Raw genomic sequence first — 144,179 nt, 5'->3', positions numbered from 1 at the left:
CCAAAAACAGAGAAGAGTGGAAAAGGTTAAAACCTGCATCATGTTTGTGTAACATGTTGTATAACTGGCTGTGTTCTCAGTAGAGAAGTTTCCAATCATAATAATGGAAAATATCTTCAATGAGAACACAAGCAAAACATTTTTTTTACTTTTTTTTTATAGTAGGGTGAAGTGTTGGAATTGTATTTCTTTATCCTGGTTATCCATATATAGCATGCTATCCGATCAGGTCCGCCTGTCAGTTTTTCATGTGGACCTGATCAAACTCTTCATTTACCCTGGGTGCTAGCTTTGACATGTGAGGAGAGCAGGTCTAGGTCTATCTCCGCTCTGCACAGTGAGCAGAGACAGACCTGTCATCTGCTTTCTCAGCAGGGATCAGAGGAGCAATCACCTGCTGAGCAAGCAGAGTCTGTTCAACGGAGGCCCCCATGTGAAAGAGGCCTTACTCACATTCATAGGCTAATATAAACAGGAACTAATTAACCTACCTGCATGTCTTTGGAGTGTGGGCTTTCAAGAAAACACATAAAGAGACTGCCATTGCTCTCCTACTCTAAAAATGCTAGTTGCCTGGTTGTAGTCCTATGCCTTCAGTAGTTTCTGAAGCACTGTCAAGGGACATGTAGATAATGTGTTTCTTCTTTTCTCTGACTTTCTAAATGGCAGGGGGGGTCCAGCTCAGTGACTCCAAAAGGACTGAAGCCAAAGGTAGCCAGGCAATTAAAATTGGAATAGCAGAAAGCAATAGCAGCCCTCACATTTCTCTAAGTACAGGTCTCCTTTAAAGTGACCCTGTCATGATAAACTAAATAGGCAAGCCCGTTACATGTAAAAGATGACTGAACTTGCCCTTTTCAGTGCTTTTGCTGCCAAACACCGAGGGCTTTTTTTCTGGTGGAACGTGCCGGAACAATATTCCGGCACCTTCATCAGAGACAGTGTGGGAGGCACTGGGAACAAAGCCTGCTTCCGCTTCAGAGTGATCATATGGTGGAGTAGACAAGCAGGATATCTCTGGCTGCAGCCTAAAAGAGCAGAAGGCAGAGTGATCTGCACTCCACTCCGCCTCTCCCTGCAGACCGGAAGCTCATTTAGGCGCACCTGCACCAGAGAAGTCACTGTCACAGTGTAGCAGAGGTGCAGAGCAGTTCGACAATGTGTCTCCATGGAGACAAGTTTTTTTGGTAAATAAATTGACAGTGCTGCTGATAGAGACTGTGTTGTGCCTATCTCTTTGCTAGATTATGCTGTCTCTTTACTAGATTGGGCTCTCTCTTTGCTGGATTTGGGCTGTCTCTTTACTGGATTGGACTGTCTCTTTGCTGGACTGGGCTGTCTCTTTGCTGGATTTGGGATGTCTCTTTGCTGGACTGGGCTGTGTCTTTGCTGGATTAGACCATCCCTTTGCTGAACTGGGTTGTTTCTTTGCTGGACTAGGCTGTCTCTTTGCTGGATTGGGCTGTCTTATTGCTGGATTGGGCTGTCTTATTGCTGGATTGGGCTGTTTTTTTGCTGCACTGGGCTGTCTCTTTGATGGATTTGGACTGTCTCTTTGCTGGACTGGGCTGTCTCTTTGCTGGAATGGGCTGTGCCTTTTAACTGGATTGGGCTGTCTCCTTGCTGGATTGGGCTGTCTCCTTGCTGGATTGGGCTGTCTCCTTGCTGGATTGAGCTGTCTGTTTGCTGGATGGGGATGTCTCCTGCTGGATTTGGGCCTGTCCCTTTGCTGGATATGAGTCTGTCTCTTTGCTGGATATGGGGATGTCTCTTTGCTGGATATGGAGGATGTTTTTTGCTGGAAATGGGCCTGTCTCTTTACTTGATATGGGGATTTCTCTTACTGGATATGTGCCTGTCTCTTTGCTGGATATAGACCTATCTCTTTGCTGGATATGGGACTGTCTCTTTGCTGGATATGGGGCTGTCTCTTTGCTGGATTTTGGGCTGTCTCTTTACGGCATATGGGTCTGTCTCTGGATATTTCTAATAATTTGTGCAGTTTACTACATTGCTTTTATTACCAAATTCCATATAAATTACTTGTATAGCCTCCTAAAATATACTTGATTACCTTTTTTCTAAAGGGAGCGGTGGTAAGAGGTGTGTAGGGGTGGAGACAAGGGGCGGTTCTAGGGATTCCTTGAGGATCAATCATCTAGGTCCCCTGTAGCTCCCACTGGTTCCTCCCTCTGATCTCAAGTTACAGTAGGATACAATAATGAAGTAGCAGTCGTAAAGTGGAACCAATGTGAGCTGTGGGGGACACAGAAAATCAAGATATCTGTAAGAGATTGGTTTAGAGGAAAAGAGCAAATTCTCTTAACCACTTCCCATTTGTGGTACGTAAAAAATAAATAAATAAATAAAAAAGTAGTGTAAAACATAAGTTTAAATAAATATATATTTTTAATTTTTTTAAAGTGTCCCGTGCTCATGTGCAAATGCAAACGCACGCATGGGTCATGCATGTATGTGTAAACGATGATCACACCATACATATAAAGTATCACCGCGAATGTCAGAGTGAGAGCAATTATTCTAGCACCAGACCTCCTGTATAACTCTAGACCATAGGTCAGCAACCCGCGGCTCCGGAGACGCATGCGGCTCTTTTGAACCTTTGCCGCGGCTCTGAGTTGGATGCTAGCGAGGGGAGGAGGCGCACTGTGCGCCCCGACACTCCCCACTGTGGCGCTGTACTGGCTGTGACGTCGCGTGGGGGGGAGTGGTGCGTGCGTTAGTGACGCACCGTCCCAACGTCACCTTCCCGCCTGCTGTCAGAGAGGAGGGCAGCGGCGCGCTGGTCACTACTTTTTAAGGGGCATGTATGCTGGTCACTACATTGAAAGGGGCATGTATGCTGGTCACTACTTTTTAAGGGGCATGTATGCTGGTCACTACATCATAAGGGGCATGTATGCTGGTCACTACATCATAAGGGGCATGTATGCTGGTCACTACATCATAAGGGGCATGTATGCTGGTCACTACATCATAAGGGGCATGTATGCTGGTCACTACATCGAAAGGGGCATGTATGCTGGTCACTACATCATAAGGGGCATGTATGCTGGTCACTACATCATAAGGGGCATGTATGCTGGTCACTACATCGAAAGGGGCATGTATGCTGGTCACTACATCATAAGGGGCATGTATGCTGGTCACTACATCGAAAGGGGCATGTATGCTGGTCACTACATCATAAGGGACATGTATGCTGGTCACTACATTGTAAGGGGCATGTATGCTGGTCACTACATCATAAAGGGCATGTATGCTGGTCACTACATCATAAGGGGCATGTATGCTGGTCACTACATTGTAAGGGGCATGTATGCTGGTCACTACATCGAAAGGGGCATGTATGCTGGTCACTACATTGAAGGGGGGCATGTATGCTGGTCACTACATCATAAGGGACATGTATGCTGGTCACTACATCATAAGGGGCATGTATGCTGGTCACTACATTGTAAGGGGCATGTATGCTGGTCACTACATTGTAAGGGGCATGTATGCTGGTCACTACATTGTAAGGGGCATGTATGCTGGTCACTACATTGTAAGGGGCATGTATGCTGGTCACTACATCGAATGGGACATGTATGCTGGTCACTACATCATAAGGGGCATGTATGCTGGTCACTACATTGTAAGGGGCATGTATGCTGGTCACTACATTATAAGGGGCATGTATGCTGGTCACTACATCATAAGGGGCATGTATGCTGGTCACTACATCATAAGGGGCATGTATGCTGGTCACTACATCATAAGGGGCATGTATGCTGGTCACTACATTGTAAGGGGCATGTATGGTGTATATAGCATTAAGGTAAGAAACAATATATGCAGTGTTATATTTGTTTTAAATGTCGCAATGGTTTTGCGGCTCCCAGTTTTTTTTTTTTTTTTCGGAAACGGGTCCAAGTGGCTCTTTTTGTCTTAACCACTTTACCACTAGAGCATTTTGCTGTCTTACGTCTGGGCCACTTTTTGCGATTCGGCGCTGTGCGACTTTAACTGACAATTGCGCGGTCGTGCGACTCCGTACCCAAACGAAATTGACGTCCTTTTTTTCCCACAAACAGAGCTTTCTTTTGGTGGTATTTGATCACCTGTGCGATTTTTACTTTTTGCGCTATAAACAAAAAAAGAGCGTTTATTTTGAAAAAATAACAATATTTTTAACATTTTTTTATATGAAATTCCCCCCAAAAAAGATGTAAAAACCAATTTTTTTTAAAATTTTTGGCCAATTTGTTTTCTGCTACCCATGTTTGGTAAAAAAAATCGCAATAAGCGTATTTTGATTGGTTTGCGCAAAAGTTATTGCGTTTACTAACAAAGGGAAAGATTTCTGTCATTTTTGGTGTTTTTATTTTCAACGAGTAATGGCAGCGATCTGCGATTTTTTTTGCGGGACTGCGACATTGCGGCGGACAGATCGGACACTTGACTGACATTTTTGACACTTTTGGGGGTACCAGTGACATTACTGCAGTAATCAGTGCTATATATATGCACTGTTACTGTAAAAATGACACTGGCAGGGAAGGGGTTAATTTTATTGGAGAGGGATGGGTTAATGTATGCCTGGTGCTTACTGATGTGTGGGGGGGGAGGTGACTGTGTGAGACAGGGACAGATCGGATGTCCAGCTATGCTGAACAGTCCGATCTGTCACTCCCTGTCACTGAGGAGATCCGCCCGCTTGTGTTTACACAGGCGGGCGGATCTCCACACTAGATCCCCGACGATCGGGGCAGAGCAGCGGCGATCGCCGCTGCTCCTCCCCTGGCCCGACTCCCGCTGTGAATGAAAACAGCGGGAGCGCGCCTCCGGCGGCGCGCGAGCGCCGCCTACAGGGGAGGAGTCTGGCGACGTAGGTCTACGTCGTCAGACGGGAACGAGCCACTTTGCCGCAGTACTATTCAAGTACTCAGCGGTAAAGTGGTTAAAGGTTGCAGACCCCTGCTCTAGACTGTTAACCTGTAAAGGCTTTCAAAGCGTCGCCTATGGATAATTTAATGTACCATAGCTTGTCACCATTCCACGGGCGTACACAATTTTAAAACACGACATGTTGGTTATCTATTAACGCAGCATAACATCATCTTTTATTTTTTATCAAAATAATGGGTGTTATATTGTGTTTTTGTGCACTAAAATTCTTGAAAGGGTATTTTTTCCTGAAAATTTGCATGTAATAAACCACTGCACAAATATCAAGTGACTTGCAGAATCTACCATTTTTTTTTTCTCCAGGGACTTTGCTTTCAGAAAATATATATTGCTAGGGGGTTCTAAGGTACTATTCTAGCACAAGAATGCACATTTTACATGATGTAAGTGTAGCACCCTCCTAGTCAGGTGCTAGGTAAAAGCATTTAATTGTTCTTCTGCTTATCAGGGAGCAGGATTTCTAGTTTTGCCTGTTACATGTGTCCAGGTGTGATTCACTTGGTCTGAGGGAGTGTCCCCACTGTGTCCAATAGGGAGCCTGTTGGACAGTGGAGGAAACCAAGCCAGTGACACACAGGCTTTTGTGGCTGTCCCAGTGGGAGGGCACAACCGCAGTGCATCCTGGGATTGGTCATAAAAGCCAAGGGCACATGTGACAGGGCATCTTTGGCAGGAAGCAGAGTCCCAGGAAGAGGGTGATGGCTGTCTCTCCTCCTGTCAGAGAGGAAGTGGTCACAGGAAGTCGGCCTAGTGGACCAGACGTGTGGGGCTGAGCTGGGAGGTCCTGTGAAAACTGATAGTGGAGCAGTTGCAGAGATTCCTGTGAAAAACAGTGTCTGTAAGTACCAGAAAGCTTGCCAGGGGTCTGCCCAGGAAGGAGACCACTCCAGGGAGAGTAAGTGGACAAAATCCAGCACACACAGTGGGTCAGAAAGGGGGTGCCAAGATAGACCCTGAAGAGAAGCTTAAAGTACTGTTCATCATTTAAAACCTTCAAATCAGTGGCAAAGTGAAGCAGCAGCCTTGCCGCACACACCACAGATAGTTGTCCTCAAGTTGTGCATAGTGCAAAGTTGGACTATCCCACTCATCCCTTCTCCCATTCCAGTTCCAAAATAAAATACAAAAAAAAACAAATCCCCTGGACTGTTCATTGACTGAGCCGAGGACTTAAAGCTATAAGTTCAATTGTCTAATGCTAAGGGTAACCCAGGGGAATCCAATCTAAGCATGGGGGCAGTGCTACATAAGAAATGTCGGAATTGGCACGGACACTAGGTGGTTAAAGTAGAACTGAATACAAAACATTTTTTTCCCTTTTCTTCCTGTTCCATAGTCAAAACAGAAAGTGAGAGGAAATCTCTCCAAAATCTCCAAAGTAAGGGAATCCCTGGTTGTCACCAGCACTAGTTTCCCTACTGGAATACTTCCCCTTTTCTGGTGACAACGCCAAATTTGGGTTTTTCTTTTACTTTCACTTTCGATGAAACAGGACAAATAGAGAGGGTGAATCTCTCTAATGGGATACACACAGCAATAAAAACCTGACAGATGTTCTAACTACTCTCCACTCTATCCAAAAGTAAAAAAAAAAATGTTTTACCTTTAATTACACTTTAAAGCGGTGTTCCTGCCTCCCCCTCCAAAAATTAAAAGTCAGCAGCTACACATACTGTAGCTGCTGACTTTTAGTATTAGGACACTTACCTGTCCTGGAGTCCAGCGATGTCGGCACCACAGCCGATGTTTCCTTGCGGCTTCACGGGCGGGTTCCTACTGCGCATGCACAAAGTGCGCTGCGCATTCAGATTAGCTAGGCGGCGGGGGAAGGAGGAGGGGTCCAAACTTCCGAGGGACAGCACCGCGGTGCCGTCTCCCAGAAAACAGGTACCCATTCTCTCCTTCCCCCTGAAAGGTGCCAAATGTGGCACCGGAGGGGGGAGGAAACAAATGAGCGGAAGTTCCACTTTTGGGTGGAACTCTGCTTTAAGTTTGATAAGAAAGCATAATTGCCAAATTCGATCTTTGTACTAATGCTGCAGTAATTTAGATTAAAATACTTTACCAATTATATTGTATGACCTGCATTTCACACATTTTACTAAATGTTCAGGTATGAACCAAATAAAAATAATAACTTTAGTGCAGCATTTCACCAAACTGTACTGCATCTCACAAATATGACCACAGCCATATATTAATACTACTATACTAGTGAGAAGAACAAACTGGTGGAAGAAACCACCTTAATAGATGCAGCATGTAACCTTTGCATGCTTAACCACTTAAGCCCCGGAAGATTTTACCCCCTTCCTGACCAGGGCCTATTTTGCGATTCGGCACTGCGTGACTTTAATGGACAAAACAAATTTGTTTTTTGGTAAAAAAAATCGCAAAAAGCGTATTTTGATTGGTTTGCGTTTACCAACTAAGGGAAAGATTTTTGTCATTTTTGTTGTTTTTTTTTTTAACACGTAATGGCGGCGATCTGCGATTTTTTTTTGCGGGACTGCGACATTGCGGCGGACAAATCGGACCCTTGACTGACATTTTTGACACTTTTGGGGTTACCAGTGACATTACTAAAGTAATCAGTGCTATACATATGCACTGTTACTGTAAACATGACACTGGCAGTGAAGTTTTTTTAAAAGGGAGGGGTTAAGTGTGTCCCTAGGGGCGTGATTCCTACTGTGATTGGCTGTGGCTAGTTGTGTAAGAACAGTGATCAACGGTCCTACATAGTAGAACCGTATGATCACCATTTTTACACAGGGGAGAATGACAGGCGGCTTTGTTTACATTAGCCGCCTGCCTTTCTCCCGGTGTCACGGACGATCGCGAGTGCCCGGCAGACATCGGGTCCGCTGAGCACACGCACGGGGGGGGGTCCGTGACCGAGCGGGGGCGCACATTTGGCGGCGCGCACTCGCTCCCCAGAGCCTCACAGGCTAGCGACGTAGACCTACGTCGCCTTGCCTGTGAGGGGCTGACTGCCGCAGTAAATCTACTGACGGCAGTCGGCAAGTGGTTAATGTAAGATACCAGTTTCAATTCACTAATATGGATGGACTAATATAAATGAGTGATTTTAAATCTATTATTTATTTTATCTCACAATCATTTTTCAAAGAATCCTTTGAATTTTTATAATTTCACCCAAATGTCTGTAACGGATGAATACCAACATGAGACATTGTGTGCCCCTAAAGGAGCATCTCCTATTTGCTCTGTGGTAATGCAGCCTTGCTTTTTTAATCTTATTAAACAACCCTTCCCCTCTCCCCAGCCAATAATGTTTACATTGATTATTTACCTAGGTAAGTAGGGTAGGCTAGTACAGGGCCGCTGATAATGCAGTACAGCCAGCCCTTCTGTACTAGGGCCAGGCCCCATCAGTTTAAAAGGGAGTCTAAGCACCTGCTGAGCAGGAGTCCAGGCACCTGCAGACACCAATCCTCCTCTGTCTCCCCTGCAGCGCTGCCGGCTTCTGTCTACTCCATTCCTCCAGCTGTGCTGCAGGGGGATCAGTACAAGCATCCCTGCCCCAATCCCTCTGCTTTCTGGGCCCTCCTGTGCACCCCTTTTCCCCACAGCTTGGCCGGCTTCTCTCCTCTCCTGCCAGTAGCTGCTGAAGGCACACAAGGGGATGTTTCAGAATGTACAGCAGAGGAAGGGGTCAGTAAACATGTCATATAATACTTTTAGTGTATTTTTAGTAAAAATATAATTTGATTTTTTCTGAGGGGTGGGGGGGGGGCCCTGTTAGGTAGGCAGTATGGGGCTCCATGATTTCTAAAAGCAAAGCTAGCTGGGCCAGTTTACATATACCACTAGTGTCCAGTGCAATTAATGAGCAGGGCATCTTATGCATGCAAATTTTTAAAATGGCTATGGAAAATTTTTTCATCCAAATATATGTCTTCATCCAGCCACCCCCTCCACAAAAATAACTGAATTTAAACACATGTATTGCTAGCATGTTTAGTTTGCCCCAGCAATGTGATTTCCCCCAGAAACTGCATGTCAGGTCCAGAAGGGCATGCGTGTTTAATTATGGTATGCAATTTCGATAAGGAATTTTTTTTTTTTTCGGGGGGGGGGGGGGCATTATGTAGTCATTGCATAGTAGCAAAAAAAGGGCCTGGTTTTGAATGTTGTATTTCTCGTGAACATAAACCATTGTGTTAAAGTGGTTTTAAAGTTTTGTTTTTTTCAATAAAAACAACTGGTTTTGTATAGAGCAGCCCAGATCCTTTTCCCGGGTCCCTCTTCGGAGATCCTGGCCCCTCCCTCCTGTTGAGTGCCCCTACAGCAAGCAGTTTGCTATGGGGGCAACCGAGCCAAGTCACAGCTCCCTGTGTCCATTCAGACACAGAGCCATGGCTCAGCTCCACCCCCTTTCTCTCCTCCTTGGCTCAGACATCAGCGGGAGCCAATGGAGCTGCGCTGCTGTCTTAGCCAATGAGGAGGGGAGTCCAGGGTAGCTGAGTCTCTCATGCTTGCTAAATCTAGATGGACCTCAGGTTAGTATTGGGGGGCTACTGCACACACCTTATATTAGTGCATACAATGCATTAAGATGGACAAAAACCTTAAGCCTTTACAACCACTTTAGGGCATTTCTTAATATGTTACTTAATACTCTTCCGAAATTTCTTGCATTGGGTCATACATTCACCTCTTTAAGTCATTGTTTCCTGCTAGGAATATCCACAATATCAGGAATTGTCCATGACACCAGCCAAGCGATATGGGAGTCGTTTGGTCCAACTGCTTACAGAAACACAGCTGACTCTAGAGTGTTCAGGGCAACCAAAATGGGGAGAAGGCTGTTTAAGGGCTGCTTGAATTTACCTGTGGACAAATCTCTGCCCAAAACGTCTGGACTTAAAATGCCTAATGTACTCTTGGCTGATGAGGCATTTGCACTCTTATGGCACCTTATAAATATTAAAAAAAAAAAAAAAGTATTTAACTACTGCATGTTTGGCATCCTAACAAGCACATTTTCCACTGTGACATGCAACTTAGTCTAGAGAAGGCAGAATGTGTGATTCAAGCATGCGGTGTTCATCACAACCTCATAAAAGGAGAAGAAAGGCATCAGTATAGAGCAGTGGTTCTCAATTCCGGTCCTCGGGACCCACTAACAGGCCAGATTTTAAGTATTACCTTGGGGGATGCAGACTAGAATACCACAATCACTGAGCAGCAAATGAGATCACCTGTGATGTAATTTAGTTATCTTGCAAACCTGGCCTGTTGGTGGGTCCCGAGGACCGGAGTTGAGAACCACTGGATAGAGGATGAGATCACTTTGTCCTCCGTCTGTTATACAGGGCTGTGACCAAACAACTCGCATATTGCCATATGTGATAAATCTGTCAATGGCTGTGTCCATCGGACACAGCTGATGACTGATCAGTGTACCTGCTCACTGCGGGTACTATGTGACCGATTACAGCAGATCACATGACAATTGTAAACAATGGCATGCCGTCTATTGTGTACAATTGTGTTTCTAGCTGTGATTGGTCACAGTGATCAAATGGTACAGGCAGGGCCAGTCACAGTCCATCTGTACCATGTGATTAGCTTTGGCCAATCATAGCTAATTACAATAAAACAAACTGAATGAATCCATTTCATTCAGTAAAATGTTTGCTTATAGCAATGAAATTCACTGTTTTAAGCAATCATAATGTATAAAAAAAAAAAAAAAAAATACGGATCACTTCCCCAGAGCAGCACAATGTAACTATGGTAACATTACATTTTCCTGGTGTCTTAACCACTTGCCGACCGCCGCACGACTATCTACGTCGGCGGTCAGCCCCTCACAGGCAAACTGACGTAGGCGCGCTCCCGCTCCCGCGTGGTCACGGACCCCCCCGCGCATGTGACCGGCGGACCCGATGTCCGCCGGCCACTCTGCGATCGGCGGGGGAGAGGGAGAAAGTCAGGCGGCTTGTGTAAACAAGCTGCCTGTCATTCTCCCCTGTGTATGAGAGATGATCATACGGTTCTACTATGTAGAACCGTTGATCACTCTGCATACAGCTGAAGCCACAGCCAATCACAGTAGAAAGCACGCCCCTAGGGACACACAGCCCCTCCCTCTCAAAGTTAACCCCTTCACTACCAGTGTATTTTTACAGTAACAGTGCATATATATAGCACTGATTACTGTAGAAATGTCACTGGTAACCCCAAAAGTGTCAAAAATGTCAGTCAAGGGTCCGATCTGTCCGCCGCAATGTCGCAGTACCGCAAAAAAAAAAAAAAAAAAAAAATCGCAGATCGCCGCCATTACGCGTTAAAAAAAAAAAACACAACAAAAATGACAAAAATCTTTCCCTTTGTTAGTAAACGCGATAACTTTTGCGCAAACCAATCAAAATACACTTTTTGCAATTTTTTTTTACCAAACATAGGTAGCATAAAACAAAATTGTCCGAAAATGTTAAAAAAATTTAGATTTTTACATTTTTTTGGGGGGGAATTTCATATAAAAAAATGTGAAAAATATTGCTATTTTTGCAAAATGTACGCTCTTTTATTGGTAATAGCGCATGATCAAAAAAATCGCACAGGTGATCAAATACCACCAAAAGAAAGCTCTGTTTGTGGGAAAAAAAGGACGCCAAATTCGTTTAGGTACAGCGTTGCACGACTGCGCAATTGTCCGTTAAAGTCACGCAGTGCCGAATCGCAAAATACCCCCTGGTCGTTTAGCAGCCAAATCCTCCGGGGCTTAAGTGGTTAAAAAGAAAACATAAAAAAGAAAAAAAAAAAAAAAGAGTAATAACATTTTTCATTTATTAAGAATTTTTTTTTTTTCCCCACTGTCACCAGTCAGTTTCTCTGATCACCGCCACACCACTTATATGATGACACTGTACTGCACTAGTAACAGTATGTAAAAAAGAATTGTGATTTTTTTTTTTTTTTTAATTTCTTAAATTTTCTAAAAATGACAAAAAAATTACAACTTCAAAAAATTCACCATGCCCCTTACCAAATACCTTGGACCCGGGGTCCTCAATAGGCGGACTCCGGGCCGCGTCCGGACACACGCGTGCTTAAATGTGGACCGCCGAAGCAGTCTCCTTCCTTCTGTCATCAGCGGGGGGCAGAATGCAGAGGATCGGAGTGGCTGTGTCTTACACTGGCAGCGCCGCATGATTACAAAAAGCAAAGTTCTTCTGCTTACCCGGCGGAGAGGCTGTCATAAGAAGTCCCGCCTCCTGGACAGGCTCCTACCTATGATAGACAGAACACTGGTGCCATCTATCATAGGAGCCGGTCCAGGAGGCGGGACTTTGCATGACCTCCACCGGGTAAGCAGAAGAACTTGGCTTTTTGTAATCATGTGGCGCTCTAATCCACACTGGTCACTCTGCATTATTGGGGGCACAATGGTCACTCTACATTGGATGGGGGTAAGTTTTGGGGAATGCCTTTTAATGTTGTTGGCGTTCTGTATTTGGAATTTGACGGTCACTTTTCCAGACCTCGGAATAAATGGAAAATTGGTAAGTGGACCTTTCAAGTTTACATTTGAGTACCCCTGCCTTGGACTGTGAGTGAGTCTGAGGACTCAAGCTGTGTAGATCAGTGCCCTCAGAACACGCTTCCCCCTCCTCCTCCATATCAGAAATTTTGAGCTGGTACTGTAATAAATAATGGTATTATGGGCATTAGATACAATTAGGTGGATATACATTACATAGATCCATGTCTGTTATCGCTGTTCAATAGGAGTCCATCATTAGGCCTAGTTTTGTCCAAATAATTTAAATTCTGGGGTTTAAATTAATTGGGTTTTGGGGCCCTGTACACGGCTAGGTTCCCAAAAAGTCTCCGAGATGTAATGCCAAATATACACATGACATATGTAAAAAAAAAAAGCCCAGTAAAATTACAACTTTTCTTTTTTTTTTTTTTTACAACAAAGAAAAAAAAAACAAACATCTTTTCATCATTTTCTAAAAATTTGTGGGAAAAAAATAAAAATCTTCCATACACTCAACATGCCTCTCAGCAAAGACCTTGGGGTGTCTACTTTCTAAAAAAAAAAAAAAAAAAAAAAAAAAAAAAAAAAAAAGGAAGGAGGGGTCATTTGGAGGGTGTTTGAACTGTCCTGGCATTCTACAAACATTACGTGCATGGCCAACATTAGGAGTTTCTGCCACACTCCTAATGTTGAGCATACATATAATGTTCTTTTTTTCGTTCAGCCTGTGGGCTGAAAAAAAAAAAAAAAAAAACCTAACATATTTCTCCATTCACATCGTTCAATGCAACTAATGAAATCTCTACCAGAAAAAGGGCCCAAAATTAGAAACTTTCGCCATATATCTACCCACTCTAATTTTGGGCATACATATAATGTTCCTTTAAGAATAGATTTCTCCATTTACATCAATGTGGATGAAAATCTCTGCCAAAAAAAAAAAAAAAAGGTACATGCTTATGTACAAGAGTCTGCTGACCACTCCCCTCTCTAATTCTGGGCATACATTTTTATTTGTTTATTTTTTTAAACGCCAGATGGTGAAATCTCCCCCTGCAGCGCTGAAGGTACTGACATATGTATTCTGAGAGCAGCACCCTGAATATTAGAACCACAGACTCGCTTATTTCCTGTTATGGAGACCAGTCACTGAAGTTGCTTTCTGTTGCAAGAGGCAAGTCACCTGCCCACCCTCAATGTAGTCTACAGGAGGCACTAATGCCATTACATCAATGCTTCATGCCCTTGACCTTACTCACTGCTAAAATGAACTCTGTTTAGCCTACCCATCTCACCAGAGTTTGATTGCACATTACTAAAGGGCATGTATCTTTCCAGTCCCCAATCACAGAACAACACCGATCATTACCGTTACCAATCAAAAGAATGGGCCCTATAATGGTAGCTTTATGAAAGATATAAGACGACATAGGGTGGCCTGAAGAACTTCCCTTTTGCTTACTACAATGTAGAGACTAAAATAGAGGTGTACAAGACCAGATTTCATCTTTAATGAAAGATAACCTGTGATATTTTGTGAATTGACTTTAACAGTACAAATACAAAATCAAAAACCTAAAAAACATTAACATTTACCCATGCTCTTTTATTACATATAGATCTCTCTTCTGTACAGATGATAGCAACAATATTTTTGGACACAAATGAAAAGAAAAATGTATTCCTATAAAGACTTCATTCATCTCTTGAATAGCAAACAGTGGCCTTTCTTGATCTGGTTATCGTTGTCTCTGCTTTTTAAACTTGTATATTGCTGCAGAATTCACAGTTTCTTTCTTCACTTTCACTTTATGTCTTTTGTCCTAAATAAACAACAAATTCAACTATGAGATTCTAGATAGTAACTGGGCATACTATACCAAATAAAGCAGACAAGACAGATAAAACAGACCTCACAGAGTGCCTTCCCCCTTGCTAATCAGAGAAGAGAACCATGAATAGGTATGTAATACTACCTACTGGACAACCTTTAGCCCAAAGGCAGGAAAATGAACATTATATAAAAGTGAAGTTGCTCTGTGCATTTGTATGAAATCGCACACACAATTTAACATGTACAGTATTATTATTTCCGGTACTTATATAGCGCTGTCAATTTTACGCAGTGCTTTACATATACATTACACATTCACATCAGTCCCTGCCCTCAAGGAGCGTACAATCTAAGGTCCCTAACTCACATTCACACATACATAGTAGGGTCAATTTTTTTATACAGGATCCAATTAACCTACCAGCATGTCTTTGGAGTGTGGGAGGAAACCGGAGTACCTGGAGGAAACCCACGCATGCACAGGGAGAACATGCAAATTCCAGGCAGGTAGTGTCGTGGTTGGAATTTGGACCAGCGACCCTCTTGCTGCTAGGTGAAAGGGTTAACCACTAAACCACTGTGCCACCCATTACAGTAATAACATTAAACAATATCAGAAAAAAGAACACAAGAAAGTGTCACTCCCACCTCCATCAGGCTGAAGAACCCCCTTGTTTGGACTCCTCTCTGGATTTGGGAATCCCCCCCGCTCCATTTCTATTCATGCTCAAGGACTTCTGACCACCATTGAGGACCTCATGGTGACTGTGGTTGAGCCAGTCTATGGACTCTCTGAAGATGGAGTGTCACTTCGAGAGGTTTTGAAGTTGGACCAGCTGCCGGATGTTTGCAAAAGAGATCTAACCATTCCGTTAATCCCTCTGGAGACACAAGGCCCAGGCTGGATTAAAAATGTTGTAAAGACTACTTCCGGTTCCGGCGCCCATGTGAGAGGCTGTGTGGGACATCGGCTCCGGGCAAACCTGCATAAAAGATCGTTCTCCCCGGTCCACACTAACCATCCGACCCCACGGTCCGACCCTACGCCTTCGGAAGACCCAGAGGGATGGACAAATTTCTTCGCCCGAACGGCTCCGCCGCACCGCCGCAAATTGAGCCCGCGGCTTCATCTGCGGCCTACACGGAGGCCGTAATGGCGGACGCCGCGCCTATACCCCAGCCGGCCCTACAAGGTCAGTCCTCCCTGCCCATGCCTGAGGCCCAAATCGCCTCTCTAGCCCAAGCGGTGGCCAGCCTACTATCACCCACCATCACAGAGGCAGTGGATAAGGCGATAACCCTGGGGATGGCCCAGCTGCAGAAGGAACTGGGAGACCACACGCGCAGGCTACAGGAGCTGGAACATAGGCTTTCAGATGTGGAGGATGAGCTCCAGGGCTCATTCTCGATGGACCAGCAAGCCAGGCAGACCCAGCGCTATCTATTGGACAAGCTGGACGATATAGAGAACCGATCTCGGAGGAATAACCTCCGGATCATAGGCCTCCCTGAATCATACGGAGCAGAAACGCTAATGGATTTGACCACTACCCGCCTCCCTCTGGCCTTGGGGATTCACACAACATGCATTGCTGAGAGAGCACATCGCTTGGGGGCTCCATCTAATGACAGGAAAACACCCCGCCCTGTCATAGTGCGGTATCTAAACTACATGGACCGCCAAAATATCCTCAAATCGTTTAGGAACTCTAAATCGTTCCAAGTTGATGGCCACAAGTTGTTGGTCTTTGCAGACTACTCGCAGGAGGTTACCAAACGCAGAAAGGCCTTTCAGCCAATATGCCAAGCTCTCTACCGCAAGGCTATCAAGTTCACCCTAGCATACCCTGCTACCTTGCGTTTAACCGACTTATCAGGGGAACAAAAGTCTTTCACATACCCTGAGGAAGCTGTGCACTTTCTTGACCGCCACTTCAACGTTCAGGTGGAGCCACCAACAACACCGTCTCCCCAGCGCCCCCAGGGGGCAAGAGAGCAACGGAGTCCACGGAAGGAGCCGACGAAAAGGCAACGCACCAATGGATCATCGTCCAGTCGCAGGAATCGTTGAGCGACCCCACGCACCTGCCGGTGCTGGCCGCTCTTTTCTCGTTTTCTCCGGGAGGAGACCTTAGCTCTGGTGTCACCTTACCTACGTGACATATACCCTTTTCATAAATCTGGGCAGTGACTGCTGGCTATGATGCCCCTACGGCTCTAAGAAATACGGATCTGTATCCCGTGCCTCGGCGGCTCGGCTGCCCCCTCTCATGATCCAGCAAACTTTCGCTGCCTTGAAGGTATAGGTAATAGAACATGTTCTATACTTATTGTTTATATCCATTAACCTTCTGATGGTTTAATTCCTGTTATGTTTTATTAAGTTGACGTTTACCTGTTACTGAGTAATCACAGTTTCGTTGTGACTTGGGCCACGGCCTTATTGCTGGTTTCTGGGCTCGGTGTCCCTTTTGGGCCGTGAGGTGTCGATACTTGAAGCGATCTCGTTGCCTATTTTGGACGCTGACCATAGAAACCCGGTAACGCTGTCCGTCCGCGTGCCCTATTGCATGAGGAAAAAAGTGAAGTGTCCACAATGTTTTTGCCCCCTATCCTCCTCTCTAGCCCTAGCCCCTGGTGGGCTACTTGTGCCCCTGTCCCCCCCCCTTGACTTGCCAGATGTACGGCCCTTACTGGGTCACCTGCTAATTATCTTTAGTCATAGGTTAAATTCTACCGGGTGCCGTCTCAGACCTCATACTGCTCTCAAAGGCTTCACGGCTCAATCTAGCTTTTATGATCCCCCATGACCATTGTCTCATGGAATGTCAAAGGACTTAGGTCACCTCACAAACGAATGGCCGTCCTCAGACACCTGAAACGTCTGAGGGCGGACATTGCAATACTGCAGGAATCTCACTTAGAGGAGAGAGATTTCCACAGAATGCATAAGCTCTGGGTGGGACAGGTATTTGGTTCACCAGCAGTGAAAGGGAAATCAGGGGTACTGATTCTGATCCACAAGAACTACAAAGTCACAGTCCATGACAAACACTTTGATGGGGAGGGGCGCATCGTCATTCTGCATCTCAGAGATGGGGTGCAGGAGTGGGCGGTGGCGGGTGTGTACGCGCCTACCGCCCCCTCTGTTTCATTTTTTCAAACACTGGCTAGTGCCCTAGCACCTTTCCTTCATCTACCATTACTAGTGACCGGTGACTTCAACCAGCTCATGCAACCCTCTGAAGACAGATCACGGGCCACGGGGTCCTCATTCTCTAAGAACACATATCATTCCCCTTTATTGCTCAACTTGGCGGAAAGTTTACAACTTACCGACACGTGGCGCTTGTCGAACCCCACAGGCAGGGAATTTACTTTTTACTCTCACCCCCACAACACCCTCACGAGGATAGATTACGCATTCGCCAACACTAAAATGCTCCCGTACACTAGCTCACCGAAAATCCACGACATAGCTATTTCGGATCACGCTCCCATTTCCATCGATATCTCCATACATGCAACCGCCCCTTCCTTCAAAAATTGGAGATTCCCCTCCTACTTGGCCAAGGACCCTGGGATTGCTACCCTTTTAGGCGACGTATGGGCCGACTTTGTCGACATCAATGACACACCTTCCATTTCCCCGACGCTTCTATGGGAATCAGGTAAAGCAGTCCTGAGAGGACGCATCATCGCATACGCGGCGGCATATAAAAAGAAGGTGGCCAAAGCCTATACGGAAGCCAGCGCCTCCCTTAGAAAAGCACAGACCGACCTCAACCTTGACAACTCTCCGCCTAACAGAGACAGGTGGCGCAAGGCGAAGACAGAATTCGATACCTGGGCTGACAATAGGGAGAGACTCTACAAATCCCACCTGGATTGGAAGTTCCACTCCTTTGGGAATAAACCTGGAAAGCTGATGGCCTCTTTGTGCCGCGGACCTTTTGAGCCCACACTTGTATCCTCCCTTAGGGGGGCGGATGGTCAGCTTGTAGAGTCTCCCACCGAAGTCAACAAGGTATTTGCGGACTTTTATAAGTCCCTGTACGGATCCGAATCCTGCGATGAAACTACAGCTGCGCGATGGTTGTCATCGGTGGCACTCCCTACAGTATCCCCGACCCAATTAGACTCCCTAAATTCCCCTATAACCGTCGAGGAAGTGCGGAAAACTATTCTAGGACTGTCACCAGGAAAATCGCCCGGTCCCAACGGTTACACTCCGGAATTCTATAAATTGGCAGTAGACCACTTGGCCCCTACCCTACAAAGCGTCTTCAATCATATTATGTCAGGCCATCCATACCTGCCGACTGGTTACCGGGCACACATTAAGCTGATTTACAAAAAGGGGAAGGACCCGAAGGACCCGGGATCTTATAGGCCCATCTCACTATTAAATGTGGATTCGAAGCTGCTCTCCAAGATCATAGCGGACAGATTAGCGTCTATACTCCCGTCCCTTATACACCCAGCCCAAGCAGGATTTGTTAAGGGGCGCTCAGCAGCCGCCAACATTAGAAAGGTTATAACCGCCCTGGAAATCACTAAAGCGAACCCTGACAACACGGCGGCAATCATCTCTTTAGATGCCGAAAAAGCCTTCGATAATGTTAATATACAGTGGCTAGACAAAGTACTGATACGCTTTGGCTTCTCCGGCGCTTTTTTACACACAATTAGAACCATGTACGCATCCCCCGAGGCTCAGGTGGTAATAGCAGGCCACATTTCGGAACCTTTTAAGTTATACAAGGGTACCAGACAGGGGTGCCCTCTATCACCCCTGCTATTTAACCTGGCCCTGGAACCATTGTCCAGATACATGCTGCATCATCCTGGGCTCCGGGGGATCAAAGTGGGCCAGGAGGAACTCCGTACCGCCATGTTTGCGGACGACGTTCTGATATTTACCGCAGACCCTAACCATGATTTACCGCTTATACAGGACATGTTTGCAGAATATAGATTATGTTCCGGCCTCCGTATAAACTTCACTAAAAGTGAAATCCTCCCGCTAAATACAGTTCATACTCCGCATTGGGCATCATCTACCCTCCTTCGGGTCAACAACAGTCATATTACTTACCTGGGCATAAAAATAGGTCGATTCTCCTCCTCCTTGTACCGTCTAAATTTCACACCAGTTATCGATAAAATGTGCGCAGAACTCAAAACATGGGCGAATTTGCCACTCTCCTTTAGCGGTAGGTGTCACCTATACAAAATGACCACCTTCCCCAAACTCCTCTACCCTCTCCAAACTTTGCCACTTCTCTTGAAACATGTAGATATCTCTAGACTACACAAAGCTGTCTCTTCATTTCTATGGAAAGGGAAACGCTCTAGAATATCGATGGCCAAATTACACTTAAACAAACGGGATGGGGGCATGGATCTTCCTGACACTCGGTTGTATAATGTGGTCTGCCTTGTGAGGAACTGTATAGACTGGTTGAGTCGTGAATCCAGATATACCAACTATGCCTTGGACTCAGAATTAGCCGCTCCCTGGAACCTGGCGGCACTGCTGCACTGTGGAACAGCTGATCTCCCGGTGTCGCTGCGCGGCAATTTGCTGCTCAGGGATACTGTGATGGCTTGGAGGGACCTGAGGGGACGTTTTAAGTTGCCTCAGCGCCTCTCCAGGTTCTTGCCTATATGTAATCATCCCAAGTTCCCACAGGCCCAGCAGTGCTCTGCTTATGGGGACTGGTCAAGGCGAGGTGTTACTAGGTTTGCTCAATTGTTTGATGAATGTTCAGGTATGCCTCTCTCGTTTGACACCTTTGCTATTCGTTTTCATCTGCCGAAGGGTCACTACTTATACTACAGACAATGCCTAAGTTTTGTGGACTCAATCTGCCGCACGCCCCAAAATCGCTTTGCCACTTCACTACTGGATACGTGGATACAACAGGGCAAACATAAGATTTCCCACCTATATAAGCCCTTGCTTGCTGCACTCGCTCAACATGTCTCTGACCAAGTGGCGAAACCGTGGAATGCTATACTCCACTCTGATACAGCACATCACCGCATCCTATCCGGATATCTCACCACCCGCCGATACATCACAAATGAGTTTTGGAGGGAACAGCAGTTCAAACTTCTGCATCGGGCTTACTTTCCACACATAAGGTGGTCCGCAGATGTGTCCCATCACTTCTGTATGCTGTGTAAGAGCCAATTTCCCTCTTTGCTTCACAAACTCTGGATGTGCCCTCCCATCGCCTCTTTTTGGGACAAGGTCTTACGGTATATATCGAACTACACGGGACTAATGCTACCAAAGGACATTTACCTCCTGCTGTTTGGTGATCCATCGTTGTCCGATATTCATATACCCAAACACTCCCGGAGTATTTTGCTCAACAACAAGCCATGGATAATCTCTTGCCTCATGATAGCTCGCAGACTAATCCTGAAGCGGTGGTTGGAGCCATCTCCTCCCACAACCAAAGATCTCCATGTGGACTTATCTAGGCTGCGTGACCTAGAATTTACAGGCCTGCAACACACTCCCTCTGCCACCGCCCTACGCTTTAACAGGAAATGGCATCTCTTTCCCCCAATGGCAGGGGATTCTCATAGTAGACCTTGTCTGGACATTTGACCTTTCAATGGATACACAAGATCTGGCAGATCCCTCTTCCTTCACACCTTGGTGCCGCTTCATTCCTAACTGCCCTCGGCAAAGGCCCGATCTATCTTTATCATTATGGGGCACCATGACAAGCCATACGGTCTGTTGGGGATTTGATATTTATTTACTGCTATTATCTAGTTGCTAGCTGTGTAGTACTAGTTACATCTTACTGTTTTGTATGTGCAGAGAGTGCTTGAGACGGTGCCCAACGTTGACACTAAACGTTGCCTATGTTCATTTTCCTCCCAGGAGCAAATATAGGGGGCTTTGGCCCCGTTATACCGCATGTATCAGGTTTACACGCATATGTCTGGCTATCCATCCTCCCCTCCCCCTTTTCCCTACCTTCTTCCCCTGACCCTACCGTTTCCCTTCTTAACCCCAGAAAATAGAAAAATGGTATCATTACTATCATTAATATCATTAATATTAATACCAATAATATCATCTGTTGTTGATACCTTTGGTTACAGAGATTACTGTTCTGTTATCCCTGGAGTTCTATACGCACATTCGCTTATTTTTGTTTCATGACCGATTGCCATTTACTGTGTATCCACACTATTTGTTCATTGTATGGTTGTAATGTATTTCTGCTGTAATGCGTTGAACTTCAATAAAATGTTATATAAAAAAAAAAAAATGTTGTAAAACTCAGGGGAGAAAAAAAAAAAAAGTCTGAAAGACAAAAGGCATAATGAGCTAGTATGCCACCACAGTGCCGCCCGCTCACCTGTAACACCGCAGACGTTTTCCGCCGTCCTACTTCCTGGTTCGCATCCTCCAGCCATCTGATTCGCCGGAGGTGTGATGACATCACTCCCCCGCATGTGCCCAGGAGCCGCCGTTCACGGCACAGTACTCTGAAGGAACGTGCCGGGTGGGTGTTCCTTCAGAGTGCATGCACCGATGACGTCATCGGCTGCAGCAATGTAAATATCTCCTAAATGGTGCAAGTTTAGGAGATATTTACAGTACCTATAGGTAAGCCTTATTATAGGCACAAGTCATTAAAATAAGTATATATTCAGAGAATATGCCTCGCGCCTAGGAGTGCCTAATATATAGTATAGTGGTATAAATAACAAAGCAGCTGCTATAGATAAAAGTGGATATAAATGGGAAAACCCCCAGCTAGTGGGGATAATATAGCGCTTGCTAGTAAATTGCAAATATATAAATCTAAAACCATAGGATAAAATAAATGCCCTTAAATGCACAGTAAAATGCAGATATATAAATCTAAAACTTTAGGATAAAATAAATGCCCTTAATTGCACAGTAAGACCATATAATAATATTAAGAGCATATAAAAAAACATTGGTGCAAAGTGAAGTCCAAAAAATGTGCAAAAGTGACTGTATAATAGAAGTCCAAGGAGAAATTGTGCCAAGAAAAAAGTGCGAGTGCTTGAGGCTAAATCCTCCAGTGATCCAGGAGATCCAATCACACAGGTGACTTTCAAAAGGGGAGGTTAGATGTACACTCACCAGATGCGATGGGTCTCAAATGTCATAGGACAATGAGGCCAGTATTGCTTTGTGACCATCCAGGTCAGGGGTAGGGTGACTGCTGGGCTCAGCTCCCTCTAGACCGGGTACTCCCCAGATGTGGATCGAATTCCCAAGGTCCTCCAATGTGGATAGGGAGAGGGAGGAAAGAAGGCTCCAGATGGTGCAATACCGTTAAAAAGTATTGTTTATTAAACGAAGTATGCAAACATGGATAAAATGACTCTTATAAAGTGCTAGCTGTCCTCCGGTATCTGCCTGTAGCTTGGAGAGCGGCTTGCGTTCCAAGCCCGACTTCCGGATTGACGGCGTGCGTTCCACCTTAAAGCTAGCACTTTATAAGAGTCATTTTATCCATGTTTGCATACTTCGTTTAACCACCCCCCATCCGCGCTACAGCCTATATACGGCTGCAGCGCGGACTCGAATTTTCGGGAGGCCGTTTTTAAACGGCCTCCCAGTGACACGCCCCCAGCGCGCTCCCGCGAGCGCGCTGCGGGGAAAATCTGTGTCGGCCGTGTCCCTTGGACACGGCCGATCACAGATCGTGGTGAATGGCCAATCACAGCGGCCATTCACCACGTGATCTGGCCGTCCAATGAGCGATGATCTCATATGTAAACATATGAGATCATCTCTCATCGCCGGCGCTCCTTCCTCACACGGAGCCTGCAGTGTGAGGAAGGAGGGGGAGCCTCACAGCGCCGGGGACACAGGAGAATGTAATCAGGGCACCGATCACCAGTGCCCTGATTACACAAGGTAAAAACACACACACAGTGCCCCCCCATCAGTGCCCACAGTGCCCGCCATCAGTGCCCCCCATCAATGCCCACAATCAGTGCCCATAGTGCTGCTAGTCAGTGCCCATCAGTGCCTGCTCATCTAGGCACTGATGAGCACTGACTGGCAGCACTATGGGCACTGAGTGTGGGCACTGATGGTGCTGCCCATCAGTGCCGCTCATCAGTGCCACTCGTCAGTGTCCAGTGCCATCCGCCAGTGCCCATCAGTGCCGCCTATCAGTGCCCATAAGTGCCGCCTCTCAGTGGCGCCTATCAGTGCCCAGCAGTGCCGCCTATCAGTGCCCAGTAGTGCCGCCTATCAGTGCCCAGCAGTGCCGCCTATCAGTGCGGCATATTAGTACCTCCTCATCAGTGCCCATAAGTGCCACCTCATCAGTGCCCATAAGTGCAGCCTATCAGCGCCCATCAGTGCAGCCTATCAGCGCCCATCAGTGCAGCCTATCAGCGCCCATCAGTGAAGGAGAAAAATTTATTTTCAAAATTTACTCGCAGAAAATAAGAAAAACCTTTTTTTTTTTTTCAAAATTTTTTGTCTTTATTTTTTTTGTAAAAAATAAAAAACCCAGAGATGATTAAATACCACCAAAAGAAAGCTATATTTGTGTGAAAAAAATGATAAAAATTTCAAATGGGTACAGTGTAGCATGACCGCGCAATTGTCATTCAAAGTGTGACAGCGCTGAAAGCTGAACATTGGCCTGGATGGGAAGGGTGTTTAAGTGCACAGAAGGCAAGTGGTTAATAAACAATACTTTTTAACGGTATTGCACCATCTGGAGCCTTCTTTCCTCCCTCTCCCTATCCACATTGGAGGACCTTGGGAATTCGATCCACATCTGGGGAGTACCCGGTCTAGAGGGAGCTGAGCCCAGCAGTCACCCTACCCCTGACCTGGATGGTCACAAAGCAATACTGGCCTCATTGTCATATGACATTTGAGACCCATCGCATCTGGTGAGTGTACATCTAACCTCCCCTTTGAAAGTCACCTGTGTGATTGGATCTCCTGGATCACTGGAGGATTTAGCCTCAAGCACTCGCACTTTTTTCTTGGCATAATTTCTCCTTGGACTTCTATTATACAGTCACTTTTGCACATTTTTTGGACTTCACTTTGCACCAATGTTTTTATATGCTCTTAATATTATTATATGGTCTTACTGTGCAATTAAGGGCATTTATTTTATCCTAAGGTTTTAGATTTATATATCTGCATTTTACTGTGCATTTAAGGGCATTTATTTTATCCTATGGTTTTAGATTTATATATTTGCAATTTACTAGCAAGCGCTATATTATCCCCACTAGCTGGGGGTTTTCCCATTTACAAGTCATTAAAAGGGGGTTTACAACCTCTTTAAGCCACAAATGTTGTTGTTGACCTTTGTAAGAGGTCACATTTTCTGGTAAGCAGGCAATCTAGCTTTGGTGAAGGATATCACATTTTGGTGGTGGAAGGAGTTATCACAGAGAAAATGCATTTTTGAAAATTGTGTTTGGACACTATTTGTTACCCAAAATATTTTTGCACTGGTGTTAAAACTACTGGTGTGAAAGGACACTTTGGATTATTTCTTTTTTCTGATATTGTTTAAGGTTATTACATTGCACATGTTAAATTGTGTGTGTTTTAATACAAATGCACAGCGCAACTTCACTTTTATACATTTATTTACTTTTGTGTTTCACATTTGAGTTGCTTTTTTGATTATTTTTTTTATTATATAGCGCAGTTTGTTTTCCCCTTTTTTTAAGAAAATGAACATATTGACACAATGACTCAAAAAGAGGGATTTGCATGAATTTTGAACACACACAAGTTATTGCAGTATTTACCTTAAAATAACCTGTTTCACAGTGAATCGCTCTGGTCTGTCTCAGAAGCCACTGCACAAAGAAGAGGGAAAAGAGCAGGGGCTTCAACTCCCCAGCAGGCTGTAAAGGCTGTGGGGACGCTGGCAGCTCAGCAGCCCCGGAGGAAAGTACAGCAGGAACTCTAGGGGTGGGGGGTGTCCAGGTGTTCGTTCACCTTTACATTTTTTTCTGTAAAGGTGAACTAATCCTTTAACTCAGACTGAGGTTTATATCAAGCAGATCACCTTCATATATATATATATATATATATATATATATATATATAGAGGAGCATCAGCGTATTTAAAATAGGATGTCATACGAGTAATTGTGCTTGTATTACAGAGATGTACTAAAAAGTGTTTTTTGTACTTACTATAAAACCTATTTCTTGTTTATTTGGGATACATGAGTTTGGAGATTGCTGGGTTATACTACCACCTAAGGGAGGATTTCAACACAGGCAACAAAAAAGCTGTCCAACTGAACAAAAGACTAAAGGCCCGTACACACGTACCGATTGTCGGCCGAAACTGTTCGGCCGCCGAACGATCGGCCGATTTTCGGCTTATTAGTATGATGCTTCCGACAGCGCACTTTCGGCCGAACAGAATCTGTCGTGCAAGCATTAAAATTTTTGTATGCCGACACCAGAACGGCCGATTGTTTGCCAGTCAGTACAGAATTCGGCCGACAGACAGCAGATTTGCAAGACTGGGCATGCTCAGAAAAGAAAAAAACACAGGGAAAGTTAACCATCACATGACATCACTTCTGCAGTCGGCTGTTGTTGGCCGACAAAATTCGTGTGCAGTCTTTTGCACTTTTCAACAGACAAGACAGCCCTCGGACAAAAGACGGCCGATCGTTCGGCCGACGATCGGTACGTGTGTACGGGGCTTAACAGGCCGAAATAAAAGTGGGATCTCTTGCAGTTTTAAAAAAACAACAGAGATCTTCTGAAAAAAGCAGCCATCAGATATGGCCTGAACACCCACCCAGTAAAACCTGAAAGCAGCCTTAAAAATATGGGAAACAGCCTGATGCCGAAATGTCCAAGAAGCACTCACAGATGTAGTCGCGGGTTCCTTAACAGGAAATGGTGGAACACAATCCTTAAGACCAAAAGCCTGAATGATCATCTGTTTGAGCCACCTTGAAATGGTGGAACAAGAAAGCTGGTCCCTCTTTACAGAGACGATATGGGATGAAAAAGCGTCTAATGGAAGCAGTGGCTGTGAGACACGAATAGCATGAACTACATCCAGGCATTGGCGGTAAATCTTTTTCTGATTAGTTGGAGCCAGAAAAAGGGCCAGAAGCAGATGTTCTGGTTGATGTGAAAGGCTAAAGCAACCTCATAAAAAGGAAGAAGGCTCTCAATACCACTTTTGCCCCCTGAAAAGGAAAAGGAGTTTTTTTTTTTTTTTTTTGTCTTTTTTTACAGGACAGAGCTGTCAGCTCAGACACATGGGGCGATGGCAACAGGGAACACAATCTTGTGATTGAGAGTTGAAAGGGAAATATCTCCATTAGGTTTAAAGAGTGTTTTTTGAAGCAGAGAGAGAACCAAATTCAGTCACAGGCTGGCCTACAGAGGAAACCACAAGAGATATCCTGTACAGTCGATTTATTTATTGAGTGGGAAGTCAGCAATCTCTAGAACAGGACCACCCCTTGAAGGTACCCAGGATAAAATGCATTAAGGCCAGGATTCATCCCTCAGAGAACTTTCTAAAATAAAAGCTTTTTTCCTTGAACCAAGCAACGTATGCCTTCCAAGTGTGATTGTAGATCTTGTGGGAGGAAGACTCTCTAGCTTTTACCATCGTAAAAACGTGTCCATGAAGGCAGATGGTAAACCAGTCCCTGGGACAGAAGATCAGAATGACCGGAAAAGCCCACAGAGCATCTGCCAGGAGTCTGATCACATGATAGTACTACAGCCGACTGGGCCAGTCTGGAACCTCAAGAAAAATCTGTCCAGTTGCAGTTGAGCCTGAACGCTAGGAGGTCCACATCCCATGTCCCCACCTGGGATACAGGTCATGGAACACCTTTGGATGTAGGGGCCATTCCCCTGGGTTCATGCACTGTTGGCTAAGGATGTCCATCTGCCAATTGTCTATACCTGTAATGTAAACAGCAGACAGGACTTGAAGTAGTTTTGTCCAGGACAAAATCTTTTCTACCTTTCTTACCACGGACAGACTTCAGGTTCTTTCCCAATGGCTGATATACACCACTGGTGTGGCAATGTTGGACTGAATCCTGATTGAATGGCCATCCAGTCAGTGTGCAACATTGCATGTAAAACCAAACTGCACTAAGTTCCAGAGGGTTAGTTAGGTGTCTAGGATTCCTCCCCATTCAAAAAAGCTGGCTTCCATATGAGGATGTTGCAAGAGAAAAAAAAAGGGCTTACCTAACTCCAGAACAGGAATCCTGAGTCTTCAGTGCCAGGCAAATCAGTCCCACGATGACAGGATGTCGAGGTTTAGGGGTCTGGAGTAACCCTGAGCAAACAGGACTGCTTCAAAGGAGGCTATAATCAGTCCCAGGACTCCCATGCAGAGCGGAAGAGTCATGGGAATCCTGGGATGAAAAGGGAGTCCGGGAGAATTTCTCCAGTGTCTAGGATAAGACCCAGATACTTCAAATGATGAGTCGATTCCATCAGTGATTTCTGAAAGCTGAACTCCAGGATACGAAAAAAGCTCCTATGCAGTAGAGAAGAGCAGAGCTCATAGCGCTGCAATAGATGCGAGGACATCACGGACAGTCCACCACCAGAGCATGGGGGACTACAGGAGAATTTTGGCTGTTGGGAAGTGGAGGATCAGGCAAGTAAAACTGTTTTTAGCAGCCCTTTAAACCAAAATTAGCATTTGACCTTTGGGCCGCCCTACTACAAGGGAGCATTTTTCCTCTCCCTGAAGGTGGGCTTGAAGGTTAAGGACCCAGCCAAAACTTTTTTACTTGTGCTAACTGTTCTTTCAATATCGCAAAAAAGAGATGTCCTGGGAGTGAAGCAGGGCAAGCAACAGTCGAGGCAAAAAAAAAAAAAAAATCGGCCAAATGATAGGGCCACGAATTGAAAGTGCTGGGGACCCAAAGCAAAACAAAGGAACCACTGATAAAAAAGGGGACATAGAGGTACACATCCTCAATGTCCACAGAGAACATGACAGACCTGTTGGATTTTATATGGAGTTTCTGGGCCTGGAAAAAAACATAGTCTTGAAAGCAGTTATAGGGCAGTTGGCCCCTTGTGGTTTGGAAAAACCAGAACCGGTTGGAGTAAAATCCATATAACCATTCTTCCAAAAAGATACTTGGGTAATGATTCATTGCTTCCGAAAACCTGCAAGGGCTTCATAGAGATCTTCTATGTATCTGGTAACACAGGTATTTTGGAAGACATAAATGAAAAGGGGGCTGAAAACAGAATTCTAGCTGGTAGCGCCCTGTAAACAACCTCTCTCTACCAAGCATCTGATATGCTGGCTGTCCAAATGTCTGCAAAGCCTTACACAAGTCCCCCCTCAAAAGGCATGGTTAAGGCGTTGTTAAATGGGATATGGGATAGGGTACACAGCAAGGGCAGCGCACATTTTAACAAAGTCCTCAAACAGGTATAGGACTAATAGCCTGCATTGGATGGATTGTCCTTTTAAAAATAAAAACCAGGATAGAAAAGGTTGTATTGCAAGGTCTTGAGAGATCCTAAACAAGCCTAGGCTGAGAACAGCACTGGTAAAAGCAGCAGACTTACCCTCGAGTTTTACAGTGGAGTTAAAACCAAAGCCAAAAATGCAATATATTGCCGCTTACCAACCATTAGATGTAGTGGCTGCATTCGTTTTTTTTTTTGCCTTTTTTCCGCCTCTGTTTTCACCTGGCGATTTGGCCAGCAACACACCTCCTGTACTGAAATGCCCCAACTCTGGATGAAGGCACACACCATGCGGCACAACGCAGAGGTATGAAGCCAACCACAATTCCATAATGGGGTGTAACATTACATTACCTAGAGCTGCAGGATTAATCGTTAAAAAATCTTGATCTCCATTTTTTTAGCAGAGACCCTAGAGAATAAAATGGTGACGTTGCAATCTTTTATGTCACACTGTATTTGCACAGAAGTCTTTCAAATGCAGTTTTTTGGGAAAAAACATACTTTGATGATTAAAAAAAAAAAACTAAACAGTAAAGTTAGCCCAATTTTTTAAGTAATGTAAAAGATGATGTTATGCCAAGAATCATGAGAGAATCGTGATCTTTATTCTTAGCAAAAAAAAATTGTGATTCTCATTTTATCCAGAATCATGCAGCTCTATTACCCGATTTAAGTAGAATGTCATCCAAATTTTTCCCCCAAAAAATTTAGGGGAAACAAAGCAGCGCAAAAATCCCATAATAGTCTCTACATCACTCCATTATGCCAGCAGGGTTGAGAGGGCAAGTGATACAAATATTGAAGCATGCTTGCAAATTTTTTGTCACCCTGATAAAAAAAAAAAAATATCCCATAAGTAATATCTGGAGAATATAAGACTGTGGTGTATTGTCACAGAGCTGTAATAAAGGACTGCTCCATTCCACAAAAAACAGATTTCAGCTTTAAAAAAGTGTCTTAAGATGTCGCAAAGGTTATCAAATAAGTTTTCATTGTATAATGCATGTTTCATGACTACTGTAATAGGTATAAGAACTGCAATGTTATTTCCTTACCAGCAGATCTTTCCGGCTTTGTATTTTCTGAGAAATCACAAACATTTTTTTTTCTCGTTCTATTCTTTGATTAAGGAGGGAGTACTGTTGCTGCCTCTGTTTAGCCAGCTTCTGTTTTTCAAAAGAAAAAGTAAGTTATTTATCACCAGTTACATAATTAGTAAAGGCTGACACAATTTAGATAACAAAAAACAACAGTACAGGAAATATATTGGACATTGGACAATTTTTGTATTTGTAAGCATTCTATATAAAAGGAGACTGCAACTTGTTCCACTGCTCTATGATTCTGCATCAAGTACTGAAAGTAGCAGAGCATGCTCTACCATCAAAATTTTACACTTAGCACATAACATGGTTGCTTCTCAGTAGCCTTCCCACAGCACAAAGCTAATTTTCCCATATAGTAACAGCGCTGGCTAGCTAGCCACTTTTCACATCAGCAGTATACATTCATTTACTCCTCCGAGGTCGATCAGTCAGAATTTGTGCATTAACCTCTCACTTGGCTGGCTGGCTACATTGATGAAGTTAAAAACTGTCAAAATGTAAAAATGTTTTTAAAAAGCCCAGTCTGTAAAGAAAAGGGCTTACCTGTCCTGCACCGCTCTGTTGCAGAGCTTTATATGCTGAAATGTTTTTGCCTATTCACCCACTGCCCGGGTTAGTTCCCTCAGCCAATTTCTATTTCACAACTGTGTCCTGTAGGGACTATAAATCCCCTGGACATAAGGATTCCAGGAAACCTTTGAGACCTCTATTGCTGACCTCTCTTAAGTCAAACCTTATATTGATCCCAAGTCACTCAACTGTACAAAGTTATTTGAAATCAGTAGCCCAAAGCACTGAAGCCAGAGATCTGGTATTGCAAGAAGGTCAGTAAATGTAGTCTTTTTATAGCATGTAAGCAATTACTGCCCAATATTTTTACATGCAAGCAAATTAAGCCTCTCTGTCAATACATTTTTTTTTTTTTTTAAGTGGCAAACATTCTTACTTTTAATTGTTTGGAGTTTTCAAGTCCCTTCACTGTCTCATTGCGTAAAGTTTCAAGCGTTGGTCTGTTATAAACTCTGTTCACCAATTCAGGGGCTGTCTTTAGTTGAGCTGCCAAGTCAAAGTTTCGCACTAAAATACCAACAGAAGCCAGTTACCGATTAGCACAACAGAAATGGTCCTAAAACACAAGCCAATAAGTAACCACATAAAAAGTATCTTGCCTGCTTTCTTGGTGTCCATAAAGAATGTATGTTTGTTTAAAGGTTTTCCTTCAGTGTCCAGCAGATGGAGCTCAGACTTCAGACGCTCAATTTTCTGCAAACACAAAAATTTGCCTTGTGTTTACTTTGCTAAAGCACTATAAAGGATGTGGTGATTCAATATCGTCCCTTCTACTTCTTTAACAGTTGTCACCCTATAACAAGAAATGCCCGAGCAAGAACCTTCATGGCAGGCATTAACTATTTTATTGAATATTGCACATTAAACAAGAATGAACATTTTTAAATTGCATTACACATTAATGTTTGGTCTGTTTAGACTTCTATTTTCTAAACAAGAAAATCCCTAGGCAAACTATCTGCATCCACGGCCTCTCATCCCTCCCTGTACGCATGTAACCTCTCAGATGTGCAGTTACAATCAATCTGTACAAACTGCTGCCTGTGGCTGTTCACAAACACGTGACTCAGAGGTGCAAAAATAATGCTCCTTCTTCTACAGCCATACGCTACCATATTAATAAGGTCTAAAACGCCAATACATACAAATTACACACTGCTGTAATGCATAGTACATGTGTTGGTGCACCAACATGGTAAGGGCCCCTTAACACCAGCAGGCACGCATTATTGTGCACAAAATCAAAGGCGTTGTTGTGCATTGTACACATGCACTGCATTGTTACAACACATGACAGTGCTTTTTTTTTTTTCATTTTTTAAAATATTTAACATATGCATGACAGCACGTTGCCATGCTGTGTAACACACTGTTTTCTGATAAAGTGTATGCCTTCATAATTTTAAAACACACGAATGTAAGCACCATGCAACACATGGTGTTACCACACCACATAGGTGTAAAGCAAGCCTCTAATTTTTTTGAGCTAGTTGCTTATTTACAGTTGTGTACCTTCGATTTCTGTCATTTTGCAAAAAAGAAAAATGTTACATTTACAAATGTTTATTACTCAATACAGTTTTATCTTTTGTAAGTTATGTTGGGTTTGTGCGTACTAATGTAAAAAAAAAAAAAATAATAATAATAATTTGATAAAACATTTGCGCAACTATGATGAAATCTACAAAATCAGGAGCATGTGTTTTTATTCTATTGGTCCTGTGCTTTCAGAAAATGTATGGTCCTGGGAGGTAGTGTTAGATGCAGTAGCAAGCTGAAATGGACTTTACATAAGTGATTAAACAGTTAAAACTAAACCCCCCCCCCCCCCCAACACTTTTCAAACAGTTACAGCAACTGCTTTTTTTCCCTTTTGGGATAAAGGTTTTATATAAATAAAAAGCTGACTATTGTAAGCACCCCATCAGTGTGAAGGCAGGTTTAAACCATAGAAGACTCACCTTGGCTTCTGCTACCCTTTTCATCTCAACATACTTAATGTCCTGCGTCCTCATGATTTTAAGCTGTTCATCAGTGACTTCTTCGGACTTCGGTTTTATCACATGGACCCCATCCTTAGAAGAGGAGAACAATGAGATTTCAAAATCTGTCCTGACATGTTTTGAACATTCAAACCTCTCTGTACATCCATATCTGAGGGCACGTCCAAAAAAAAACTTTCAATAAATAAATCAAAATGCTGAATTACATACTAGAGTGCTTCTAAAGGCTGAATGTTTTTACCTTCATGCATAGAAGGTAAAGAACCTTCTGTGTGCAGCAGCCCCCCCAAAATCCTTACCTGAGCCCCCTTTGATCCAGTGAGGTTAACAATAGCCTTGGTTGTATGGAGATTCTCCTTCCTTATTGGCTCCCACTGCTGTCAGCCAGTGTCAAAGAGGAGAGAGCGAGGGGGGTCTTATGGACAGAGTAGCAGCTTCCCAAGGGCAATCGGCTTTCTATGGGGCACTGCTTGGGTGGAGGAGCCAAGAGTGCCAGCGAGGGACCCCAAAGTAGGAGGATCAGAGCTGCTCTGTGCAAAACCACTGCACAGAGAAGGAAAGTATGAACATGTTTGTTATTAATAAAAAAAATGAAGCTTTAGTACCTCTAAAGTGAGTTAAGAAAAATCTAAATTGACAAAGACTTTTTAGTTTAGCAATTTTTCAGTGAACTTTCTTAAATACGTTTTATTTATAAAGGTTAAATAGTTTTCAAGATGATAAAATCTAATAAAAATAGGTTAGTTTATGTTAAATAATCATACCATTATATTTCAGTGTAAATTGTATGCAATTTTTACAACATGCATGTTTAGCAGATTGGAAAATGCAGCTCCTCAATGACGTGCAGCTCCTTATGGAGTAAGGTTAGCCATACACATTAGGATCTCCGCTGTTCAGCCCTGCAGGGTTAAAATTGGACTTGAATTAAACATAGCTATTTTAAAAGAACATAACCCAGTTCGTTCCTAAACTTTAAAAGGAAAGCATTAGCTTCTTTACTTAAACCGAACTGAGGTCATAGTATGTAGTCAGTTCAGCTGCTGCACTTAAAAGTTGTAAAGTCAGGAAGGTTTTTTTATCTTAATGCATTCTATGCATTATTATAAAAAGCCTTCTGTGTGTAGCAGCCCACCCACCCCCCCCCCCCCAGCACCCCTAATACTGACCTGTGCCCCTTCGCTATCCAGCTATGTCCACAAGTCCTTCGGCCGTCCTGGGACTCTCCCTCCTGATTGGCTGAGATACAGCCGTGGCGCCATTGCCTCCCGTGGCTGTCAAAGTCAGTGAGCCAATCAGGAGAGAGGTGCCGCTCCAGGTCTGAATGGGCACATGGAGCTGCAGCTCGGGTGCCCCCATAGCAAGCTGCTTGCTGTGAGGGCACTCGATAGGAGGGAGGGGCCAGAAGCAGGAATGAGGGATCTGAGAAGTGGAGGATCGGGGCTGCTCTGTGCAAAACCAACTGCACAGAGGAGGGAAGTATAACAAGTTTGTTATTTAAAAAAAGGAGACTTTACATTCCTCCGTACATTGGCGTTATGTTAAACCATCACATTTACCTTCAATTGTGTGGATGTCATTTTAAAGTAGAATTCATCTGGATTCTTCTCGAGGGCTTTCTTGCGCAAGGCATTTAGTGTGTTTCTTTTCTTCTTAAAATCCCTGAAAACAGTGACATAAATGTATAAAAATAAGATAACAGACCCACAAAGGCTAGATGCTGCAGTGGTGCCAACTACAGACAGGTAAGAAAAACTGCACCCTACAGCTGCTTCCATCAGAACAATAATCAACTTCTTTGCTGCAGACATCTTAAAATGTGTGGTTACAACATAACAGGGAATCCAATTTCAACATGTTATAAGGGCGATTGAGTTTCACCGTCTAAGCAGCCAAGTGCAATAGCCCTGGGGTTTGAAAACCATGTTGTACTATCTCTTCTTTGCCTGGGATTGCAAGGAAGGATCAGAGAAGCTCTGATTGGCCAGTGACCACGCTGACCAGTTGGAACTGCTGTGATCCATACTAGGTCCCAAAGGGAAAGAAGAGTAAGAACAGCATGGTTTTTAAACCTCATGAATGAAGGAATTGGTTGCACACCACCAGGAATTTGATAAAGAAGTTCTTTTATTCGTGCATATACAGGTACAAAATACAGCAGAATGGATATGGTAGACACGTGTCACACAAATTCACGCGCTTGTTCACTACTGATAGTGCATGAATAAAAGAACCTTCTTTATCGAATTCCTGGTGGTGTGCGACCAATTCCTTCATTCACTCCATTTGCGGTGGTGAGCCTCGGCTCAGCACCCACCACGGAACGTGGACACAGACCCACCTGAGCGGTGTTGTTCTCCATTATATTTAAAACCTCATGACTGCTGCGTGGATGGTGAAACTATATCACCCACTAAGGCAAGTGCAGAGGTGGTGTTTGTGCAGCATGTTAGTTCACCCTTTCATTTTTTTCTGAAGAGGTAAACTAACCATTTAAAGTACAAGAAAGATAAGGCATGCTTGTGTATACAGTCCCCAAACACTTTATAAAGCATGACAGAATGTCATTAAAATGAGCCCAAAAAACTGTTGCAGGTATGAGGTATCTGCACATACATGCAGCAGCCTTCTAAAACCAAACGGCAGGTCAGTTCTGACAGGCAGCACTCAAAACACAAATAAGTAATGTTGGAGCCATTGTGTAACTTGTCCCCCTTCCACCACACACACTTCTGCTATGAAAGACAGCCAATAGTAATAGGCAGAAGAAAGGCAGGAGCGGGAAGCTTCAACAGAAAGTGCAAAAACTTTGCAGAACAGAGAACAACCTGGAATTCATTTACGCCTGGAAGGTTTGTAAATTTAAATAAAACCGATTATCCACAGGGAACTATATTTTGTACATTGGATTAGCTTGAGAAAAGGTCACTAGAACATGTCGTAAACTGGAAACAGTTAAGCCCCGTACACACGTAGCGATTGTCGGCCGTAAATATTCGGCCGCCGAACGATCGGCCGATTGTCGGCTTGTTAGTATGATGCTTCCGACAACCGACAGCGACTTTTCGGCCGAACAGAATCTGTTGTGCAGGCATTAAAATTTTTGTTGGCCAACACCAGAACGGCCGATTGTTCGACAGTCAGTACAGAATTCAGCCGACAAACAGCCGATTAGCAAGACTGGGCATGCTCAGAAAAGAAAAAACACACGGAAAGTTAACCATCACATGACATCACTTCTGCAATCGGCTGTTGTTGGCCAACAATCATGTGCAGTCTTTTGCAGTTTTCAGCCGACAGGACAGCACCGGACAAAAGACGACCGATCGTTCGGCCGACATTCGGGACGTGTGTACGGGGCTTTAATGGTGCAAATTATATAATCTCATCAATAGAAGATCCTGGTCGGGAAGCTGCATAGATAGCAGACAGGTAAACAGTTATTCATGATAACTTGAAGCCGTTTTAACAAATAACAGTAAAAGTTCAGATTTGGAGTGATACCAGTTATTGGCCTATTAAAAAGATTGTAGTACAAGCTTTCGAGGCACTATAACCTCCTCTTCAGGCAATGTGCTATGGTTTTGCCTAAAGGAGATGTCAGCATCCCTTGAAAGCTTGCACTACAATTTTTTAGTTATACAGTAAAATGGTATCACCCTAAATCCAAACTTCTACTTTTGATGGATAATACAGTTTAACACTTTTTGCTGCTACGATGGCAAATAACTAACTATAGCAAAATGTTGCTGGCTGGAGAAATCCACAAAATTTTAATTTGTAATTTATGCAAGTTAGTCATGTTTGTCAGCAATTGGGCAAAATGAATATATAAAAGTTGAGAAAATAAGGGGAAACACCTCTAACATTATTGGATGTAATAAAATTCCAGAACAAAAAGGTGTTAATGAAACTGATAATTTACTTAGGACTGTGTAGCACCAGTAATTTTGCAACAAAGTTTTACTGCACATACAAGCCTCTCTGATTATTGTCCTCAACTAATTGAGACTGTTTACAAAGTTTCTGCTAGAGTTGGCTACAATCCCATGCAGCTGCAAAACACTGGTGTGCCATGGTCACTAGGCATGGTATAGAAAACTAGGATAAACTGGCAATTCTGTAGCTGAGGTTTGCAAAAGTAAATCACTGAACTATGAATTGTCAGAACCATGGCAACACAGACAGTTCATTTTTTAAACATAGTTTCATTTGTGAGTAATTCTGTAAGTGCTTTAAACCACTCTGTATGACAGGCTTCCATTTTATGTTTCCCCACCTGAAAAATACCAACATTTTTTTAAAATAAAAATTTCCTTACTGCAGAATTACTACTAGCCAAAACATCGTACTTACTCAGCACGGAGCTTGTAATCTTTCTTCTTCTCCAAAATCCCCAAATTTCTGCGGAAGCCAGGCTAAAATAATTATAAACAAAGATTAAAGAAGACCCTATTTAAAACAGAGAGAATAACAATGGAGCATGGAAGTGATTATTTCACTAAAATGTGGGCCATAGTGTGCCACAGGGTGTTCTTTGCATAGTACTGCACAACATTCCTTGATAGAAGAAGCAAGCCACATGATGAAGTATAGGCTACACATTCACATGGGAGTTACATCCCCAGCCCCCATGAGAACATATGGATGCCAGGAATGAGCAGAGACTGTACACTTCAGGGCACATCATTATAAAGTGTACTGTAAAATTGTCAGGGAAAGAAGAGCTTTATTTGGTATAAGAAACTTTGCACAACTCTTCTGCCAAAAAACCCTACCTCTTAGTCATTTTTTTGGTTTAATTCTACCTTAAGTACTTTAAACCACTGGTATAGAACAAGATCAGGAGTTCAAAATCACTTGCTGCATGCTTAATTTGGATTTGTCTTCGGAAGCAAGAAAAAGCAAGACAACAAAGGGGTCAGCAGAGGAGTCAGCAGAGGGTACATCACAAACAAAAGCTTTCCCATCGCACTTACCAGCCAGCCTGCAAAACAACCAAATTGTCCTGTCTAACAGTTCACATTAACCACTTTCCCCAAATGTACATACCTCTGCGTCCTTGGGGGTCGGTGGTAATATCAGGATGATGCCTGCAACTACAGGCATCATCCTGGTATTTTTTGCAGCCAGCAATTCTCTTTTTGGCAGAAGTTCTGTGTTGGGCTACATGGGGGGCCAGAGGAGAGATTTGGGGTCTAAATAGACCCCAAATCTTTCCATAAAGAGGACCTGTCACGGCCCATGCTGTCACAAGGGATGTTGTGCATCCTTTGTGATAGCAAATAAATGATTACAAAAAAAAAAAACACACATTTTTTTTTTTTTTTTAGAAAATAAATTAAAAAAAAAAAAAATAAGATTTAAAAGCGCCCCCTCCCACCATGCTTAGACGCAAATGCGAACGCATACATTACTCCTGTGCACATATGTAAACAGTGATTGCACCACACATGTGAGGTATTGTCATAAACGTCCAAGCTAGAGCAAAAATTCCAGTGCCACTCTAAACTGGTAACCCGTAAAGGCGTACAAAGTGTTGCCTATGGAGAATGTTAACCACCGTAGTTTGGACCCATACCATGGGCAGATGAAATTTTAAAGCGTGACATGTTCGGTATCTATTTACCCAATGTAACATCATCCTTCACAATTCTACAAAAAAAAAAAAAAGTGGGTCAACATTACAGTTTTGTTTTTTTTAATTCATGAATTTCCTTTGTTTTTTCCAAAAAAAAAAATTGCATTTGAAAAACTGCTGCGCAAATACCGTGTGACATAAAAAAATTGCAACACATATAATTTTATTCTATAGGGTCTCTGCAAAAAAATATATAATGTTTGGGGGTTCTAAGTAATTTTCTAGCAAAAAAATAATTTTTTTACATGTAGGAGCGAAGTATCAGAATAAGTTTGGGAAGGAGGTGGTTAAAAACAGAGGGTTTTGTTTGCACACATGCAAATATTTGCATAAGCCATAGAGTTCAATTCAAGGCTCCTCTATGTACTGCAGTCTTAACTCAATATACAATAGCTTCCTCCAGGCAAACCTGCCCTTAATCTATCTATCGCTATATGTGCTCCAACTTAGGAGACTCCAAAAATGTTAGTTTTGTTTGTGATGCGAGTTGCCCTTCCATGTGCACCTTACTGCAAAGGCTAGTTATAGGTTAAGGGGGGGGGGGGGGCTGTTGCTATCTTTTTTGTAGTCTCCGTAAACATATAACTAGCTACAATGTTATTAATTGTATAACCCAATGCCAGCTAAAGCCCCTTACACAAGGGGGGGGGGGGGGGGTCCGTCGGAGTCCGCCCACTCCACTCGGTAGGGGATTTTTCTGCTGATCCCTGCTGAGCAGGCGAATGGCAAAGTGCTTATGCAAAGTGGACACAGACACTCTCCTCCATGGAAGGTCGGATGTAAACAGACCACCTGTCCATTTACACCCGGCTGCCATGCGATCCGCCAGATGGATGTAAAACGGATCCCTATCCGTCTGTTTTTAGCAGGTAGGATTGGAAGTCAGCGGGTGTCATTGGACACCCACCACTCTTTAGAGGAGACTGGGGGGGGTCCAATCGAGTCTGCCCGAAAAAAAGGACAGGCAAACCTAAATCGGGCCGCTAGTCTAAAAGTGGCTTTTCATAATAGAATAAGTAGAGCCATGCACATTTAAAAATGAAAAAAAAAAAAAAAAAAATCATCTTTTGCTGCTATACTCACCCAAGCTTAAGCACTGTCCCCAGCAGCTCAATGTTTTAGCCCAGCGTTTCTTCCAGGTAGAATAATGCCCAGCATCATAAAACCTACAGTATCTCACAAAAGTGAGTACATCCATCACATTTTAATATACCTTTTCATGTGATAACACTGAAGAAATGACATTTTGCTACAATGTAAAGTAGTGAGTGTACAGCTTGTATAACAGTGTAAATTTGCTGTCCCCTCAAAATAACTCAACACACAACCATTAATATCTAAACCACTGGCAACAAAAGTGAGTACAGACCTAAGTGAAAATGTCCAAATTGGGCCCAAAGTGTCAATATTTTGTGTGGCCACCATCATTTTCCAGCACTGCCTTAACCCTCTTGGACATGGAGTTCACCAGAGCTTCACATGTTGGCACTGGAGTCCTCTTCCACTCCTCCATGATGACATCACGGCGCTGGTGGAAGTTAGAGACCTTGTGCTCCTCCACCTTCCGTTTCCGTTTGAGGATGCCCCACAGATTCTCAATAGGGTTTAGGTCTGGAGACATGCTTAGCCAGTCCATCACCTTTACCCTCAGCTTCTTTAGCAGGGCAGTAGTTGTCTTGGGAGGTGTGTTTGGGGTCGTTACGTTGGAATACTGCCCTGTGCCAGTCTCCAAAAAGGAGGGGATCATGTTCTGCTTCAGTATGTCTAAGTACATGTTGGCATTTATAGTTCCCTCAATGAACTGTAGCTCCCCAGTGCCGTTGTAATGTTAAAAAACCCTACCTCGTGAAAATTCCCTACCCTCGTCACTTCCTGTGCACGTATGTCATGGAACAGCTGAGCAGCTTACCACTGTGCATGCTCACAGCTCCGGAGGGTAGCACCTACGTCATTGAACAGCTGAGCAGCTTACCAGTGCACATGCTCACAGCTCCGGAGGGTAGGGAATTTTCACAGGGTAGAGTTTTGTAATGTTACACCGCATCAGCTGTTGCCGCGGGTACATTAAATCATCTCCGCTCCAACCCCTGTGACTTCCCTGATCTTGGCTCCTAAATGTAAAAGTGGTGGGTGTATGAAAATATAAATCACGGAGATCTCGGCTCCGCGAGTTATATTTTCATAGACCCGCTGCCGCTTTTACATTAAGGAGCCGAGATCAGGGAAGTCACAGGGGTAGGAGCGGAGATGATTTCATGTACCCGCGGCAACAGCTGATGCGGTGTAACGTTAAAAAACCCTACCCCGTGAAAATTCCCTACCCTCCGGAGCTGTGAGCATGCGCAGTGGTAAGCTGCTCAGCTGTTCAATGACGTAGGTTCCCCCGGAAGTGACGAGGGTAGGGAATTTTCAAGGGTAGGGTTTTTTCAGGGAACACCGGCAGCACTCATGCAGCCCCAGACCATGACACTCCCACCACCACGCTTGACTGTAGGCAAGAGACACTTGTCTTTATAATACTCACCTGGTTGCAGTCACACATGCTTAACACCATGTGAACCAAATACTTTTATTTTGGTCTCATCAGACCACAGGAAATGGTTCCAGTAATCCATGTCCTTAGTCTGCTTGTCTTCAGCAAACTGTTTGAGGTCTTTCTTGTGCATCTTTAGAAGAGGCTTCCTTCTGGGATGACAGCCATGCAGACCAATTTGATGCAGTGTATGGTCTGAGCACTGACAGGCTGACCCCCCACCTCGTCAACCTCTGCAGCAATACTGGCAGCTCATACATCCATTTCCCAAAGAGAACCTCTGGATATGACGCTGAGCATGTGCACTCAACTTCCTTGGTGGACCATAGCGAGGCCTGTTCTGAATAGAATCTGTCCTGTTAAACTGCTGTATGGTCTTAGCCACCGTGCTGCAGCTCAGTTTCAGGGTCTTGGCAATCTTCTTATAGCCTAGACCATCTTTATGTAGAGCAACAATTCATTTATTCCAAATCCTCAGAGAGTTCTTGCCATGAGGTGCCATGTTGAACTTCCAGTGACCAGTATGAGAGAGTGAGAGCGATAACACCAAATTTAACACACCTGAGACCTTGTAACACTAAGGAGTCACGTGACACTGGGGAGGGAAAATTGCTAATTGGGCCCAATTTGGACATTTTCACTTGTACTCACTTTTGTTGCCAGTGGTTTAGACATTAATGGCTGTGTGTTGAGTTATTTTGAGGAGGCTGCAAATTTACACTGTTATACAAGCTGTACACTCACTAATTTACATTATATCAAATTGTCATTTCTTCAGTGTTGTCACATGAAAAGGTATATTAAAATATTTACAAAAATGTGAGGGGTGTACTTACTTTTGTGAGATACTGTACTTCCTGTGAGGCTCAGAAAACAGGACTAACATCATCAATCCTACCTGCACAATGCAGTAACACACATTAAGTATGTCAGGGTGCTATAATGCCATTGATTGTGAATGACACCCCAACGCACATTCATGATGTAAGAGACAACAGAGAAGTTGCACTGCTCCAGGTAAACCATGAAGATCCCTCGTTGCTATTAAAAAGAACCAGATTCTGCGGCTGGTAAACGCTGGGTGCCTGCCAAGGTGCGCGACCAGGAAACATACAAGGAAGGAAGAGTAGTGGCACAGCCAGCATAACATCTTCATACTTTATACGTTCACAATGTATCTGCGCTGAACCAACAAGACTTGTGGTGTACTAATAATAATAATATAGGTCTCATCAGTTCGTTGTGGTGCATTCACTCTCATTTAAATTAAACACAAAGGTGTAAATGAGCCCTAAGTCTGCCTCATTCTCTGCAACCTCAAGGACTGCCCCCTGCAAAAGAAAGGACCCCCAAATATTACATGAACTTTATTACAATGAGGGTTGGAAAGGGACTGGACTTTCAGGAAACAGTACTGGCTAATTAAGGTTACTAACAAGAAACAGCGAGTGTTGATCTGCTAGCAGGCAATAGAAATAGAACAGCTTCCCTCTTTTTCTCCATCAGAACCCACTCCTTAGTCTTACCTGAGATCTCTCTTTATGGTCCTTTTGCCGGGACTTCAACGCTTTCCTGAAAGCTGCAGACATTTTGCTCTTCTGTGTTCCCTGTTCATACAGTCACCAACCAGCATGCATGAAGCACAGCCTCACTTCTTCCAATACTTCCGTCGCAGCGCGTGACGTCAGTACCGCTGATCTGCGTTCCACAGCCTGAGCCTGTGACTGCTGCGTGTAGGGGGCGGTGTTTCCGAATAGGCACAGTTCTGTGTGTATTGATGCTCTGTGTTGTGGGCGAGCAGTAGGCAGCGGATACTTGAGCAAGTACAAAGAATAAAAGGATTGTCAAAATGAAAAAAGACGTTTATTTTCATATTAAAATGTGCAGAGCAGTCAAAGAGAGACAGTCATTGGTGTATTTTGGTTATGTGGTGCCAATAGGGCACCCTGCCCCCCTCCCATTTAAAGTTGTCCCACCACAGCTGCTTTAAAATCGAGCATGTCCGTGCAACAGCCACAAACAATGTCAATTTTACTATCCATAGGCAACGCTTTACCCACTTGCCTACTGGGCACCTATACCCCACCTCCTGACCAGGCCAGCTTTCAGCTCCCTCACACTTTGAATGACAATTGCGTGGTCATACAATGCTGTACTTAAATTACATTTTTATATTTTTTTTTACACAAATAAAGATTTCCTTTGGTGTTATTTAATCACCACCGGATTTTTTATCTTTTGCTAAACAAACAAAAAAAGACAGAAAAAAAAAAAAAATTCATAATTTGTTTTAAATATTTGCAAACAGGTAATTTTTCTCCTTCATTGATGCATGCTGATGAGGCTGCACTGATGGGTACTGACAGGTGGTACTTAAGGGCAATAATAGGCGGCACTGAGAGGTGGCACTGGTAGGTGACACGGATGATGAGTCACTGATTGGCAGCACTGATAGGTGGCACTGGTGGGCACTGATGAGGCTGCACTGATAGGCAGCACTGAAGGGCACTAATAGACAGCAATGAAGCAAACTGAGAGGAGGCACTGATAGGCATCACTGGTAGGTAGCACTGATAGTTGACACTGATGATGAGGCACTGAAAGGCACAGATTGGCACCACTGATGGGCACTCAAAGTGGAACTGGTAGGCATTGATTATCAGTACTGGTGGGCACTGGCAGGTGGCACTGGTGGGCACTGATTAGCAGTACTGATGGGCACTGGTTAACAACACTGGTGGACAAATATTGGGACCAATGTCCCTTTTACAGATGCCGGTTATCGACTTTATTCTTTACTCCTTACGCTAAAAAAGCTTCTGTTTACATCGTGTGAGTAGCTGTCATTGGCTGACCGTGATTGGCCCTTTACCACAATCTGTGATCAACTGGCCTGCAGTCATCATCCCAGTAAAGGTACCGCCCCCCTAAAAAGTGCCGCCCAAAGCAAAAATCTTGTTTACTTTGTGTAGATATGCCCCTGGACACAGTACTTTACAAATCATGGTGCAATCTATAGAAAATTATCTGAAATTAAACACCTGTAGGCTAACTACAGCTTCTGCAAAGCTTGGCCAAAAAAAAAAAGCAGCATACTGTAAGTTAGTGTGATTGTGTGGAACTGCTTGTATTATTTCTCCACAAATCCTCACATGCATAGTAAACCTTCCCACATCCACAAATCCACACATCCATAGTAAGCCTTCCCACATCCACAAATCCACACATCCATAGTAAGCTTTCCCACGTCCACAAATCCACACATCCATAGTAAGCTTTCCCACGTCCTAAAATCCACACATCCATAGTAAGCCTTACAACGTCCACAAATCCACACATCCATAGTAAGCCTTCCCACGTCCACAAATCCACACATCCATAGTAAGCTTTCCCACGTCCTAAAATCCACACATCCATAGTAAGCCTTCCCACATTCCACAAATACACACATCCATAGTAAGCCTTCCCACGTCCAAAAATCCACACATCCATAGTAAGCCTTCCCACATTCCACAAATACACACATCCACAGTAAGCCTTCCCACGTCCAAAAATCCACACATCCATAGTAAGCCTTCCCACATTCCACAAATACACACATCCATAGTAAGCCTTCCCACGTTCCACAAATCCACACATCCATAGTAAGCCTTCCCACGTCCACCAATTCACACATCCATAGTAAGCCTTCCCACGTCCACAAATCCACACATCCATAGTAAGCCTTCCCACGTCCACAAATCCACACATCCATAGTAAGCCTTCCCATGTTCCACAAATCCACACATCCATAGTAAGCCTTCCCATGTTCCACAAATCCACACATCCATAGTAAGCCTTCCCACGTCCACAAATCCACACATCCATAGTAAGCCTTCCCACGTCCACAAATCCACACATCCATAGTAAGCCTTCCCACGTCCACAAATACACACATCCATAGTAAGCCTTCCCACGTCCAAAAATCCACACATCCATAGTAAGCCTTCCCACATTCCACAAATACACACATCCATAGTAAGCCTTCCCACGTTCCACAAATCCACACATCCATAGTAAGCCTTCCCACGTCCACCAATTCACACATCCATAGTAAGCCTTCCCACGTCCACAAATCCACACATCCATAGTAAGCCTTCCCACGTCCACAAATCCACACATCCATAGTAAGCCTTCCCATGTTCCACAAATCCACACATCCATAGTAAGCCTTCCCATGTTCCACAAATCCACACATCCATAGTAAGCCTTCCCACGTCCACAAATCCACACATCCATAGTAAGCCTTCCCACGTCCACAAATCCACACATCCATAGTAAGCCTTCCCACGTCCACAAATACACACATCCATAGTAAGCCTTCCCACGTCCACAAATCCACACATCCATAGTAAGCCTTCCCACGTCCACCAATTCACACATCCATAGTAAGCCTTCCCACGTCCACAAATCCACACATCCATAGTAAGCCTTCCCACGTCCACAAATCCACACATCCATAGTAAGCCTTCCCATGTTCCACAAATCCACACATCCATAGTAAGCCTTCCCATGTTCCACAAATCCACACATCCATAGTAAGCCTTCCCACGTCCACAAATCCACACATCCATAGTAAGCCTTCCCACGTCCACAAATCCACACATCCATAGTAAGCCTTCCCACGTCCACAAATCCACACATCCATAGTAAGCCTTCCCACGTCCACAAATCCACACATCCATAGTAAGCCTTCCAACGTCCACAAATCCACACATCCATAGTAAGCCTTCCCACGTCCACAAATCCACACATCCATAGTAAGCCTTCCCACGTCCACAAATCCACACATCCATAGTAAGCTTTCCCACGTCCACAAATCCACACATCCATAGTAAGCTTTCCCACGTCCACAAATCCACACATCCATAGTAAGCTTTCCCACGTCCACAAATCCACACATCCATAGTAAGCCTTCCCTTGTCCACAAATCCACACATCCATAGTAAGCCTTCCCTTGTCCACAGATCCACACATCCATAGTAAGCCTTCCCTTGTCCACAAATCCACACATCCATAGTAAGCCTTCCCTTGTCCACAAATCCACACATCCATAGTAAGCTTTCCCACATCCACAAATTCACTCATCCATAGTAAGCCTTCCCACATCCACAAATCCACACATCCATAGTAAGCCTTCCCTTGTCCACAAATCCACACATCCATAGTAAGCCTTCCCTTGTCCACAAATCCACACATACATAGTAAGCTTTCCCACATCCACCAATTTACACATCCATAGTAAGCCTTCCCTTGTCCACAAATCCATAGTAAGCCTTCCCTTGTCCACAAATCAACACATGCACAGTGAGCCCCGCCCTCATCCACAAATCCACACATGCGCAGGGTACCCTCCTTTGTCAACAAATCCCAACATGCACAGTGCGCCCTCCCTTGTCCACAAATCAAACACCAGCACAGTGCGCCCTTCCTCGTTCACAAATCCCAACATGCAGAATGAGCCCTCTCTCATCCACAAATCTACACATGTACAGTAAGCCCTCCCATGTCCACAAATCCCAACATGCACAGCACGCCCTCCCTCGTCCACAAATCAACACCAGCACATTGCACCTTTGTTTTCAAATCCCCTCATGCAAAGTTAGCCCCCTCCCATCCACAAATCCCAACATGCAAAGTGAGCCCTCCCTCGTCCACAAATCCCAACATTCACAGTGCCCTCTCCTTCATCCACAAATCTTCATGCCCCCAGTGAGCCCTTATTGATTCACACTTTCATAGTGTGCCTTCCCTCGTCCACAAATCCACCCATATCCAGTGCACCCTTCCACAAATTCACACATCCACAGTGCACCTTCCCTCATCTGAAAATCAACACAGGACTAGTGCATTCTCCCTCGCCCACAAATGCATACATGCACAGTGAGTCCTCCCTCCATCACAAATTCACATATATACAATGCACCCTCCCTCATCCACAAATTTAAACATGCATAATGAGCCCTCCTTCATCCATAAATTAACACCTTCCCAGTGAGCCCTCCCTCATCCACAGATTCTAACATGCACAGTGCGCCCTCCCTCATGCACAAATCTACACATGCACGGTAAGCCCTCCCTCGTCCACAAATCCTAACATGCCAAGTGAGCCCTCCCTCGTCCACAAATTCTAACATTCCAAGTGAGCCCTCCCTTGCCCACAAATCCCAACATTCACAGTGTGCTCTCCCTCGTCCACAAATCCCAGCATGCACAGTGTGCTCTCCCTCGTCCACAAATCCCAACATGCACAGTCTGCTCTCCCTCATCCGATAATCTTCACACGCCCAGCGAGCCCTTATTCATCTACAAATTCACACATCCATAGTGCGCCCTCCCTCGTCCATAAATCCACCCATGCCCAGTACACCCTCCCACAAATCCGCACGTCCACAGTGCACTTTCCTTCATTTGCAAATCAGCACATGCATAGCGCCCCCTCCCTCACCCACAAATCTACACATGCCCAGTGAGCCCTCCCTCGTCCACAAATCTGTATGTGCACAGTTCACCCTCCCTCATCCACCAATCCACATGTGTGCAGTGAGTCCTCCTTCCTCCACAAATCCACATTAATACATTGCACCCTCCCTCATTCACAAATCCACACATACACATTGCACCCTCCCTCATCCACAAACTCGCACATGTACAGTGAGGCCTCCCTCATCCACAAATTCCAACATGCACATTAAGCCCTCCCTCTTCCACAAATCCACACATCCATAGTTAAGGCCTGTACACACGATACGAAATTCTGAAGGGAAATTTCGCCCGACAAACGATCTGCCGATTTTCGGATTGTTAGTATGGTGCTTTCAACTCAACAGCCGATTACAAATTTTCGGACGACAAAAACTGGATGTGCAGGCTACAAAATTTTTATCGTAAGTCAACACAACGTCCGATTTTCATTTAAAGTGGAGTTCCACCCTAAATTTATACTTACCTCCCTCTTCTCGCTCCGGGTCACCTGAAAAACAAATGGATAATCGCAATTTTTTTTACTTACCTTGTAGAGAAAATATACTTACCTTACTTCCTTCTTCCTCCCCTCGGCGGCCACGGCGATTCGTCACTTCCTGGCGTTTGCAATGATTCCTGGGAGCTGAACGTCATAGCTCCCAGGAATCAATGCGCCTGCACCGGCCCCGACATCAGTTCCGGGGTGCGCGCGTCATTCCCTTCTAAACAGCTTCTGGGCATGCCCAGAAGCTGTGGAGGGATGACGCGCGCGCACCGGAAGTGACGGTGGGGCCGGTGCAGTGCATCGTTTGACCGAGGAAGAAGGAAGAGGACGCAGAAGAGGATCGCGCTGGCTTCAAGCTGCCCACACCTGAGATGGCAGCGCTGGAGAATACTTTTTCAAGGTAAGTATTTCTCCTAAAAGGTAAGTGCAACCCGGGACAGATCAGAGGCTAGCCATTGTGGAATGTACTAGCCCTGACTGTCCCAGGGGTATTTTTATTAAAAAAAGTATCCCCTGGGTGGAACTCCGCTTTAATTAGTGCAGTTTTTGTCCGAAAAAATCGTAAGAGCAAGACTAGGCATGCTCAGAAACGAAAGAACACATACAAAACAATTCAACACATGACATCACTTCTGAAGTAGTATTCTGTCGTGCGGGAATTTTCGTATGAAAGTAACCTCTTTACTTTCCATATGAGACTAGCATGCAACAAAAAACAGACGACGGATCGTTTGATAATCTGATCGTGTGCACGGGGCTTTAGTCTTCCCTTGTCCACAAATCCTCACATGTCCAGTGAGCCCAGGACTTGGTAAGACACTCCCAGCTGTTACCATTTACCCCCCACCATTACAGGAGAAAGCTCTCAAATGCTGAGCTCCTGCATCAGGAGAGGGAGAGCACTTGAGAGTGTTTGAATCAGCAAAAGAGTTTGCTTCTCTGATGGTGGAGGTGAACACTGGGAGTGTCTTAGCAATGTCAAAGCAATAGTGCAGAATAGGATGATGACATCTCTTGGAGTTTTTTATGCAGGCTTCGGGAATTACGTACAGTAAATGACCTACACATACATTATAGCAAGGGTATCATTAACCACTTGCCGACCGCCGCACGCCGATCTACGTTGGCGGTCAGCCCCTCACAGGCAAAGTGAGGTAGGGCTACGTCACTAGCTTGTGAGGGTCTAGGGAGCGAGCGCGCGCCGCCGGAGGCACGCTCCCGCTCCCGCGTGGTCACGGACCCCCCCGCGCGTGTGACCGGCGGACCCGATGTCCGCCGGCCACTCTGCGATCGGCGGGGGAAAGGGAGAAAGTCAGGCAGCTTGTGTAAACAAGCTGCCTGTCATTCTCCCCTCTGTATGAGAGCTGATCATATGGATCTACTATGTAGATCCATTGATCACTCTGCATACAGCTGAAGCCACAGCCAATCACAGTTAGAATCACGCCCCTAGGGACACACACAGCCCCTCCCTCTCAAATAAAGTTAACCCCTTCACTACCAGTGTATTTTTACAGTAACAGTGCATATATATAGCACTGATTACTGTAGAAATGTCACTGGTAACCCCAAAAGTGTCAAAAATGTCAGTCAAGGGTCCGATCTGTCCGCCGCAATGTCGCAGTACCGCAAAAAAAATCGCAGATCGCCGCCATTACGCGTTAAAAAAAAAAACAACAAAAATGACAAAAATCTTTCCCTTAGTCAGTAAACGCAATAACTTTTGCGCAAACCAATTAAAATACGCTTTTTGCGATTTTTTTTTACCAAACATAGGTAGCATAAAACAAATTGGCCGAAAATTTTAAAAAATTTTGATTTTTACATTTTTTTTGGGGGGAATTTCATATAAAAAAAAGGGAAAAATATTGCTATTTTTGCAAAATTGACGCTCTTTTTTTGTTTATAGCGCGTGATCAAAAAATCGCACAGGTGATCAAATACCGCCAAAAGAAAGCTCTGTTTGTGGAAAAAAAAGGACGCCAAATTCGTTTAGGTACAGCGTCGCACGACCGCGCAATTGTCCGTTAAAGTCACGCAGTGCCGAATCGCAAAATACCCCCTGGTCGTTTAGCAGCCAAATCCTCCGGGGCTTAAGTGGTTATTTAACTTTGGTCAAAGCTGCTCAGCTTGTTTTTATCTAGAGGCACCTCTTATCTGTATAGGCAGTCTTTTTAAAGGTAAACTAAGGAGTAACAGGTGCCTTCAGGGATATCAACCTGGGAGGACAGTTTATAGCATGGATATGCAACCTTTTGAGCCTAGTGTGCCAAAAAATGTTTGTAAGAAATTGTGAATGCCAGATATATAAAACAAAAGTATTACTTCACACTCTTAACCATGAAAAGATATGTAGCTGGGATTAGACTACCATAATATATATATATATATTCATGCTTACTGTTATTGTTAATGTTGTCAGAGTGTCCCTTTAAGAGGAAGATCGGCTTTTCACAGGAAGTTGAAGAACTGGATTGTGGGAGATATAGTTCGATACTGGATGCAGACTGTTATCTGGATTGCAGAAGGAAGCAATGGGAAAATGAAGGCCCATAGGAGAGCCTATAAACCTATCTGCTTCACAGTGCGCGCTCTCTCTTGCTTCCAGGACCCAGTGAGTGCAGACCAGCCTGAGTGGTGCTTACAGACTTTGTTGGTAATTGAGGCCTAGTACATGCGGCCTAGCCCGAGTTGGGAGCTCATCTTCAGCGGTGCAGATGCTGGTGACTACACGGTGGTGGCTGATCCAGTGAAGCTGAACAGGAAGCGAGCGGAGGCCAAATAGACTGACTGGCGCAGCAGAGCATTGATCACTCCCTGATGCAGGAGCGTGGGAGGGTGCATCGCCTGTGTTACAGGATCATCACATATGGACATCAGAGAACAGAAGGGTGCCTGTGTGAAATCCTAATCGCAAGTATAATCTTTATTCATCAACACATTGACTGCAGACAGTATTGCAAATATCACTTCTTTGGAATTACAAATATCACATTGGACAGTAATAAGAGCTTCAACTGCCGGTGAAGACTTAGCATGGCCTTGCTAGGAGAAGGAGTTTAATATTTGCTTTGGTTTAAAGGGGACAGGTTCAAGTTACTTTAAATTGCTATTAGTTAGAACCAATTATATCCTTGGTATATTTCTAAGGCCTTTTTCTAGGCCATAGTCATAGCATTGCCATAAGTATTAAGAGTCATTGCTCAAGATTCTGTTCAATTGTGTTATCAATGATCTTTGATACTCCCTATTGATTATTCACATTCATTCATGTGTCATTCTGTTGGATCTCACTGTGTTTTGTGGGGTTTAACCGACTGATATTGCTGTACTCATTAATCATAAAGTTATACATGTTCATCTTTAAGTTACATCTGTTTATCTTTTCAGTAAAAAAAACAAAACGTTATTTCAATTGTGTCAGTGTGTTCTTGGAAAATATACTTACCATGTCAGAACCTAGAGTGTCAGGTGGGTTGGATTGTTTGCAGGGTCAGGTGAGTGCTGAGGAACACCCGTTAACCAGTAGCCCTCAAGGGGGCAGTGCTACAGATATATATAGTAAAGTAAATTGTAACTAGAATAATAGTACCGGAATAATAGTAATGCATGAACAATAACAATAACCCCAGCATTGATGTCAGTGACTTCAGTAATAACCCCCAGCATTGGTGTCAATGTCTTTAAATTTACCTGCAGCATTGGTGTAAGTGACTGCAAAAATAACCCATGGGATTGGTGTCAGTGGCTGCAGTTATAACCCTCAACATTGGTGTCAGTGTGAATCTTGCTTGTGGGAAGCCGGCTGTGACTTTCTGTGTCTTCACAATCGGCTCCCCACTGCTCATGCACAAGCCGCACTGCACTTTCAGAATGGACCCACAGCCTCCAGGAACGTGTGACGTGTTCCAGGAGGTTGCGGGCAGGAAGCGGGGGGGTTGGACTTCTGCATTGCTGGCCTAAGCAAGCAAAGCGTAAGTCAGAGCGGGTACCTGTGAAAAAGGTACACACTTCCAGAAAAAAAAAACATCCAAAAGTGATAGGGAATGGTAAGCAGAGGAGAAAAAGCAGAACTTTCATTTTTAGGCGAGCAGAGGAGGAAAAGCAGAACTTTCTTTTTTAGGTGAAGTTGTCCTTTACCTACTTTCCTTGCAGAAGTACCTGCTACAATCAATTTGAGAACCCCGGTTTCAGTGTCTACTGATCCAGAATTCCCAGTTAATCTTACTCCACCAACTCTTGTCACCCAGAAGCTTAGGACTGTTCCTGTTTCACCTGGAGACTTTACAGGTAACTTGCATTACAATCAGTTGAAGCAAGTACAACACCTAGCCAATTTCCTCTGTATTCGATGAAAGAAGGAGTATCTTACTCATCTGCAAGGACACAGAAAATGGTCATTACCCTAACTGAGACGTCCTCTTGTTGAAGAGCCAACAAGCTGAGAGAATTGATTGGTCCATGGGTTTCATCACTAAGCGCATACCTAGCGATAATAGCAGGTACATAAGGTGAGGATCACAAGACAAAGTATCAAAAAGACTTTCATCAGACCTTATCACTGAACTTGCTTTGGAGGAGGCACATGTGTTCCTTGATTATGACAGGGTGACCCGGACTGAGCTGACTTTAAAGCGGGATTAAACCCCAAACCAAAAATGTAATATATTGCAGCTTACCAATCCGTAGGCTGCTTTCACACATATGCATTTTTTAATGCATTTCCGGTGTGTTTTCTGGTTGCCCGACTCCCAGCATGCACCTGTGAAACATGGGCATGTGACTCCGCAGTGCATTTTTTAAAGTGTAGCAAGATTCACAGCCATTTTGCTGGATATGGGTCCGCCTGGGTTACCGCTAACAACAACAGCACATTTAAGCATGTTCTCCAAGTGTGAGTACTGAGACAATGACCAGTCCAGTATCTTTGGGTTTTTTGTATTTATTGATAACTTGGATGGGAGAAGGGATGAGTGGGATACTCTTCTGGCTCAACTATACACAAATTGCTGGGGACAACTGAAAAATGCCTGATGGCGCTGACTTGAGGTTGGCAGGATGCCGGTCAACGCCGGTTAACGCTGGATAACAATGGAAAAAATATGCACTCAGACAGCAGCAGTCTGAGCATATGAAGAAAGTACTGGTAGTGCCAAATCCCTAATTGACTTAAATATGGAAAGATTGGGAGACAAGGATTTTTTGGCACACAAATATTGTAAAATCAATTTTTATTAATAGATTCTTATAAAAAACCGGGGAATACAATAAAATCTAAATATTGGCCTTAATTAAGGCACACATACATTGTTATAGCAGTAGAATTGATATTTCCTTGATACAGAATATCCAACTATATACGACAAAAGGTTCTTAGTAATAAGTGTAAGTAAATACTTCACATCAAGGAGATCTTAACGAAGGGTGACAGAAGATGAGACTGCCGTCCAACAAGATCAGTTGATGCTGTATTCAGTTATTCACATTGTTATCATTCACATTGCTCGACATGTTTCGCCATAATTAGCTTCATCTGGAGCGTTATAGTAAAGTATTCTGTATATTGCTGTAAAGGAAGAAAAACGCAATAACGAGGAGGGTATCGTGGATCACAAAAGGAGTGGATGGAGCATATAATGGAATGAAAAGTAAGCCATTGGAACTGTAGCAACCAAAGGTTAATGGATGCCTAGCTGAAATCAATAAGCCATAGTAAGCAAAGATAATGTGGCACAGATCCAGCCTATGAATTCAAAATGTGGGTACATCCATGTACTCCTGTGTGAGCAAACACAAATCCCTCCCCGGATGGGGAACTCTCTTCCACAAGCAGTCGTATCAGCAGGGAGCATCAATAGTTTCAAAAAACGATTGGATGGGCACCTTAAAGACCACAACATATAGGGGTATACAATGTACGGTTAACAGCAAACACACACACATCATAGGTTGAACTGGATGGACTGATGTCTTTTTTCGACCTCACAAACATGTAACTATGTAAGAATAAATTTGGAGGCAATTATGATAGTATGGTATAATAGATAAGTATCTGCCTGTAAAAAATGAGGTTGAAGGATTATAAGAGGTGCATGAAAGTCATCCAGCCCCCAGTCTGATGTACTCACCCTCCAGTCTGTCACCAACCAAGTAGACCTGTCTCTTGATACAAAGAACAGGGGTTTAGTTGACACACATTTGCAAACGCATGTGAAAGCTGCAGAGCCACTTCACGGCACCCTGTTAAATCTGCAGTCCTAACACTCCTAATTTAGTGTCTCCACACTGGAAGCACATGGCTGCTAATGGATGGATGGGGAACAGGTGAGAGGGAGACAGCCCAACCTCCCCCAACCCACCCCCATCTATGACTGGTCTGTTGTCTCAAAACTCAAATAACTAAGTTGTAACGATGGTACAAACTGGAAAGGACCAGCTGAGAAGCATTACACCTCCATCCCCTTGGTGGATGCAGTATAAAGACAGATAGGGATTTTATATATGAGGCATGGCCTGTAAAGCACAATGCCTTTCAATCCCTAATTTCCTATTTGCTACAGGTCTACTTGGTTGGTGACAGACTGGAGGGTGAGTACATCAGACTGGTGGGCTGGCTGACTTTCATGCACCTCTTATAATCCTTCAACCTCATTTTTTTCTTGTTATAGGGATGGAGACGCCAGGCACTACGTGCTGGGGTCTCACTTAAAGTCCCACCTAGCCTATTATGTTTAAGTATCTGCCTGTATTTCTCAGCACTGAGCGCACCATTGATCCTGACGAAATCTCCAACTCCATTTGCAGAAATGTAGCCCCAAACTTGCAAGGAACCTCTGCCATGCTTCACTGTTGCCTGCAGACACTAATCTTTGCACTGCTCTCAGGCCCTTCGTCGAATAAACTGTCTCCTGCTACAGCCATATATTTCAACTCATCAGTCCAGAGCACCTGCTACCAATTTTCAGCACCCCAGTTCCTATGTTTTCATGCATAGTTAAGTCGCTTGGCTTTGTTTCTACGTTGGAAGTATGGCTTTGTGGCTGCAATTCTATTAAGATCACTTATGGCCAGACTTCTCTGGACAGTAATGGGTGTAACTCGGTCCCACTGGTTTCTGTCAGTTCTGTGCTGTTGGAACTGCTGGACATCTTCTGAAGTTGAAGGGAAGTAAGCCGATATGTCTTTCATCTGCTGCATTAACTTTTCTTGGCCAACCACTTCCTCTATGGCCCTTAAAGTTGCCGGTGTCTTTGATATTCTTTAAAAGAGCTTAAACAGCACATCTTGAAACCCCAGTCTGCTTTGAAATCTTTGCCTGGGAGATACCATGCTGGTGCAGTATAACTACCTTGTGTCTTATTGCTGTGCTCACTCTGTCCATGGTGTACGACCGGTGACATTAAACAGTCTTCCACAACCTCACTTTAGGAGCAGAGTTTGGCTATTCCCCACCCTGTTTTAAGCCTTCTACACAGCTGTTTCTGTTTTCATGCCAATGTCAGTATCTGTTGTCAATGACTGTGTTTCACCCTACATATGAAATTGATGATCATTAATACCTGCTTGGTATATTTAGTTATTTATAAACCTGACTCAAATCCTACAAAATCCCTGATTTTGTGCAAGTGTACAAGTGTAAGAATTGAGTCTGGTTTGAAGCCAAAGGGTAGTGACACCAAATATTGATTTGATTTAGATTTTTCTTCTGTTTGCTCACTTGCATTTTGTAAATTGATAAAAAAAATAAACAATTGAATTATGTATTTTTAAGGTATTCCTACTTTAAAGCATTTCTTCACACCTGCGTTAGACCGCATTCACACTGAAGCGGCACGACTTCTGCACGACTTTGGGGGCGACCACAGAAGTCCCGTGCACCACGACTTCGGCGAGACTTGCACGGACTTCATATAATTAATGTCTATGCAAGTCGCTCCGAGGTCGCCCCGAAGTAGTACAGGGCCATTTTTCCAAGTCGGAGCGACTTGTGTCGCTCCTATTAGAACGGGTCCTGTACCAGTCAATGGACCGTGAGGGACCGCGACTTGTCAGGATGACAAGTCGCCTGACAAGTCTCGGTAGTGTGAATGGAGCCTTAGGCCCCGTTCACACTGGGGCGACGCTACTTTGCCGGGCGACCTCATAGGTCGCGGTGCGCTGCTCACACCGCGACCTTGGAGCGGCCGGCACGGACTTCATAACATTGAAGTCTATGCAGGTCGCTCCGGGTCGCCCCAAAGAAGCTCCGGACCCTTTTTCTAAGTCAGAGCGCCTTGTGTTGCTCCTATTAGAACGGGTCCGCAGCTTCTCTATGGAAGGCAACCTACGGCGACCTGTCAGGCGACCAGGTCGCCTGACAGGTGGCCCCAGTGTGAACGGGGGCTTAAACCTTTGCACAGTACTGTATTTATACAACATTTTAATTGTGGGTTAAAGTTAAGATAGGTTGAGCACTGTAGTAGCAGTATGTTGGTTATACGTTTATTAAAATGTACAAATGGTTACAAAATAAACCAGCTCAATAATAACCAAATTATTCTGATGAAGGGCTTTGTAAGCACTCATGACAACAAATGGCATAGATCAGTGTAATGTAAACATATATCATAAAATTGTCATGTTATTCTTTTATTCTGCCTGCAAATGCTGTGTACAATTGTGTAAGCAATTTTCCTGCCTGTCAGTATCCCTGGTTATCAAAATAAAACATTAAATAATGTTCAATTTATATGACACATTATTCATATGTCCCTGAAAGGGAACGTGCAAACAAAAGCACACACATAGGCATTGCAATTGTTCCCACTCCAAGCTGAACACTAGCACAGCCCAGCAACAGAGCTGCCTTCTGTTCACACTGCAGACAGCTCATGTTTGGGATGCACCACTCCAGGGAATGTAGGGGGAGTGTGTCAGAGCATCTCATATTATTTGTGAGTTTTTACTTCGCCACCCATTTTCTGTACAAAGTGTCATCACTATATTACATTTCTAGCCTTAGTATTATAGCATTAGTGAGCATGGTTTGAAATCCTCAAGCATTAGCAGGTGCACCTGTTGATGCCTCCCCTCATAGACCAATGGTAGACATCTGACATTTCTTTTGTGAATGCATTATTCTGGATGCAGAGATGGAGTTAGCTAGTGGTATTCATTTAGAGGAATCCATAAAGGATTTGGAGCTTTAGCCTGCGTGCATCGCTAACACTTCACCAGCCACCGTCTGAAAATGCAGTTTGGTCCTCATAGCCACTCCTCCTTCTAAAAGCACACTGCATTATCCCATCCTCCCAACTCTAAGGCAAGATGGGCATTGCAAGGAAGGTCATTTTAGATTTTTAGAGATCCAGCATGATGTAGTTAGTGTGGTAGAATCCGATTTTTGCTCATTTCATCTCATACTGATCATCACATCTGAACAAAAAAGAATTAGAAGAGCCACCATAACAGCATGTATGCAGCACATATATAAACCTGCAGACCCACACCCCCATCTTGGTAATAAGCAGTCGGAGCTGGACACAATGAACACCATCTGCATCCTTCACCCTCAAGGATCAGACCACTGAATGGACCAGGCGACCTTTGTTATTCATTCATCATCAACCACTTCACTGACTGCTGCAGGATCTTTATAAAGGTATGTATTTCCTATATAAGCCACCTGTCTCTCTACATTTATAGTCTAAATGTATGTTTTGTCTTCATTTATAGGTTGCGAATGGCTCTTTATAATTACACTGTTCATTAGGAGAAAATGTCTGGTTTATGATGAAAATTAATAATTACATTTAATAAATAACAGCATGTTTTTTTCATAGACGCTCGTAGCCAAAAGGGACTAAACAGCAGATTGAATAAAAGTTTAAAGTTAATATTAGACTGACCAACAGGGCACCTGAGGACCCCAATGATCTTAGAGCATGTTGTATGCAAATGCAGATTTTCATCTTAGTTTCTGGTTAGGTAAAGCACTGTCCTTAAGGTAAATGCTGCCTGTATCTTCATAAACTACCTGGGTGCCCCAAAACCTCAGGCTCTCTATTATGCAAATCTTGATTTAGGTCACCCTCAGACTTGCCACTCTATATTCTTCTCTATTGGCGAGTAAAGCCACCCATTACAGCGAGGGATTAAAGCAACAGGGACAGGATGAATATCGATCCATGTATGGGCACCTTGGTTGTACACAGGTCAATCTATTGATCACAAATGAATAATTACATATAATAAATAAGAATTTTTTTTTTTTTATAGAAGCTCGTAGCCAAAAGGGACTAAAGGGAATTAAAGTTTAAAGTTACCTTGGACTGACCAACAGGGCACCTGAGGGCCCCAATGATCTTAGAGCATATTGTATGCAAATGCAGATTTTCATCTTAGTTTCTGCTTAGGTAAAGCACTGTCCCTATGTTAAATGCTGCCTGTATTTTCATAAACTCCCTGGGTGCCCCAAAACATCAGGCTCTCTATAATGCAAATCTCGACTTAGGTCAAAGTCAGACCTGCCACTTTGTGTTCTTCCCTACTGGTGAGCGAAGCCACCCATTACAGCAAGAGACTAAAGCAGCAGGGACCAGCTGAATATCGATCCATGTATGTGCACCTTGGTTGTACACAACTCAACCTATTGATCAACTTGTGTATAACCAGCCTGTCAGATTTTTCATGAACAATTAATGCCGACGACAACACTATACATTGTGTTGTGCCATGGCAGGGAAGGCTCCCCGCTGGCAGAACATTCTAGCACTGCAGGAGGAATTCCCCCATTTTATTCAAAATATCAATTTAGTACATAAACTTAGTTAATGGGCTTGTTCACACCACATCTGTAGAGCAGCATTTTTCTGCACACCACCACACATTCATGTTCGAACAGGGCACACAGAAAACAAAGTAAAGACAGGGTTATCTATTGTACACCCACTGCATCCCACAGTGCAATGCAGATTCATCTTAAGAGGTACCTAGGGGGCCTGCGATCCATTAGGATTCCGGAGACTTAAAAGCAAGGCAGCATTTGTACACAGCATATGCTCTAGGTTCAGGGTTAGATGTATCTAGTGCCTTCCAGATCCATTTAGGTGAACCTAATGTATTGCAGGTTCAGTGCATGATTATTTACTCAGTTAAGAGTGACATGTTCACTTTATGTTGGTTATTGCAGAGTCTTTAGCTGCTTTACCTGCTTGCGGTAGCTATAGTATTTTTAGTATATCATATAGTACAATTATTTCCTAAAACAAAACAAATGCATTTGTTTTGCTATAATGCATTCCTACTTTTTTTTTTAAAGATCAAATATGGAATGTACTTGAATACTTATTCCTAATTGTACCCCTTATGTATAACCTTTATAAAGACTATTAGGTATAGCATTGTGTATATGGAGGGTGTGTGTGTGTTTTCTATTAGTTGAACTAGATAGATTTATGTCTTTTTAAAACCAGACTAACTATGTAACTTTAAAACAGAAAAACAAAAAAATAAAAGGGTATACTTTAACATTCTTTGGGTATTGTCCTGACTGGGCTGAGTTAGTTTCTGGCTTTTTACAATTCTTGAATACTTTAACAGGTCTTCAGGAGGTCTACCTCACACAATTCCTGACTTTGTTCCTCCCCACCTGTAAGATTTTGATATTTACCCACCCTTTTTGTGTTTCAATACTTTCAGTTGCGGCCCATCCTGCAGCCTCTGGGCCATTGAAAATGGTGTTTACTCAACCCAAAGGAGAATAGGTCCCCCTCATAATAGCCACAGCAGGTGTACAGACGCAAGGACCAATATCTCACTAAGAGAGTCTCAGAGAACAAATTGTCTGGGACTTAAAGTGGCTCTAAAGACTGATTGTTTTTTTACCTTAAAGTTCCAGTTAAAACCTAACCAAGCTTACATTTATTTCCACCCCCCATTCTAAACCTATTCTATCTACACTGTAAAAGGAAAGATGCCTATATACTTGTCTATTCTGAAGTCACTCCAGTCTGGTTACATGATCTCTGTCCAATGGCAGCTTCAGTGTAGAGGAGAGATCAGTGTCAATGGCTGCAGAGTGATGATGTCATCCATAGGCCTACTATGGGGCAGCTATTGTTGGCTGTTCCTCCTCTACACTGAAGACAGCATTGGGACCTGATCATGTGATTGGACCACAACGACTTCAGGATAGGCAAGCATAGGCATCTTTCCTTTTACTGGGTAGATAGAACAGTCTTAGAATGGGTTGGGAGCAGGTTTAGGCTTAGTTAGCTTTTCACTGGAATTACACTTTAATGCATTCTGTGCGTGAAGGTAAAAAACAATCCATTAACTATTCCCTCCCCCCCATCCCTTAAGACTTGGCTGATTTCTCTCACCAATCTAGCTCTATCCCGACTGCAGCATCGCCCCTCTCACTTCCTGGATTCACAGGAGACTCTAAGAGCAATGGGAGCCATAGGTTCCTGCTGCTGTCAGTCAAACTCCTGTGACGAGGGCACAGGGGCATGGCTTTCTGACACTGTGTGTCTATAGATGCACACAGCCTGGCTTGGCAGCATGCTGGCAGGGGTGCTCCCTTAGCAGCCAGCTTACTAAGGGACCAGCCAATGGAAGAAGGAGCTGACAACGTTGGTACTGCAAAAGAGGAGGTAAGCGACTACTCTGTGCAATATTATTGCACAGAGCAGGTAAGTACAACATCTTCTTTTATTTTAGGACAAAAAAAATAACCTTTAGTATCACTTTAACTCTGTCACATTACCGAAAAGTCTGTTCGGAAGAACAAACCCATACTCATAGGAGGTTGAATAGTGCCTCACTGCCGTCCTACTGAATGTTGCGGCCCAGGTCCTCAGAAGTACATTCCTAAAAGCATAAGAGGCTATGTTGCACCAAGTACCTGAGGATTTGTATACACAGGTGTTTGTTTTTCCAGTGCAAATCGATGGGAATGCAAAAGCAACATGCACATGCAATCAAGATTTTTTTTTTTTTTAAGTGCATTCAAGATTTTTTGCAAATGCAATCACGATTTTTGCTATATAGGATGCAGTGTACCAGTAGTGGTACACTAGTAGTGGTACACTGCATCCTATATAGCAAAAATCTTGATTGCATGTGCAAAAAATCTTGAATACACTTTAAAAAAAAAAAGAAAACTTGATTGCACTAGGAAAAGGCACAATTGCACTTTAACACTGGAATTTTTTTTTTTCTGGGTCTGTACTAAAAGAGTATAAAAAAAAAAATCATTACTCAGCAAGGGTAGTAGCGCCTCACTACACCACACATCACATGGCATTGTATAAAGCTCTGGAATATTTTGTAACTGAAATTTTTAACTGCCATTAGACTCCAGCAACCACACGAAATTTAAATAAAAAGTATGCATGATCTGTAATTGGGGATGTCAAATGGTAATCAGTTGGTAATCAAATGGTAATGAGCTTGTAAGGTAATCCTCAAACATTTTTGGGGTCATTGCAAGTGAACTAGCAGTAAGGTATAGCTGCTCTCTTTCCAATAAATTTTAAGTACTGTCACTCTTCTGCACATTAATATAACAATGTAATAGTCAATCCATTGTGACCATAGGTGTATTTTAGCATGTAACCAACTTCACTTGACATTTCATTATGTTGCTTCAGTGTAAGTTATATATACATAGATTCTGACTGTCACCTACACTATGAATTTAACATTCAAAAGACACACAAAGATAGTGTATTTATACAGCGTTGCAACCAATATGAAATGTATGCATAAACTCCATATACAAAGATGCAAAACCACCACATAGTGACCTCTCTGTTCAGCATCCCTTTCAAAGAATATAGGTATTATAACAAAACCCAGGAAATGCCATAATCTTATTAGTTATTTTCATTGTGCAAGCTATCTGGATATTTAGATGTTTTCTGTTCCTATATGTGTGCTGTTAGTCTTTGTCAAGGAGACATTGATGTAAATCAGTGTTTCTCAACCATTTTTTAAGTCAAGGCACCCTTTAAAATTATGGACAGTTTTGAGGTACCCCATTTTAAAATGTAAAAAACTATTCTAATCGTTTTCCATAATGCAGCAACATCCACATGTAGGACACCCAACGTTAGAGGTGATGTTTTCTTCCAAAGCAAATACACTTTTCTACACTGGTACTGACTAGTACTCAAATGTTTCTCTTCTCCCTCAATTTCTCTCCATTAGTCAGCTAATGAGACCCCAGTGCTGATGGAGAGGGGCAGAGGAGGGTCAAACAAGGATGCTGTGGAGGCAACAGACATCCTCCTTATCAACTGATGACATATTAGGATGCCAGTGTCTAGAAAGTTGTAATGGTAAACAATGAAAACCTATGGCTTTGTGTAACTAAAAACCAGGCTTCATCCACTCGCTGGCTTGTATACAATTTTTGATAATTTTTTAGGCTTTTTGCAAAGGCACCCCTAAAGAAGCCTCAAGGCACCCTGGTGGTTTAAAAAGGCTGGTGTAAATGACTGCTCCCATGACATTGTTTGTTTTCTTGTGACACCAGGTAGTAAAATGGCAGGCCAATGAATAGAATGAAGGATGAACAATTATGCCACATTGGATCTTTTGGTGTGACTTTCATTTCTGTGACCAGATTTGATGCTGCCTTTTTCAATGTCAAGTATAGATACAATGACAATGGTTAAATTGGTACTACTGTTGGCAAAGGAAAAACAGAAGCTATTGTGTATTGTTTTTTTTTTTTTTTTATGGGCCAGAGATACGGTGCACCCAACACACCCATTTTAATCTGTCATGTAGGATCCATTGTCATTGCTTTTCTTGCCTTGGAGGGGTTACTTGGAACTACTGGCAAAATACATGTTGTAGCATCAAAGACAGATTGTTTATTAGACTCCTTGTGATCCCTATGTGCATGAAATCGGTTGATGTACAGCATCTAGGCTTTTAGTGAAGCAGTCATTCGTTTTCATTAATGCTTTCTTTGCTTGCTCTGTTTGCTTTCTTTCTGTGTGGTCAAGTACCTGTCCATACCTACATACACCTATTGGGCAATGTCCTGCCATGACCATGCCCCTGCCATGAGATCTTAGTAAGTGTGGTCAGATGGGTCATAGAGGTAATCGCCTCGATTCTGCCCACAATCCCGAATCTCCGCAAATCATGGGACGCTGTTGTGCTCCCCATCACTTTTAATGGCACCCTGATTGTGGCGCGATTTTGCCACGATTGTCGCCCAATGAATCACGGTAAAATCACACAAACAGAATTGCAGTTTGCCCATTGCCCAAAAGATCTTCTTTTGGGCGACAGGTGTACCGCGATTCTGTTTGCATGCTTTTGCGCCATGCGACTTACCTGCGGTTCCTGCATAAGTAAATGCATTGTTTTTTAATGCGTGGCCCACGCATCTAAAAATGCAGCGTGTTTGTTGGTGCAGGAACTGTAGGAAAATCGCATGGTCCAAATGCAGCAATTTCAAGGCCACTGCATTTTTAAAATGACGCATGCATCTTTTTTTCTGCAGGAAATGCAGGCATGGCAGCCCATTCAAATGAATGGGCTTCTGTGCCTGTGCAAACCCGCATACATGTGAACTAGGCCGAAAATAAGCCTATCAAGCTGTGAAATAGCACTGTGTGTGTGTGGAAGATATCAGCACATACTGTGTGCTCTCTAATGAATACAGCCACAGCCAGGTCAGGTCACTACATAATATGGGGAGCCAGGGGAGGAGAAAGACCTACTTGATCCTAGCCAGTTGAGCTCTGATCACCATCCGTGGGCTGCCGGGCTCACGCCTGTGCTGTTGGCTGCCACTAGCACTCTGACATCAGCTCCATTACACGGTCTTACCCCGAGGCCTCCGATGTCTGGCAGCATGCATGGCAAGGGGCGGAGTCAGAGCTTCAGTGGAGCTCACAGCCCCGTCTGCTCCCCCTTGTTTTAGAATTTTTCCTCACAGCGTGCCAATGCCGGATGTCCCTGAGAGCACAGTGGATGGACTGACACTGGATTTGCAGTGCCAATGGGGCTACTGATTTTGGGACAGCTGCTTAGGTCCCCAAAAACAATGACAAGGCCCTGGGCAGCTGCCCCATTTGCCCCATGTTAAAGAAGGCCCTGCTTGCCCTCCACAGCCAGCTTAGCTCTTCTGTGTCAACCCTGCCGTGGTTTTCTCACTTCCTTGTGAGGGGGTTCACTGAAGTGTACTGCCTTTCATAACCTTCAGTCCAGCCAGTTAAGAAAGTCTTAGGGCTCTTTGCCTACGTTTATTCAAAAGTAAAGTTCAAAAACTCACATAGAATGTTACCCTCGCAGGGGTCTTCAGCATCTCAACAACAAATATAAATGTTCCAGCAACCTCGCTTTCCATGTTGCGTAATCACTGAGCCTTTCTCCTTACAGACTCACCACGCCACGTTATCTCATTTAGCTGTGTGGCAAACTGACCACCTTGGCACAGGTCCATGCCTTAATACCTCTTTCAGGTGACTGCCTTGTCAGATCACCTCACCTTAAAGTGGTTGTAAAGGCACAAGGTTTTTTTCCTTCATACATACTATGCATGAAGGTAAAAAAACCTTTGGTGTGCTGCAGCCCCCGTAATACTTACCTGAGCCCCCTGTCGATCCAGCCATATCTATGAGAGCCTTGCCTCTCTTGGGACTCACACTCCTGATTGGCTTTTGGCAGCAGCGGAAGCCAATGGCAATCATAGCCAGTCAGCCAATCAGGAGCGGGGCTGAGCTGCGGCTCCATGTTTGAATGGAAACACAGGGCCGGAAGTTGTCCGGGGGGATAATGTCCGGGGGGATATTGTCTGGGGGGATATTGTCCTAGAATCGTTCTGGCCTTCAAGTGATATTAATGTCTTTTTTTTTTTTAATAACAAACATGTTATACTTACCTGCTCTGTGAAGTGATTTTGCAGTGGCTCCTCCCTCTTGCTGGGTGCCCCCACAGCAAGCAGCTTGCTTTGGGGACACCCAAATAGGCGCGCTCCAAACTTCCGGCCCTGTGTTTCCATTCAAACGATTCTAGGACAATATCCCCCCGGACAATATCCCCCCTCTAACCCTAACCCTATGTCCAGGGGGATGTTTTCCAGGGGGATATTTTCCCAGGGGATATTGCCCGGGAGATGTTGTCCCGGGGGGATATTATGCAGGGGGATATTGTCCAGGGGGATATTGTCCGGGGGGGTGTTGTCCAGGGGGGATTATTTCCAGGGGGATGTTTTCCGGGGGGATATTGTCCCGGGGGATATTGCCCGGGAGATGTTGTCCCGGGGGGATATTATCCGGGGGGATGTTGTCCAGGGGGGATTATGTCCAGGGGGATGTTTTCTGGGGGGATATTGTCCGGGGGGATATTGTCCAGGGGGATATTGTCCTGATACCGGCCAGAACACAATCTTCCAGTAACTATTCACACATCGCTCATGCAGCAGCTTGTCTCTAAGGACAGAGCCCGGAACCACAGCTAGCCCCTGTGCTAAAAAGGTTGTACATCTGCATACTCAGGATGCTGGTTTGTAGCACGATGTGCACCTAAATTAGGAGTTACCAATCTTGGAGGAAACTGCAAAACCTGGAGCTCCTCAACCTGCATAATTGAGGACTCCCTGGGTGACATCTAACCCTTCTAACAGCGAGACAAGGCACAGTACTGTCACACTTGTTATGCGCAGCCTGTAGAGTAGATGTTGCTAGGAGATGTCTTGTTGTTATGCTGCAAAATATGTTAAAAATGCATGTAAATGGATTTTTGATGTGCTTTCACTGTGGTCTATGGCCGTCCAAAAGTGCACAGCAGAAAAGCACATAGGGTTTGAACAGGCCCCATAGAACAAAATGGGAAGTAGCTTGTGTGAAACACACAACAAATCATACAGGTGTTAACAAAGCCTTATTGATTATAGTGACAAAGACCACAGCATATATTTGGTATGCAGTTTCATATGCATTTAAAAGCACAACAAATTGGAAGAGAGAGTAGGGCCAAAAGTCAAATAAAAGGATACATTTCTTTTTTGATCACACACATTTCTGATCACACCCATTTCTGATCACACCCATTTCTGATCACGCACATTTTTTTGATTACACACATTTCTGATCACACACATTAATGATCACGCACATTTGTGATCACACACATTTCTGATCACACACATTAATGATCACGCACATTTCTGATCACACACATTTTTTGATCACACACATTTCTGATCACACACATTTTTTGATCACACACATTTCTGATCACGCACATTTCTGATTACACATATTTCTGATCACATACATTTTTTGATCACACACATTTCTGATTACACACATTTCTGATCACACACATTTTTTGATTACACACATTTCTGATCACACACATTTTTTGATCACACCCATTTCTGATCACACACATTTCTGATCACACACATTTTTTGATCACACACATTTCTGATCACACACATTTCTGATCACACACATTTCTGATCACACACATTTCTGATCACACACATTTTTTGATCACACACATTTTTTGATCACACACATTTCTGATCACACACTCTGATCACATACATTTTTTGATCACACACATTTTTTGATCACACACATTTCTGATCACACACATTTCTGATCACGCACATTTCTGATTACACACATTTCTGATCACATACATTTTTTGATCACACACATTTCTGATTACACACATTTCTGATCACACACATTTTTTGATCACACACATTTCTGATCACACACATTTTTTGATCACACCCATTTCTGATCACACACATTTCTGATCACACACATTTTTTGATCACATGCATTTTTTGATCACACACATTTTTTGATCACACACATTTCTGATCACACACATTTCTGATCACGCACATTTCTGATTACACACATTTCTGATCACATACATTTTTTGATCACACACATTTCTGATTACACACATTTCTGATCACACACATTTTTTGATCACACACATTTCTGATCACAAACACTTTTTTTGATCACACCCATTTCTGATCACACACATTTCTGATCACACACATTTTTTGATTACACACATTTCTGATCACACACATTTCTGATCACACACATTTTTTGATCACACACATTTTTTGATCACACACATTTCTGATCACACACTCTGATCACATACATTTTTTGATCACACACATTTTTTGATCACACACATTTCTGATCACACACATTTCTGATCACACACATTTTGATCACACACATTTCTGATCACACACTCTGATCACATACATTTTTTGATCACACACATTTTTTGATCACACACATTTCTGATCACACACATTTCTGATCACACACATTTTGATCACACACACATTTCTGATCACACACATTTTTTGATTACACACATTTCTGATCACACACATTTCTGATTACACACATTTCTGATCACACACATTTTGATCACACACATTTCTGATCACACACATTTTTTGATTGCACACATTTCTGATCACACACATTTCTGATTACACACATTTCTGATCACACACATTTTGATCACACACATTTCTGATCACACACATTTTTTGATCACACACATTTCTGATCACACACATTTCTGATCACACACATTTCTGATCACACACATTTCTGATCACACACATTTTGATCACACACATTTCTGATCACACACATTTTTTGATCACACACATTTCTGATCACACACATTTCTGATCACACACATTTCTGATCACACACATTTCTGATCACACACATTTTGATCACACACATTTCTGATCACACACATTTTTTGATCACACACATTTCGACATTTCTGCCATTCAACTAACAGGCACACTTTTGCTAGTTTTATGTAAATGCTGTGTTGCTATGGGGATAAGCAGTCTTTTTTTTTCTTAGTGCTTAGGAAATAAATTCTTTAGAGAATGTTCACCACAGTCAGCCCTCAATTTTCTAATTACGGGTAAATAAAGAGATGTGTACAACATTTCTCACATGATTTATAGGTGACTTTGTTATAAATCTGCTTATTAAGAAGTATAGACAGGAGGGAAGTGTTGCTTCAGTAATTACTCCTATGCTTATAAATGCAATTAGCTTTGGTATCCTATAATGGCTTTCACAATGTGTATTAGGCTACATGTCAGCAGAGTATGAAGTCATTCTGATTATATGAATTGCTTTATGCAATCTGTAAGCCTTTAACTGCTGGAGCTATACAAGAAATATTAGTTGTGAATATAGGAAGTAATGACAGTCTTGTAGAAATTTCTGACCAATGTGTTTAGGCCGAAGTGGGCTTCCCATTTAGTCTGCATATACTATATATTAAAACTGTGTGCTGCTTCTGAAAACTCCTTTTCAGTATTTAAACATGAACATCTTCTCTTTGCAATTTTCCTATAATACTGATACAAGACTGATAATGTCACTGCCAAAAGTAAACTAATACCTTTCTGCATGATGCAGTACAGACATTGCAGTAGGGCACTGTTAGGCTCTGTTAACATACAGGCATATCGGATCGCGGGCAGAATCGCCACGATTCTGCCCGCAGTCCCGAATCATTGCAAATTGCGGGACGCCCGTGCGATTCCCATTGACTTGCAATGGCACCTCAAACGCGACGCGATTTTTCCACGATTGTCGCCCGCGAATCGTGGTAAAATCACACAAACAGAATCGCGGGACGCCTGTCGCTCCAAAAGAAGTTCTTGTACTTTTTTTTGCCAACAGGCGACCAGCGATTCTGTTTGCACGATTTTACCGCAATTCTTCAGGCGAAAATCGCGTGATTTGCAATAATTTGGGATCGCGGGCAGAATCGCGGCGTCCCTGCCCACGATCTGATACGCCAGTATGTGAACGGAGCTTTAAAGAGAGACTGTAATGGGTTTTGGTTAATTGTATTTTCATTTTTTGTTATTTATTTACAGATTTTGTATATCATTTTTATTACTTTTAATATGTATATGAAACAAAGTCAAAAAGCCACTGCTAACCTAAGCCGATGTATACACTCACCGGCCACTTTATTAGGTACACCTGTTCAATTGATTGGCAACACAAATTGCTTATCAGCCAATCACATGCATTTAGGCATCTAGACGTGGGGAAAATGACTTGCTGAAGTTCAAACTGAGCATTAGAATGGGGAAGAAAGGGGATTTAAGTGACTATGAACGTGGCATGGTTGTTGGTGCCAGACGAGCTGATCTGAGTATTGCAAAAACCGCTGATTACTGGGATTTTCACACACAACCATCTCTGGGGCTTTCAGAGATAGGTCAGAAAAAAAGAAAATATCCAGTGAGCGGCAATTGTGTGGATGACAATTGATGTCAGAGGTCAGAGGAGAATGGGAAGATTGGTTTGAGATGATAGAAAGGTAACTGTAATTCAAATAACCACTCATTACAACCAAGGTATGCAGAATGTTATATGAATAAAGCCGGCACACGAAAAGGCTTCTTCCAAGTAAAATTCTTTATTCCAGCATGGATAGCAGTGACAACATGACAAATGCTGATGCGTTTCGGATTTACACCTACGCTATGAGGAAGGCGTGAAGCCGAAATGCATCAGCATTTGTCATGTTGTTAGCGCTATCCATGCTGGAATAAAGAATTTTACTTGGAAGAAGCCTTTTCGTGTGCCGGCTTTATTCATATAACATTTGGTTTGGACGTTCAGCCTGAGCACTGACACTTAGCGCTTTATCTTCCCACAGTGCAGTGGAGCTAGGGTGAGTTGTTGTTTAAGGTATGCAGAATACCTTCTCTGAACACACAACACATAAAACCTTGAAGCAGATGGGCTACAGCAGCAGAAGATCTCACCAGGAAAAATGTTGCTTGGTCTGATGAGTCTCGATTTCAGCTGTGACATTCAGATTGTAGGGTCAGAATTTGACATAAACAACATGAAAGCATTGATACAGTGCCTTGCGAAAGTATTCGGCCCCCTTGCACTTTGCGACCTTTTGCCACATTTCAGGCTTCAAACATAAAGATTTAAAACTGTAATTTTTTGTGAAGAATCAACAACAAGTGGGACACAATCATGAAGTGGAACGAAATTTATTGGATATTTCAAACTTTGTTAACAAATAAAAAACTGAAAAATTGGGTGTGCAAAATTATTCAGCCCCCTTAAGTTAATACTTTGTAGCGCCACCTTTTGCTGTGATTACAGCTGTAAGTCGCTTGGGGTATGTCTCAGTCAGTTTTGCACATCGAGAGACTGAAATTTTTGCCCATTCCTCCTTGCAAAACAGCTTGAGCTCAGTGAGGTTGGATGGAGAGCGTTTGTGAACAGCAGTTTTCAGTTCTTTCCACAGATTCTCGATTGGATTCAGGTCTGGACTTTGACTTGGCCATTCTAACACCTGGATATGTTTATTTGTGAACCATTCCATTGTAGATTTTGCTTTATGTTTTGGATCATTGTCTTGTTGGAAGACAAATCTCCGTCCCAGTCTCAGGTCTTTTGCAGACTCCATCAGGTTTTCTTCCAGAATGGTCAGTATGGACAGTATGCACCCAGAGAAGAATGCCCAGGACGCCGACTGCTTATGTTCTGAGCATTCCTTCCTGGCCCCATATTGCCCTAAACATACATTACATACCGCTTGCTGCACCGCCCAGTCCTGTCCAGCTGCAGCAGCTCCCAGACTCTCATAAACACAGACACAGTTTACACCATTCATGCTGGGGGGGGGGGGGGGGTTGCTGCGCTCTTTCCTTGTCTTCATCCTGCACTCAGTAGGTCAGCAGTGGGGACTTCTTACTTCTCTTCACCAGGGATCATTTCGGCATGTCTGTGGCAGAAGCAATGCAGCCTTTTTTCAGGGAATCAGAGTGGCCCGGGGGCAGTTGCCCCCCTGCCCCCTGGCCCAGTCCCCCCCTGCCTGCAACTGCAGCTAAATGCCAGAGCCTCATGCACTGGAGCTAAACGTCTAGTATGCATGAGGCTAATATGACTTTGTGTAACCTAGAAACAGGGAGTGGAATTTGCCACCTTCCCTCACTGGTTATATTATATGGTATAGTAGTAAAATGGCTGCAACAACTGCTGGCAGAACAAAAAAAAAAGTTTTCTCATCCTAAATTAAAAACAAACTAAATGCTGTACATTCCTCTCGTTATATTCAGTGATCATTGTTATATTTCAGAGATCATGAAGAAGTTGAATGTCAATCTCTTTGTGATTTTCTGATCAAAGCAATAAAGTGAAGCAGTGACAAGCAAGATGCAATCCAAACAGGCAGTGATCATTTTGCATAAATAACCTAGTTTCTCACAGCTGTGACTGCTATGACTAACATACTTATGCCTCTACATGAGGCATTGAAGATGTTCTCAGGGATGCCACAGTTCATTTTTTAAGCCGCAGAATGTAAAGGGAAACAATAGTGCTTTTTTCTGATACAACTGATACAGCTAATAATGTACAGTATATTGTGTTGTTACTATGTGTATAACATTCCTATTGTGAATAAGAATTTAATTCAGGAAGCTTTGTATATTTGTATTCTCTGCTTTAGGTCTGGTCTATCTGTTTTCACCAGCTGGCTAAAAAAGGGGAAATTTTTAAATGTTTATTAAAAAAAAAAAGGGGCACACAATGGTTCGTTTTTTGCTTGCTAATCTCATTTCGAAATGAAGAGGTTACTAAAGTTACGAAAATTCTCGTACAATAGAACAAACATTTGGAAGTGTTGTAATGTATTGCATTGTATTTGTATTGTATTTTCAGACTAAATCTCTGCCGATAAAATGAAAATCATATGATCTGGTATCGTACGAGAAAACTTTTCGTACTTGTCCCATCGGATAATATCACATAAACTGTTGTGATCAGCTCTCGAAAGCTGTGTACTAACGATCAGATTATCATACAATTAGGGTTGCCACCTCATCCCTTTAACCACATTAGGAGCAGAGGATTTTCCTGCTTAATGACCAGACCACTTTTTGCAACCTGGCACTGTGCGACTTTAACTGACAATTGCGCGGTCATGCAACGCTGTACCAAAACGAAATTTACATCCTTTTTTCCCCACAAACAGAGCTTTCTTTTGGTGGTATTTGATCACCTCTGCGCTTTTCATTTTTTGCGATATTAATAAAAAAACGCAAAAATTTTGTGAAAAAAATTGACATCTTCTACTTTAACAGTTAAAAAATATCCAATATATTCAATTTTTGTCATATATTTAGGCCAAAATGTATTTACATGTCTTTGACAAAAAAATTCTCAATGAGGGTATTTTTAACGGCTTTAAGACCAGAAGATTTTACCCCATTCCTGACCAGGCTATACTTTGCAATTCGGCACTGCGTTACTTTAACGGACAATTGCACAGTCCGGCGACGCTGTACCCAAATTTTTCCCCACAAATAGAGCTTTCTTTTGGTGGTATTTGATCACCTGTGCAATTTTTAATTTTTGAAAAAAAGAGCGACAATATTTAAAAAAAAAAACAATATTTTTCACATTCTGATTTATAACATTTTTTTGGGGAATGTTATATATCACAATTTTTTAACATTTTAGGCCAATTTGCTTTCTGCTACATGTTTTTGGTAAAAAAAATCACAATAAGCGTATTTTGATTGGTTTGCGCAAAAGTTATTGCATTTACTAACTATGGCAAAGATTTGTCTTTTTACTGTTTATTTTTTTTACTAGTAATGGCGGCGACTGACACTTTTGGGGTTGCCAGTGACATCATTACAGTAATCAGTGCTATAAAAATGCACTGTTACTGTAATAATGACACTGGCAGGGAAGGGGTTAACACTGTTGGTGATCAAGGGGTTAAATGTATGCCTCATGCTTACTGACGTGTGTGGGGGGAGGGGATTGTGGGACACAGACACAGATCGCAGGTTCAGCTATGCTGAATCCTGTAATCTGTCCCTGCCTGTCACAGAGGAGATCCGCCGGCTTTGTTTACACAAGCGGGCGGATTTCCTCACTCTGTCCCCGACGATCGGGGAAGAGCGGCGGTGATCACCGCCTCTCCTCCCCTGGCCCGACTCCCGCTGTGTCCGAATACAGCGGGAGCCGAGAGGGGGCAGGATCCAGCGACGTAGGCCTACGTCGCTGGACCCAGGAAAGCCACTCTGCCGCAGTAGGCTCAATGTGAGCGGTCGGCAAGTGGTTAAACCAGGACACACATTAACTACCCAGGTTCTGTGGCTGATTAGGTTGGTAATTAAACTTGGTGCCTTACGTGCATTATATTAGCATCAGAACCTGTGTAATTAATATGTGTCCTAGTTTAACCATTTGCCAACCGCCCGCCGTAGTATTACTGCAGCAGGGCGGCTTGGCTGCGTAAAATCACGTAGTGCTACGTGATTTTGTGCGCGTGGTTTTGGTGGCGTGCACACGCCACCAAAGCCTTTGGAGGCGGGCCTCGGGAGGAGCGGCGGTGATTGCCACTGCCCTCCTGCAATCGTCAGGGAAACTGACCGAAGACCTGCCTGCTTATGAAAGCAAAGCAGGCGGATCTTCTGTCAGACAGGCAGGGAGAGATCAGCAGTTTCAGCTAAGCTGAAACCGCAATCTCCCTGTGGCTGTTACAGAACCACCCCCCCCCCCTCCCTCACAGTGAGCAAGCACCTTAACCCCTTTGATCACCCCCAGTATTAACCTCTTCCCTGCCAGTGTCATTTATACAGTAACAGTGCATAATATTTAGCACTGATTACTGTATTAATGTCACTGGTCCCCAAAAAGTGTCAAAAATGTCAGTTAGGGTTCCGATCTGTCTGCCGCAATGTCGCAGTCCTGCTAAAAATTGCTGATCGCCGCCATTACTAATAAAAAAAAAAAAAATAAATAAAAAGTCCAAAAATCTATCCCGTAGTTTGTAAACACAATAACTTTTGCGCAAACCAATTAAAATATGTTTTTTGGGATTTTTTTTTACTAAAAATATGTACCAGAATACAAATTGGACTAAACTGATAATGAAAAAAATTAAAAAAATTAAATTTTTTTTGGGAATGTTTTATAGCTGAAAGAAAAAAATATGGCATTTTTTTTTTCAAAATTGTTGCTCTTTTTTTGTTTATAGCGCAAAATCTAAAAACCGCAGAGGTGATCAAATACCACCAAAAGAAAGCTCTATTTGTGGGGGAAAAAGGCCATCAATTGTGTTAGGGTACAGCGTAGCATGACCGCGCAATTTTCCTTTAAAGTAACGCAGTGCCGAATCACAAAAAATAGCCTAGTCATTAAGGGTGTAAAATCTTTCGGGGCTGAAGTGGTTAAAGGCAACCCTATGTACGATCGTTTCAAAAGCGTTTTTTTTTTTTCCATCCGATTTTATCATTGTGTGTGCAGACATTAACCACTTGCCGACCGCCGCACGACTATTTACGGTGGCGGTTAGCCCCTCCTGGGCAAAGTGACGTGTATATATACGTCACTCGCCCGTGAGCCAATAGGGGCCCGCCCCCGCTCATTCACTGTCATCCCCGTGCGAGTGACCGGCGGCTCGGATGTCCGCCGGCCACCCACGATCGTTCGCTGCAGAGGGAGAAAGGCAAGCGGCTGATGTAAACAAAGCCGCCTGTCATTCTCCCTGGTGTAACTGCAGAGATCATACGATCCTGCTATGTAGGATCGTATGTCTCTGTGGTTACATCAAAAGCCACACCCCATTACAGTTAGAAGCACGCCCCTAGGGACACATTTAACCCCTGCATCGCCAATAAAGTTAACCCCTTCCCTGCCAGTGTCATTTTTACAGTAACAGTGCATATGTATAGCACTGATTACTGTAGTAATGTCACTGGTACCCCCAAAAGTGTAAAAAATGTCAGTCAAGGGTCCAATCTGTCCTCCGCAATGTCGCAGTCCCGCAAAAAAAATCGCAGATCGCCGTCAATACTCGTTAAAAAAAAAAAACAATAAAAATGACAAAAATCTTTCCCTTAGTTAGTAAACGCAATAACTTTTGCGCAAACCAATCAAAATACGCTTATTGCGATTTTTTTTTTACCAAACATAGGTAGCAGAAAACAAATTGGCCTAAAATGTTAAAAAAATTAGATTTTTAAATTTTTTTGGGAGGGGAATTTCATATAAAAAAATTTGAAAAATATTGTTATTTTTTCAAAATTGTCGCTCTTTTTTTGTTTATAGCGCAAAAAGTAAAAATCGCACAGGTGATCAAATACCACCAAAAGAAAACTCTGTTTGTGGGGAAAAAAATGACATCAATTTCATTTGGGTACAGCGTTGCACAACCGCGCAATTGTCCATTAAATTCACGCAGTGCCGAATCGCAAAATAGCCCCTGGTCTTTGAGCAGCCAAATCTTCCGGGGCTTAAGTAGTTAAGGCTTCGTTCACATATATGCGAATTGAATGTGTTTTGAACCGCATCCAATTCGCTTAACATGTGAACCAACATGTGAACCGACAGCCTTCTCAAGGCAGCCGGTTCACATGTGTGGGGCAGCCGCGGTGCGCTTTAAAAAAGAGTCCTGTGTGTTTTTCAGTCTGGTTCAGGTATAATTTCAGTGTCATTTTTGCACCTGAACCAGTGAATTAAAACCGGACTCTGCAGAGAAACTTGTGCTGCATATATGTGAACAGAGCCTTAAACAAATATTTCCCTTAAGGAACCTTTTAGAAAACTGTGCTTTGTGCATTTAGGTTTGAAAAAATAGCGCTCGGGTTAAAAAGTGAGAATTCATCCAACTGATCTCATTTCATCAAAACTCTGGAACTGGCTAATAAATAAATGCACATCCCAGACATAGAAGCTAAACTTGCCCAAGGCTTTGAGAACCTCTACTTAGGCAAGGCCAAAGCTACTCTTATGAAATGATTAAAATCATGCAAACTGCAGAGTAAGCTATAGGTTCCACAAGTGATCTGTACCATCCGTGAGAAATCTTTCTTACCTGAAAATATTAACACAACTTTAAACAATACTACAAGTCCCTTCAATGATATCTAGCCACCACATGCTAAACTCTTACACTTCCTTGATTCCAGAAAGCCAACTGATCCCAGATGTTCTCACAGCTCACATTACTGTGATAATAAAAGGGGTCGGACAAAAAATATAGGAACACTACAAGATTTGCAGATATGAAAGTGACAAAATGGTTTGCGTAGAAAGCTAAAGTGATGGTGGTTGGCATAAACTCCAAACATACGAAAAACACTAGACACACCAAACTAGAATAAAAGCGGCCGTGGCCTTGTTTATTGGTTTTCTCAAATATAAACAATTACCCATAAGTGCCGGTTCACACTAGTACGACTTGTCAGGTGACTTGTCAGCCTGACAAGTCGCGGACCGTCGCGGTCCATTGTGTAGTACAGGAACGGTTCTAATAGGAGCGACAGAAGTCGCTCCGACTTAGAAAAAGGTTCCTGTACTACTTCGGGGCGACCTGGAGCGACTTGCATAGACATTTATTTTATGAAGTCCATGCAAGTCGCGCCTGAAGTCGCGGTGCACATGACTTCACAGGTCGCCCCCGAAGTCGTGCCGCTGCAGTGGGAACCGGCACTAACTCTTTTAATCAATAAATACTTTTTAAATACTTTTTAAATTGTAAATAAAAGCAGCTAAAATCAGTGAGGCACTCTTCAAATATTCCTTTGGTGACTGGCAAAGACTCCCCACCTGCTCAAATATGGTCCCTGGGAATTTCTGGAATTTTCTGGGGGTCAAAGGACCCCCCAGAGCATTCCTAATCAGCTGACCTTTTTTGACCTATCACAATGTCCCCTTTAAAATCAATCAATGGGGGGGGCTTTAAACTCTTACCACCACAATCTCATGGGGAAAAGAGGGTCTTAAAACAGGCTATACCCCCCATCCTTACATTCTTTTAAACGTCATCTGTTAAGCATAAACGTGGTCAGCATAGTCAACTGATCGAAAGAGACAAAAAATATGTTTCCATATTTTTGTCCAACCCCTGTATATCTACTCAATGACCTAGTTACAGATCTACTTCTCTACTAAATATAGATGTAAAACTGTTCTTTAAGATTCTGGCGACTAAGCTAGCCCAGTACATGCAAAGACATATATATCTATATGATAAATCTTGAGCAGGTGGGCTTTGTACCATTCAGGAAACCCTGTGATATTAGTACTTAATCTCTGAATGTTATATAATGTAGCATGATTGAAGGTTCTTCGACCTATGCAGAAAAGACATTTGACCACGTTGGCCTTGTATGCCATCCTATCGACTAGAATCAAAGCCAACAGAACAATATTACACCATTTCCATCCATAATGAAACTAGGCAGGGTTGTCCTTTATCACCCTTGATTTTCATATTGGCCCTTGAGCTCTTTCTCTCTCTCTTTCGCTGCAAACCAGATCTAATCTTGATATTCAGGGTATCAAGTTTGGGAAGACATCATGTTCTTCCTTGCTCACACCCTGATCTCCATTCCCAGCCTCCTGAGCAAAGTATAACTGTATGGGATCCTCTTGAATTTCAAAAAACATATCTACAAATCAGAAGCTTTAAACATCACACAAGCTCAGAGGGTAGATGCCTATAGGACAACTTCCCCATTAAATGGGCCACCATCTAAATAGCATATTTATGCATCCACCTCTCCGATACACTAACAGCTTTAAATTTGTTTCACTAGATGGGAAAAGTTCAAGATATATAAACAGATCTCCACATCTTACCCAGAATCTTATACCTGCTCCAATACCCATCCCCTCTTCCTTCTTCTGCAAAAAAATCTAATAAAAATTCTTGAAAAATACTGTATATGGTCCCATAAATCAGAATTTGCCAAGCCATTAGGGATGGGTGAACTGTTCGGCCCAAGCATGAGTTTAGGCCAAACATTGGCTGTTCACCCATTCGATGAACACCCAAATTATCAGGGCGTTTGACCGTTTGTTCAACGCGCAGAATGACCACAATGCACTGCGCCGCCGCACAGTGCATTGGAAGCCCTGATTGGCTGAAGCAATGAAAGCTTTGCCCAATCAGAGCACAGAGCACTGTCAGAGCCATGATTGGAGAGAGTAACGATGACTCTATCCAATCATGGCTTATTGCTCTTAGTCCCACCCCACACTATAAAAGTATCCTTTCAATAGCGGCCATTTGCAGTGTAATATAGGCACAGAGAGATAGAACAGGGCTCTGTTCAGTGCTACCAGAGAGCTGGATACACACTATCCAACTTTTGTGGTTAGATTTCCTTCAGATTTACCTTTTCTATGTAGTGCAAGGGCCTGCCAGATTGCATACAAATTGAAAGTGTTTAGGTTTGACCTCATATTATATGGTTTTGGTAAGTCTAAAGGAAAAAATCTTCAGAAAATTGTATAGTGTGTATGGCCCACTAGTGTGCTATAGTGTGATATTCTCATTCTATTGTCAGTGTAGAATATCTTTTTAGTGTGAATCTAGTGATAATTCAGTCAGTGTGAGTGTAGTGACCTGACCATTCATTTTTACTTTAGTGTCACTTTAGTGTGAATCTAGTGATAGTTTAGTCAGTGTGAGTGTAGTGACCTGAACATTAATTTTTGCTTTAGTGTCAGATTGTTTTGTCAGGGCAGGTTTACTGCATTATAGTTCAGTGTGTTAGTGCATGTTTATCAAAGTATATTTCTGTGTGTTACGTGCCGTTTAACGCAGTATGTTTCTGTGCGTTAGTGCACATTTAACACAGTATATTTTAGGACGTTACATTCCGTTTAACACAGTATATTTCTGTGTGTTATTGTACGTTTAACGCAGTATATTTCTGTGTGTTACTGTACGTTTAACGCAGTATATTTCTGTGCGTTACTGTACGTTTAACGCAGTATATTTCTGTGCGTTACTGTACGTTTAACGCAGCATATTTCTATGGGTTACTGTGCATTTGACGCAGTGTATTTCTGTGCATTAGTGCACATTTGACGCATTATATTTCTGTGCGTTAGTTCATGTTTAACGTAGTATATTTCAGTGTGTTACGTATCGTTTAGCACAGCATATTTCAGTGTGTTAGTGCACGTTTAATGCAGTATATTTCAGTGCGTTACGTGCCATTTAACACAGTACATTTCTGTGCATTACTGCACGTTTAACACAGTATATTTCTGTGAATTAGTGCATGCTTAACGCAGTATATTTCTGTGCATTAGTGCACGTTTAACGCAATATATTTCAGTCTGTTACGTGCCGTTTATCTCAGTATATTTCAGTGCGTTACTGCATGTTTAACGCAGTATAACCATTACCCTCCTTTGTTTTAGCTCAGAAACTGTTGAGATCTAGAAGACCTTGAAACCACTATGTAAAGAAGAGGCACACACTTGTGAAAGTTGACATCATTCTTGATTGCAATTGTTTAATCTCACAGATCCTGTGTTAGAATCTGTGTAGTCCATGTGGGAATCTTTTCATAATAAAGAGCTTTTTTTAACCACGTTAGCCTCAGGCCCATTCAGACATTCCTCTCCTTCATGTAAAAATCATCCTTTTTTTTGCGGGAAAATTTCTTAGAACCCCCAAACATATTATATATATATATATATATATATACATATATATAATTTTATTTTTTTTTTTAGCAAAAGCCCTAGAATAAAATGGTGGGTGTTGCATTTTTTTATGTTACTCTGTATTTGCACAGCAGTTTTTCAAATGCAATTTTTTGGGGAAAAGATACACTTTTATGAATTTTAGTGAACACAAACACAATATCATACCCAATATTTTGGTAAAATATAAAAGATGATGCCACACAGAATAAATGGATATCTAATATGTCACGCTTTAAAATTGCATGTGCTGTGGAACGGTGCCAAACTACAGTACCTAAAAATCTCCAAAGGCAATGCTTTAAAAGCTATTATAGATTACCAGTTTAGAGTTACACAGGAGGTCTGGTGGTTGAATTATTGCTCTCGCTCTAACGTTCACAGTAATTTCTCACATCTGTAGTGCGATCACCGTTTATATATGCGTGCAGGACCTACATGTGTAGTCACATTTGTGCATGAGCACGGGGGGTCGGGCGCTTAACATTTTTTTAAATGTTATTATTCATTTTATTGAATAAATGTATTTTTTAACACCATGCCTTTATTTTTTTAACCAACTTTATTGCTATCACAAGGGATGAACAACATCCCTTGCAATAGTATGGGTTGTGACTGCATATCATGGGCTGTGGCAGCTGCAGGCATCATCCCGGTATAACCACTGAAACTCTGTCATTTGACGTCCTACGGGTGGCAAGTGGTTAAAAAAGTATTGGGTTTGCCTAATCCCCCACACCCTTCTCAGCACATAATTACTTTTTGTTTGTTCCCCTGTTTACAAGGTGCAAGTGCAATTAGCTATTTGGCGGCTCTGTCGCAAAATAGTATGGCAATAGAGAACCATGTACTGTAAGTGGGTGTTAGGTCCCCTTTTAGAACAATGTGGAAGAAAACAAATAGAAGGGTGCTGAGGTCAGTATCAAACTAAAAACACTATATTAAAATTAGCAGCACACTTACATTGAAGTTAGCATGAAACAGGATGGATAGGGAACACCTGGGACCAAGCAGCTGTAATCAGTGTGAGGCTGTAGACGTCACTGAGCAAAACAGATTAATATAAGATTAGAATAAGAATAATATAAGATTAGAATAAGATCGATGGCTGTATTAATCCACCATGCATGCGACTCCTCAGATCACTGGTAACAGACAGCCGCTCCGGGTGTACAACACTCGCGAGGGAGTGTGAGTCTGGGAACGAGAGGCGGTTGCGCACCAGAGCGGCTGTCTGTTACCAGTGATCTGAGGAGTCGCATGCATGGTGGATTAATACAGCCATCAATCTTATTGAGTAAAGCAAAGCTTTCTTGACCTTTCTGTTAATTTAGGGATCTGCATGTGAGGTGAGAGGCCAATTTATATGGTGAAGGATTTGCACTGTGGAGCACTTTTATGATCTGTCTTCAAGCACCTTCCAGTTCACAGGCTTTTTTGCATGGACTTTTATCAGGATCCTTTTATTCCATTTAGTGCTGATTAGAGACTGGTGTGTCCAGTTGTTCACAGCGCTGTACTTTCTTTGTATTGCAATGAAGGAGCATATGACTCACTCCATTTGACAGTGCAGGACTAAAGCGAAAGGAAGTTAAGGATGTGCTGCTTGAGCAAAGTACAGGTTCACTTTAGGAAATCTGACAGGTAACCTGTCATTGCCCTAGCCTTTCTCTACCACATCCCTGTAATCTGAAAATTTAACTCAGCTTCAGTGAACAGTACAAAGGAGTGAACAGTACAAAGGAGTCAGTCATATATTCAGCAACATGGTTGCCAAAAAAAATCAAGCTTACTCTTAGTAAAATAAGTGTATTAGTACAGTATTTGCAGGTTGTACATGATTTACTGTGGACTGATAGAGGATTAGGAGGTAGATGACAGCAAAGTCTACAAGAGCAGATTGCAAAGTAGGTCAGATCTGCCCTGCAGTTTGCTCATCCCTATTATTACTACTGCTTTAAAAGGATGGACATAACAACCATCCATTATCCATCACATCCAGTTTGCTCATCCCTATTAATACCTCTTTGCACATGCATTAAACATCAGCTGATCTCTGGTTTACAGGTTACAATGTGGTACAGCACTGCGCCATGTTATCTTTATTTATACTACAGTCCGTATAAACCTGAGCTACATTTTGCATGTTTCTGATGTTTTACAAAGAGGCGGAACTACCATGGTTGAAAAGGTCACACTTGCGACTGGGCCCTGGCATTCCACCACCTTGTGGGGAGGGGGGGGGGGGTTTGCTGAAACTCGGGGGGGTGGCCTTGAAACTCAGTGTTGTCAAAGCAGGAGAAAAGGGCCCATAATTTTTTGAGTATTATATCTACCTAGGTGGATGCAGCATCGGCCCTGGCACCTCTATACTGAGAACTAAATGATTGAACACGCCGATCGCTCGGTTCTGACAGCTCCCCGAGCAGAGAGCTGCTGACTGTCAGTCACAGCTCTCTGCTCTGTTCCCTCCTCGCTCACTGGAGCGCTGGACTGTGGAGGGGCAGGGAGGGGTCAGCTCAGGCTCTCAGCGGCTCGCTAAGAGGCTGAGCAAGGTATCGGTCCAAGCACCTGGCGGATCCCGACTGCCATTGTCCTATTGACGCGGTGCCTGGACTGACATCTGTGACATCAGCAAGGAGCGGACTTCAGCCCGCTCTCTGCTAAAAACGGGTCACAGGAGTGCAGGACAAATTGCACTGTGATCCATAGGAGAAGTACAGCCAAACAAGCTTTGGCTGTACATCTCCTGTAATTCTTCTCAAAATTCTAAACTATGCTTCTCAAAATTGCACCACCTGGAACTTCAGTCACAGATTTTTATGGCTTCTAAACTATAGGTAGGTTAATATTTCGGATATTAGGTTATTTAGGATATTTTTAGCACTACCTGATTTTCTAAAATGTTATACAGAGGATACTTAACGAGGCTTTTTCTTGACAAGTCCAGCATTCAATGCATTGCTTTTTTCATTGGGAAGACCCTAATTCAATTTCCCAAGAAAAGAGTTTATGGTTTTGAGATTGATGGAAGAAGTAAAATGAGGGGAACATGTGGGTTCCCATGGCATCTATGCTCAAAATCCAGTTAAAAGTTAAAGTGACATTAAACAATATCCTTGTTCTCCAAATATAATCCATACACATCCACTACCTAATGACCCTGTGAAACATTTTTAATGAAATTGTTTCTTGTGTTTATCAGCCTTGTTGTAATGTTTTCTGTAAGCTCCCGAAACTTCCTTTTTTTCCTCCTTACTTTCTTTGTTTGGAACAGTAGTACATGTTAGTTGCAGTCTTATGAACTGCTTAACCACATAAGGACCACTCACGTTGCTGCTACTGCAGCAAGGTGGCAGCCCTGGGTCTAGCGACGTAGACCTACGTCACTGGACTCCTCCCTGTCTCGGTGGCGCGCGTGCTTCCAGAGGCTCGCTCCCGCTGTGTTTAGACACAGCGGGAGTCAGGCCGGAGGAGGAGAGGCGGCGGTCACCGCCTCTCTTCCCCGATCGTCGGGGAAAGAGTGAGAAAATCTGCCCACTTGTGTAAACAAAGCGGGCGGATCTTCTCTGTGACAGACAGGGACAGATCACAGGATTCAGCATAGCTGAACCTGCGATCTGTGTCTGTGTCACACAATCCCCTCCCCCCACACACGTCAGTAAGCATGAGGCACACATTTAACCCCTTGATCACCAACAGTGTTATCCCCTTCCCTGCCAGTGTCATTATTACAGTAACAGTGCATATTTATAGCACTGATTACTGTAGTAATGTCACTGGTCCCCCCAAAAGTCTCAAAAATGTCAGTTAGGGGTCCGATCTGTCCGCCGCAATGTCTCAGTCCCGCAAAAAAACGCATATCGCCTCCAATACTAGTAAAAAAAAAAAAAACAATAAAAATGACAAATCTTTCCTGTAGTTAGTAACTTTTGCGCAAACCAATCAAAATATGCTTATTGCGATTTTTTTTTTTACCAAAAATATGTAGCAGAAAACAAATTGGCCTGAAATGTTAAAAAATTGTAAATTTTTGGGGGGGGAATATTATATATCAGAATGTGAAAAAAATTTTTTCAAAATTGTCGCTCTTTTTTCAAATCAAATAGCACCAAAAGAAAGCTCTATTTGTGGGGGAAAAAAGGGACATAAATTAATTTGTGTACAGCGTCGCACAACCGCACAATTGTCCTTTAAAGTAACGCAGTGCTGAATCGCAAAATATGGCCTGGTCAGGAAGGGGGTAAAATCTTCCGGTCTTAAAGTGGTTAAAAATACGAATTTGAGAATTTTTTTGTCAAAGACATGTAGCTAAATACATTTTGGCCTAAATATATGATAAAATTGAATATATTGGATATTTTTTAACTGTCAAAGTAGAAAATGTAAATTTTTTGCAAAATTTTCGCTCTTTTTTTATTATCGCAAAAAATAAAAAGCGCAGAGGTGATCAAATACCACCAAAAGAAAGCTCTGTTTGTGGGAAAAAAGGACGCAAATTTCGTTTGGGTACAGCATTGCATGACCGCACAATTGTCAGTTAAAGTCGCGCAGTGCCAAGTTGAAGAAAGTGGCCTGGTCATTAAGCAGCCAAATCCTCCAGGGTTAAAGTGGTTAATGCGCACTACAAATCCTATAGTTCATACTCCTTAGTCCAACTCAGGAGCAATCAAGAGACGGTGGCTACAGTCATATATACATGCCATTGGGGCCATAGGGAATGAACATGGTCGGAACACAGCAGCAAAAAAAATAGAATTTGGAGATTTGGAGGAGGCTGAGAACAATAGAATGTACATCTTTGAGTTAAGAATATAATACTAAAATATATATATATATATATATATATATATATATATATATATATATATATATATATATATATATATATATATATATATATATATATATATTTTTTTTTTTTTTTTTGCTTTTTAACCAGAGTTTAGTGTGACTTTAGCTTGAACTTTTTTCTTTCTCTTTTTTTGCTATTTTTATGCCTATTCTTGGGTCAGCCAGGCCTGGTTTGCTTCTGCTTTAGTGTTGTGTGACACAGTTATAGTACAAACTAGATTTTAATATTAACATCACTGTGTCACCTTAGTCTTTATATTTCAAAAGTGTTGGTTCATTTACTGACTGGCAGTTGTTTGGGGATAGATAAATAATAAATGAATCATTACAAGGAGAAGGAAGAATGACACACAATGAGTTTTATCAGCTGAGCTTTTGAACTTCCACTCCATCTCCCACATTGTCTATTTCTTTGTGCCTTTTCAGTGACTCTTGTTACTTAAAGATTTATTGGAACTTAATATCATTAAGAGAAGTGTAGCCTTTAGCTGAAATAGAAGCCATCTAGCAGATGTCTGATTCGAGTGAGTATGAATTACACGATTATTTGAAATATCAGGTCATTTATTTACATAACCAATTTAATTCTATCGTTTTTATAGGATTTAGGGTCAAGCAATTGTAACAGCCCTGGTGTTTACTACAGGGATGTGATGAATGGACTACATTTTTTATATGTACTAACTAATAAATCACCAGAAGTAAATCAAATAAAGCACTAAGGGCTAGGTCTATACTATGTTAACAGCATTAACCTACCGAATAAGCAAATGGAAAACATGAGCTCAGCTGTTAGTAGATTGGGTAGACCAACATTTTATACAATCCTAAAAGCAGTCTGCGCTGACAGAAGCATTTTTTTTTTTGAGTGAGCAGATGGTTTAAGACTCAGGTTATGGATGCATTAGCTGTTCCTGTGAATGGCTAGCTCTAAATTTGTAGGAAATTGTGCCATCAGTTTTCAAGCAATCTGTCAACTACATATTGTTTCCCAAGAAACAAACAAAAAACAACCAGCTTCTAAAAGCAAAGTTATAATACTTTCCATTCTTGCTAAAGCAGAGATACACTGGCATCCAACACCAATGGAAGATTCGGATGCTGAAGATTCTTTAGCCAGTGGAGCCCAGTAGTGGTGGGAATAGCACTTTAACTCTTCTTTTACAAGATGGCTGTTTTTTTTTTTTAATTTTATTTAGCAACAGGTTTGCTTGAGAATATACATAAAGTTCCAGATTTGTCCAATGCATTAGAACTGTAACTTGTTGGATTATAGTAGGATAAATGTGACACAGATCCTTTGTCCATTTGGAAATGTATTTGCTTCTAGTAAGATAGGATAAAAGTAACCTAAACACATCGTAGCACCCTCCTAGATAGGTGCTAGAAAGAGAGTATAGTTTTTGGATCCTGTCCGATTATAAGAGGGATTGCAGGTAAATCTAAATTGTTCTCTTCCTACCAGAGAGTAGGATCTGCAAGTGAGGTCTGCTCATTGTGCTCAGGTGCAACTCGTTCTGTCTGCAGAGTGTATTACACATGCTTTTAATACAGCCCTGGTGATTTGGCAGATGAAAGTGCCTCGGTGCATGCTGGGATACTGTATAAAAGCCAGGAGCACATGTGCTCAGGTTCTTTCGTCTGGATAGTGGAGTCCCGGAGGGAGGGGATGGCTGCCTCCTCCTCTGTAGAGGTGCCATGCGGTCTCATGTAGCCAACCTGAGGGCCTAAAGGGCTAGGGAGGAACTGAACCTGGAGGTTCTGTGAAGCTGACTGGAAGGGAAGAAACTGGAGAGATCTGATTCTGCAGTACAGTGAGTACAGATATGTGTCAAGGGGCCACCCCGGCAGCTAGAAGAGTCAGTGGATGGGTGTCAGTAAAGGAGATGCTAGAGAGTATCCTGAAGAGAATGTAGTTCAACAAGTCTATGGCTGGAGAGAAAGAGCAAAGAGAATTAACCCTTTCCATAGATGTGGCAGTATGGTTTAAGCAGTGAGACTGCTTCCACAAGCAACCTGGTGAGGCCAAGTGAATGTTGTCCTTATCCAATCTACATAGTTCCAGCTGGAGTATCCCACTATTCATTTCTCCCATCCAAGTTAAAAAATAAATACAAAAACAATACCTCTGTACTGTTTATTGAGCAACGAGCCATTGGGAGTAAGGATAAATGTGTAAACTGTACCCTACGTGACTGTTTGCTGGTAATCAGAGGAGGCCAGACAAGTCATTATACAGCAAGCCCTACGGGGACAGTGCTACAACATCTAAAATGCATAAAGCAGTAAAATACCATTAGGTAAGTAAAGATACCTCTGCTTTTAGAAAGTTCTCTTTTCTTCTTCACTTGCAGATGGCTTTGTAAAGATTCATAAATTAGATAAGGAAATTAAAACAATAATTAAAAGTGGTGTTTTTTGTTTTATGATAAAGTAATCAGAATTTACTTTGTGATCCTATTTATAACAAACCGTAATGGATTTTTAAAATTTAAATAAAATTGGAAACTGTTGTGCTCAAAAGAGGTGTGGCATGTGACCTAATTGCAAAAATAGATTCAAAAAGATTAATTTAAGTTACTTCCAGAAAAAAGTACTATTTTATGTAAAGGAGACAAAGATAAAATTAGGGGGATTTACTAAAACTGGAGCACACAAAATCAGGTGCTGTTGTTCATAGTAACCAATCAGCTTTTAACTTCAGCTTGTTCAATTAAGCTTTGACAAATAAAAACTAGAAGCTGACTGGTTACTATGTACAGCTGCACCAGATTTTCTGTAATCCAGAAAATCTCCCCCAATGTGTTCACATCAAAACATATAATGGTTCAATATATATATATATATATATATATATATATATATATATACACACACACTGCTCAAAAAAAATTAAAGGAACACTTTGAAAACACATCAGATCTTAATGGAGAAAATATCATGCTGGTTATCTATACTGATATGGACTGGGTAGTGTGTTAGAAACAAAAGGATGCCACATCGTTTGATGGAAATGAATATATCGACCTACAGAGGGCAGAATTCAAAGACACCCCAAAAATCAAAGTGAAAAAATTATGAAGTAGGCTAGTCCATTTTTGCTGAAATTTCAACTCAAAATGGTACTTAGTAGTTTGTATGGCCCCCACATACTTGTATGCATGTCTGACAACATCGGGGCATGCTCCTAACGATGGATGGTGTCCTGGGTTATTTCCAGAGTTGTATAAAGTACTCAAAACCCATACTTGAGTAAAAGTACAAGTGCTCGATCAAAAAGTGACTTGAGTAGAAGTACTAAAGTATTCAACATTTTTTGTACTTAAGTATTGCAAGTAGTTTTTTAAAAAAAATTTGCTACTCAAGTACTGAAAGTAAAAGTACCAGTAGTTTTGAAAAAAAAAATTGCTACTCAAGTACTGAAAGTAAAAGTACAAGTACTGTGTTATGTAGTTATTCAAGAAAGAAGTCAAAGTTTGAACATCATATTGTTTTTTATTATTTCAAATGCATCTTTTATTTATGCATACAGTAGCATTTATTTTCATATGCGCTGATAATACACATGTTTTGAGCTTCATGAAACCTGCCATCTACTGTTCCGGCAGTGGTAATTTTTATAATTGTAACGAGTAACTATGCAGCACGAAAAAAAAATATCAGAGTAGAAGTATTGAAATCATTGAAAAAATGTAGTGAAGTAAAAGTGGAAGTAGGAGAAAAAATTTCTACTCTAGGAAAGTACAGATACCGCCTTTCGGTACTTAACCACTTAAGCCCCGGAAGATTTTACCCCCATTCCGACCAGGGGGTATTTTACGACTCGGCACTGCGTGACTTTAACTGACAATTGTGCGGTCATGCAATGTGGTACCCAAACGAAATTTACGTCCTTTTTTTCCCACAAACAGAGCTTTCTTTTGGTGGTATTTGATCACCTCTGCGCTTTTTATTTTTTGCGATATTAATAAAAAAAGAGCGAAAATTTTGCAAAAAAATGACATTTTCAACTTTGTCTTTTAAAAAATATCCAATATACTCAATTTATGTATTTTTTTTTGGCCAAAATATATTTAGCTACATGTCTTTGACAAAAAAAAATTCAATGAGCGTATTTTTATTGGTTTGCGCAAAAGTTATAGCGTCTACAAACTATGGTGTAAATACAGAAATTTACGCAGCTTTAATTTTTGACTGCCTATCTCATTTCATGAAGTGCTAAAATGGCAGGGCAGTACAAAACCCCCCCAAACTACCACTTTTTGGAAAGTAGACATCCTAAGGAATGTTCTGAGAGGCATGTTGAGCTCATTGAATATTTCATTTTTTTGTCACAGGTGTTTGAAAAATGACTAAAAATTTTTTTTTTTTTTTTTTACACAAAGTTGTCATTGAAATGATATATTGCTCACACATGCCATGGGTATATGTGTAATTACACCCCAAAATATATTCTGCTGCTTCTCCTGAGTACAGGGATACCACATATGTGGGACTTTTTGGGAGCCTAGCTGTGTACGGGACCACAAAAACAAATCCCCACCATCAGAATTTCAAAGGGCGTACATTTTTCATTGCATTTTCTCACTACCTCTAACGGTTTAGGAGGCCCTGAAATGTCAAGATACCACAAAACCCCCCCAAATGACCCCATTTTGGAAAGTAGACACCCCAAGCTGTTTGCTAAGAGGCATGGTGAGTCCATGGAATATTTTATATTTTACCACAAGTTTTGGGAATATTACTATTTTTTTTTTTATTTTTTTTTTTTACACAACGTTGTCACTAAAAGATAAAATTCTCACACATGACATGGGTATATGTGGAATTACACCCCAAAATACATTCTGCCACTTCTCCTGAGTATGGGGATGCCCCATGTGTGAGACTTTTTGGGAGCCTAGCTGTGTACAGGACCGCGAAAACCAATCAACACTCCCAGGTTTTCTAATGGCGTAAATTGTGCATGTCACCTCTGCACTACCTGTCACAGTTTCGGAGGCCCTAAAATTCCAAGATAGCACAAACCCCCCCCAAATGACCCCATTTTGGAAAGTAGACACCCCAAGCTATTTGCTGAGAGGCATGGTGAGTCCATGGAATATTTTATATTCTGCCACAAGTTCCGGGAAATACATATATATATATATTTTTTTTTTTTTTCACAAAGTTGTCAGTAAATGAAATATTGCTCACACATGCCATGGGTATATGTGAAATGACACCCCAAAATACATTCTGCTGCTTCTCCTGAGTACAGGGATACCCCATGTGTGAGACTTTTTTGCAGTCTAGCCGAGTACAGGTCCCCGAAAACCAGTCCCCGCTTTCAGGCTTTCCAAGGGCGTAAATTGTTGATTTCACTCCTGGCTACCTATCACAGTTTCGGAGGCCCTAAAATTCCAAGATAGCACAAAACCCCCCCAAATGACCCCATTTTGGAAAGTAGACACCCCAAGCTATTTGCTGAGAGGCATGGTGAGTCCATGGAATATTTTATATTTTGCCACAAGTTCCGGGAAATATATATATATATATATATTTTTTTTTTTTTCACAAAGTTGTCAGTAAATGAAATATTGCTCACACATGCCATGGGTATATGTGAAATGACACCCCAAAATACATTCTGCTGCTTCTCCTGAGTACAGGGATACCCCATGTGTGAGACTTTTTTGCAGTCTAGCCGAGTACAGGTCCCCGAAAACCAGTCCCCACTTTCAGGCTTTCCAAGGGCGTAAATTGTTGATTTCACTCCTGACTACCTATCACAGTTTCGGAGGCCCTAAAATTCCAAGATAGCACAAAACCCCCCCAAATGACCCCATTTTGGAAAGTAGACACCCCAAGCTATTTGCTGAGAGGCATGGTGAGTCCATGGAATATTTTATATTTTGCCACAAGTTCCGGGAAATATATATATATATATATTTTTTTTTTTTTTACACAAAGTTGTCAGTAAATGATATATTGCTCACACATGCCATGGGTATATGTGAACTGACACCCCAAAATACATTCTGCTGCTTCTCCTGAGTATAGGGATACCCCATGTGTGAGACTTTTTTGCAGTCTAGCCGAGTACAGGACCCCGAAAACCAATCATCGCCTTCAGGCTTTCCAAGGGCGTAAATTGTTGATTTCACTCCTGACTACCTATCACAGTTTTGGAGGCCATGAAATGCCAAGACAGCACAACCCCCCCCCCCAAATGACCCCTTTTTGGAAAGTAGACACCCTGAGCTATTTGCAGAGAGGCATGTTGAGTGTTTTGCAGATCTCACTTTTTGTCACAAAGTTTTGGAAATTGAAAAAAGAGGAAAAAAAATGCATTTTCCTGTTTTTTCTTCATTTTCCAAAAAAAATTAGAGCTGCAAAATACTCACCATGCCTCTCAGCAAATAGATTGGAGTGTCTACTTTGCAAAATGGGGTCATTTGGGGGGGGGTTTGTGCAATCTTGGCTTTTTATGGACTTCAAAACTGTGATAGGTAGTAAGGAGTGAGATCAACAATTTACGCCCTTAGAAAGCCTAAAGGTGCGCATTGGTTTTCCGGGTCCTGTACGCGGCTAGACTGGCAAAAAGTCTCACACATGGGGTATCATTGTACTCAGGAGAAGCAGCAGAATGTATTTTGGGGTGTCATTTCACATATACCCATGGCCTGTGTGAGCAATATATCATTTACTGACAACTTTGTGTAAAAAAATAAAAAAAAATAAAAAATTTTTTTTTCCTCGAAACTTGTGGCAAAATATAAACTATTCCATGGACTCACCATACTTCTCAGCCAGTAGCTTGGAGTGTCTACTTTGCAAAATGGGGTCATTTGGGGGGGTTTTGTGCCATCTTGAAATTTCAGGGCCTCTGAAACTGTGACAGGTAGTCAGGGGTAAAATCAGCAATTTACGCCATTAGAAAACCTGAAGATGTGGATTGGTTTTCGGGGGCGCGTACACAGCTAGGCTCCCAAAAAGTCTCACACATGTGGTATCCCTGTACTCAGGAGAAGCAAAAGAATGTATTTTGGGGTGTCATTTCACATATTCCCATGGCATGCATGAGCAATATATCATTTAGTGACAACTTTCTGTAAAAAAACAACAAAAAAAAAAAAAATAATAATTTTCCCGAAACTTGTGGCAAAATATAAAATACTCCATGGACTCACCATGCCTCTCAGAAAAAAGCTTTGGGTGTCTACTTTTCAAAAAGGGGTCATTAGGGGGGTGTTTGAACAGTTCCGGCATTTTATACTCAATCTTATCCACACATCACCCACTCTTCTAACCACTTGAAAACCAAGCCTTTTCTGTGCCTTTTTGTTTACATGAAAAAATATTTTTTTTTTACTAGAAAATTACTTTGAACCCCCAAACATTATATATTTTTTTAAAGCAGAGGCCCTATAGAATAAAATGGTGGATGTTGCAAATTTTTTTGTCACACGGTATTTGCGCACAGATTTTCCAAACGCAATTTTTGCGAAAAAAATACATTTTTTTTTAATTTATTGCACAAATACACTATATAATTCCAATTTTTTTGGTAAAATTTAAAAGATGATCTTATGCCGAGTTCATAGACACCTAACATGACATGCTTTAAAAATTGCGCATGCCTGCGCAGCGACAAAAACGTATGTACATTTTTGAAAACCTTTAAAAGTCTCTACAGGTTACCACTTTAGACTTACAGAGGAGGTCTACTGCAAGAATTACTGCACTCGATCTGGCGATCACGGCGATACCTCACATGCATGCTGCAATTGTGGTTTACATATGACACTAGACCACCGCTTGCGTGCGCCATTGCGCGCAAGCACCGGGGGTAAGGGGGGGGGCTCAATTTTTTTTTTTTTTTTTCTTTTTTCTTTTGCTTTTTTATGTTATTTTGACACCTTTCCTTTAATTTTTTTTTTTTTAAATCATTTTTATTGTTATCATAGTGAATTTAAATATCCCCTATGATAGCAATCTGTAGTGACAGGTACTCTTTTTAAAAAAAATTGGGGTCTTTTAGACTCTAGATCTCTCCTCTGACCTTAACGCATCTGACCACACCAAAATTGGTGTGATAAAATACTTTCCCAATTTCCCAATGGCCCTGTTTATTTCTGGCGAAACAGAAGTCATAAAATGCTCGTAGCCTCCGGCATCTTAGGCCATAGAGATGATTGGAGCCATTCTCATCTCCAATTAGCTCTATGGTTAGATAATTGAACCACCGGCTGCACTCTCGGGTTAACCGGTGGGACAGGAGAGCCAGAGAAAAACCATGGAAGGCTGCGGAAGGCGGCGGTGGGGGGGGGGGAGGCCCCTCCCACTGCATGTAAAAGCAGTCTAGCGGCCAATTACCTGCTAGAATTGCTTTTACATGTAAGCCGACCGCTGGCTGTAAAAAACGATACCAAGATGATGCCTAAATCTGCAGGCATCATCCTGGTATAACCACTCAAAGTCCAGCAACGTACCAGTACATTGCTGGTCCTTGTTTGGCATATAGGTTTTTTTTTTTTTCATGCAGCCTGTGGGCTGAACGGAAAAAAAGAGAACCTATCAGAAATCAGCACAGGAATAATGCGTAGTATTACTCATCATTAACCGCCCAAACAACCACCCACTGAATTTAATGATGGGTATACACGACACTATCCACGTATACCAAAATAGGATTTTAACTGCAGTGCTGAAATCAGAAAATCACCACAGCTGCTATCAGCAAAGGTATCCATATATGCTGAGCGCAAACGCTGTTTGTGTCAGAATATATAAAATCAATGCGTGGTAGCCGACGAGGGACCTGCAAGAGAAACAGGTCACAAAAGAATGAAAAAACAAACAAAGGACATTGAAAAAAAGTATAGTAGGAAGGAGTAGAAGGACATATAAAATGACTGACAACAACAGTTTTTGGATCTTCATCATTAACCGCCCAAACAACCACCCACTGAATTTAATGATGGGTATACACGGCGCTATCCACGTATACCAAAATAGGATTTTAACTGCAGTGCTGAAATCAGAAAATCACCACAGCTGCTATCAGCAAAGGTATCCATATATGCTGAGCGCAAACGCTGTTTGTGTCAGAATATATAAAATCAATGTGTGGTAGCCGACGAGGGACCTGCAAGAGAAACAGGTCACAAAAGAATGAAAAAACAAACAAAGGACATTGAAAAAAAGTATAGTAGGAAGGAGTAGAAGGACATATAAAATGACTGACAACAACAGTTTTTGGATCTTCATCATTAACCGCCCAAACAACCACCCACTGAATTTAATGATGGGTATACACGGCGCTATCCACGTATACCAAAATAGGATTTTAACTGCAGTGCTGAAATCAGAAAATCACCACAGCTGCTATCAGCAAAGGTATCCATATATGCTGAGCGCAAACGCTGTTTGTGTCAGAATATATAAAATCAATGCGTGGTAGCCGACGAGGGACCTGCAAGAGAAACAGGTCACAAAAGAATGAAAAAACAAACAAAGGACATTGAAAAAAAGTATAGTAGGAAGGAGTAGAAGGACATATAAAATTACTGACACCACAACAGTTTTTGGATCCTTTTATTTTTCTTTCTAACTGTTCCTTTACTTCTTGATTTGGGAGGGACTGTGATCATCTGCGATCTTCTCTTCCAGCTTGGGTCTCTCAAAATGTCGATGGACATCCAACATCCTTCGAGACCCTGTGTTTATGTGCCCTACACTGTGTCGTGCTGTACCCTACGCTAATAATCCACTAGTGTATGGTAGCGCTCGAAACATTCCCCGATGCAGAGACCAGGTTGGTCAGGACATTTGGGACAATAATAACGGGTGTCACGCCTAAATCCGCGCTTGCTACAGACACGACATCTTCTTTGGGGCCATCTTTGGGTAGGGGTACTCGGGAGGACATGTGAAAAATGCCTCTCATGCAGCCGGCTCACTGCATCTGGAAGGGGAACTTGGGCAGGCATGCCTCCTGGGTACAGGTAGGCAAGGATGATCTCTTCCTGGAATTCCCGGAAAGATCCAGTTCGTCCTGACGCCCTGTATAGGACAAAGGCGTTCAGCATAGCCAATTGGTATAGGTAAACAGACACTTTTTTGTACCAGCGTCTGGCTTTACGGGCAACTAAATACGGCGCCAAAAGCTGGTCGTTAAGGTCCACCCCTCCCATGTTAAGGTTATATTCGTGGACACAGAGGGGTTTCTCCACAACGCCAGTTGCCATAGGAATTTGGATCGTCGTGTCTGGGTGAAGGGAGGACAGAACATAAACATCCCGTGTATCCTTCCACTTCACCGCAAGTAATTTGTCCGTTTTCAAGCAGGCTCTCGCCCCCCGACTAAGACGGGAATCTACAAGCCGTTGGGGGAAGCCCCGGCGATTAGGTCGCACGGTGCCACATGCGCCAATTTGTAAATCAAGAAGGTGACTAAATAGTGGCACGCTTGTATAAAAGTTGTCCACGTACAAATGGTACCCCTTTCCGGATAAGGGTGACACCAAGTCCCAAACGATCTTACCGCTGCTCCCTATGTAGTCTGGGCAGTTGGGGGGCTCCACACAGCTATCTTTTCCCTCATAGACCCGGAAACTAACTGTATAGCCTGTGGCCCTGTCACACAATTTATACAGTTTGACCCCGTACTTGGCACGCTTGCTGGGGAGGTACTGTTTCATAGCAAGGCGGCCAGTAAATTTAATCAGGGACTCGTCAACGCAGACAACTTGTTCGGGGGTAAACAAGGCTGCAAACCGCTGATTGAAGTGGTCTATGAGGGGCCGAATTTTGTGGAGCCGATCGTATGCAGGGTCTCCCCGAGGACGACAGAGTTCATTGTCGCTGAAATGCATAAATCGCAGAATTTGCTCGTATCTCGTCCTGGACATAGAGGCAGAGTACATGCGCATATGGTGAACTGGGCTAGTGGACCAATATAGCCGCAATTCACTCTGTTTAGTTATGCCCATGTGGAGGGAAAGGCCCAGAAAGATCTTAAATTCGGAAACCGTTATAGGTTTCCAGCCGAATTGTCTGGCAAGGTGTGAATTTGGGTTGGCGGCGATGAACTGTTGTGCATATAAATTTGATTGATCCACAATAGATCTGTAAAGATCTTCCGTGAAGAACAGCTCAAAAAAGTTCAGGGGCGTAAAACCAGCTGTCTCCACGTGGATTCCAGGTTGGGCGGTGAATGGGGGAAGTACTGGCGCTGTAGTATCAGTGGGTTGCCAATTAGGAAATGCCAGCGCATCAGGGAGGGCACTATGGGCTCTACGGGCCTGTCTTCGAATACGCGGTGGCTGCGGGCCACTACTTGTGCTAGCCACCGCACCAGCTTCAACTGCACTTAGGGGACTCGCCACGTCACCAGGTCTTACTGCAGTGCTGGTTGTACTAGGTCCAGGTTGTACTAGGCCGCTGGCGCTTGCCAGGTCGCCAGAAGGATGAGCGGCACTAGTACCCACACTCTGCTCCATACAAGCACCCTGCGATTCCTGCATCACAACAACTTCAGAATGGGGTCGGGTACGCCTGGGTCTAACAGGGACCCATCTGTCGTCGGAGCTATCTGTCAGGGAGCCGCTGACGTCATCAGGTTCATATACTGACACTAATTCGGTCATTGTAGCTTCCCCTTCGCTATCAGATGACTCGGTCAGCATATAACTGAGAAGCTCTTCATCCCTGTACGAACGTTTGGTCATTTTGGTAACTAAATTTACTCGTACAGTGATGCGACTCACAGGTAATAAAAGCACCTGGTTGTCGAAGATTATTTCAAGCGCTACAAAAAAAACTGCTAATGCTAGCAGGGATCAGGCCTGACTCTGCTAACACAGCGGTTTTGTGTCTTGTGTTTTTTTGCAAGTGACAGTAATCTATTGATTACTACACTTGCCTGGGTGAAAGGGTTAAACGCAGGTGCTGGCCGGAATCAGTACTGATCGTGCAAACACCGCGTTTTGGGAACCCTAAACTATGGGGGCGCTAGTATAGTTCTGATCAGATCAGATATTGATCTGTTCAAACACTATACTAGAAATGGAAGTGTAGGTGCGTGCGTGCGTGCGTGCGTGTGTGGCAATCAAGGGGTTACTTCTAAACTATGCGCTGGGGATCTGGGGGGGGGTGGCGGGGACCCTAAACCTCCTTTGGGAAAGAAACTAGCTAGCTAGCGCAACCTCAAGTCACAATGACACCAATACAAAATACAGTAAAAACAGTATATTATGTGTGTATTAGTGCTAATGTGACAGAGGGTGTAGGGGTTAACGGGATGTGATCAGGGGGGGATCAGGGGTTTAAATATTTATTGGAAGGGACTGGCGGGTATCCTTAGGATAAAAGGAACGGTGGCAAGCGCTAAACCTGGTCACAAGTCACACTTATACAGGTATATAGAAAATGCTATATACTGTATACAGTGTGCGTTGTGGCAGGGGGTGTAGGGGTGATCAGGAGGGGATCAGGGGATTAAATCTTTATTGGGCGGGTGGGGGGGACCCTAAACCTGCTTGGGACACAAACTTAGTCGCCTGCGCTAATTCTGATCACAATGACACTAATACAAAAATACAAAAACACAGTATATTACGTTTGTATTAGTGCTGATGTGACAGAGGGTGTAGGGGTTAACTAGCGGTGATCAGGGGGGGATCAGGTGGGATCAGGGGCTTAAATCTTTATTAGGGGGGGGTGGCGGGTAATTCAAGTGGAAAAAGGGGGGTCGCAAGCGCTAGACCTGACCACAAATCACACTTATACGGGTATATAGCAAAATGCTATATACTGTATACGGTGTGTGTTATGGCAGGGGGTGTAGGGGTGATCAGGGGGGGGTCAGGGGCTTAAATCTTTATTGGGCGGGTGGCGGGGACCCTAAACCTTCTTGGGACAGAAACTTAGTCGCCTGCGCTAATTCTGATCACAATGACACTAATACAAAAATACAATAACACCGTATATTGCGTTTGTATTAGTGCTGATGTGACAGAGGGTGTAGGGGTTAACGGCGGTGATCAGGGGGGGTTCAGGGGGGATCAGTGGGTTAAATCTTTATTAGGGGGGGGTGGGGGGTAATTTGAGTGGAAAAGGGGGGGTCGCAAGGGCTACACCTGTTCACAAATCACACTTATACAGGTATATAGGTATATGCTATATGCTGTATATAGTGTGTGTTGTGTCAGGTGCTGTAGGGGTTAATTGGGGGGGCGATCGGGGGTGAAATGTGCCTATCTAACTGTGTGTGGGTGTGCTTGGTGCAGTACTCACAGTAAGATGTGCTCTCCTCTCACGCTGGATCCAAAAAGACCGTTGTGGGGGGAGGGCACATCTCCTCTAAGCCTGTGTTTACATTTCACAGGCTTAGAGGATGATCTGATTGGGCAGGACCGATCAACAGGTCCAGACCAAAAATGATTGGCCTGGACCTGATGACTGATCGGTTCTGAACCCAATCGAGTCATCATCGGCGGTGGGGACGCGCGGGAGCGCGCACAGGGCCGGCAAATTGTGCTGACGTAGGCCTACGTCAGTTTGCCTGGCCGGGGCTGAGTGCCGACGTAGATCGTCGTGCGCCGGTCGTAAAGTGGTTAAGTACAGTAGTGAAGTAGTTCTACTTAGTTACTATACATCTCTGGTTATTTCCTCCCAGATCTGGACCAGGGCATCACTGAGCACCTGAACAAACTGAGGTACAACCTGGCGGCGTCGGATGGACAGAAACATATTGTCACAGAGGTGTTCTATTGGATTTAGGTCAGGCGAGCATTGGGGCTATTTAATGGTATCAATTTATTCATCCTCCAGGAACTGGCTGCATACTCTCGTCATGCACCAGGAGTAACCCAGGACCCACTGCACCAGCATAGGGTTTGACAATGGATCCAAGGATTTCATCCCGATACCTAATGACAGTCAGGGTGCCATTGTCTGTAGAAGTTTGCGCATCCCTCCATGAATATGCCTCCTTAGACCATCACTGACACACCACCAAACTGGTCACGCTGAACGATGTTACAGGCAGCATAAATTTCACAACGACTTCTCCAGACCCTTTCACGTCTTTCACATGTGCTCAGGGTGAACCTGCTCTCATCTGAGAAAAGCACAAGGCGCCAGTGGCGGACCTGCCAATTCTGGTGTTCAATGGCAAAGGACAATTGAGCTCCATGGTGCCAGGCAGTGAGCACAGGGCCGGCTAGAGGACATTGAGCCCTCAGGCCACCCTCATGAAGTCTGTTTCTAATTGTTTGGTCAAAGACATTCACACAAGTGGCCTGCTGGAGGTAATTTTGTAGGGCTCTAGCAGTGCTCATCCTGTTCCTCCTTGCACAAAGGAGCAGACACCGGTCCTGCTGATGGGTTAAGGACCTTCTACGGCCCTGTCCAGCTCTCCTAGAGTAACTGCCTGTCTCCTGGAATCTCCTCCATGCCCTTGAGAATGTGCTGGGAGACACAACAAACCTTCTGGCAATGACACCTATTGCTGTGCCATCCTGCAGGAGCTGGACTGTCTGTGCAACCTCTATAGGGTCCATGTATCGCCTCATGCTACCAGTAGTGACACTGACCCTAGCCAAATGCAAAACAAAAATTATTAGGGAATAGTAGTAGGGAAAAAAAATGTCATTGGCCCCACCTGTAAAACCATTCCTGCTTTGGAGGTCGTCTCAGTGTTGCCCATCTAGTGCACCCTTTGTTAATTTCATCAACACCAAAGCAGCTGAAACTGATTAACAACCCCCTCTGCTATTTAACTAACCAGATCAATATCTCAGGAAGTTAATTGACTTGATGCTATACTCTGATTAAAAAGTGTTCCCTTAATTTTTTTTGAGCAGAGTATATTCTTATGTTTATTTTAATCCCCCATTTAAGATATTATGTCCAAGAAGGAAAAACTCATGTGGTAAACTTTTTCTCAACTTTTTTAAAGAACTAATACTGTTAAATCAGTATTTAAATGCCCCTTCCTGTTCTCACCATAAAATAGACATAACTAAATGGAACTGCAATGTTGTTCTGAACATTTCTACCCAAAACCACCCTATTACCCATGACTAGGGTATTAAAGATGATTTGTCTGTATAATGCTCTGACCATCATTCCCTTTACCCCTTATAAATAACCACGTGACCATAAGCTGGAGTTAAATGGCCAAAGCAGCCTTTTATTCACAAAACTGTATACATAACAGATAAATAACACGTTAAAACCAAACAGATAAATAACACGTTAAAACCAGTTTAACTGGGGCCTTAAGGTCCTAGTAGGCATCAAAGAAGAAGTACCTGCGTCCAACTTAATTAGGCCTCCAGCCGCCACAGCACCGACTCGGAGACAACCAGTCGCAGATACCAACATACCATTTACTGGGAGCCGTACCTCCGACGGGTCCCTAACTTTAACTGGGGCCTCAAGGTCCCATCAAAGAATAAAGTACCTGCGTCCAACTTAATTAGGCCTCCAGCCGCCACAGCACCGACTCGGAGACAACTTGTCGCAGATACCAACATACCAATTACTGGGAGCCGTACCTCAGACGGGTCCCTACCAAGTATATGTTTGCCCCATATTAGCCTACCAGGACCTTGTACCCCGCCACCACCGCACAAACATGACACCTTATGTTTTGTGCGGCCCCCCACACCCACAGGGCCCTCTGAAGACCCAGCCCACACATCGAAACACTACGGTCCTCACCCCTAACATTTAAGCAAATCCCATCACCTGGCAAATATCCCCACACTTCAACGCCAACTGCAGCACCACCCCAAAAACCCAATTCCTGACTGCAAACCAGAACACCTTCCCGTTGACTTACCCCCGAGCTCAGATCAGGCCCGATGCTAATCCCCCAACTGCAATGGAGTACCAACTCCCACATCAGGTCAAACCAGAGCCAACCCCAGACAAAAAGTACAAAGGTGCAAAGCCAATTAATGTATTGGATAAGCCTGTGTATGGATCGATGGCCCAAATCAGGACCCAGAGCATGTACCAACAGCATATATGGGGCCAAATACAGTTGAGCAAAACCATAAACCTCGGACAACCCTGCTACACATGACCAGGAACCCCAAGCCGCCATATTGTATCCCCCGCCCCGCCATCCATTAGGCGAAATGACCAATAACCCTGGAGACACACAAAGGGTGGCCAAACCCGTAAAACCAAACATAAAAGCCAAATATGGCAAAGACAGAATTGGACCAAGGGGGTGGGGAATATAACCACAACGCCGCCGAAACACCCAGCAACCAATGCCCCCAAACAAAAAACCCTCACGCAAAACTGCTATTGTACCACATTCACGGCCGACCCAATGCGAAACGAAGAGGCAGCAACACCAGGTGCGCAAAAGGTACAAAGTCGACAAAAACCACCAAAACCAGAAACAAAGAGATAATGTGACCCGAACTAGCCCACTGAATAAGGCAAGAGCCATAGCCCGATAAAATAAGATGAACCACCTGAACTAGACAGCCACGAGAACCACACACACTGCCCAACTACACACCAACTACGCAACCCCTTAGGTAATCCTGGAAAGCCTAAGATAGGAAACCCCAACAGGGTGACACTGGACGGAAACCGCCCGTCGCAACCTGTCCGCCATCCTGAAGAAAAAACCAGCGTGCCAACACCACAAGGTTTTAGGAAGGTAAACGCCAAGGCCGTCACAAACAACCCACGATACTAAAAAGAATAAGAAACCCGGGAAAAAAGCCCGACAAGGAACATAACAAAAGCATACGACTATGATCAGAAGTAGAAAGCCACCAGGAGACCTTTCCCGGTTCACCAAACCAAGTACTGTGAATATTCCAGTTGAAAAAAGGTAAAAAACCTGCCACCACAATGCCCAAGTACACAAAGCACCACGTGTCCCTAACGCTGGCACAAAAACCACACTGCCCAACCAATAAACCAAACCAAAACCTTCTTGCCTCGCCTGGCAATGAAACACTCAGCAGGCGTGCTCCGGAACATAAAGTGGATGACCCGGCATCACAACGCCCCCTTACGCAGCCAGAATGGACAAGGAACTCCCAGATATGCAACGCACGCAGCCAGCTTGCAAAAAATGTCCCTACTGAAACCGAGAATGGAGCAGCGACCAAAATGGGCTGTCACAGGAGCAAGAACCACAACAACCAAGGAATGCAAGCAAACACAAGCTAAACCACACGCCTAAGAGACCGAACCGTGAGATGCGCCACCTGCCCGTACCCAACACCCCCCCCAAATTGACATAGTGAGACAATCGTATATCACAAACGGACAACCCCACAGCCAAACAAAGAGAACCAGAGCAAACAAATAAAGGAACCAATTCCACGTCAACCCCCACCCCCCTGATTGCCGATGGCCAGGGGGCCGCATTCCAAAGCCGCCAAATACACACCACACCCGCCGATCCCGTGGTGGATCGAAAGCTCCATGACAAAGCTAAACGTTGCACCCAGCACACTACCGGGTAAGCCAACTACCCCGACCGTATGTCCTAAACGACCGTTATGAAAGGAGGACAGAAAAACCCCCCCAGCAATAGGCATGACTCGCCAGGGGAAGAGTCCATACAAGAGCAACTGCAGCTGATGCAAAAGCACTGACCCTCTACAGTCCCGCCGACATCATCTCAGAAGACAAATACGCCAGTCTTTCCACCACAATCCCGACCCCCTATGGTCAAAAATTCAGCCCGAAACCCCAAAAAGCTAAGCCCCGATGAAGGGCCCGTCGCTTGTGGAGCACCCGGGGAACCAGTTGACGCACAGTAAACAACCGGAACCTGCAATAAGTAGAAGCAACCAGGCCTATATCAATGAAATATCCAAGCAGTGGCTGCAAAAAACAAAGCAAGATACCCCTGTGCCAGGAAAACAACCAACTGAGTTTGAACAAGGAATGAGAAAAACAAAACAAAAAGGACACCCATTGGGCAGGCAGAGATGGAAAAATTAAGAACCCTGTCGCCGACCTCCAAATAAATGGCGCCTGGCAGGATGCACAGGCAGTAACCACAAAGAAAAGGCAACAGTAGATTTCTATGTCTTTTTTTTTTTTTTTTCAAATAGGCCCCCCGGTCAACATGTCGGACCCCAAGCCCTGCCTTATCATATGACAGAGATGACACTGAACACCAATTCAGCAAAATGGCCAGCGACTGACCCACCACCGGCAAAAAGACAGGAAATGTATTAACCGGAAGTTGTCAGGGTCATGCGTGGGGGTGACCCACCGGACCCACAACTGAGAAAACAAGCAACACACCTCCAGGAGGGGAGGAAGAAAAAAGGAACCCCCATGCGCCTGAAAGCAACCGTCCAAGACCGTTTTCCCCAAACCACAATCGGGGCACAACACTGACCTCCATCCATCGATCACTCCACTAGCTCCAGGAACGCACGGAGCAAGAGTGGGAACCAACCGCCAGGGCGCTCACGCGTAAATCGACACCCCAGACCCACAGGTGTCTTGTTTCTGTCTAACAAGAAACAGCCATAGTTTCTTGTTAAATAACTACCCCGTCGATCACAAAGCAACGGATCCTGGCCTCAGACTGAAAAAATAAAACAATAACTATCCCATGCAGAAGCCCTCAAAACCGACGTCCACGTGATCCCAAAGAAACGACAACAGACTGCTGGCGCTGACCTAATGTCTAAACATACCACAACCAAGCAAGTCCCCCACAATTGAAAGAAGCCACGTCACTCTCATCCAGGTTGAAGAACAGAGCAAAACCCCTCCCCCCCCCCACCATACCTGGAAAATATCTCCCGCAGCGGCCACAAATTATGCAACATCCTAACTGTTTCACAACATAATGTTTTTTTTTTTTTCTTTTATTATGTAAAAAACCTCCAGGTTTTGAGGTGCCCCTAATGGGCCCACAAAAACATCAGTACCCCCACACTGAACAAAATGCTATAACCGTTTCCTAACCACCGCTTCGGCGCCAGCTGAAACGTAGGCAGCTGCAACACCTCTGCGTTACCCGCTAAAATCCTAGCCAGAGCTGAAATCAGAGGAGGGCTTACACAATGACATCACCGCACACTTGTACTGCTGCCGTCCCCCTGAGAAATACCATGCTGCAATGAGCCACCTACCCCCCTGCAAATGACTAAGCCATAAAACAACCTCCCTAGGGCCTGCCAATAACCAAAACCCCCAGTGCCCTAAGAAATCCTTTCTGAAAAATGCCACGACTGCGCCACCCCCCACAATGTCCATCAAACCGCGACCCTCAGCCAACCTCTGTCCACCCAGACCCCATTGCCACAGGCATAGCTACAGCAGGATAGAAAGAAACCTATACTCACCAGGATGCACAGATCCCCCAGCCGCTGCAGACACCTCCATCACCGCCGACCCATGTCCAGCTGCCTCCATGCTTGCCTCGCCGAGCTCACCCTCTGCTACAGAAAGGAGCGCTCACCACTGCTGGATAGTCGAGGTCCCGGCCCGCCACTCCGCACAGGCTGGGACACATATCCCAGCCGCCGCTGACATCATCCCCTGCATTCCGGAGCCCAGACCCGATGCAGCCATTGACACGCCGTGCTCTCCGCCCGCCAGAAGGTGCCCGGAAGTCGCTCCCACCGGACAGTCATCTCTCAAGCCGCAGTCTTCTACCCGCAGCCTGCCGAGAAGTCCACTCCCATGGATGGCTGACACCCGCTGGACAGGGGTCACCAGCCGCACCAGGGGCCATAATAACTCCCGCGCCGAGCCACCCCAAAGCAGAAAACCCACTCAGAGGTGCCGATGCAGTGACAGATGATTCCTCCTGGGCAGCACCAGAGCCTTAGCAGTGTGGCAAGCCTGGTGCAGAACCCAGAGGGGGCCCAAAGACACTGCTAGAAAGGATCCTAAACTGATGCTGGCCTGCAGCCATGTGGGGGATCGAAGCACTCCAGAGGCCTCAGCCACTGAGCACGTGCCGGAGCAGGGGAGAATGAGCAAGGTCACCCTGCCTGACTCCCCTCAAACAGTCAGCTAACGCAGACTGTACCCCTGCATTACCGCACACAAAAGCTGCAGCCTGCAGTGAGGCCAGAAGGCTCTTCAAATCAGAAAGTCAGAAAGCAGCAAACCTGCTGGGAAGTTTTTCCTTAGGTAGCTTCCCTCCGACTGAAGACCTACTCAGACCCCCAGTTTGGCTCCACCCACTCCAGGCCTAGCCCCATCAAGTGAGTCCCAGAATCCATTGTTACTTATCAGATTAAGCTGACACCCCCTGCTAGCCCAAACCCCTTTAAACCCTGTCATGCTGGCCCTCCGTCCATGTCTTTTCTCTCCTTTCCTCCGGGCCTCTCTTTACATCTGTGGTTTGGCCAGTCTGCAATTGATAGATGGTATTAATCCTTTATTGTCATTTAATTTTGTAGGAAGCTGATACAGTATATACTTAATGTAGATGGACCCCATAGGTAATGCAATCCTTTGAATACAACATTTTGGAGGTTCCCTACCAAAAATATTAATCAGGCCTAAAAAATACATTTAAAATAATTTAAAATGTAGGTTGTATCACACCAGTAAGCTTTAAACTCCTTGGCAATCAATTAGGCAGTCTCTGACCCCTACAATGCATTCTTTAATGGTCTCATATAGTTTGGTAAAGCTCACCCTTACTAGAGCTCGAGTATTAGTTGTCACACAATAATGAAGGTCTAAATGGCTTTCCATTTCTGCTCCTGAAAATTGCTAGCTTATGCTTTCTGTGTGGGAAAGTATGCGTGAAAAGATAAATACATAACACTCATAAAAGAAATAGCAATATATAATGTATATTAGAACTATTAGATCTACCATAGAAAGTGCTAATAGCAGAAATAAATTGTTTTTTTAAAGGAAACCTGCAGTGTGGTACGAAAGCTTGCTGAGCTCTCCTACTGAATACTTTAGCTCTCTAACTGTCATGCTGTTACGGTAATGGCTTTAGTACTTTATATACATTACAAAATCACAACTAGAATGTATATTAGGAGTTCTGATTTCTTTATGGTTTTACCTGCATGCTTGTTCCAGGTCGGTGTCTCAAAGTACTGAAGCCAGAGAGATCCAGGTAACTAGCATTATCCTAAAGAGTTCAACAATGACAGTCTTTGTATCTGTTTTAGTACAGGTTTCCCTAATACCCAGGGCTTTCTTTCTCAGAGAATAGGTGCAGAAACCCCCCCCTTCTGAGTCACCATTTGTCTCTGCCCCCTACCCACCTCTGAGCACTGTCTCTTGGCTTCACCCCCTAGCACCGCCCAGTACCGCCCATTTTAGAGAATACAGAACCAAGTATCATTTTGTGCTATTAAGTAATTTGTATGGAATTTGTTAGACCCCCCCCAACAACAACAGACCCCACCACAGCAGCAAAAGATCCCCCATGCAACAACAGACCTCCACTCCAGCAACCACAAATCTCCCAGCATCAATTGACCCTCCAGCAGCCAGCAACAATAGACCTCTCCCTAAACAGAAGATCCCTCCCAGCAACAATTGACCCCCCCCCCACGCAACAAAGGATGCCCCAGCCAACAACAATAGGCCTACCCAGCAACAATAGACCCCCACAAAAAAACAGATCCCCACCAGCGAAAATAGATCCCCCAAAATCCAGCATCAATAGACCCTCCAGTACACCTTGCCATAAAATACATTTAGTGTTGGAGGTGCCGGCACTGCGTTCCTCCACGTTCCCACTGAAAAAAAAAGCCCTGCTAATAACACTTTACTGCTGTTAAACAAAGCCATTTGCTATGTACTTCTGTAGTCAAAACACTCCTTTAAAGTGACCCTGTTAATATACCAAATGTTAGAGGAAAGGCATATTTGTAAAAGGTTAGTGTACATACTTACTGTACTTTTCTTGCTGCCTGCACTGCTGAATGCCTCTCCAATGCTGGGGAATGGTCCCCCAAAGTCCACAAGGAAACGCAAACTTCTAGGTCCATCGACCTCCTGAGTCCCCCACAGCTTTAAATAGTTTCCCCTGCTGGCCTCCAAGTTACCAATGAGCCCTTTACATGGAGGTCAGCTGGAGAAACCAGCATGAGCTGCGGGGGACCTAGGGAATAAACACTGCTGTTAGTGTCTGTTTCCCTGCGGACTTCGGGAGGCCATTTCTCTGGATCAAGAATTTAACAGCCTGGGTGGCAGAAAAGGTGTGTACAGTCTTGTTTTAGGGATATGCTTTTTTTCTGAGACTTTGGTATAGTTTCAGCAGGGCTGCTGATAGGGGGGGACCACCAGCCCTCTTGTAGGGGGCCCGAGCACACAGAGAGGGGGATTAATGATGGACAACAAATACAGAAATCTTCCTCCAGCACCTGAATCTGATCTGTCCCTCTCCCTGCTAATAGCTTTTATCTGCTGAGAAACAGACAGTTGTCCCTCACTAATCCCCCTCCCTTGTGTGGGCCCCCCCTCCCAGCACTTATCTCTGCTCAGGAGTTTATTTGTAAATTGTAACTTTGTTTCTCTCTCTCTGTCTCTCTGATTACTGAGCACCAACTGCCCAGCCTGTATATTTTTCTAATCTCATCTTCTTTTTTATTTAACATAGTTTTTTTTTTAGATTTAGCAGGAATTATGCGAGTTATGTTATATTTGTGTCTGTTAATAGTGATTTTGTTGTAATTTTAGCTAAATATACCTTTAATATTTTCTTGGGAGGGCCCTGCCAGGTAGTCTGTAAGGGGCCCCGCGATTTCTAACAGCAGCTCTGAGTGTCGGGGTCACTATAAGCTTACATCAGTCATAAGTAATTAATGTTCAAAACATTATAGAGTTATTACAATATCATTAACTTATAAATATGTAATCATTGACAGCAAGTCATTTCTTTAACTCTTTCCCTTCCAGGTCTGACCAGATGGGAATATTCATATAAAGTACAATAATACTATAAAGAAGATGGCAAGGCTTCGAAGGAAGGCATGCATTGCACTTTTCCTGTTCATGCTTTTCATATTTGGAACAATGATGGGCTTGCGAACTTTGAAACCCACTGATGGCTTTTCTGACCTTGCACCTGGTCTAGAGCTAATGCCTTTTGGTGAACAGTCTGAAAGACGCTCTGTTTCTAATGAAGTTATTTCTCAGCCACAAGGTACTGCAAATGCAGTAGACCAAACAAAAGTCTACTATGATCTGCATGTTTTCTACTACATGTGGTATGGAAACCCGAAGTTTGATAATAATTATATCCACTGGGATCACGTAATGGTTCCTCACTGGGATCCCAAAATATCGGCCAGTTACCCTAAAGGTAGGCACAGCCCTCCAGAAGACATTGGTTCCAGCTTCTACCCTGAATTAGGACCATACAGTTCCAAAGACCCAGAGGTCCTAGAAGAACATATGCGACAGCTCAGAGCAGCTGCTATAGGTAAGGAAGTATTTTCATTGTCTCTTGTTTCATCTACCAAACCTTTTAGGAGCCTGTTTTAATGACATCAGAAATAATTTGACTGCTGATATAACTTCATGGACAATTGGAGAAAACTGCATAATAAAATGAAGGGCCGGGAAGGGGTGTGTTGGGTGACGAAGTTCCCCGGGGTGCAGTGTTTTCATGTTGGGGGAAGGCAGAAAAACCCACTTCAGGAAAGTTTTAACCCACTCTGGAAAGTTTTAACCCTTTAGTGACCAGGCCATTCTTTTTTTTTTTTTTTTTGTTGCTATTTTACCCTGCGCTACTTTAACTGGTGATTGTGCAGTCATGCAATGCTGTAACTCAAAAGAATTTTCACAAGTAGTGCTTTCTTTTGGTTGTATTTGGTCAACACTGGGTTTTTTTTTTATTTTTGTGATCTAAATGAAAAAAAGACTGAAGTTTGCTATAAAACAAATCTAATAAAATAAATGTAAAAAAGTCAAATCATATTCTGCTACATGATTTTGTTTAAAAGAAAATCCCAATAAGTGTATATTGATTGGGTTGTGTGAACGTTATTGCACCTACAAACTATATAACTATAGTATATACACTATATTACCAAAAGTATTGGGGCGACTGCCTTTACACGCACATGAACTTGAATGGCATCCCAGTCTTAGTCTGTAGGGTTCAATATTGAGTTGGCCCACTCTTTGCAACTATAACAGCTTTAATACTTCTGGGAAGGCTGTCCACAAGGTTTAGGAGTGTGTCTATGGGAATGTTTGACCATTCTTCAAGAAGAGCATTTGTGAGGTCAGGCACTGATGTGAGCGAGAAGTCGTGGCTTGCAGTCTCCGCTCTAATTCATTCCAAAGGTGTTTTATCGGGTTGAGGTCAGGACTCTGTGCAGGCCAGTCAAGTTTCTCCACCCCCAAACTCACTCATCCATGTCTCCATGACCTTCCTTTGTGCACTGATCCAAGTCATTTGGTGGAGGAGGGATTATGGTGTGGGATTGTTTTTCAGGGGTTAGGCTTGGCCCCTTAGTTCCAGTGAAGGGAACTCTTAAGGCATCAGCATACCAAGACATTTTGGAAAATGTCATGCTCTAAACTTTGTGGGAACAGTTTGGGGATTGCCCCTTCCTGTTCCAACATGACTGTGCACCAGTGCACAAACAAGGTCCATAAAGACATGGATAAGCGAGTTTGGGGTGGAGGAACTTGACTCGCCTGCACAGAGTCCTGACCTCCACCTAATAGAACACCTTTGGGATTAATTAGAATGGAGACTGTGAGCAAGGCCTTTTCGTCAAACATCAGTGCCTGACCTCACAAATGTGTTTCTGGAAGAAGGGTCAAACATTCCCATAGACACACTCCTAAACCTTGTGGACAGCCTTCCTAGGAGAGTTGAAGCTTTTATAGCTGCAAAGGGTGGGTGGGCTAACTCAATACTGAACCCTATGGGCTAAGACTGGGATTCCATTAAAGTGCATGTGTGTGTAAAGGCAGGCATCCCAATACATTTGGTAATATAGTGTATACTGTATTTTTATTTTTTTATACTACTTATGGCAGCAGTCAATGACTTTTATTGGGACTGTGATAGTGCGGTGGGCAATCTGACACTGACACTAGGGGGAACTGACTAACTGCTACTGAGATCACTAGTGATATTAATACAGTGATTAGTGATAATACTATACACTGTCACTGTACTAATGACATCGGCTGGGAAGGGGTTAACATATAGGGTGATCAAGGGAGTAAATATATGCCTAACCATGTGTAATGTGTGTACAGTGTTCTGCTTTTACTAAGAGATCTCTGAGACTCTCATCCCTGCTTTGCAGGAATCAGAAACTGACAAATCGCTCCCTTTGAACAGATCTCTGTGTTGTTCACAAACACAAGAGTTCTGGGCTGTGATTGCACACACCCGATCAGCAGGTCCCGGCAATGAATCAATGGTTTGGACTAGTTGACAGGCTTCCTCTGTGTGCAATCACAGCGAGTGCCGGGCAGGGAGCAGGCATTCGCGCGCCCGAAATCCAGAAGTAAGCAGCGGCGTATGGGTAGGTTGCTTTGCCTACAGCAGCTGCCCGTCCGTAGTACATTGCCAGCGGGTTATCGCTTAAGTGAGTTTGTCACCTTATAAAAAAACAAGCTGCTGGCTGGCATGCCATCACACACTTGCAGCATTTTAGTTCAGCCAGATCTGATCAGGCAAAGCTTTGACGCTTCCTGGTAGTATCAGAGGCTGCCCCTTCCCTCCCTGATACATTCCTTTTGGCTGATCACTATTATGGGCTACCTCATTAGCCAATAGATATGAGATACCTCCACTTTATATCTATCAACTGGGTTTTTGTTTTGTTAAATAATGGAGTAACTTTGATATATAATGTTTATGTCCATTACATATACAGTATAGAATGTGTGCACACCATGGAGTTGATTTACTAAAGACAAAAAGACTGTTCCCTTTGCAAGGGAAGTTGCACTTTTGCAATGGCATTAGTGAATGGGATGATGCTCTGCTGCTGACTTCCACAATCCAATCACATGCACACGATTGGGTATTCTTACACAATTTGCCCATATTCACTGAGCTCTGGGGAGATTTCCCTTACAAAGTACAACTTTCCTTTCAAAGTGAATAGTCCATTTGCCTTTAGTAAATCATCCCCCATATGTTAAGGACAAATTTCTTTGCCATGGGATAGCTTTCACATTTTAATCATGTACTTACTACTCACTACAAATCTGTTGGCTGGCTAACAGTTATGAATATTTTATGGGACATATTGCTGGTTGAAAGAATCTGAGGTCAATTTTAGAAAAACAAACCAATATCTGAATCCAGAGTTCTATTTATCTATCTATAAAGATATCATCCAACTTAGCTATGAGATTCAAATATTCCAGAATTTATGAGGAGTTCATCAGTTTGGGTCTGAGTGATTTCGCCCTTGTAATTTAACAATGTAATTATATTTACTCTACAATTCTATATTTTTTGTAGGGGTGTTGGTACTGTCTTGGTATCCACCTGGAACAGCAGATGAAAATGGGGAGTCGGTGGAGAACTTGGTGCCTCTGGTTCTAGAAGCTGCCCACAGATACAACATAAAGGTAACTGTCATTAATGTTTATTTGGGGGCCTTCCGTAATTTAAATTCAGTGCTACAGTACTGTGAAACATTTTAGGCATTGTGAAGAAATGCTGTAAAGTAAGCCCCGGTTCACACTAGGGCGACCTGTGAGGCGACCTGGTCGCCTCACAGGTCGCCGCAGGTCGCCTCCCATAGGAAAGCTGCGGACCCGTTCTAATAGGAGCGACACAAGTCGCTCCGACCTAGAAAAAGGGTCCGGAGCTTCTTTGGGGCGACCAGGAGGCGACCGCTATAGACTTCAATGTTATGAAGTCCGTGGTGGCCGCTCCGAGGTCGCGGCGCGCTGCTCGCACCGCGATCTCGGAGGTCGCCCCTGAAAGTAGCGTCGCTCCTATGTGAACCGGCGCTAAGAATGTTTTCAAAAATATTTATTTTAACTGTTTATTTTTACCAATTTACAAAATGCAAAGTGAGCGAACAGAAGAAAAATCTAAAAACCAGTTTTTACACTTGCACACTTTGTACACTTGCACAAAATTAGTAATTTTGTAGGATTAGAGACAAGTGTATGATTACAGTGATTGTAAAGTCAAAAGTTTTTTTTATCTTAATGCATTCTATGCATTAAGATAAAAAGCCTTCTGTGTACAGCCAGCCCCCCTAAGCCCTCCTCGGACTTACCTGAGCCCCATCTCTATCCAGCAATGTCCACTAGTTCCTCGGCTGTTCGGGACTCTCCCTCCTGATTTGCTGAGACACAGCAGGGGCGCCATTGGCTCCCACTGCTGTCAATCAAACTCAGTTAGCCAATCAGTAGAGAGGGGGGGGGGGCAATCCGCAGCTCCATTGTCTAAATAGATACACAGAGCTGCCGCTCGACTCGGGTGCCCCCATAGCAAGCTGCTTGCTGTGGGGGCACTCAACAGGAAGGAGAGCCAGAAGCTCCAGCCATGGACCCGAGAAGAGGAAGATCCGGGCTGCCCTGTGCAAAACCAACTGCACAGAGCAGGCAAGTATAACATGTTTGTTAATTTAATAGAAAAAAAAACGAGACTTTACAATTGCTTTAATCAATTATACCAAGTAGGTGCTAATGATCATCAAGTTCATATGTAGATTGAAACACAGTCATTAACTGAAACAGAAACAGCTGTGTAGGAGTCCTACAACTGGGTGAGGAACAGCCAAACTCTGCTACTAAGCTGAATTTGTGGAAGACAGTTTCATGTCACTGGTCATACACCATGGCAAAACTGAGGACAGCAACACGACACAAGGTAGTTATCATAGGCGTGTGCAGAGGGTGTGCCAGGTGTGCCTGAACACACCTTAATCACTATGTCATTCCACCTACTGCCTTGGCTTCCCCAGTGCTGCTGGCTTTTCTCCTCTGCTCTCCCCCGGCTGCTGCGGGGGATGTTTCAGGATGGAGAGAAGGGGAAGAGGCTAGTCAATATGTCATTGACCAGCCCCTTTCTTTTATAAATGAACCCACTCACTCACTACAATCATTCTTAACTGAAGCAAAGTAAACTGTGTATTTTTTTAATCACAGCATTATTCTAATAAAGTCCGTGAATGTTATGTGTATGCTTTTACTATTAGGGAGTCAATTACCAGGAACATGCATGTAGAAAAAAGGCTTTCTAAATTAATATTTGTTCTGGGCTAGAAAATTTGTGGCAATCCTGATATTTCTTCCACCAAGAGTTCATCTTAAATTTATCTTTATCTATTTAAATTTACCTGATCTTATCCTTTTTTTTCAGGTAGCATTTCACATTCAGCCGTATAAAGGACGTGATGATCGTACACTTCATGATAACATTAAATACATAATTGACAAGTAAGTTTGTTTATCTGTCTGTTATTTTTGATATTGAAATTATACCTCCAAAAATGTTAACCCTTGTTAGAATGTGTTAGAATTACAGACTATGCCATAGGTGCTCAATCCTATGCCCCTCAAGCTGTTGCGAAACTACAAGTCCCATCATGCCTCTGCTTTTGGGAGTCATGCTTGTAACTGTCAGCCTTGCAATGTCTCATGGGATATGTAGTTCCTTAACAGCTGGAGGGCCACAGGTTGAGCCCCCAGTTACTATGCTATATGAGTAGCACAGTGGGTAAGTGGTTAGCACTTCCACCTAGCAACACTACTGTTGTCGTTTCAAATCTCAACCACAGCATTACCTACCTGGAGTTTGCATGTTCTCCCTGTGCCTGTGTGGGTTTCCTCTTACACACAAAATGTGTGTAAATGCACACTGAACACAGGAATTGTGGTGTGAACTAGCCATGTGCCCAGACTAAAGACATAATAGGGGTAATTAAAGCTCACCTTTAATAACATGTTAAATGGTACACCCATATTTAGTGTATAATATATAACACGTTACCAAAGCACTTGCTGGCATCCTGTCCCAATTCCCCATTGTGACAGCAGGCGGGGGATCTTCTCCCCACACCTGCTGCCACAATTCAAATACAGGGCAGCCTTGCACCCACATGGCCATATTATTCGTTTACAATTTTCTGTGAATGAATAGACAACAAGTACCATCCTCCATTGCGGCAGACAGCTTGTAGTTCTCAATAAACTCCTAGGGCGCTAGCGAGGGCTCTTGTAGTTCATAGGTCTTCCTGGACTGAAGTAACTACCTGCCCATATTGGATGTACAGGCAGACAGCTGTAATGACAGTGTGCAGGAGCCTGACATTGCACCTGCAATCTTGCACCAAATAGTAGTTTTGATGACTTCTTATATTTTAGATTTTTTTGTTTGTCAGTGGCACATTTCAGGTCTTCGTCCCATTTACTTAGGTCAGTAGAGATTTTCCAATATCTTGTCAAGTAGATAGAAATATGATTGAGGAGCTCAAGAGGGGGAGGGGCATGAACATGGCACGTGTTAGGAGAGCTGGTTAGGAGCTCTGGGAGGTTTCCATCATGTAAAAGAGTCAGCGCGGCATACCCCTGTCAAACCCCGGTGAACATCATGGAGAAATAGCCTGTGAAATCCATCTGTCCTCCCCTGCTGCTTCTCCCATCCAGTGGTGTATTTTGGTTTTGTGCTGCCCTAGGCAAGACTAAAATTGGCCGCCCACCCCCTCTCCCCCTCCTATTTAAATTTGCCCACCCCTTCCTGTTTAACGGATGGGACACCCTCCAAAATTTAAGGACTACAAGTCCCAGCAAGAACCACTGAGATCTCATTATAGGGGGGTGAGAGAGAGAGAGGGGTGGGTGAGAGGGGTTGGGAGAAAAGAGAGGGGGATGGGTGAGGGAGGGTGTGAGAGAGGGGGATGAGGGAGAGAAAGAGGGGGGATAAAAGAGAGAGAGGGGGTGGGAGACCTCCTAGCCCAGTCTGCAGTCCCTCCTGTTCCCCCTTGTCTGTGGGTAGGTGTGTGTGATGCACCTACCTCCTGCCCGTCCTCGTCTTTTGGGCCCTCGGTCAGCCTGTTGATGTCCCAGCTGGGAGCAGAGAGGAGGTTTTAGAAGGAGTGCAGGCTCTGGGAGGTGCCAGGGATGCTGCATCCGCTGCTGCTTAGGACAGGGTAGCGCCGTGGCAGTGGAGGTCTTCTCCCTCGCAGGCTCTCAGTTCTAGCTAGCTTCGAGGGTCGCCGGCTGCCCGCTCGCTGTGTGAAGATGTCGCAGCTCAGCAGCTACTGTCAGTGGTGGATTGATGGATTTTGCTTTGTTGCCCTGCACCCCACTGTCACCGGACCGGCAGGACTCTTTGGGCCCCACGAACACTAGGCGCGGAGGAGGAGGAAGTTAAATCCTCCTCCACTTGGAATCAGGGCCAGGAAGTCATGGCCATGATGTCATTGGTTGCTAGATGGCAGCCGGCTGTAGCAAACAGTGGCCAATAGACTCTCAGGTGGAGGTGGAGGCAGGGGCAGCTATTTTGCTGCCCCCCTGCAAAGTGCCGCCCTAGGCCTGGGCCTTGTTGGCCTAGGCCAAAATACAGCACTGCTCCCTTCGCCTTAGCAGTAAAAGTGACTCACCCCCAGCAAGGACTGAGTAGTTTGGCTTGGCGGCTCAACGATACACTGAGGAACGGGAGAAAGCGAGAGGCGGGCCACGCCGGACACGTTGGATACGTTGAGAGAGAGAGTGAGGCACGGAGGAAGGAGCTGAAGGGAATGGAGTGAGGACGCTGCAGCAGATGGAGGGGAGACATCCCAAAGCACATGGCCATGTCACCCCCTTCTCTCGTGCTTCCTTTACCTTGGGGGGTGGTAGTCCCTTTTTTTTTCCTTCTCCTCCTGAGGTAGAAGAGGGCAGGCCCTTTACCTTCTTATCACTTCCAAAATCAGCGGATACTCCGGCGGATTCCTAGCGAATACTAGCCAATGTTCAAAGGTCAATACATATAAGAAGAGCTAAATTAATAAAATTAGCTAAATTTCAAAATGGGAGGAAAAACCACAAAAGTAGGCAAGGTAAAGACCCCAAAGGCAAACTTAAACTCTAGCACCATCATGAAATACATGACATAAGACGGAAGTCCACAGAACTTGGAAACAGAAATGAAACAACAAGGAAATGGTGAAAGAAGATTTTCAGGGAAAAGCAAAGAAAAGCAAACAAGATATTCACAGGGAGAAACCAAACCAATTTAAGAGATGATGGGGGAATAGAGAGAGATACTGAAATAAGCAAAAGGGAAGAACAAAGTTCAATCTCCCAAATGCCCAAAAAATTGGAAATAGCAGAAATGTTCACAAAATGGAAAATGCGATAAAAAAGGAAATGACAACACTGCACAAAGATCTGGGCCATATGGTGACATGCATAGAGGAGATCGAAGAAAAAGTGGAAAACCAAGCCCATGAGATAGCACAGTTGAAAGAACAAGTGGTATCTTTACAAGCGGAAAAAGAGAATGTGGTATAGAGTAGAAGATCAAGAGAATCAAAATAGAAGACAGAACTTAAAGATCCGGGGATTACCGGAGGTAACATGAGAAGATCTGAGGAAAACAGTGAGCAAAGTGTTTAATCCACTATTAGGCAGATCAACAGAAGAACCACTGACAGACTTATAAGGAATGAAAAAAGAATAGTAGAGAGGGAGGAAGAAGAGAAGAGAAAGGGATTAAGGGGGAGTGAAGGGGGAGGGGAAGAAAGAGAAGGCTATTCTCTTCTCAGGTGGAGTTTGGAGATAGGGACATTTTGACATATCAGGTACAGATGGGGGTATTTATAAAGCTTCAACAAGAAGGTCAGGACATCAAGTCTGCTGGCACACTCCCGGACCCATACCCTATATTAAGGGGCAGGATATGGCAGGCGTACGTGTTTACAGTTCTACCCTAGAGTAAAAGAATTGATGGTGGAGGAAAGGTTGCTGGAACCAACATCGATTCTATGGTCAGAACATGGCTACAAAACTCCTAGGACACAAGGGAAAGGGGGAGGGGAAAAGAGGAAAGGGAGGAACGGGGAGGGGAAGGGAGGGTAGGGGGGTGGGATCTTCCCTCTTTTTCTTTTTTGCAACCCCGAGGCTCTTTTCTTTTTGGTTTATTGCTGTTTCCTTTTTTTCCAGGCCACCCGTTAGCAGGTTTAATACTTACTTACAGGACAATTGGATATCTAGCAATGGGTGACAGGAAAGAGATGGAGATGTAGTTAAAATTGAATATGAAAAAAATTAAACTTTTTACGTATAATGTAAAGGGTCTAAATACCTCGGTAAAAAGACATAAGATCCTTAAAGAAATTCAGCATTATTCAGCAAGTATAGTATTCATACAAGAAGCTCATATATCACACGATTCAAAGGTGAAATTGTACTCAAAGAAATAAACAATATGGTATTATGGAGATTAAACAAGAAGAGCAAAAGGGGTGGCTATAGTATTTGCAAAAGATATAAAGTTTATGGTAACAGAAAGTAAGACTGACCTGAACGGTAGATATCTATGTTTGAAAGGAGAATTATTTGGTACAGAGGTTACGTTGGCAAATATATATTGCCCTAATAAGAACCCAATGTATTATTTAAGGCAGGCCCTGGGAAAACTCTGTGAATTTAAATCAGGCAAAGTAATAGTTGCTGGAGATTTCAATTTCTCTATGGATCCCCAGCTGGATGTGTTGTCTCATGCGCGAAGGAGTGAAGGGTAGCAGCTCAAATGAATTATAAAAACATTATTCCAACATCAACTGGTAGATATCTGGAGAATCCAACATACTAGAGTGAAGGATTATATATTTTACTCCTCCGTGCATGGGACATTTTCGAGACTGGACTGTATACTTGGGGAACACAGATGGCTAGGTGCAATGGGTAAATCATCTATTGAAGTAAGAACAATGTTGGACCATGCCCCTGTAACAGGGGAAATGAGAATAGTAGGGATACAGAATAGGGTAAATAACTGGAGATTAAATGAGTCACTAATACAAGATCAAGAGCTTGGAGATAAAGTAAAAAAGAAAATAGAGCAATATTTTTTGATAAATACGTCACAAGAGGTTCCACAAGCTACAATATGGGAAGCTCATAAGGCCTATATTAGGGGAATCTTAATATCAATAGGGTCTCAAAAAAAGAAAGAAAGACGAAATAAAATAAATAATATTCTAAAAGAATTAAATAAGCTAGAACAAAGGCATAAAAAAAGGAAAAGAAAGAGAAGTACAACATCTACTCGGACTGAAAAGAGAATAACTAAACACAATAAGGGAGCAGGAAACAAGGAGAATTTTTAACAAAGTAAATAAAGAAAGATCCCAATGTGGAAAAAAGATGGGACGTTATGTAGCAAATTTAGTAAAGAAAAAAAAGTTGATAGGCTTTGTAGAAAAGATTAAAAACAAAACAGGAGAATTAGTTTATCCAACTACAGATATTGAAAATATATTCTATGAATATTATAGTGCATTATATGCAGTAAGATCACCCAGGGAATAGACAAAAGAACTGGAAAGCAAGGAAAAAATATTGGCCTACTTAAAAGATGCCAAACTACCCAAATTGGAAGAGGGAAAATCTTGGATTTGGAAAGGCCTATAACTCAGGAGGAAATCTTTAAAACATTAAAGGAGACAGCTACGGGAAATAGTCCAGGGTCGGATGGATTTCCGTCTACCTATTATAAAGAATACAAAGAAATATTGGCTCCAAAATGATGTGCGTATTGGAATACTTTTAGAAGAGGGAAGTGAAATGAGAAAAGAAACATTACTGGCTTATATTAAAGTGATACCAAAGGAAGATAAATATATTGCACATTGCTCTAGTTATAGACCAATATCACTATTGAACACAGACATAAAATTATATGCTAAAATATTGGCCACTAGACTGAAGGGTTTAATGCCAGAATGGATACATACAGATCAAGTTGGATTCGTCCCAGGGAGGGAAGGAAGAGACAATGGACTAAGAACATTGTTACTCTTGCAAAAGGTTAAAAATGATGGAGCCCCAGCTCTACTCCTGTCAATAGATTCTGAAAAAGCATTTGACAGGGTAGATTGGGGATTTATGAGAGCAACATTGGAAGAGGTATCGATCAGTCCAAGAATGATTCAGTTGATTAAAATATGCCCCCTCTCACTCCTATTGTTTATAATGACACTAGAGCCACTGCTTGCAACTATCAGAAATTTTATAGATATAAAAGGAGTAAGAATAGGAGAGGAGGAAAATAGGGTAGCAGCATATGTGGATGATATCTTGTTCTATGTGTTTAGTCCTAGAACAACTCTGCCAAATATAATGAAATTCTTGGAATATTATGGAAAACTAGCAAACTTTAAAATTAATCCTGAGAAGTAAGAAAATAAGAAACTATAAATATAAATATGGACAAAAAAGAAGAACAAGATTTGCTAGAAGAATTCCCGTTTAAAAGGCAGGAAAAATTAAAATACCTAAGCGTAAGAATAACAGCAAAACGGAAAGCTCTGTACCAAATAAATTATATACCATTACTAAATTATATTAAAGAAGAATTAAGAAAATTATCAACAAAACCACTCTTTTGGGTAGGGCATATCAACATGATTAAAATGGGAATGTTTACCAAAAATACTCTATAAGTTCCAAATGCTCCCCATATACTTGCTACAGAGTTAAGGAAAGAAAATAATATTAGGGTTTATATGGCATCATAAAAAAACAAGAATACAATTTGCATTAATAAGTAAAAATAAAACACAAGGAAGGTTAGCTGTCCCAGGTTTTAAAAGATACTATAATGCAGTTTTATTAACAAGGGTTAATGATTGGAAATTTAATTCACAGGATAAAAGTTTGGTTAACCACTTCTGAACTGGAAGGATTTGCCCCCTTAATGACCAGGCCCTATTTTGCGATTCGGCGCTGCGTTACTTTAACGGACAATTACTTTATATAACAAGTTACTTTAACAGACGATTGTGCGGTCATGCGGTATTTGATCACCTGATTTAGATTTTTTGCGCTATAAACAAAAAAAAGCGACAATTCTGGAAAAAAAGCAATATTTTTCACATTTTGCTATATAACATTCCCCAAAAAAAATTTAAAAATCAAAATTTGTTAACATTTTAGGCCAATTTGTTTTCTGCTACATATTTTTGGTAAAAAAAAAATAGCAATAAGCGGATTTTGATTGGTTTGCGCAAAAGTTATTGCGTCTATTAACTACGGGAAAGATTTATGTAATTTTTATTGTTTTTTTTTTTTTTTCTAGTAATGGTGGCAATCTGCAATTTTTTGCGGGACTTCAACATCACGGCGGACAGATCGGACCCCTGACTGACATTTTTGACACTTTTGGGGGGACCAGTGACATTACTACAGTAATCAGTGCTAAAAATATGCACTGTTACTGAAATAATGACACTGGCAGGGAAGGGGTTAACAGTGTGGGTGATCAAGGGGTTAAATGTGAGCCTAGGGAAGTGATTCTAACTGGGGGGCATGGCTTGTGAAATGACCATAGAGACCTGTGTTCCTATATAAAAGGATCACAGGGGCTCTATGATCATTCCAGGGGGAAGATTGGTCAGCTGTGTTTACAACAGCCGACCGTTCTTCTCTCTCAATTATACTTTAATTTAGGTTTGAATGTTTTGTTTTTTTATAATAGGTTACTTCTTTGTAATAGTGGGTTTTTAACAGGTGTGAAAGTTGCGTTGTCAAGTAGTAAGATTATTCAGCAGCGAACTCAACTCCAAACCTCCCCTTTTCCTGGGAAATAAGAGCAGATTTTTTTTTCACTTGTTGGTTTTCTTTTTGTGCAAATAAAATTTAAAAAAAAAAATGTAAAATATTTTAAGGGGTAACGATACTTTGCGTAACGTCCCCCTTACCATCAGCCCTAATTTTTAGGGCCCATTCATACCACATGCGTTGTTCTATGTGGTGCTGCAAATAAAACTTAACCTGCCACATATTGTCATTTGGTAAAGTGTGTGTCTTTCACTTGAATGGGCTGATAAATGCAACATACGTCAACTAGCCACAAATGTGTTCTGGTGTGAATTGTCATTAGTTTTATCTCTTCCTGGTCATTTGAGATCTTCTCTGTATGCCCTGCTGGGTCTTACACAATCATTGCTTCGAAAGCCTTCTAGCTGTGCACTACTTCTGTTATGCATGTGCACCATAATCTCCATTCCTTCATATGGAAGGGCAGTAAACTATACAGTATGTTCCAAGGGTGGATGACCTATTGAAAGGTATGAATGGGGACATTACAGTTACTACCTTCATGGAGATTTTTGCTGATTGGCTAACATGGTTATCTTTTGTTCTTTCTTAGCTTTGGATCCCATGCAGCGTTTTACAGATATAAAACAAGTACCAGCAAAAGCCTTCCACTTTTCTACATTTATGATTCATATTTGACACCACCTGAGTCCTGGGCGAACTTGCTCACTGTGACGGGTTCCCATTCAGTTCGCAACACTGCCTATGATGCAGTTTTCATTGGCTTGTTGGTAGAAGAAGGGCATAAGCATGATATCCTAACAGCTGGTTTTGATGGCATTTACACATACTTTGCATCCAATGGATTCTCTTTTGGTTCCTCACATCAGAACTGGAAAACTATCAAAAGTTTTTGTGACACCAACAATCTTATGTTTATTCCAAGTGTTGGACCTGGGTACATAGATACCAGCATCAGACCATGGAACAACCACAACACCAGGAATAGAGTCAATGGAAAGTATTATGAGACTGCTCTGCAGGCTGCTCTCACTGTTCGTCCGGAAATAGTGTCTATCACATCCTTCAATGAGTGGCATGAAGGAACCCAAATTGAGAAAGCTGTGCCAAAGAAAACAGCAACTCGTCTCTATCTAGACTACCTGCCCCACCAGTCAGATCTCTACCTTGTTCTTACAAGGAAATGGGCAGAACATTTTAACAAGGAGAAACAGCAGTGGCTTATGTGAGCCCACAGAACGGGAAATGTCATCAGAACTAAAGGAACTAAAGCATCTCAATAGTACCTGTTTTAAGTATCAGGTATGCTCCAGAGAAGATGCTGAGGTACAATGTACCAAAGATGAACAACATTTTCTTTTGCCAATGCTGGTTGGCAGCAATGCTGCTTTGCTTTTCTTCTCATTAGGGCATTTTGTTCTCATCACAGGGTAAAATAGTGCCTGAAAGTTTTTAGAGAGAACCTGTCATCTTTTACAAACCTTAAGTACATAGTGCCTAGTGTCTGGGTTTTCTAGTGGAACACTGTCCTTTTCTGCACCCCCACCCAATAACAAGGGGCTAACCAGCTAGCCTAAAGCCTGAACCATTTATATAAAAAAGGTCACTGGCAGTGAAGCAAAATGCAATGGCTTAAAATGCCTGTAGAGAAGAATTTTTTAACACTAAATTTGTCTGCTATTTCAGAACACAGAGGGGCATAGAGAGCAATTAGGATGCATTAGGATACACGATTCACTAGACTGTGTGTACTCTTAAGGTTTGTAAAGAGACCACTTTTTTTTTTTTTTAATTGTCAAGAAATGAAAAACTGGCAGCTAAGTAGATTCAAACATGTAAGTGAGGTTGTGTTGCTCCTATTTAATTTTTTAAAGGATACATAAAAAATAATACATTTATGCAATGATGCCCTATATGAATATTACAAAGTCCCCTCTGTTGCATTGTTAATGACCATAACAAAAACAAATGATCATTTTACCCTCTATAAACAAAGAGTATATGCAAGATTGTACAGAATTTGGGAATGATTTTTCATACATTTAATTGTGAAAATCAAAATTTCAAGTGCTTTATTATCCACCATGCAAAAGGTCATTCTCTATGTAGGATAATTAACTTTGTCAACATAGGTGATACCCTTTTCTGCAAATTACAGCAAATAACCAGTTTATTTATCTGCTCATGATCAAAAACTCACAGAAGCAGATCAGGGGATTCCTATTTAACCAAAACATTTTAATACAGATTAACTGACCTTCCAAAACTCTAATTTTCAACACGTTGCTGATGTAGTAAACAGACATTAAATAAAGTTGGATTTATTACAATACGTATTCATTCTTTTTATTCTTATGCCTCAACCAAGGTGCAAAAAATAAAAAAAAAGGTCAATCCAAAAGTTTTTCAAAAATATTTCACTTTTTTAGATAGTTAAAGTGGTTGTAAACCCTTTCATATACCCAATGAAGTGACTGGTCTCAGGTGATACACAGAGATGAAACAAATCCTTCTATATAAGTTGCAGGCTTCTATTCTCTACATCTGTTCAAAGTCCAGAATTTTTTTAAAGCTAGTCTGAGCTGTTAGAAAACAGGGGAGAGAGCTAAAATTACACACTGCAGAACTCAGCGAGGAGAGCTCTGAGAGCTGATTGGAGGGAAGTGACACCCCCTCCCCTTTCACACAGCACACGGTAACTGAGCTGTCAATCACAGGCATTTGTGCTGGAGATCCCACCCCTGTCACCTTTTTTCTCTTGGTGTCAGAAAAACCTTGTCAGAAGTGACTCATGCAGATAGCAGAGGAATGAGGCAGGAGACAGAAATGACACTTAGTGCTCTGGATTGAGACAAGCACTTTAATGTAGATGTGTTAACCCAAAAGCATCTCTTTTCAATACTGTTCCCAGATCTGCATATCTGACATGATTATTATGAAAGGGGCCCTACCTTTCCTGTGGTATTTATTTTTATTTTTATAGCGAATGTAACAAAGAGAGACAACATAAAAGTCAGTCATACCACCAGACTGCCCCTATATATTAAGGTGTTTCTACGCAAAACCTTTTTTTTCGTTTTAGATGCAGTGGATGAAGGATTAGACCCTTTTTTAGGTTTTTTAGAGTTGTCCTAAGAAAATGAGGTAAAGGAAAATCTTCCTGTGAGTGCACCTGTTCTGGGGACAACTGTGTAACAGAGGAATACCCCTCACATTAGGAGATTTGCTCAAACTTCCTGTTGCACTTCTTAGACGCTGATTGATCAGAAAATTCTCCAATGGTGCACAGAGAGCAAATAATGAGATAATAGTCTTAACCTTTCCCTGCTCTAACCAAAATTTAAAAAAAAAAGGTTTTGGCTATACATACACTTTAAGGTGGAAGGATACTTCCAGTGTAATTTCTGAACGAAAATTAAATAAAAATCCAGGGTATGAGGTTGGACCCCTTTTTAACCACTTGCCAACCACAACACGTATATATACGTTGGGATTTGCAAGTGGTTGACCAGGATTATGGCTGAAGATATTAGCCATAACACAGGTATTGCTTTTTCAGCCGGCGGCTAGCTTTTTCTTGAAAGTGTTTCAAGCGGCTCATAAGCTGCTTGAACACTTTCAGAAGTGGCGGAAGGGGACGCCCCCAGGGGGTGTCCCCCCAGCACTCGCCAGTGTTTCTCTGGCTTACTGTTTCTGCCGGCTGGCCAGAGAAATGATCCAATGTTCCCCCCCGCTGGTTACACAGGCGATCGAAGAGTACATCCACTTTGATCGCCTCTATAGCCTTGGAGGACCGGAGTGACATCATGACGTCACTTCCGGTCCAAGGTGGAAGTGAACAAGTTTTTTTTTTTTTTTTTAAGTAAAAGATCAAAAAAAATCAAAAAATTGACAGCTGGTGGTGTGCTGCTGGCAGATGTGTTGTAAGGACCTGTGAAACCTTTTGCTATACCATCATCCCTGTCAGTGAAGGCTGCTGAGAGGTCATGAGATATAGCGAAGGCAGACATGAAAGGTGAGGAGTGAGGAGGAGAAAAGAAATTTCCCTTGTGTGTGGCTTTTAGGTGCTCCTGCCAATGGGCTGAGTGGCGGGAGGTTAAATGCCTTGTCAAGCATGTGGTACCCAAATGGCTGGTGTTTTTGCCCCGCTTAATCTGCTTGCAGCAGAGATGGCAAGGCCCGGAGTAAGGGAAGAAAAACCTAGCGGAGGGCCGACATGACAGGGTTAAAAGGGGGTTTGGAGTAATAATTTAAGGAGGGTTTAATGGAAATAGTAAAGGGGACACTTACAGGATTGGTGGAGCGTAGGGAACAGGTGGGGCTTAGGGGTCAAACAGTAGGAGGGTCCTGGAGAGGTCTTCAATCTGGAGAGAGACAACGTCGGAACAACTTCTCGGAAGGCAGGCTGCGGGCTTCTGCTATAGCCCCGGTACGGCTACACGTGCTGACTGTTTGACTCTCTGGGGTCGGCGCAGCGCTGGGAGCCACGTTTGGGCCTTCTGGGTCCCTCACCTTGACTCGGTGCTGCTGCGGGCTGGGAAGGGGATCGTCTGCAGAGCCGGCAGGGGGGGAGTCCTCGATGTTTTCGCCCCCCTCCCCTGCGCATGGCGGGAACAGCTGCAGCCATCCGGGTCCAGCGTGGGAGTGTGGTGGCGGCGGGAACTGGTCTGTTGACAGTGTGTCCCTGCCTGGCATCCGGAGCGCTGCAGTGCGGCTCCTTGGGCTGCATCACACTAGCTGGGGTCGGCTCCCAGGCTAGTCGCCGGGCACGCTGCGGAGGACTGGGCGGGAGGGCAGCCGGTGATGAGGTCGGGAGGGGGCGGGTCGTGAGCCCTGCGCTGGCAGCGGATCGCTCGGTGCCTCCTCCGGTCCTCCTCACTGCAGACGGCGGACTGGATCATCCCAGCAACGGGGGATCGGCGCTATCAGCTTGGACGCAGGACCTGCGGCTGGTGGGGCTTAGTGTCCTGGGCAGCCTTGTAAGTATGTTTTTCTCTTATATTTTACTGGGGATTTAGTTCCGGTTGCTGGGGGAGTAGGTGAGGGATGTTAGGTACTGTGGGCTTGTTGTCTTCTTTGGTGGGCCGTGGTACCTAGCCTATTGGGGATGCCCTCTTAGCATGTCTGCGGGTCTGGCGTTTAGCGCTTGTATGGGTTTGGGCGATGCCTTGTCTTCTGTGGGGTTCATATTATGGGATGGGGCTGCGGGGGATTTCCTGTCGGCTCCGGTTTCCCACTCTCGTTTGCAGCGCTATGCGTTGTGGCGGCGCCTGGCGCCGGGTTACTTGGGGGGATGCCTGGGGCAAAAATTGGACCCATACGGCAGAGTGGGTTATAGTGTTCGGGTGCTTTGTGGGGCCCTGTCTCAAGCGGGCGGTGGACATTGGGATGTGCAGGTGAGTACTTGGGATTTTTCCCGTTGCGTCTGCCGGATGAGTGCAACCTGATTAAGGGTGAGTATATCATGCTCAAGGCAGATAACATGGGAGGGTAGATATTTGGTGTTCCGCGCTGTTGCCATCTTTGTTTGGGGGTATGGGGGTGATGAACGCGGGACGCTGTTCCACATGGTTTATCGCTATTTTGGCGTTCGTGGAGCGGCTCACCGGGTTTATGGGATGTTGCCAGGGGTTGCAATATGTCTTGGGGGGCCTTGGGCCGCTGGGGAGAGGTCTGCGGCAGGTGGCAGGGATGCTTCTTTTGCGACGTGGCTATACGGCTCCCTGTGCGGCCCGTTCGGTGGGCGGGGATTGAGCTTAGGGTTCGGTTAGATCGGTGGCCTTCTTTTGTTCCTTTCCTGCAGGCTCTGTTTGTTCTGTGGTTATGCCCAAAGGTCCTTTTTGTTTTGGCCGAGCTGTCCGCAGGACAGTCGCTTGGGCCACAGGGCTGGTCCATCTCGGACCCCTCGCTGGGACGGTTTCTAGGTTCCCCTTTTGGGTGCCGTCCCCAGTTTGTGTACCTTGATGAGTAAGACATACAAAAAAAAAAAAATAACACATAACTAAATGAACCCAACGTGGTTGACTCATCCTGTATCTTGCCAGTGGGCTGTGTCAGTTTCAGCTCAGGCCCCCGGGCAGTGTTCCGTGCGATACGGGATGTGTGGGACCCATTCTATCATTGCCTGTTTATCCGGGGAGTTTCAGCTTTCGTGGGCCTGATGGCTGGCGGCTTAGTAGCCTGGCCTTGCTGCGGTGGTGGTTTGCTCTCTTGCACTGGCTCACGATTTTCAATTCCTGTTAGGGATGGTTGTGCCATCGTACCAGGGATTCTTTTGGTTAACCTTGGTGGGCTGCGTGCAGGTCCGGCGGATTTTATAAGTACGCTGTCTTACTGGTTTGTGGGCGGCGGGGAGTATTGGGCGTACCTTTGCTTTGACGGGACAGAGGATCTCTCCTTTGGTCCTAGTTTTGTGGTGGTGTTCTCCCACCAGTTCGGCGGGTGACCGAGGTTTCATTCTTTGAGTTTTCGTTTGCCTGTTTCCGCTTTCTAGGCATTTTGCTCAACACTGGGGTTGCGGGCGGCTGCTCTGTGGAGTATACCCGGTTTGCCTTTCTAGGCTCTGCGGGGGGCAATTAACAGCGCAGTGCCGTTGCTTAAAGCAGTTTCCATTTCTGTTGGCCACACCTGGGTTGGCTGGTCTCATCCTTCATGCAGCATTCCTACAATGGTTGGGTCGGCATGTTTGGGGGAGGCTACCAGTATTTTGTCTTGTGTGGTTCGTGGTGAGCAGCGTGTTGGGGTGGGCTACTACGGGGGCTTTGGTTACCCCCTTTCCCCGGGCCTCCAGGTGGGGTGTAGGGGGCGGGGTTCCTACCAGTTCCCTTGCTGGTTTTTCACCATTGTGCTGGCTGTGGCCGGTTTGGTGCATATTTCGGTTATCTGTAGGTCTGTTTCCATTGGGTTACTGAGGTCGCTGTGGTGGCGATTGCTAGTGTTTCGACATCTTCTCTCTATGGTTTCACTCGTTGTGACATATTGTGCTGTCTTGCTTGCATATTGAAACGTTTTTACGCCACACCCACGCCTGGTTGTACTAGCTCTCGGGTGCAGGTCTACGTGGGCGCAGTTTTTGGGGTGACATTGGGCTGTTCTGGGTCCTTGGTTGGGACTGGCGGGGGCATCTTGCTTTGTAATATCGGAGGCGCTGGAGCTGATTCGCCAATCGGTTGGCAACATACCTGGTCGGTTTTCCCAGGTGGAGTGAGGGTGTTCATTTGGTTTCATGGTGTGGGGTGGTGTGGTTCATGCGGATCAGGTCCTTCTCTTATTTGCTAGTTTCTGGTAGTCATAGGGCTGCTCGGGTCTGTGGCAGCTTGGTGTTTTTGTTGGTCTTTGCTGGCGGGGGAGGTGAACAGTTTGGGATAGGGGTATGGTTGGGACTCATCGTTGGTATGTGTCCCTATGGTGCATTCCATTTACTGTCAGTTTAAAGGGAATTTAAAATGGTGGCACTGCGGGGAGTGGGTTGTCTCCGAGCCGGTGCCGCGGCTGGAGGCCTATCAGGGCACAGGTCCCGCAGGGTAGGATTTGGAATTTATTTGGGGGGTGCCTCATAGACCAACAGGCTTCACGACTGGTTTGTATCTGTTTCAAGGAATGTTTTTTCTCCTTATGTTAGTTTTAAGTTTAAAGGGTTAATAAACGGGCATGTTGCATTGTGTACCAGTGGTTAGTGCCGCTTGTCGTGGCAGGCCAGTTCGCTGCACCGGGTGGCTCGCCCTGGTGCTTTTGGCCTTAGGGTCTACTGGGTTTTACAAGGGGGACGCGGGTTGCGGGCGAGTTTGGTACGGTTTTGGGTTTTGATGCCCGCCTACGTTGGGGGTTACCTCTTTGTTATGTGTATTTTAGTGGGACCCCCCCCCCCTTTTTTGCTTTTGTTGAATGGTGGCCTGTGGCATGGTCGTAGTGTTTGGTTTTTTCTGACCATGGGGTGTCGTGCCGTGGCTGCTGCGCTCAATGGCTTTATGTGGGGCATCACGGCTGCAGCTTGATTTTGCTTCTGTTCATAGACGGCAGTCCTTGGATCACTGGTCGGGGAGCTGCCCCTATCTATGTTACTTTTAGATGGGCGGCAGTCCTTGGATCCCTGGTTGTGGAGCTGCCCCTAACTGTGTTACTTTTGGACGGGGAGAGTTTCTTTTGTTTCGGTATACCTTGTTCCTTGGTTGCTCGGTTGTGTGCAACCGACTAGTCGGGTATGGTTTCTTTTGGTTATTTTGTTTACGGGCCAGCCCGACCCCCCTTTTTTGGTTTCTCTGTTTCATGGGGCATTCCTTTGTTTTGGGGGGCCTGGTAGTGTCTGTGCGGCGGGGGTTATAAATAGCTGGGTTCTCTGCATTGGTAGGTGCGGATTGATGGCGGTGTGCACCTTAGGACAGGTGGTAGGTTTCATACCGGTGCTGCTTTGGCAGTTGGGGTCCTTGACGGGGGTCCAGAATATAGTGGCGACCGAACTCGTGGTGGGGCCTCATCTCGGGCGTGGAGTCCTATGGTTGGTCTGGTTCGGTCCAGACCTACCGGGTTGCACAAGGTAGTAGGGGCCTGCGGTCGGTTAGAATCGTCCTCGGGGCGGTGTTTCGTGTCTGGGGGCCAGGATCTACTTTATTGGTACCGCATGCCCCAAAGTTGTGGCAGGTGATATCAATTAGAATCTGCAACCATTCGTTTGCCGGGATTGGTTTGACTGTTTTCGGTATCAGCAGGTTCAGGTTTTGTTTCATAACAGGCCGTACCGGCCGTTTCTCCTTTTAAGAGGTAATGTTTGCTGTACGGGAGTGCCTGGGGGGTCATGTGGCCATGTGGTGGGGGAGCTTTCACCGATTCCGGTGCCTCACCGGAGCTGCTGACAGGTCACCGGTACCTGAGGGGGACTATGTTGGGGGTCTTTTCTCCATGTCGGAGCTGATGGGGGTCTTCCACTGGATTTGCTACTTCTTTGTTTCTCCTTCCCTGTTTCTCCTTCCCTGCTCCCTTTCTTTCATGGTCGGAGATGGTAGCACATACCCAATGGGTATGGCTCTCTTAGTGATAGTTGCAAAGGGTTCGGGTGAATCTCTTCGGAGTCGGTTATCGTGGTGAGTGTGGGTGGTCTGGGGGTCAGACCCGGGAGTAGGAGTGGGACACCTGACGGTAATTATGTGGTGATGGTGTTCACATTGTGTATTGATGAGTGGAGGATAACGAGCAGAGGGCTCTGTGGGTGTGGTGGAGCGCTCAAACACGAGGTGTCATGTTTGTGCGCCGGTGGCGGGGTACAAGGTCCTTGTATGTGCTTTATTTGATAAATGGAAATTGGTAGGGACCCGTCTTGGGTACGGCTCCCTGTGGTTTTGTCTGGGTTGTATCTGCTAATAGTGGTGTTGTCTCCGAGTCGGTGTTTGCGGCTGGAGGCCTAAGTTTGGTCAAGCAGGTACGTGAAGTAGTGGTGCCTACAAGGACCTTGGGGCTCAAAATTTCAGAATGTACTTACTGTTGCTGGTATGGGTTATGTATGGTATTTATGCAATTTGGTTTAATAAAAGGCTGCTTTGGCCATTAAACTCCAACTATGGTGTCTAGTGTTTTACTTGGGTAAAGAAATAAGGGGGAGTTTTGGTCAAGCAGTTTATGGAGACAAAATCATCTTTTATACCCTAGTCAAGCAAGGCCCGGAGTAAGGGTAGAAAAACCTAGCGGAGGGCCGACATGACAGGGTTAAAAGGGGGTTTGGAGTAATAATTTAAGGAGGGTTTAATGGAAATAGTAAAGGGGACACTTACAGGATTGGTGGAGCGTAGGGAACAGGTGGGGCTTAGGGGTCAAACAGTAGGAGGGTCCTGGAGAGGTCTTCAATCTGGAGAGAGACAACGTCGGAACAACTTCCCACCCTCCCTCCCCTTTTGTTTGGTGGTTACGTTCTTGGGTACTTTTGGGCTGTTTTCCTGGGTGGTATGTCAAGGCAGCTGGCGGGGTACAAGGTCCTTGTATGTGCTTTATTTGATAAATGGAAATTGGTAGGGACCCGTCTTGGGTACGGCTCCCTGTGGTTTTGTCTGGGTTGTATCTGCTAATAGTGGTGTTGTCTCCGAGTCGGTGTTTGCGGCTGGAGGCCTAAGTTTGGTCAAGCAGGTACGTGAAGTAGTGGTGCCTACAAGGACCTTGGGGCTCAAAATTTCAGAATGTACTTACTGTTGCTGGTATGGGTTATGTATGGTATTTATGCAATTTGGTTTAATAAAAGGCTGCTTTGGCCATTAAACTCCAACTATGGTGTCTAGTGTTTTACTTGGGTAAAGAAATAAGGGGGAGTTTTGGTCAAGCAGTTTATGGAGACAAAATCATCTTTTATACCCTAGTCATGCAAATTGCAACAGTGCGATCCGCTACACATGTGCTAAAAAAGGCCCAGACAGCTGAGGTGTGGGAAGTGGGCCAGTAGATACCAGCTCCACAATCTGATGGAATAGGGTGGCTGCTCTCTACTCTTCAATGATGGCTGCCTCTGGAGGACATCCTGACTCGTTGGGGCTGTTCCTCCCCCTCTCCTTCTTCCTCTGCTCTATCCGGCACCCACGTCACGTCAGTGACCTCAACATCATCATCATCCCCTCTATCCTCATGATCACTGCTGGGGAAACATGCCTATTGACTGCCAATTTGTTGTTTATCAGTGTTCTCCCCTCTCTATAGGCTAATGTTACTCCCTTCCTTTACCTCACAACCAACATCAAAATCAAGTAATGTCTGCGCATCCTCAATAAGCAGGAGGCTGATGCTGTGTTTTAGAGAATTCAGCTGACTCTTCCATGCATGATGTTGGGGCTATGACAGGAATAGCTGTGGACAAAGAGGCAGAATAAGCTGCTCTGGCAGTTGTGGTGGACTGCACACTGGGGTCAGCTTGAGTCAGAGAGGATGAGCATGGTTTAGTAAGTCAGGCCACCACCTTCCCAGCATTCTGTGGCTGGATAGCACGGGCAACATCACTAAACAGAGACAAACGTGCCCTGCCTGAGGACGGACCACATCCATCTTTGCCTGTGAACACAGACGCTGCTCCTTATTGGCCTCCCAGACATGATGGAGGGGGGGCTTATTAGCCATATTTTCACTTTATTCCACTTTCATTTACTGAATGAAAAGTTGAGTTTGGTGCACTTTAGATTGAGAATTGCCACTGACAGAAATGAAAAAAATCTAAACAAATTTTAAATAATAAAAAAAAGGGGAACACCAGCATCGCAATCAGAAAAACTGCAGCTGACAATTTAAAAAAAGGGGGCAGGTGGAGGACAAAAAAACACATAGCATCCAAAAAAAAAGGGTATACAGCACTAAATGTTATGTAATCCTGTGGTAAACAGTGCAGTACACACACTACACGAACACTGCTCTATACTCACTCTATACTGATACTATACTGACACACTACACTATAATCACACTATACTGACACACTAAAACTATAATCACACTATACTCAAACACTATACTAACACACTACACTGACACACTATACTCAAACACTATACCAACACACTATACTGACACACTATACTCACACTATACTAACACTCTACTGAGCCCTGCTCTATCAATTTCCAAAAAAGGTTCTGGTGCGAAGGAACAGAATACATACAGAATACCTTTTATAGTGTGGGGTAGGACTATGACTTTGCCCAATCATAGCTCAAACAGGGCTCTGTGCCCTAATTGGGCAAAGCCCTGCACCTGACCAGCAGTCAAATGCATTGCTTCAGCCAATCAGGGCCCTAGAATGCACTGTGCAGCATACAGTATATTGTGGGGCACTTGGTGAGTGAGCATAGCACCGTGCACCCCACAAATGCAGGTGTTTGCCAAATTGGCAGAGAGGCAATGTTTGGGCCGAACTTTTGCTCAGCTCGAACTGTTCCCCCAACTCTACTCTTGCACTGCACTGGAGCATCATCTTACAAGGTTTGGAGTATTTAGAATAGAAGTATGGTGACTTCACTGCATTACAGAGGCCAGAGGAAAGGCAAGTATATTAAGTCACACACACACACAGATTTATATATTTTTTTTGCACAGTTTAACCATTTCTGGGCCGGAATGTTTTACCCCCTTAATGACCAGGCCATTTTTTCCAATTTGGCACTGTGGGAATTTAACTGGTAATTGTGCAGTCATGCAATGCTGTACTCCAAAAAATTGTATGTCCTTTTTTTCCATAAATATAGCTTTCTTTTGGTGGTATTTGATCACCTCTGTGGTTTTTATTTTTTGCGATATAAACGAAAAAAGACCGGAAATTTTGAAGAAAATTTCAATTTTCTACTTTTTCTTATAAAAAATATCCACTAAACGAAATGTTTGTCATACATTTAAGCCAAAATGTATTTAGCTATATGTCTTTAATAAAAAAATATCAATAAGCATATATTAATTGGTTTGCGCAAAACTTATAGCATCTACAAACTATGGTGTATATACTGGAATTTATGCAGCTTTTACTTTCTGACTGCCTATCTCATTTATTGAAGTGCTAAAATAGCAAGGCAGTACAAATACCACCCCCCCCCCCCAATTACCCCATTTTTGGAAAGTAGACACCCCAAGGAATTTTCAGCATGCCATGTTGAGCCCATTAAATATTTAATTTTTTTGGCCGCGGTGTGTAACGAGTTCCATACCAGGCCATAGTAGTATGACTCCGGCAGGAACATCTCCTCGATCCGGGCGGTGGTCATATGACGTCTGCCCGTATCCGCTGCTCTCGGTATCGGGTATGCGGTGTGTCCGTGGGGACACAGCCCACCCTCGATCGGTATAAAGAGCCATTAAAAAAATGGCTCTTTACCATGTGACCAGCTGTGTCCAATCATAGCCGGCCACATGCACTTTCCTCGCGCACGCCACGCAGAGCGGCGACTGGGGATAGAGAGTGTCATTCTGACACAGACCATCCCTGATCTGGGTAAAGAGCCAATGAAATTGGCTCTTTACCACGTGACCGGCTGTGTTCAATCACAGCCGGTCACAGAATGTCAACAGAGAACACGGTAACTAGCTGTTACCGTGTTCTCCTCCTCACACACTGATCCTGTGTGAGGAGGAGATTGCAGTAACAGCCAGTTACTGATCATAGTGCACCCCAAAACACACTGATTGCCCCCCCCAATGAAGAGTACCTGTCACTACTAGCCCATCAATGTACCTGTCACCAGCCCATCAAAGTACCTGTCACCAGCCCATCAGAGTACCCAAGTACCTGTCACCAGCCCATCAGGTACTCTGATGACAGGTACTCGGGTACTCTGATGACAAGTACTCAGGTACTCTGATGACAGGTACTCGGGTACTCTGATGGGCTGGTGACAGGTACTCGGGTACTCTGATGACAGGTGATCGGGTACTTTGAGTACCTGTCAGAGTACCCGGATACCTGTCATCAGAGTACCAGTGTACCTGTCATCTGAGTACCCGAGTACCTGTCATCGGAGTACCCGAGTACCTGTCATTGGAGTACCTGAGTACCTGTCACCAGCCCATCAGAGTACCCAAGTACCTCTCTGTATCCCATCAGAGTACCCAAGTACCTGTCTCCACCCCATCAGAGAACCCAATTACCTCTCTGCAGCCCATCAGAGTACCCAAGAACATGTCATCAGCGTACCCAAGTAACTGTCACCAGCTCATCAGAGTGCCCAAGCACCTGTTGTTATCAGAGTACCCGAGTACCTGTCACCAACCCTTCAGAGTACCTATCTGCAGCCCAATAGAGTACCTGAGAACCTGTCTCCTGACCATCAAAGTATCCGGGTACCTGTCTTCAGCCCATCAGAGTACCCGAATACCTCTCTGCAGCCCATCATAGTACCCAAGTACCTCTCTGTAGCCCATCAGAGTACCCGAGTACCTGTCTTCAGCCCAGAGTACCCGAGTACCTGTCTCCAGCCCAGAGTACCCGAGTACCTGTCTCTAGCCCATCAGATTACCCGAGTACCTCTCTGAAGCCCATCAGAGTACCCAAGTACCTTTCTGAAGCCGATCAGAGTACCTGAGTACCTGTCTGCAGCCCATCAGTGTACCTGAGTACCTATTTGCAGCTCATAAGAGTACCTGAGTACCTATCTGCAGCCCATGTCTCCTAGATTATGTGTTGGGGTGTTTGCTTTCCAAAATGGGGTCGTTTTGTGGGGGTTTCCATTGTCCTGGTGCTCCAAGGCCTTCAAAAGTGTGATTGGTTGTAATTAAATTATATCTGTAATTTATGCTCCTAGAACACCTGACGGTGCTCCTTGCATGTTGGGCCTCTGTATGTGGCTATGCTGTGACAAAGTCTCACATATGTGGTATCGCCATACTCAGGAGAAGTAGCAGAATGTATTTTGGGGTGTAATTTTTGCTATACACATGCTATGTGTTAGAAATATCTTATGACTTTGTGTAAAAAAAATAGGTTTTCATTTTCTTTCAGTATAAACAAAAAGTCCTGGCGCTGTGGTTGCGGTGGTCAGACGGCGGGGCTGGGATAATGGGGTCGGACAATGTTCCAAGGGGGTCCACCTTAAATGTCACGTCCAAGTCCGGGCTGCTGCCTACCCTAACCCAGATCCCAACTGGGTGGAGAGAATAGCAACACAAAAAAATCGGGTATGATGGCGCTCCCGGACAAAATGACATAAAAAAAAGAAAGAACTTGGATGCTGCTCGGGATCTGGATGATAAGCTTGTTTATTAAAATCAATAAAATAGGCTCCTGGTCAGGGAGAAACCAATGGTGTGCCAAGGATGTAATACTAAGCATGTAGACATGGTACCAAAGGAGATAACTCAAAGAGCAAGGAGGACCCAGAGGCAGGAAAACAACGCCTTACCACCTGTAAGGTCTGGATGGTGTGTCACCTGTTGATGGACTGACTGACAGCCTCGATCGAATCGGGAACCTTCGCTGCGGGTGAGTCTCCGGATGGGGCGATGCCTGGGGTGAGAAGAGGTTGATGGGGGGGGGGGTAGTATGCTCAAACCCCGACCTACAGCTCCGGTGGCGGTGCGCGCCCGAGGTGGCAGCGGCCGCTGCTCGTCAGTCCCTGCTGAGGCGGCGCCGGGAGATGACGTCACCAGGTGCCTAGCCCCGACGTGCGCACCAGGGGCTGGACCAACGATGTAGCCGGAAGTGTGGAGGTGGCTCACCAACGACCCGGCTCTTGCACAGCCAAGATCTCAGATCTGAAGAAGGGCTTGGCCCGAAACATGTCATTTCCCTCCAATTGTGGCATTCCCCAGTAGCTCCGCCAGGTGATCCTTTGGCTGTGCAAGAGCCGGGTCGTTGGTGAGCCACCTCCACACTTCCGGCTACATCGTTGGTCCAGCCCCTGGTGCGCACGTCGGCGCTAGGCACCTGGTGACGTCATCTCCCGGCGCCGCGTCAGCAGGGACTGACGAGCAGCGGCCGCTGCCACCTCGGGCGCGCACCGCCACCGGAGCTGTAGGTCGGGGTTTGAGCATACTACCCCCCCCATCAACCTCTTCTCACCCCAGGCATCGCCCCATCCGGAGACTCACCCGCAGCGAAGGTTCCCGATTCGATCGAGGCTGTCAGTCAGTCCATCAACAGGTGACACACCGTCCAGACCTTACAGGTGGTAAGGCGTTGTTTTCCTGCCTCTGGGTCCTCCTTGCTCTTTGAGTTATCTCCTTTGGTACCATGTCTACATGCTTAGTATTACATCCTTGGCACACCATTGGTTTCTCCCTGACCAGGAGCCTATTTTATTGATTTTAATAAACAAGCTTATCATCCAGATCCCGAGCAGCATCCAAGTTCTTTCTTTTTTTTATGTCATTTTGTCCGGGAGCGCCATCATACCCGCTTTCATTTTCTTTCCACATTTTCCAAGAACTTGTGTAAAAAAATGACAAGTTCAAAAGACTCATTATGCCTCATAGAATATACGCTGGGGTGTTTGCTTTCCAAAGTGGGGTCATCTTGTGGGTAATTCCCTTGTCCTGGTGCTCCAGGGCCTTCAAAAGTGTGATAGGTTGTTAGGAAATTATATGTGTAATTTATGCTCCTAGAACACCTGACGGTGCTCCTTGCATGTTGGGCCTCTGTATGTGGCCAGGCTGTGTAAAAGTCTCACACATGTGGTATTGCCATACTCAGGAGGAGTAGCAGAATGTATGTTGGGGTGTAATTGCAAGTATGCATATACTGTGTGTGAGATATAACTTGATATTATGACAATTTTGTGGTGTAAAAAAATAAATAAATAATAATTTCTTCATTTTCCCAAGCATTGTGGGAAGAAATTACAACTTCAAAAAACTCACCATGCCTCTTACTAAATACCTTGGACTATCTACTTTCCGAAAATGGGTCATTTGGGGGGTAATTTTACTGTCCTGACATAGGCCGTCGGTACATCAGGTGTGATTAGGTGTGATCAATTTTCAATGATTGGCACCATAGCTTGTAGACTTTCACACAGACTAAATAATAACCACTAATTTGGGTTCTTTTTACCAAAGATGTGTAGTAGTATAAATTTTGGCCCAAATTTATGAAAAAAAATTACTTTTTTACAAAATTTTATAATAGAAACTAAAACAAAATGTTTTTTTTTTTAATTTTCGCTCTTTTTTCACTTATATCACAAAAAATAAACCCAGTGGTGATTAAACACTACCAAAAGAAAGCTCTATTTGTGTGGAAAAAATGATAAAAAATTTGATTGGGTACAACGTTGCATGACTGAGTAATTATTATTCAAAGTGTGAGAGTACTGGAAGCTGAAAAATGGTGTGGGCAGGAAGGGGGTGTAACTGCTCTCTATGGAAGTGGTTAAAAAAAATGACAAAAAGGAAAAAAAAAAAAATTTTACACAAAGTTGTCATTGAGATGATATATTGCTCACGCATGCTGTGGGTATATGTGGAATTACACCCCAAAATACATTCTGCTGCTTTTCCTGAGTATGGGGATACCCCATGTGTGAGACTTTTTGGCAGTCTAGCCACGTACAGGACCCGAATACCAATCACTGCCTTCAGGCTTTCTAAGGGCGTAAATTGTTGATTTCGCTCCTCCCAATTTCCCAATGGTGCTGTTTATATCTGTAAAAACCGAAGTCATAAAATGCTCATAGTTTTCTGTATCTTAGGCTATAGAGATGATTGGAGCCATTCTGGACTCCAATCAGCTCTATGGTCAGCTGACGGAACCACCGGCTGCAGTCTCGGGTTACTCAGTGGGACAGGAGAGCCAGAGAAAACCGCGGAAGGCGGTAGGAGGGGGGGGAGGGGACCCCTCCCACTGCTTATAAAATCAGTCTAGTGGTTAATTATCCACTAGGATTGCTTTTACATGAAACTTGACCTGACCACTGGCTGTAAAAAAACGATACCAAGATGATGCCTAAATCTGCAGGCATCATCCTGGTATGACCACTCAAAATCCAGCGATGTTCCAGTATGTCGCTGGTCCTTGTTGAGCATATATTGTAAGGTTGCTTTTTTTTTCAGGCAGCCTGTGGGCTGAATGAAAAAGAGAACCTAACAGATTCCTCCATTCGCATCGATCGATGTGGATGAAGAAATCTCTGCCAAGAAAAGTGTTAAAAAATATATGGCGAAGCATAGGGGAGATCTGCCCTCTGTGTCCACCCCCATCCCCTATGCTTCGTCGTATATGCTGTTTTTTTTAACTGTGGTGGTGAAATCACCTTCTACAGCGCTGCAATCATTGATTTACGTATATGCTGAGAGCAAACGCTGTAGCTGTCAGAATAAAAAAATCAGTGCTGCAGCTGATGGGCGTACCTGCAAAGTAAACAATGATTAACAGAAAAACACAGTAACAATAAAACATTGCAATATAATGGTATACGGTGCCGTAAAACAGTAGAATGATGGTACCTGCAAAGAAAACTATGGTTAACAATGAAAAACAGTAACAATAAAACATTTCAGGATAACAGTACATTATAAAGTACAGTAAAAAAAACAGAAAATTAACTCAATAAAACTACAACTTTTTTTAAAATGTAAGCGTTCCAGGCTAGGGTGTTTTAAAATGCGATAACCATCTAAACATCTTTCGAGACCCTGTGTGAAAGTGCGCCCTAGACTGTGCCATGCTGTACCCTATACTAATACTCTACTAGTGTGGTAGCGCTGGAAACAGTCCCTGATGCAGAGACCAGGTTGGCCAGGACAGGAGGGACAAAAATAGCGGGTGTCACACCTATATCTGCGTTTTATACAGACACATCATCTTCTTTGTGGTGCTCTTTGTGTAGGGGTACCAGGGAGGACATCCGGAAAATGCCTCTCATGCAGCCGGCTCACTACATCTGGATTGTGAATTTTGGCCACAGCACCTTCTGGATACAGAAGGGGAGTGATGATCTCTTCCTGGAATTTTAGGAAGGATCCAATTCTTCCTGATGCTTTTTATAGAACGTAAGCGTTCAGCAGAGCCAATTGGAATAAGTATACAGACACTCGTAAATCCGGAAACGACCTGTATTAGCCTGTTGCCCTTTCACAGAGCGTATACATCATGACCCTTATATCTTGCACATTTGCTGGGGAGAAACTATTTGAAAGAAAGGTGGCCAGAAAATGTTATCAGGGACTCATTAATGCTGACAGCTTGTTGGGGCGTATACAAGGCTACAAACTTTTAGTTGAAATGATTTACGAGGGGCCGAAATTTGTGGAGCCAGTCATATGCAGGGTCACCCCGAGGACGACAGAGTTCATTGTCGCTGAAGTGTATGAACTACAAGATTTGCTCTTATCTAGTCCTGGCCTTGGCAGCAGAGAACATGAGCATATGATGAATTGGGTCAGTGGACCAATGTGACCCCAACTTTAGTAATGCCCATGAAAAGGGATAGGCCCAGAAAGGTTTTAAATTCGGAAACAGTAATACGTTTCCTTGCAAATTCTCTTTTGAGAGAAATTGAATTTGCAGTGATGAATTGATCGGTATAAAAATTGCTTTGGTCCATAATAGATCTGTACAGCTCTTCTGTGAAAAACAGCTCATAAAAACCAAGAGGAGGAAAATCAGCTGTTTTCCGGGTTTGCCGATGAATGGGGGAAGTATGGGCGCTGTGGAAGTGGCGGGCTCCCAATCAGGATTTGCAAGTGCATCAGAAAGGACAGTGTAGTATGGTAAGGAACGGGTTAAGTTGCTGTCTGCAGAATGTTACAATTATGTATATGTCTGGGAGCTGGGTGTGGCTGAAGTTTAGTTGCATGCGTGATGTTCAGTGAATAAAGAAGCAACCTGTACAGCCTGGTCCGTGTTAATACACTACATTTTGGCGACGAGGATGGCTAGCTTTCTGGATTTACCGGCTATCGGACCTTTTGATGTGTCTGGAGACCACACTAGTCTCTCACAACGCTGGGACAAGTGGAAGAAGGGATTTCAGCTCTATGTTATAGTCACAGGAGTGACTGCACCTGCTCAGAAGAGAGCCATGCTGCTGCATCTAGCTGGACCTCAAGTTCAGGACATTTTTGAAACCCTGGGAGCAACAGGGGAAGATTCAGACTATGAGACAGCCATGAATAGACTGAGTGAGTACTTTGAGCCAAAGAAAAATATTCCCTATGAAAGATATAAGTTTAGACAGGCTGTGCAAGAGCCGGGAGAAACCACAGACAGTTATGTGACTAGGCTGAAATATCTGGCAAAGTCGTGTGATTTTGGGACTGTAACTGAGGAGATAATCAGAGATCAGGTCATAGAGAAATGCACATCTGTGCACCTCAGGAGGAGATTATTGAGAGAACCTAGTCTCACACTTACTAGTCTGCAGGAGATTGCAAGAGCCATTGAACTGTCTGAGCTCCAGGCTCTGCATATTGAAACCAAGGACACTGCATCTGTCAATACAGTCTCCAAACCTACCTATAATAATAGGAATATCTGGAGTAGGAAAGAGAGTTTTCCAAAGAGGACTTTACATGTAACCTGCAGTAAATGTGGCAGAGAGGGACACACAAGTCAGGACTGCACTGTGGTACAGAATAAAATGTGCTATGCTTGTGGAAAGACAGGTCATTTTGCAGCTGTGTGTAGAAGTACACCCAGAGATAACAAACCCAAAGAACCATCAGCACAAGTAAATGTTATAGCTGAGGATAAAGAGAGTGCTCCTGACTGTGAATTTATATTCTCCCTGTGTTCTCTGCAAGCTGGGACATTAACCATTAAGATTGGAAATACAGATGTGTCAGTGTTGATTGACTCTGGAGCTACATGCAATGTTATGGACTTAGCTTCTTGGCACAGTCTTAATGGCAGAAAAAATCACCTTAAATTGTGTAACACCACTAAACAGATTTATACTTATGGCTCCACTACACCACTACAACTTAAAGGCAAATTTTATACCTCTGTTCAAACACATGAGACTGGTCCTCCATTGCAGACCGAATTCTATGTTGTAGATGGCACAGGGTCGCCTCTGCTTGGTCGTCAAACCGCAATGGCACTAGGGGTGTTAAAGATTGGCCGTGATGTAGGCAGCGCAAGAGTGAATATGGTGTCTCCTGCTATTTCTGCATTGACAGAGGAATTTAAAGATTGCTTCTCTGGGTTTGGAAAATTAAAGGATTTTCAGTTGGAGCTTCACATTGATCCACATGTAAAGCCTATTGCACAGCCAGTACGCAGACTTCCTTATAGCCTGAGATCACCTGTTGAGCACAAACTGGCAGAGCTGCTAGACCTTGACATTATTGAACCTGTAGAAGGACCCACTCCGTGGGTATCGCCGTTAGTTGTTGTACCAAAGGGCACAGATATTCGGATTTGTGTGGACATGAGATGTGCTAACCAAGCTGTGCAGAGAGAGAGACATCCAATTCCCACTATTGAAGATGTTCTACATGCAATGAATGGGGCAAGTGTCTTCAGTAAACTGGATTTGAAATGGGGTTATCATCTGATTGAATTGACCCCAGCATCTAGAGTCATCACTACATTTGCAAGCCATAAAGGTCTTTTTAGATACAAGAGGTTGATGTTTGGCGTATCGTCAGCACCGGAGGCCTATCAACATGTGATTCAGCAGGTGCTACATGGTTGTGAAGGCACGCATAACATTTCTGATGATATAATTGTGTGGGGAACAAACACACAGGAGCACGATGAACGTCTCCGTGCAGTGCTAAATCGCTTGAAGGAGAAAGGGTTAACATTAAATGAGAAGAAGTGCACATTTCAAATGAATAAAATGACTTTTATGGGCCATGTGCTGTCTGACAGGGGCATTGGTCCGGAGGACTGTAAAATTAAAGCTGTGTCTGATGCCAGAAATCCTGAAAACCCTGCAGAAGTACACAGTTTTCTTGGGCTAGTGAATTACTGTGCCAAGTTTATTCCAGATATGGCGACTGTCAGTGAACCTTTGAGATTGTTGACTCGCAAAGCAGTCCCTTGGAAGTGGGGCCTTTTGGAACAAGGTGCATTTGATGAACTTAAGAGACGGCTGACTTGCGCCACAACTTTGGCTTATTTCAATCCTACTGCACACACCCAAGTTATTGTCGATGCTAGCCCTGTGGGGTTGGGCGCCATCTTGGTTCAGAGACAATGCACAGGCGATTACAGGCCTATTCAGTATGCAAGCAGATCCCTTACTGATGTAGAGAGACGTTATTCTCAGACCGAGAAAGAAGCTTTGGCTGTTGTTTGGGGATGTGAAAGGTTTCACACCTATCTCTACGGCCTTGATTTTGAAATTGTCACAGACCACAAGCCTCTGGAAGTGATATATTCGCCACGCTCAAAACCATCCGCCAGAATTGAAAGATGGGTTCTCAGAATGTTACCGTATCGATTTACAGTGCGGTACAGACCTGGACCGACTAATGCGGCAGATGCACTTTCCAGATTGCCTCAGTCTTCAGCACCTGTTCATAACCTAGCAGAAGAGTACATTCGTTTTGTGGCTACTAACGCCATGCCTCAGGCATTGACACCGCGGGAGGTTGAAGAATTGTCATCTGTGGATCCGGAAATTGCTCGGTTGAGAAAATGTGTAAGACAAGGGGTTTGGGTGGATTGTGACCCAAGCTATCACAGAATCAAACAAGAGCTGAGTATTGCAGGACAACTAGTTTTACGTGGCAATCGTATTGTGATGCCTAAAGACTTACGGAAACGTACATTACATTTAGCCCATGAGGGCCATCAAGGCATTGTACACACCAAACAAAGATTACGTGAGAAAGTCTGGTGGCCAGGAATTGACAAGGATGTCGAGCATGTCAGTTGGTGGGCAGCAAACCTAAACCAGAACAAGTAACTCACACTGTTCTACCTGAGGGACCATGGGAAGATTTATCCATTGATCTGTGTGACATTCCATCTGGACACCATCTTTTAGTTGTTGTGGACTATTATTCAAGGTGGCAAGAGGTGGTAGTTCTCACTAAAGCTACATCATCAACTGTAATTGAGGGGTTGGAGAGCATTTTTGCGTCTCATGGGTTGCCTAAACGGATTGTGAGTGATAATGGTGCCCAATTTACTTCTCAGGAATTTCAGGATTATCTGAAATCAAATGCTACTGAACATCATCGTACAACTCCATACTGGCCACAGGCTAACGGGGAAGTGGAACGCCAGAATCGAACCTTGCTGAAAGCTTTGCGGATTGCTCATTTAGAGAGAAGAGACTGGAAAAAGGAACTGTGGCGTTTTCTTTTGGCTTATCGCACAACTCCGCATACTGTCACTGGAGTTAGTCCTGCGGAACTTCTTTGTGGTCGCAAATTCAGGACAAAATTGCCAGACATTGGGGGTCCTCTTATGAGTCAGAAACCTTTTTGGCATATTGATGAGGAAAGGAAGATCCGGGCTGAACAGTATGCAAACCACCTCCGCCAGTGTCAACCTAGTGGCCTTCAACAGGGTGATAAGGTGTTGCTTCAAAATGATCGGTTTAACAAACTGGCTCCGTCCTTTGAACCTGAGCCTTATGTTGTAAAGGAGAAAAGAGGTACTCAAGTGGTTTTAGAGGATTTAGATGGACACACAAAAGTGCGTAATTCCTCATTTGTGAAGAAATTTATTGAGTCAGAAGGTCAAGTATCGGAAGACGGCGAACAGGCAAAGAGTAGTGATGATACTGCCAGTGATCCAGACTTCAATCCACAACCATCCACATCGGAATGGCCAAGAGAAAAACGAGCAACTAATCCACCGGCCTACCTTAAGGACTATGTGTATAGTCAGGAGTTTATAGTTTAAATTTCTAGTTGTTCATCCATGCATTTTGTTAATTTTATTAATACGTTGTGCATGTTATGTTTTATTCAAAGAGAGGAGGGAATGTAGTATGGTAAGCAACGGGTTAAGTTGCTGTCTGCAAAATGTTACAATTATGTATATGTCTGGGAGCTGGGTGTGGCTGAAGTTTAGTTGCATGCGTGATGTTCAGTGAATAAAGAAGCAACCTGTACAGCCTGGTCCGTGTTAATACACTACAGACAGTATGGGCTCTACGGGCCTGTCTTTGAATTATTGGTGGTTGCGGGACCCTAATTGTGCTAGCCACCACACCAGCTTGAACTGCACTTATGGGACTCGCCAGGTCACCAAGTGTTACTGCAGCACTGGTTTGACTATGACCAGGATGTACTAGGCTGCTGGTGCTTGACAGTTCACCAGAAGGTTGAGCTGCACTAGTACCGACACTCTGCTGCATAAGAGAACACTGCAAATGTTGCACCTGTACTCCATTGTCAGAGCTATATGTCAGGATGCCACTGCTCTCTACAGGTTCGAATACTGAGCCTGATTCTGAAAGTGAGCCTTCCCCATCACTCTCTTCTGTCATGCTCAGCATCGTATAGGCCTCTTTGAACTGCTACCTAAAAATGTAACTGCTAGTGCTAGCAGAGATCAGACCTAACTCTGCTAATGCTGCAGTTTAGTGTCCCGTGTATTGGAAATGACAGAAATCTGCTGATACTGCTCTTCTGGGGGGAAGGGCAGAGGGGCTAAACGCAGGTGCAGGCAGGTGTCGGGACTGATCCTGCTAACGCTGCATTTTGGGTGTTTAGTGTGTGTGTGTCACTGACAATCAAAGGGTTAAAATGTATTACTAAATATGCGGCAGACAATCTGACGCTGTCCTGTATTGGCGCTAAATAACGTTAACGCTAACTGATGTCACCTGTGACACTAATACTGTGATCAGGGGATTAAATCTTTATTAGGGGATGTATGGCGGGTACTCTAAACCTATCTGGAACTGCTTTTAACTACCACTAACAATCTCTCACACTAACTGAACTAATAAAGTGATTACTAAATTATCTCTATACTGTATATAGTGACACTGTGACAGGGTGTGAAAGGGTTAACTGGGGGGTGATCAGGGGGT

General features: G+C 43.7%; 2 protein-coding genes across 2 annotated transcripts; one reads left to right on the top strand and one right to left on the bottom strand.

The window, feature by feature from the left end:
- Window positions 1-14,199: 14,199 nt before the first annotated feature.
- Window positions 14,200-42,367, bottom strand: UTP11 (UTP11 small subunit processome component). Its single transcript, XM_082244392.1, has 8 exons — window positions 42,213-42,367; window positions 36,869-36,930; window positions 34,072-34,174; window positions 32,471-32,584; window positions 31,109-31,202; window positions 30,886-31,016; window positions 29,889-29,999; window positions 14,200-14,313 (listed from the first exon to the last, which is right to left on the bottom strand). Exons 1-8 carry the CDS (start codon window positions 42,273-42,275, stop codon window positions 14,230-14,232), a joined length of 762 nt encoding a protein of 253 aa, XP_082100518.1. The 5' UTR covers window positions 42,276-42,367; the 3' UTR covers window positions 14,200-14,229.
- Window positions 42,368-56,787: 14,420 nt separating this feature from the next.
- On the top strand, window positions 56,788-121,351 carry MANEAL (mannosidase endo-alpha like). Its single transcript, XM_082247315.1, has 5 exons — window positions 56,788-57,335; window positions 106,984-107,509; window positions 110,531-110,640; window positions 112,391-112,467; window positions 120,389-121,351. The coding sequence occupies exons 2-5, from the start codon at window positions 107,035-107,037 to the stop codon at window positions 121,023-121,025; spliced, it is 1,299 nt and encodes a 432-aa protein (XP_082103441.1). The 5' UTR covers window positions 56,788-57,335; window positions 106,984-107,034; the 3' UTR covers window positions 121,026-121,351.
- The last annotated feature ends 22,828 nt before the right edge of the window (window positions 121,352-144,179 follow it).

The sequence above is a fragment of the Pelophylax lessonae genome (assembly GCF_965119305.1).
Source record: "Pelophylax lessonae genome assembly, chromosome: 2".
In the NCBI taxonomy this organism is placed as follows: Eukaryota; Metazoa; Chordata; class Amphibia; order Anura; family Ranidae; genus Pelophylax; species Pelophylax lessonae.
The sequence above is the reverse complement of the archived record's forward strand: the minus strand, read 5'-3'. Positions and strand labels throughout refer to the sequence as shown.

Excerpts from the sequence above, each read along its gene's own strand:
- UTP11 (XM_082244392.1), bottom strand. The coding sequence starts at position 42,275 with ATGTCTGCAGCTTTCAGGAAAGCGTTGAAGTCCCGGCAAAAGGACCAT. Across the intron at positions 34,175-36,868 it reads GATTACAAGCTCCGTGCTGA|GGATTTTAAGAAGAAAAGAA; the intron begins GTAAGTACGATG and ends CACTGTTTTCAG. Across the intron at positions 32,585-34,071 it reads TGACATCCACACAATTGAAG|GATGGGGTCCATGTGATAAA; the intron begins GTAAATGTGATG and ends TCCTCTTCTAAG.
- MANEAL (XM_082247315.1), top strand. The coding sequence starts at position 107,035 with ATGGCAAGGCTTCGAAGGAAGGCATGCATTGCACTTTTCCTGTTCATG. Across the intron at positions 107,510-110,530 it reads GCTCAGAGCAGCTGCTATAG|GGGTGTTGGTACTGTCTTGG; the intron begins GTAAGGAAGTAT and ends TATTTTTTGTAG. Across the intron at positions 112,468-120,388 it reads ATTAAATACATAATTGACAA|CTTTGGATCCCATGCAGCGT; the intron begins GTAAGTTTGTTT and ends GTTCTTTCTTAG.